At 45.0% G+C, this 144,179-nt stretch overlaps 2 protein-coding genes and 1 long non-coding RNA gene across 5 annotated transcripts; 2 read left to right on the top strand and 1 right to left on the bottom strand.

Moving 5' to 3' along the window:
* Nucleotides 1-39,390: 39,390 nt before the first annotated feature.
* On the bottom strand, nucleotides 39,391-130,243 carry LOC146195960 (uncharacterized). Of its 3 annotated transcripts, none has more exons than XR_014705612.1 (4): nucleotides 130,154-130,243; nucleotides 114,676-114,776; nucleotides 101,908-102,075; nucleotides 39,391-39,852 (listed from the first exon to the last, which is right to left on the bottom strand). It is a non-coding gene; the product is annotated as an uncharacterized LOC146195960 (long non-coding RNA). The 3 variants fall into 3 exon arrangements; XR_014705611.1 differs by lacking the exon at nucleotides 39,391-39,852 and adding an exon at nucleotides 60,387-60,486; XR_014705613.1 differs by lacking the exon at nucleotides 39,391-39,852 and adding an exon at nucleotides 62,066-62,384.
* Nucleotides 89,548-90,129, top strand: LOC146195962 (uncharacterized). The gene has a single exon (XM_084596305.1). The coding sequence runs from the start codon at nucleotides 89,548-89,550 to the stop codon at nucleotides 90,127-90,129; it is 582 nt and encodes a 193-aa protein (XP_084452431.1).
* LOC146195961 (uncharacterized) lies at nucleotides 91,367-94,144 on the top strand. The gene is made up of 3 exons (XM_084595970.1): nucleotides 91,367-91,531; nucleotides 92,244-92,400; nucleotides 93,637-94,144. The coding sequence occupies exons 1-3, from the start codon at nucleotides 91,369-91,371 to the stop codon at nucleotides 94,142-94,144; spliced, it is 828 nt and encodes a 275-aa protein (XP_084452096.1). The 5' UTR covers nucleotides 91,367-91,368.
* Nucleotides 130,244-144,179: the final 13,936 nt, after the last annotated feature.

The following is a 144,179-nucleotide window of genomic DNA, read 5'->3' as shown; positions in this document are numbered from 1 at the left end:
TGGAGTCTTCCGAAGAGCTGGTCTTCGGCTGAACTTGAAGAAGTGTAGCTTTGGCTAACGTGTACAGAAGGTGCTCGGACACTTGGTCGATGCCCGCGGCGTTCAACCCGACAAAATGTGCGCTGTACGTAAGTTTTCTACACCCGCTGTACCAGTGACGTTCGTAGTTTTCTTGGTTTTTACTCCTATTTTCGGTGATTTGTCCCCAACTTCGCGGAGATGGCTCAACCTCTCATTGTTCCCCTGAAGAACGACTTTCCATTTTGCTGGGCCAAGAACTATCTCAAGCATTTTTTGCGCTCATTGCAGCCCCCACCAACCCGAATGTCCTGGTGCACTTCAGCCCCTCAGCACAGACGGAAGTACGCACCGACGCCAGTGGTCACGGTATTGGTGTCATTCTCTCCCAACAGTAGACAGGCCGCACTCGCGTCATTGCTTATGCCAGTCGCCTCCTTTCTGGGGTTAAACAGAATTATTCGATCACAGAGCGTGACTGTTTAGTCCTCTTGTGGGTACTTATAAAGTTTTGCCCTTACTTGTTTGGCCGCCCGTTCTCTGTCATCACCGACCACCACGACTTATGTTGGCTTTCCGTGCTAAAGGACCCACTCGTTATCTCGGGCGTTCAGCAATACACTTTTTTCCGTAGTCCACAAGTCCGGCCTTCTACACGCAGATGTCGATTGCCTATCCCGCAACCCGGTAGATCCGCCGCCTGAAACCGAGTGTGACGACGGCATCTGTGTGTTTTCCATCTCTGACCTTTTACATTCGCTATAAGCAGAGCTTAAATCTCAAGCTTTGCGGCTATATTAATCGCCTCAGCACTGATCACGCTGACGCTACCCTTGCTTTGTTTGTGCTCCACAATGGCACTTTATATCGGCAGAATAATGCGACCAGATGATGCTGAGCTTCTGCTCGTAGTCCCCGAACACACGTGCCACCGTTTTATAGCAGCTGCACGACGCGCCGGCAGCGGGCCATCTTAGCGTATTTCGTACGTACGACAGCGTCCACCGGCACTTATTTTGGCCAGGCCTCTGTTCGTCGTTGCGTGACTTCTTTTGACAGATGTCATGCGATGGAAGGAGCCCTCGAGTGTGCCTGCTGGTCCCTACAGCCGCTCGACATCCCGATAGAGCCATTTTCCCGAGTTCGTCTTGATCACCTCGGGCATTTCCCTCTGTCTGCTTCGGGGAATAAATTAATTGCGGCGGCTATGAACTATTCTACGCTCTACGCGATGCCCACCAGCTGTGCAACTAATCTGGCTGCGTTTCTCCCCCACGACGTTATCCTGCTCCACAGAGCTCCAGGCCAGCCGCTGACTGACCGTGGCCGTTGCTTTCTTGCCCGAGCAGTCGAAGAAATTATCCGATACTACTCCATTAAGCGCCACTTCCCCACCGCTTATCACCCACAAACGAACGGTCTCACCGAACGCCTCAACTGCACACTCACAGACATACTCTCAATGTATGTATCGGCCAATCACCCTGACTGGGATATTACTTTCCCGTTTGTAACCTTCGCGTATAAATCCTCCCGTCACGACACAATGGGCTACTCGCCCTTCTATCTTCTGCTCGGCCACGACCCTCCTCTTTCGTTTCACAGTGTACTGCCTCCCACCGCTAATGCAATTCCTAATTCCTATATTCGTGACGCTATATCCCGAACTGACACCGCCCGTGTTATTGCTCGCCGCCGACTGGCTTACTCCCAAAATTCTCAGAAGCGCCGCCATTTTTCTCGGCATCAGGATGTTTACTACCTTCTGGACTCTCTCGTATTGCTCTGGATTCACTTTCGAGGAGTTGGGCTCTGTGAGAAGCTCTTGCCGCGCTACACAGGCCCCTACCGTGTTTTTCGGCCAACCACTTCCGTAACATACGAGATCCCTGCACACCCAAACCGACAGCTCGCTATGCCAAGCAGCAAAATCGTTCATGTCGCCCGCATGAAGCCGTACTACTAGAGCAGTAGTTCCCAGACATAGTGCGCACCGGGACAGTGCTTTTCGCTGGGGTAATGCTACGTATATGCATTGAAGAAAACAACGAAGGACAACAAAGAGAGATACGGCGAAGCAAAAGCTGAGGTTGGTGTCGCAAAAATACTTACGCCTGTCATGAGCTGTTGTGTTTTCCTGAACTAACCTTCTGGCATGTATCAATATCTACAAATTTACTAAGTTTTAGGGGTATTTCCTTCAAAACCTTGCTCGTTTTTTGTTTCTTTTTTTCGCCTTTCTAATTGGTCCGGAGGCACTGCCTTTCCACAAGCAAATTTGCTCAAAACAAGAAATATAGTACACGTCAACCCGTCATTTTTACTAGATTTCTTTTTCAGTGATAATCGCTGTTATCATTGCAAATATCTTTGCTCAAGAACATTATTGCAAAAAATCTTTAACTTGTTATTTTTCTTCTCGTACCTAGATTGCCTTACTTCATATTTTTGCTCCATACATATACTTAATTGCACTTCGTTGTCATATGGCGAAGGCTTTAGCTGCTGCCAAAATTAGGGCCACTGAAGCTCCGCCATGTAGTGTGTGAAGCGAAGGCCCTTCGCAGTCGCGAAAGGCGATTTTCACATTGAATATTATAATTTTGATTTTTATACAAAAAGACCTAGCATCACCAAATGTCATACGTCAAATGTATTATCATACGTACAGATGCCCTCCAGGTGACAAAGCTACTTAGACGAGTTAGTAGTAGCCCGGAAATCTGCCAGAACATACACAGTCTAGCGGCTCGCATACCAAATCCAATTCGTATTGAATGGACCCCGCGTGACCTTTTAAGTGCTCAAAGCCAAGTGGATTCTGCGACCCGCCTTTCAAGCTCAACATCGACATCGCCAAACCTCATAAAATTGGACAATGCCACCCTGCTTTTAACAAGAAAGGAGCACCTCCGGCGCCGTACACGTGATCTTATACCTCCGTGTACGGTAAGCCTCCCCCGCGGTCTAACCCGTGCAGAGGAGGTGGCGCTTCGGAGGATTAGAGTTGGGGTGGCCCTAACACCAGCAGTGATCCGAAAGTGGCCACAATTTCGGTATTTATATCCACACCCTGGGTGCCCCATCTGCAAGTATAAAAATATAGAAGCTGGCATCCATCACCTACTGTGGGATCGCTCAGCGTTGAAGCCAACGCGGATCCGGCACCTGGTGGCAGCTGGCCTATCCCCCCATAATCCGCAGTCATATACTGTTTGGGCACTGGGACTGCATCATCGTTCACTCCTCGATTTCATTGCATCAGCCAACCTTTTTTTCATTTATTTGACCACAACCCTTCATCCATCATAACATTCCTTTTATGCCCTGAGGCAATAAACTTCGCAAAAACAAATTTACACGTTTGAATTATGGTGCTGGCGAAGACTCTTGAGAGTTCCTTGGACTGCCAGAAGATCAAATCAGTCGATATTGTCAACCATAAACCCTGACTGCTCATTGGGGGGGCAAATTCTGAAGTTAAAGCTCAGCTACTTTGGTGATCTGATGAGAAGAGAGGAGTCGCTGGAGAAAGATTTGATGTTGGGAAAGGTTGAGGGTCGCCGGAGAAGGGGTAGGCAGCGAACGCGATGGTTAGATGGCATCCTCGAGGCACTGCAGATGAAGTTATGTGATGTTAGGAAGATAGTGAGAGACCGGAAAGCGTGGCGTGACATGGTCCATAGGGTCACGAAGAGTCGGACACGACTGAACGACTGAACTGAACTGAACTAAATAAATAATTATATTTAATAATATATTTAGCTAATATTTATGTCATAATTACTAGTTAATGAATAAGTTATTAATTCATTACAAATTACTCGTTAGGTACTAGTTACTAACTATTGGCTTATAACTAATGAGTGACTGTTATGTAATTAATTAATTACTTATTATTGCTTCGCACCCGGTAAAATCAACCCTAAAACAGTAAATGTAGAACTGCGAAGATAGAATGAGCGCAATCTCGTCGCTGCCAAGCAGAATTCACTGAATAAATGCACTTGCAGAATGTGAGAGTAGCCGTTCGCTTTAGTCGTAACAGCATTCATCGCTACATGCGCAATAGTCGCGTAGCAGAATACAGCACTCAGCAGACTTCAGCCTTTCATCACTTTAGTCGAGAAAGTGTCCTGAAATTTTGTATAGCCTGCTAAAGCGGCTTATATGGCTTTCAGTCTGTACCTTTTTGAGGCATCTATATTTCAATAGAAAGAAAAGAGAGAGCTTTGCTGCTTATCATGAACCGAGATGATAGGCAGCAAAGATGCACCTCAAATCACAGCCTTGAGTACACTGAATGTGCAAGAGAAGTTATTTATCAGGTGCCATAATCCTGTGGCAAGATGTACCGTCTTTGCCAAAAGTAACCAGGCTGCATGCTTTGCTTCTCACTTTTATTATAAAGCCAATAAGAATTCCCAGAGGATCGCAACTCATCAAGGTATACGGAGAGGTGCTCGCCTTTACTTTTGGACAGATTTAAAACTGCGGATAGGGTATGAATAGAGTACCATACGGCCTAGAAACAGACCCGGCCTGGTTACTTTTGGCAAAGACGGTACATCGGTCAAACCGGGCGATGTGTCAATGAGAGGGCGGCTGAACATGTTTGCAACCGTTCTATCAACTCAGGAGAAAATTTAGCTTTACATTGTAAGAAGAGCGAAAAACCTGATGGTCACCCGTTTCTTGAAAGCACAGAGTTCTTAACGACGGCTAGAACTAAAACGGAAAGGGAGATAATTGAGGCGTTCCTAATCACAAAGAATTCGAAGAATAGTGTGAGTACACCGTCCATTCTGATGTAGAAAGGAAACTTTAAACCGTCATTTTTTAAACCCTCACCTGTACTCTTGGCAATAGTTTTTTCCATCATTCTTAGATTTCAGCCTGTTGTTTTGCCTGTTAATTTCTCGCGTCGCCTTTACCTTGGCTTTTTGTTGCCTCCCATCATTCACTCTCAGTTTCACAGTTTTAGCCTCGGTGGTTTTCTTTGTTCTGCTCTTTTCAGCTTACGTCTTTTAGTGACTTTGCACCTTCATCGTTTTCTGCTATTACTGTCGGTTCCGCGTCTCACCCATATGGCTGAGTACGTTTTGCTAGTAGTACAGCGTTTTGTTGATGCCCTCATTCGTGGTATGGATTGTATCTTCACTTTTAGAATTTTCATTCTTCCGGTTCCCTGTTATCCTTTTATCAAGGTTCAATGGTGCGTAAGTTTGATACACAGGTGTAGTTTAGATTGGCGCTCTGGCGGGTCCGCGCATCATGTACATGTATCTATCAATAATTATCTATTTTTGATCCCGGCTGTGTCATGTGGTGGTTGTTTTCAGCGCATAAAAGGCATGCTCGAAGCTCTTTTCGAAAAGAAGTTGGAAGTTCTGCGCTCTATGTGTGTACGTGTTTTCTGTCTCTGTCCTTGTTTTTTCATGCAGTTTAATCGTGAATGAAAGGCTTTGGTGTTTTGGGGGAGCTGGTTGTCCTCACCTTGTACCGCTGCCACAGCGCTGTAAATAAACCATCTCCTTTCATCTTTACCCATAACAACTTATATATCCTGCTTGTGCGCGGACTGTTCCTGCCGTGCTTCTAGAGACTCAGCGTATATACCGGGTGTCCCAGCTAACTTGAACCAAGGGTTACAAAATAATATATTTGAGGTAGGTCAGTGAAACCAGTTGCATACAACTACCAGCCCGCTTGCGCACTACAGGCAATTTTTTGTTTTGCAATTACTTAATTGGCTAATTATGTTAATTTTTCTAATTTAATACATATTCACTTTAGACCAAAAATGTGATTTGGAAAGTTGTAGAGCATCTTCGGAGACCCCCATTCCATTAGTTGCGATAAAGAAAGTCTCACGTGTATCTTTTTTTCCGAGGTCAAAAGAAAGCCCGCGAAATACAAATAATACCACGTGACTAGCGCATTTGAGCGCAGCGATCGTGGTGCTCTCAGTCGTGGTTTGAGCGAACGAAATCAGCTGTGGCCGTGACCCGATGGTCCCGTTGCAGCGGCAGGCAGGAATGTTGGCGATGGTTGGAGCGAGCTCGAGCTCGCCCGTCGTCACCGCGATCTTGGCCAGGCCTGTGCACCGCAGCAGCCTACATCACGACAGGCGGATGACGATAAAGAACCAGCAAATGAAGGTGCAGCGCTAATTTTAGTCGAGTCACATGTCATCTCGCCCCTTTACCCAAGCCTGTATGCGCAGATTCAGTGGCTGATACCTTATCGCTCATCCGTTTGCAGTAAAGTTCACTGATGGGAGAGAAGGAGGGTTTGTTAGAATCCCGGTGGTGTCGGCTCGCCGCTCTCGGTGCTACTTGCACTATCACGTGGGCCGGCTGTCGGACGCGGGCGAAGAAGCCATCGCAGGCGTATCGGCCTGCCGCTTTAACGGGGCAAAGGAGACACGGCCGCAGCTAATTTCGTTCGCTCAAACCACGACTGAGAGCACCACAATCGCGGCGCACAAATGCACTAGTCACGTGGTATTATTTGTATTTCGCGGGCTTTCTTTTGAGCCCAGAAAAAAAGATACACGTGAGACTTTCTTTATCGCAATTATTGGAGTGGGGGTTTCTGAAGGTGCTCTACAAGTTTCCAATTCACATGTTTGGCGTAAAGTCGATATTTAACCAATTAGAAAATTAACATAATTAGCTAATTAAGTAATTGCAAAACAAAAAATCGCCTGTAGTGCGCAAGGAGGCTGGCAGTTGAATGCAATTGGTTTCGCTGACCTACCTCAAATGTATTATTTTGTATCCCTTGGTTCAAGTTAGTTGGGACACCCGGTATATATATATATATATATATATATATATATATATATATATATATATATATATATATGTAAACGTTGGGTTTCTTTGATATTTTTAGGTTTAAGCGGTTGGCATTTAGAGGAATTGGTATTAAGATGATTATTTTGATAAAGAACATTAAATGCAAAGCGGAAGGAAAAACAACGCGCCAATAGTGGGAGTCGAACTCATGACCTCCGAGTGCTGCGTCCAGTGCTCTTCCAAATGAGCTACATCGACGGCTGTCAAACCTTCCGCTTGCTTGGGTATTTATGTTCACTAACTGGTTTTTTAAACATGTGAGCATGCACCAGCGCCATCCTCATCCTTAGCGGCGGATGTGAAGCATCCTGTTAAACCGCGAGTGTCATGTAGCGTGTGATTATTAGGAAGGACGGCGGCTGGGCTACAGCCCTTTTACGCTACCTTTGCGACCTCCGGACTGCCAGAACCGAGACCGTCGCAAGCTATTAAGCAGACAATTGAAAGGGAAATGAGGGACGCGTTAAAGAATTTCAAGGCGTAGCAGTAGAGGCGAAGTTTCGAATTAACCAACGAATGTAGGAGCGCAGGCTTAGGAAGCTGCGCAGGTATTTATTTGATCTCGGCTTGGCAATAACAGCGATATAACGAAGATTGACGGGTCTGGAGAAGCACCTTTTTCGGAGGTAATATGATCTAAAATGGTCAATTTAAAGGAGGTAAAACGGCATTTTATAAGTTGAGCCGTAGGCCAGCATCAGGAAGGCTGGTCAACACGTTGTTCAGGCGGTAGAGGTTAGTGCCGATGTCAGAACAAAAGACAACAATGTCTTCGAGATAGCACAGAAAGGTCTTCCCTATACATCACGCAGAATGGTGTCCATCAATCTCTCAAGTGGCCTCACTGTCCATGCTGCACGTCTGTGCCGCCGTCGCCGATCAAAGCCCAGCCACCTATGCTCAGCCGCCGACACCTCCCTTCCGCCACCACAGCCCTCGTTCAAGTTGACCATTTCTCGAATGCAAAACGCTTAACCTCTCTGCATCGTTTCTCGCCGTCGCCGATGCATCGCCGTCCTACCTCGTGATTCCCTAAAACCCACTATAACCAGTTCTGCAGGCAAAAACTGCGCTTTCGTGGACCACTGAAACGCTTCATTCGTCATCAAACCACTTCATTGAATTTGCCATTGAAATTGATTCTACCGTTGTGCTTGTAGATACGCGTGCTACTGTGTCGGTTATTATTTGCTAGAATGTGCTGCTTGCTAAGAAACGTTGTCCTACCACTTTCTGTGGTTTCTTTGCGCACTGCCACTGCACAGCACATTGAGCAGCTCCGTACCTGCACGGCTCTAGTATCAATTCAGGACGTTCTCTATGCCATTTGTTTAATTCTGTGTCAGTGCTCTCATGCCATTACTTTGAGGTGGGATTCTTGCGCTGATATCGTCCCATAATTCATTCGCTCATACCGAAGTCGCACCGCAGCGACCGCCGCGAACGTTCTTGAGGAAGCCAAATGTCAAGTTTCGGATGCTACTCATATACAGCGCGTTGCACAATTAGAGGCGCGATGTAAAATGCTTCTCTCAGCTAAACTGTGGAATCGTCGCAGTTCAAATTTTGCACAGAAGGGGCATTTCGTCGCTAGTATTTTTTAATACCAAATTTGTTTGGGGTGCTTGCCTGATTCGATCAACAGAACTCAAATGTTTTCATCTTATGCGGCGGCGACAGCGCCCGACGAGCCGCTGCCCCAGCGACGGTACTGGTGGCGCTACCTCATGCTGCTTACAACAACTCTGTAGCAGCAAACGAGGGGAAGAACGTTTTTGGCAGAACGTTTGAGTTGTTGTAAGCAGCATGAGGTGGCGCCACCGGTACCATCGCTGGGACAGCTGCTCGTCTGGCGCTCTCGCCGCCGCATAAGATGGGAACATCTGACTTCTTTTGATCGAATAAGGCAAGTACCCCAAACAAATTTCGTATTAAAAATACTAGCAACAAAATACCATTTCTGTGCAAAATTTGAACTGCGAGGATTTCGCGGTTTAGCTGAGAGAAGTATTCTACATCGCGCCTCTAATTGTGCAACACGCTGTACTTTCTTCATCCACTGCAGATATGCCTATAACCTGAACCTCTTCACCTCATTTTCATTTTTCGATTCGCGACGATGTCTTCCGCAGCCCTGCGCCATCCTTTATGTACGAAGCGGCCACACCTGTGTAACCCTTAGTAACAATTTTCTCTGCAACGTGATGAGTTCGTTGAGCATGACAAAACCTCTTCGTTCCGAACATTTTGTTTCCGTCCCGCCTCCAAGGTTAATCTGTGCCGATACAATCTCCGACAGTGTCAGTGCCCTCAACTCAACTCGTTCCTTGTCCCCTTCATCGCTTCCGGCGGCCTTCTAGAATGCCATCGACAGTTCTCTCTCCTAATCAAAAGACCAAGTTCCTGGACATTTTCCATTGCAGTGTTCTTTTTGTTTTGACAACCAGCAGCCACCTTTGTGTCGAATATCTTCCGTGGTTCATCTTATCTAGACTGGTAACCAGGCCTGTTCCTCCATAATCCGTATCGTTTCAGCCTCGGAGCGCCATATTATTTATCAGAATGTCGACGACATGCTCAGTCGAGGCGTCATTAAGCCTTCCAGTAGCTCCTGGGCCGGGTCCTTTTTGTCAAGACGAAATACGCGTCTATTCGATTCTGCGTGGACTACCGCCGCTTGAAGGCAATTATACGAAAGGGCGCATACCACCTACCCAGCATAGACGACACCCTTGACTATCTCAGTGGAGCCAAAATTCTCTCCTCAATTGATTTACGGTATGACTATTGGCGATTCCAATGGTTGGAAACGATCTGCTCAAGACAGCGTGTGTCACTCCCGACACGCTCTGAGTTTCACCGGCATACCGTGTGGCCTGTGCAGCGCGCCCGCCACTCCCGCCACGAAATTCTAACCATAACATGTGGGCAAAACACTACGAGGCTGAGCGTGCATATGTATCTGCACCTAAAAAAGCGAAATATTATTTTTTTATACTGACCTACTGAAGATGCAAATTGCAAACCCTACTAAATCCTGGTAAACGAAAAACTTACAATTTGCGCGTACAATTGCTCTAACAAATCTTAACGGTGAACCGGTAACTGATATTGAATGCTCGAACATATTTAATGCAGCCTTCTCATCCATTTCCACCACGGAAACAGACGCATCACATATCATTCTAAGCACAAACCTATTTCCTGCGATGTCACCCGTTACTTTTACTTCTTCTAGTATTTGATGTCTAATAAAAAATTTGAAACCATTCTCCTCAGCTGGATAGTACGAAATTAACTTAAAGATCCTAATCAACACAAAACATATGACTGTTAAATACTTATATTTGCTCTTCACGGAGCCAATACTTCAGACAAGTATGCTACCGAATAATTGGAAGGTGGGGAAGGTCATTCTCGTACCGAAATCAGGTAACAAAAGCTTTTCTCTCCAACTATCGCACCATTTCTCTTACCAGTGTGCCTTGCCAGTTCATGAAAGATGTCATTTATTCTTTGATCGTGAATTTCTTAAAATCGAATAATTTTTTTCAATTCCTCACAACATGGATTTCGCAAAACGATGTCATGCATGACCCAACTAGCCATTTTTTTTATGGTTTGCATACCAACCTCGATAGCAACATACAAACCGATGCCAACTTTTCCGACTTCGCGAAAACATTCGATAAGGTTCCCCATGATCGCTTGTTCTTGAAACTTTCGAATTTGAACTTGTCTCCAATTGTACTTTCCTGAGCCAAATCATTTCGTAGTAATCACTCTCAGTTCGTTTTAGTTAACGCCACCTCAAACCCATTATCAGTAAAGTCGTGCGTTCCCCAAGGATTCATTCTTGGCTCCTTACTTTTCGTAATTTACATAAACGACTTACCTCCCCAAGTGCCATGCCATATTCGTTTGTTTGCCAACGATTTTGTTATCTACAATCCTGTCACTAACTCGTCCGATGAAGAATCTTTACAGACTGACCTAAACAACATACCAGCAGTTTGCTATCAATGGCTGATGACTCTTAACAATACTAAAGGTAAAACTATGTCATTTATTTGCCGTCGTAATCCTCGTTTATTTTTGTATTACGTTTCGAGCGCCCCGATTGGTCTAGTGCCATCTTTTAAGTATTTGGGTGTCTTTATGTCTTCTGATTTAACCTGGATTGCACATGTAACGAACATATTCTCATCTGCTAACAAATCATTAGGTTTCTTAAAGAGTCACCTCCGTAGCGCCCCTCCTCATGTAAGACAACTTGCTTACACAACTACTAGTCCGACCGAGACTAGAATATTCATCTGCAGTTTGGAATTCAATCAATTACACCTTGCTAAAGCCCTCGATTGGGTGCAAAACAGAGCTACTAGATTCATACATTCCTGCTAGTCACGCAATGTCAGCATTTAATCTCTAAAATATCAATCAGATCCGTAGCATCTTTCACTCCGCCGCCGCATCGCCAGTCTCTGTCTTTATCACAAGTTTTACTATTCTGCACTTCATCAGGAACCCTACATCTGTGCCCCTTCTTCACGCCTTTTTTATCGTACCAGCCATCCTCTTCGAGTTTCACGTTCATGCGCCCGTGCTAAAACCTTACCAAATCATCCTTTCCGTGGACTGCAGCCGACTGGAGTGACCTTCCCCACCACATCTTTGGGATCAGGTGTCCCTTGTTGTTCCGACAAAGTGTTGCCGCGCATCATTTATAAAGAAATTTGCTGTATTTTAGTACGATAACTTATGTAATACCCCTAATGGGGCCTTTAACGTAATAAAATAAAATAAAATAGGAAACTGCAAATTTTGCTTTATGAAAAATGCAATCCAAAGTATATTTTCAATTCTACATTCTGGAACGTGTCATTAGGTTTGTCAGTCAAAGATTTTCTTCCTTATGGAGACCCCATTCTTCATTTTAGGAGGAATTTGAGGTTGACAGGCGTTTTGTTCACAACACATTTCTTCAAAACAAAAAAGGGCAAATTTGATTCCTTTAATAAAAAACACATATTTTTTATTATGTTCTCTCAAGGAATACTCAGTTCTACCAATTTATTAGGGCCTAATAAGGTGCTTCATTATATTGTCGAAAATTATAAAAATGGGTATCAAACTGAGAGGTTACAATGAAAATTCACAATATTTAGCTCCATTTTCTGGCAAATAAATTGTTGCCATTTAATTTTGTTCTTTATTCAGGCTGACGAGGTGTCTGTTCTTTCTCCATATTGCTTCAAAAGTAGCCAACATAAATACATTTCAAGATGGTCAACTTTATTTCGAATTTAAAACAATCCATCTTTGATTTTCATTCCAACCTCCTAAAGCATTCCTACGTTTTTCATAAATAAAAGGCACAAAAACTATTGCAATATTTGGACTGAAAATATAAAAGGTATTGATAAACTAGCTGCATTGTTTTGTTCTATAGAATTGATTAGGCCTCCTCTTTAGGAATAGGCGCTAGAAATTTGAATTATACCACGCGAATTTAGTTACATTTTATCATACGCATTATCCAGAGTCTTCTCAGGGCTTATAAAATCGTTTTCTGCTTTTTAGTGAGGCTGCTGATATTATAAAAGAAAATTAATTTGCTGTTCCTTTCCATTTTATGGGAATACAAACGTGACGGTTTAGCTTTTGCTCTGCCCTTGCATTTTTTATTTTGTCGTTCAGTAGCGTTAAAATTAGGTCTTAAGTATTAGGTTGTGACAGAATGTACGAGCAATATGATTTTCAAGACCATTATTTTAAGTGCGCTAAGGTTCTATATTAAGCAGGATGTTCTGCAGCATGGCAGTTTTGGTGGAATTATAGGTTTTATGCCTTCGACGCGAATGAATCGAGTTGATGAGAAGAAATATCTTCAGAAATCTCCTTTTATAACGAGTTTCACCATGTGGTTTTATTTTCTGGACCTCGCCTGTCTTCCGACGTTGCGTGTGGCGGTTGCTGGATCTACTTTGGTGTGTTTTTACCCTCTGTGTTCTTGCCTTGGCGCCTGGACAGACGTACCATGAGTGATGACGGGGCTGGCCGAAGCGCGGTTACTCACAAATGGCTGTTCCCGTTTACATTTATTCTAGGGAGCTCAACTTCACTCCCTGTTCTCCCCGTTTCGCATTTTTCCATTTGTTTTTTTTTTCTTTTTTCCTCCTTCTTTTCCTAATTTCTTCTCCTCAGCAAGCAAGGAAAGGCACTCGCGCTTCTCCACTCCCTTCCCGTTTCCTGCACGTGGGTGTTCGATTTGTGCTAGCCCCGACAGGTAACATCTCTGCTTTGTCCATTGCCTCCTACTTTCCCTGCCTAGTATTTTTAACGGCCGGAACTTCAAAGTCCGGCTCATGCATGCCTCTATCCCCTTTTGATATATTAAACGTTGTTCACCACCTCCACCACTCGCTTCGTTCACCCTCTCTGTGAACAGCTGTTTTTAAAAATACATGTGTAAATTTGTACGTTCTCTCTTGAGAAACATCGCTTACCGATAGAAATGTTGAAACGAATTCGTGGTTATATTTTAGGTACCTGTTGAATCATTTCTCCCTAAATAACCAGCTGCCATCACCTGTCCGCGTTATATGTATATATATATATATATATATAGAGAGAGAGAGAGAATTTTAGAATGTCGAAATGTCGAAAATGCAACAAAAGCAGCATGCTTTGGATTTACTTTCTTTCTGGAGCTAAGGAGGCAGAAAGACGTGTTTTGGCAAATAAATAAATACGTTATTATTTTCTTGAATTTTATGTAGGATTTATTGTTTACAAACTTTAAAAAACTGCCTCTGAATAGTGTTGCCGAGAAAACTTTTCTCCACTAAAAAGTTTTACCGAGCTTTAAGAGGCTTCATATGTCGCAGTCGAAGATAACTTCAATATTAACAGAGCAGCGACCATCGGCACTGACGTAGACCGCTCAGCATTAATTTGCATCAGATTCCTGACACCACTTTCAGATCTCATACTGGCGGGCCACCAGCATGACTCCCAATTTTGGTTCACTCTCTGGTCTCCCTTCAGAATTTTCGCCTCATCGTGTTCCAGTGCAATCACATTTTACTTCCTACCTGGCCTCAAACTTTATGCAGGGGGACTTCCATTTGTTGCTGCGTCCTAAAGAAACACTTCCGCCCTTCACGCTTGTGGCATGTGACAGAATCTGTTGAAATGCCGTTGTGTAGAGAAGGAAGACTATCGATAAAAGAAAAAAGCAGACACGGTGGCCGCATACATAACCATAGGAAAGAACAAGCTCCTGGCACTATACTAGTACTCTTCCAGGTATCGCGATCGTATGCTTATCCAGCCTCTGTGACACCAACACCAGCAGAATAAAGTCTAAACAGCATGTTCTTTTCAAAACGATTGACTTTGGCGTTCTTGCGTTCGTAACAGCTAAGCCAGTAGCCAGCATTCGACAAATAGCGGAGTGTGCAGGTGCAAGCATGGTGTCAGTTCCATCACAGGATGTATTCTTAACATGTGAGTGGGAATCGAACCAGACAATGAGTCTGACAAAGACAGGATTTATGCAATTGGACCATCATTCAGTTAGAAAGTGATCCAAGCATTTTACAAAAGGTCTCCTAGACGGATGAAGCTCAGTTTTATTGCAATATGTTTGAGCACGATTGCATACCTCATTATCGAGCTGATTAAGCCCCCCTTGGTATCTAGCACACATTGGCATTAATGCCGCGGTGGTCCTTTTTCAACTCTTCAGGCGCCCGCCGTAGCGGAGTGAGTGAAACCATCGAAATGGATGCAGAACGAAGCGCGCGATATTAGATAATCTCGGGCAGCAGCACTGCGAATGTCACCCAAGCCCACATGAACGTCAAACCGTCTCTCTATGGGTCACGGCGTTAGCCGCTATAATGTTTCAGTACAAGTGAGAAGTCTCCCACGCATACATCCCACCATACTGGCGCGGTCCTCCTCATATCGCGTCCTTGAGAAGGTCGTGCACGTGCATGTAGTCCACGGCTTCCAGAGAATTCCATATTTATCTAAAGAGTAGGAGGAAAGGCGTATAGCTGGCGAGAGCTGTGGGGTTCGCATTATCTACCAAAACTCCTTCCTCATTCCGGAAGGTTCTGTTGTGGTTGTCTGAGAGGGTGCCACGCGGCAATAGCCAGTCCTTGGGGACGCTACGATAATGGTAGCAGGCAGGCCACGGCTTAGAAGTCATGAAAAAAAAACCTAGGAGGTCAAGTGTCATGTTGCGTGCCCAATCGCGGAACTTCGTTAAGTATTCAGTCAGGCTCTTCAAAATATAGCCGCCTCTCTTCCTTTGCAAAAATTTCGGTGCTTGTTTGGTGTTACTGCTACGGAAAGTTATCTCATCTGTTGTTGCAAGTTTGTCTTCCTTTGTCTCTCTTTTTATTAGCTAGGCGTCTCGGCTTCTCTGCATCAAAAGCATCTGGAAAGGTCGAGGGGCTGAAGAACACAAACAGCCTCGGTTGGCTGGCACAGCCGACAGCACAATTTGGAAACCACGGCACTCCACAAGCCCTGCCGCTACTCGATTCGATACAACCTCTTCAGCGCCCACCGACGTCTCTTGGCCGTTAAATGTGGTGAAGAATTGGCACGTGACCTTTGTCTACTTAAGTAACATAGGAACAGCTGTCTTGGCGGTAAGATTTCAACAGCGTCGATTTAAAGCATTTTGGAATTAGTGTAATAACAAACTTGCTGTTAGCACCGCATAGGATCTGTCTTGCAGTAATAGCGCCATTGCCGCATTCCAGTAATAATGTTGGGACTCGAGACAAGAAGCTTTCAAAGATTTGTCACCTCAATCGATGGTGTCAAACCAACAGCTAATCCGCTGCAAGCTCGCTGCCCGGTTAGGTATTACATTCACTCTGATGTGTAGTTGCCCGTCGGTGCATATATATATATATATATATATATATATATATATATATATATATATATATATATATATATATATATATATATATATATATGTATATATATATATATATATATATATATATATATATATATATATATATACAACAGCTTTCGCCCTCGCTCTTGATCACGTTCTACGTGACGCTGGCGGCAACACAGGACGGTTCCACGTCCGCCACTATGGTTGAGGGTGGCGCTGGTGAACACTTTCAAGGTTCGTATACAGAAAACATTATTACCCAAGAATGTGGCAGGGGGGACAGCGGCCGATGTAGCTCAGTTGGAAGAGCATCGGACGCGATATTCGGAGGTCGTGGGTTCGGTTCCCACCATCGGCACGTTGTTTTTCTTCTACTTTGCGTTTAATTATCTTTCCCCTGAACAGATTACATTACTAATTTGTGTAATTGTCAAAGTAAAAATTAAACAAAAAAGACAAAGTACCATCCACAATGCTTTCCTTGGCCTCGCTGACTGTTGGCTTCTTTCCTTCATGTATTACAACGAGCACCCTCATTTCCCCTTCATGTATCTGCTTGTAGCTTACGGGGGTCTCGGTTCTGGCAGTCTTGAAGCCATAGGTAGCGTAAGAGGGTTCTAGCACAGCTTTCGCCCTCGCTCTTGATCACATTCTACGTGACGGTAGCGGTAACACAGGACGGCTCCACGTCCGCCGCTATGGCTGAGGGTGGCGCTGGTGAACACTCTCAAGGTTCGGATACAGACAACATTAATACTCAAGAAAGTAGCAGGGGGGACAGCGGCCGATGTAGCTCAGTTGGAAGAGCATCGGACGCGATATTCGGAGGTCGTGGGTTCGGTTCCCACCATCGGCACGTTGTTTTTCTTCTACTTTGCGTTTAATTATCTTTCCCCTGAACAGATTACATTACTAATTTGTGTAATTGTTAAAGTAAAAATTAAACAAAAAAGACAAAGTACCATCCACAATGCTTTCCATGGCCTCGCTGACTGTTGGCTTCTTTCCTTCATGTATTACAACGAGCACCCTCATTTCCCCTTCATGTATCTGCTTGTAGCTTACGGGGGTCTCGGTTCTGGCAGTCTTGAAGCCATAGGTAGCGTAAGAGGGTTCTAGCACAGCTGTCGCCCTCGCTCTTGATCACATTCTACGTGATGGTAGCGGTAACACAGGACGGCTCCACGTCCGCCGCTATGGCTGAGGGTGGCGCTGGTGAACACTCTCAAGGTTCGGATACAGACAACATTAATACCCAAGAAAGTAGTAGGGGGGACAGCGGCCGATGTAGCTCAGTTTGCAGCTAGGTGCAATAAGATTTGGGAAAATTTTGCTATGGGTTGGGAAAGGTTCCTGTTTGTATTTTGCGCCAATGGACGGCCTCGCGCCGCGATAGTTCTTGGTGTGCAGGGGGGCATAGACACTGTTCGAGCCGATAATGCTGGAGGATGTCCGTGTATGTAACAAGGCGTGAATGAGTGCCTTGGGGAGTGTCAGAGGAAGCGGCAGGCTGAGGAGGGTGCTCCGTCCGGTAGCGGAGTTCTCGGGCTAGAGCGTGCGCCTGTGCTTTCCCGCTGAGCGCCTCATGAGCTGGGGTCCATATGAGAAGACGAGGTGTAGACGGTAAGGGGAGAGATGGGAGGATAACGTCTGCCTGTCGGGATATACGACCTGCATCGAAATTACGAATTGCCTGTTGGGAATCGCTAACGACTACTTTGGTGGAGGGGTTGGTGAGAGCTAACGCGATGGCAACCTCTTCTGCGGTGGTAACAGTTGCGGCGTTGAGGACGCTGCAGGCGTTGTGCAAATTTCGGGGCGGTGCCAATGCAACCGCAACCATAGCTGGGCGACGGGGGTGGTGGGAGGCATCTGTTTACGTAGCGTCGGGGCGACCGGTAAAACGTTTGCGGAGTTGCCGGGCTCGGCCGGCTCTGCGCTCTGTACGATACTCTAGATGCATACGTTTGGGAAGCGGAGGTATACGAAGACTGAGTCTCAGCTCAGGCGTGAGGTCCATATACGTAGAAGTCGCCCTCAGAGGAGTGATTCCTACCTGGCTCAGTACTGCACGGCCCGCATGTGTCAGCGAGAGGCGCTCATATTGGGAAGTTAGAGTCGCTTCAATCAGCTCGTCGACTGTGTTGGAGATCCCGAGGGTCATCAGTTTGGTGGTGGAAGTGGACATGGGTAGACCCAATGCTGTCTTGTTTGTCTTGCGCAGTGATGCATCCAGTCGTTCCCGATCTGTTCGCGTGAGGCGAAGGTAAGGGGCAACATAGGCAATGTGCGTACAAACGAAGGCTTGTACGAGGAGCAAGAGGTTGGATTCGCGCATGCCCTTATGCTTGTTGGAGATTCTCTTGAGCAGGCGGCTGATCTGGATTACAGATTGATCTATTCGCTGAAGAGTAGTGGCGTTTCCTCCATTATCTTGTAGATGAAGGCCCAGGATACGGATTCGGTCGCTACGGGGTATGGGAGTGCCCTGTACTTGCAGATTGAAGGATACCGGAGGCAATCTGGGGCGTCTTCCCTGGGTTAATACAATGATGTATTCAGACTTGGTGGCCGAGCAGGATAGGCCGACTGTGGCCAGGTAGGTACCAACGCGATCGATGGCTGTCTGCAGAGTCTCCTCGATCTGGCCGTCACTACCGTGTGTAATCCACAGAGAGAGGTCGTCGGCGTATAGGCTGTGGTGCAAGTGGGGGATATCTGCCAAAAGATTTGGCAGGCCAAGCAGCGCAATATTGAACAGGAGTGGGAAAGGCACTGAGCCTTGGGGTGTACCCCGTCTTCCAGGAGAGATGGTGGAAGAATCTCCTGAGCTGGTATCAAGTTGCACTGTGCGGTTCGTGAGAAAGTCGCGTATATGTGCATACGTTCGTTGTCCCACCCCTAGAGTCTGAAGGTTCTGCAGAATAGCTTCATGCCGGACATTGTCAAAGGCCTTCGCGACATCTAGACTAACTATGACTTTGGTGTCCAAAGTGCTATGTGTCAGCACCTGATGCTTGAGCAAGAGCATGATGTCTGGGGCCGCAAGGTGTGGTCAAAAACCAAACATCGTGACTGGAAGTAGGTGATGTTCTTCTAGGTAACGAAGAAGACGGGTCTTAATTACATGCTCCAATAGTTTTCCCACGCAGGACGTGAGAGAAATGGGGCGGAGGTTCGAGAGAGTAGGTGGTTTGCCCGGCTTGGGGATGAGCACGAGGTTGGCGCATTTCCACTCTTGCGGGATGGCTCCCCGCTCCCAGCATTTTTGCAGAAAGTCTGTGAGAGCATGAATCGAGGCGTCGTCGAGGTTCCGAAGCATACGGTTAGATATCCGGTCCGGGCCTGCAGCTGAGTTTGTCTTGAGACGATTGAGCTCAGCTCGTACCTCCGGTAAAGTAATGGGAGCATCTAAACGGACGTTTTCCTTCCCCTGATAAGGAGGGAAAGATTTCACCGGTCCTGGGCGGATGTAGGTGTCTACTAGCTCCTCTTTGAGGGCCTTTTAGGTGCTCGGAATTTGGTGGAAGATACGCTGGAGCTGCTGGCGGGCTTGGAACTTGCTCCCTTCAGGGTCGAGGAGGTGACGGAGTAGTTTTCAGGTGCTTCTGGCGTTAGGGGCCTTATCCATCTGGTCACATATATTGTGCCAGTTTTGGCGTGTAAGCTCTACGGCATAGTTTTCGATGTTTGTATGGACTCGGGCGAGCCGTCGTCGAAGATTCCGATCCCACTCGCGAGTTTGCATCCGGGCCTCCAGCTTGCGCTTGCGGTCCCACAGTTGGGCATAATATCTGTCACAGTTTGGTACGGAGTCTTCCACAGCAACTTCAGCAGTGACATCTGCCACTTGTTTGAGGATGTCGGCTGACCAAGCGGCGATGTCTGTGATAGGTTGGGAAGAGCCTTGCTCTTTTCGCTTGCCGCGAAAACAGTTCCAGTTGACCACTTTAGCTGGTCGCGTACATTGTCGAGTAGGCTCCTGAATGACAATCTCCAGAACGTAGTGGTCGCTTCCGAATGTTTCCCGAGTATTGCACCAGGTAGCTGCAATCCCCGGTCCCGTAAAGGCGGGACCGGGGATGAAACAATAATGAAATTGCCTGGATGCAAATGATGCACAGTCAGTGGACAAGCTTGGGTAGGCGATGTTGGGCAGCCGATGAGCCTAGCTGAATAGCAGTTACTGAAAGCCAGTGAGTAAGCTTGTTTGTAACTAGTGGATAGCCAGTGAGAATGCCTGGATGTACATTATATAATAGCCAGTGGGTGTGCTTGAATGAAAGATACTGGGTAGCCTTTGAATAAGGCTCCGTGCCAATAAATTAGCTAGTCTGCCATTTGTGGCTATTGTAGGAAAGCCTGTCTAGTAGATCGGAGAAAATCTTGGTATAGGTAGCGCCCCAATAAAACGCCATTATTGACCCCAATATTGGTACCGGTTTTCCCCAATATTGGATTGATGGCGGTCCCTTCACGGCGTGCTACTTGGGGCATTACAATGCTTGCATTGCTCAATAGTGGCAGAGGACCCGCGTCAGTCTGGAGGACTTCCCAGTGAGTTTCAGGCAGCTTTTCATTGTAGGGCTGTTTATCTGATTCCGACAAGTTTTTCATGTAGTCTGACATTGCTGCAGCGCACACTACATTCCCCTGCAAGTACTGCATGTCTGACGATTATGGGACTGTTCACAGCGCGATAAACTAACTGCACACAGTCGCAGATGCCCATGCACCAAAAGCTGCATTGCTAGCAGGTGCTCCGGAGCTGGAGGCGGCCGCGGTGGGTATCACCGGCTGCGCTGTGATGTGCTGCACTGCGGGATTCTCAGTCGGTACATATTGTCGTATGGCGTTTGAGAACTGCTTTTTAAATGTCATTCTGTCTAGGATGCATCACTTGAGCTGCCATGCGGCAGCATATCAGACTAACAAAATTGCGCAATTCGCTACATGAGCCTATTGGGGGTATCCTGATTCACAACATAGATTATTCGGAGAGTTGTAAAACTAAACTGCCTCCGCAATGACGCAGCATAGTTTGTCGCACACTTTTTCAAAGCGCTGGCCAATATTTAACGACCGGCCCCAACTGATGCTCTGCGAAACGAGAAAAATGATGCGGCAAGTTGTGTTTACATGTTTTTCTCTGGGTCGCCCTCCCAACTCGCACCCCCGTGCGTTTCGCGGTGTTTCTACTTCGCTTCAGTAATGATTTTATAATTTCGCAATCTGTACTAGGGTGTTCACGGTTACTCTGTACCGAATAATGACATCACTGGTGCCCTTTGAACTGATATCAATGCTTTGAAATCTTTCAGTTCCTTTGAGCTTCAGCGCCGCAAGCGCCCCTTTTATTTGTAAACACGATGTTGGTTCAGAACTTACACTCAAGAGGTCATGTCCCTGTGCCGAAACCTCTACCCAGTTGTAGTAGCGGCGGCTGTCGAGCTGGCCGTACTCGAAGAAACAGCCGAGACCAGTTGCAGGACAAGGAATGCCGTTTATTCGTTTTGTGACGTGCTTATATAGCCAGCGCGGTTACTCTTCCGCTGCTGCTATCAGTTCGCAAGTTGCGCGTCATGCACACGCGCTATCACATTCTTCCTCTCACCAGGATTATTGTCTTTAATCCTTGGCTTCAATGACGGAAATCATGAAGGCGTACCGGACAGGTGGTTTTCGGGTGCGCTGACTTCTGCGCAGAGGTGTTTGAGAGTCTGAAGAACTTTCAGCTGGCGTCCGAGGATCCCCGATGGCGGCAGCTGGAGGTCGTGCTTCCTGCTCTTCCAGTGGTGGTTGTGGTGGGTTCCGATTTGTAGCATCTTCGAGAAGGGGAGGTAAAAGCGTTTGCACCTCAGGAGGCACCTGCTGGCGTGCGGTGAAGCCCTCTTGATGATGTGCCATATGTCATCCGTGCTGAGTATCCTCAGGGAAGGCATGCCCACCTCGTGATGAGCCTGTTGGGGTTCGGCGGGAGCCTCCCGATGGCGTACGGAATCCTCGGTCCTGGGTAATTCAGGACCCATCGCCTTGGTCTCCGACCCTGCATGTCGGAAACAACTTCGCGAACGCAAATGATCAATATGAACATGCCGGACGACGTTCTGCGTTTCTACAAGGTAGGTCCCAGGCTCATATGTCATACTATTCGCCCTTCCCTCCATGACACCTTCTCTTTCCTGGCGGTTTTCACGTATACGAAGTCGCCCTCCCTAAATGAACGAAACATCGATCTTCGTTGATCAAGCTGCTTTTTTACTACTTCTTCCTTTTCTCCATGTCATCATGAAATGACGTAATGAAAGCTTTGTGCGCGGCGTCCGCTTCAGGAATAGTTCTGCGGGCCACTTGCCTATGACCGCGTTAGGTGTTGTCCGATACGCCAGCAAGAAGTGATCCAGTCTCTCCCGCAGCGATCTGCTGTTAACTCCCTCGCTGTAGTGGAGAAGCTGCTTGTGAAGGCTCTTCTTGACCGTTTGAACTGCCTTTTCGGCTGCCCCGTTTGACTCCGGAAGGTATGGCGGGCTGTACGTGCGTCGGATGCCACATGTATCGAGGTAGTCCTGGAATTCCTGCGATAAAAACTGTGGGTCATTATCAGAAACCAGTACAGGGAATCCGTAAGCAGCAAACAGACTTTGCAGCACTCTATGGTCTTTACGGCGGTAGTTGAGGACATAGGGAACCCCCACTTCAAGCCACTTTGAAAACTACACGACACACAGGAGAAATATCGTTGTTTCAAACTTTAAAATATACACATGTACTCGCTGCCAGCAGCGGGCGGGAAACGGCCATGGCTCGAGTGGAGCACGGGTAGCGATATTTTGCATTGATGGCAAATGCTGCAGTTTTTTTAGTTTTTTCGATGTCTGAGTCTAACCCTGGCCACCATAGCAGGCTGCGTGCGAGCATCTTCATGCGTGACGCCCCAGGGTGTTCCTCGTGCAGCAGTCCTAACACAGAGTCCTGCAACTTTGTGAGCACCTCAGTTTCCCCACGTGATGCAACCTGCTTCGAGAGATAACTCCGAGCGTTTGCTATAGTACGGCACAAGTTCGGCGTCTTGCACTTGTGCTGGCCATCCTTCCAGTGTATATTGGTACACCTTGCTGAGCGTGCGGTCATACTTGCTCGCTTTAGCAATATATTTGGCCATCAGTGGCATAGTTTGGAAAACGGATAGGGTATATGTGTCATCTACATTGGTTCCCTCTGCAACAGGCAGTCTGGAGAGCGCATCTGCGACTTTGATTTGAGATCCTTTCCGATATCTCAAGTCGTAAGGATAAGAAGCCAAGATTAAAGCCTATCTCTGCAATCGAGCCGCTGACAGAAATAGAACAGGCTTCTGTGACCCTAAGATGCCTAGCAATGGTTGATGATCAGTGAACAACCTGAATTTTCTCCCATATAGATAGCGATAAAACGTTTTTGAGGCCAAAGATTATCGCTAGCGCTTCTCGCTCGACGTAGCCCCTTTCCGCTTGTGATAACGTCCTGGACGCAAAAGCAACAGGTTTTTCCGCGTCATTTGGAAGTATGTGAAAAATAACTGCTCCGAGCCCATACTGTGACGCATCACAGCTCATAGCCAAGGGTTGCTTTCGATCGTAGTACGATAATACCGGACTGTCCGTGAGCAAGTTTTCTTGTTTTCTGAAATGCTCGAACATATATGTCCGCCCATTCAAAACATTTTTCTTTCTTGAGAAGCTCGTATAGCGGGGCAGCAACGGTTGCCAAGTTTGGCAGCAGCTTTTAGTAAAAGGTTCACATTCCAAATAATGATTTCAGCTCAGTACTATTGGCGGGCTCAGGTACGTCAGGTATTGCTCATACTTTCGACCGTAGTGGCTTGATTCCCTCCGCTGAAAATTTGTGACCCAGGTAGAGGACTTCACTGCAAAAAAACTAGTATTTTCATGCGTAGTGTCACAATTTGATCCTGTAATCGTCTCAACACTCCGTCTAGCTTTTGGCGACATTCATTGATACTCGAACCGCACATGATGACATCAATAATGTAACATCCTACTTGGGGATTATGTTTGAGAATACAGTCCATGAGCGACTGGAATATGGCAGGAGCGCTTGCGATGCCGTAAGGCGTGTCGCTGAAATTGGTAAAGACCTTGGTGTGTGTTTGCAGCTAAAACAGCCTTGGAGTCTTTGTCAAGTTCCACTTGCTGGTAAGCGGCAGCAAGGTCTAGCACGCAGAATACCCTTGAGCCTGCCAACGTTGCGAACAAATTTTCTGGCACGGGGAGAGGGTAATGTTCACTCAACAGTACGGGGTTTATTGTGGCCTTGTAGTCACCACAGAGCCGTACTTTTACTTCTCCATCCTGTGGTACTACTACCAAAGGTGTCGCCCAATCGCTTCTAGTGACGCGTTTTAATACGCCGGTCTGTTCCAAGAAGTTCCTCGGACGCAGCTTGTCTCAAGGCAAGAGGCACTGAACGAGCCTTACAAAACACTGGTTTACTGTTCGGTTACAAAAGAACTTGTGCCCTGTAGCCCGTTATCAGCCCCATTTGCGGCGAAAAACACTGCTTCGAATTTCTTCTTTTGCTCAAGTACGGCATCATCTTGCTGCAAAGCTTTAACTTCCTGCCAGTTTATTTTACGCTTACTCAGCCAATTGCGACCCAGTAGATACGGCAACTTTTTTCCACCATCATCTACTACCAGCGCTGGCATAACCTCAGTTTGATTACCGCACTCGACTTGCACGTTCCTACGTGCCTACGACGTGATCCTACGACCGGCACCAGTTGTTCCCCTGTGTGCGTCCTTAAAGGAACGGTAGCTTCCTCCACTGTCAAATGTGGAAACTCGCGCCGAGAAACCGATTTTGGCATGACGGTGACTGACGCCCCTGTGTCAATTTACATTCTTACGGCCAGTCATTCTACCTTAACAGTGACGTAGTATGAAGAAGTACTCGTTGTCATACTGTATATTCGTTGCTCGTCCTGAGACTCACCTGCAGGAGTATCGACGGTGTTCAGTGCCTTCGTTTTGGCCGCCTACTGTTTGTAGGTTATTTTCAAGTGACCCTTCTCGTCGCAGATATGACACTTGTGCTTGCGATCTCGGCACCTTTCGGCTGCGTGCCTTTTCCCGCAACGGATGCATTCTATGGGTTCGGCCTTGTTTCTACAGTGTTTCATTACCCGGCGTCATTGGTCCAGCTGATCAGCTTCTAGACTCGGCTGCGTTCGCAATAAGGCTTGGTGCTGTTTTAACTTTATTTGTTGAGTCTGGGTGGAGGCTAGCTCACGATTTAGAGCCATTTTTCACGCCTCTTCGAATGTCATCTTTTCAGCTGCAAACACCTCACGCTGAGTGTCAACGCAGCGTAGCCCGGCGACTAGCCGGTCCCTAAGCGCTTCGTCCAGGAATTCACCGAATTCACAGCTTCTGGCAAGGTTTTTGAGCTGAACAATAAATTCAGCTACAGTTTTCTGCTCGAGTTGTACTTTACGGTTAAATCTGCACATTTCCACGATCCCGGCCTTTCGGGGGCTCTAGTGGTTCTTTAGCAGGGTAGTGACCTCGTCATACGTTTTGCTGGCTGGAGAGTGGGGTATCAAGAGGTTCTTCAAACCTCCATACACTCGAGGGCCCACGACCGTCAGAAGCATAGCTAGTTTCTTGCCTTCAGCCACATCATTTGCCTGCACGTAAAGCTCAAATTGTTCCAGGTAGGACTCAAGCTTCCGCTTCCTTCGTCAAAGAAATCAATCTTTTTCACCTTCGACATTGCAGCGCCGGCCAAGAAATCGCAGTCTTCAGTAGCAATTGTCCAAACAAGTGGACAGCCGCGCAGATCCCACCCTCATCGCCGGTAAATATAGTAGCCGGAGCAGTCGAGCTGGCCGTACTCAAAGAAACAGCCGAGGCCAGTTGCAGGATAAGGAATGCCGTTTATTCGTTCTTTGACACGCTTATATAGCCAGTGCGGTTACTTATCCGCTGCTGCTATCAGTTGGCAAGTGGCGCGTCATGCACATGCGCTATCACACCAGCCATGACTAAAGCCGAAAGAGGGGGACACATACTAAAGAGGATGGGTGTTGCCTGACGACACGGTCTGCCTACTTTTTTGTAAGGACTCTCTACTGCGGACTTTGTTGTTCAGGTGAAGCCGGTGCTTCGAGAAGGTGAAACAAAAGCGCAAATGTCATCATTTTGACCGCCTGCCAAACACAGTCCTGTGATCACCTGCCTACTCTGCGCCGGCCTTCTAACCACAATCCCCTGACCCGTAACGGTCGCGGCGAGCTCGAAGCCGTGGCTCCCGCTGTTTCCCCACCGCAACTGACGGACAATACCCCGCCTACATTATCATTCATCCAGGCTGTGGTTTGCCAAGAGGCTTCTAATATGAGCACACTTACTGGCCGCATCCCGTACACCGGGCCGTCCAATCCAGACCCTCATGTGATCGCTTCTGCCTCCTCCAACGCTAGGTTCACGCGTCGCTACTGCTACCGTAATCCTATTGGCTGGCGTGCCCCTAGACGCACAAGGACAGGAGATATGGTGTGACCATATCTCTCGTCACTACCGTAACCGCTGGTTCCCGCCGTCCCGCCCATAGCTTGTTAACCGCAATAAAGTCTTTGGACCACCCCTACCTGTTCCCTGCTGATCTTGCTCCACATGTTCTTGTTTCCAGACTGTAGCCTTCTACGCAAGCTTGACGTTCTCGCTCTCCTCTTCCACGATGCAGATCTTCACCGTCCTATGCCGGCCGATTCTCGGAAAACAAAAGGAGCAGCTCTCGAAGGTGACGCTGCATTCTCGACCCGGATTGAAAAATTGTGTTTGCCTTGTCTTCACAGTCTAACCTTATCAGAAGGTGTTTCTGTTTTAGCCCCTTTTGAAGTCGGCTCCCAAAACACCCTTCTAAGCTCTTTATTTATTCGTCGCCTCAAGGAATTCCTGACGCCAACAGTTTCTCCCACCGTCCCCGTTGCCAATGACAGCACTGCTGCCATGCTTGGCATATGTATTGCTGGTCGTCCCGTACGAGTGTTATCACCACCCTCCAACCTTTCTAGGTTTGATTCTTGCCTGATGACCTGATTCTTGACATTTCCTTCTTGACATCTCAGTCAGCCCTTATTGACTACTCAACCGGCTTTCTTCACTTGGACCTCCCCTCTTGTCTAAAGACCCCAACACCTCACCTCGCCTTTGCTGAGCGCTATTTTTCCGCCGCCCTTTCCCGGCGTGCTCAATTGCAGACGTCGCCCAGGAGCGTCACGTCATCCCCCTTTACCTTATCGTACACTTGCCTCAGAATCACAGCAGTCATCGGCTTTAACTTCAGTTGGTCGACCCACGTTCTCTCCAACAGACTTTGTATTGATGAACTGCCCCCTTTGAGAGACTGTGAAGTTTCCGCTCCAACTCCCGAAAATCTCTATGCACCCTCTGCTTCACCTGCACCTCTTAAGTCGTCTTCTACCACTCCTGATCCGGTTTCCAGCAGGATTGCGGCCGCCTTGTAACTCGATTCTGTTGAAACTTTCCATAAGCTCTTGCGTTATTATAGCAACATTTTTTTTTTTACTTTGGAACACGTACTTTAGGCCAAACCTCTGTTGTAATCGATGCAACCGCAGCAACACCAGCGACGCTATTCACAGCCGACCGTACCGTGTCTTTTCTAGCGCGAGGTGATTCAACTTAAGATCGACAAGATGCTGGTCGATGACATACTGTGACTTCCCATAGTCCTTGGTCATCACCTTTCGTGCTAGTGACGAAGAAAGAACAGAGTCGGAGATTCCGCGGCGACTATCGCCACCTCAACAAGTTGACCAGAAAATACGTGTTCTCTCTTCCGCGCATCGTCGATGCACTTGATTGCCTGCATGAAGCCAGCTGCTTTTCCTCTATCGACCTTTGTTCTGGCTACTGGGAAATTTACGCTAATCAATGAGACCACGAAAAATCTGAATTTATTGCTCCTGAAGGCCCCTACAAATTTATCCATGCCTTCTGGGCTCTGTAACGTCGCTACTACTCCTGGACGGAGGATGGACTAGTTCCTACGAGGCTTCAAGTGAATGACTTGTTTCTGTTACTTAAACGACTTTCTTGTCTTATTGTTTACTTTCGACAGCCACCTCTCTCGCCTTTCTACCATTGTGACCTTCAGCAGCGCAGGGATTTAACACAACTCAAAACTTGCAACTTCAGCCTGTGAGAAATCAAATTTATTCGCCGTTTGGATAATTATATTGTTAATGCTAATGATAATGTATAGTTATAGTCGATGTTTTATCGGCTTTTGTCCTTATTTTATGCGTACCGTTATAACTTCTCGGCCCTTGCTCGACCTCTCATCGCCCTACTGATAAGCGATCCACCGATTGCTTGGGTCCCGGACCAAGCCGGAGCTTTCTCTGAGCATATTCTTGCTCGGTCCAATCTGCAGTGTTGGCCTATTTTAACCCTTCCACTCCTTCAAAACTCTGCTCTGACGTACGTGGCCACTACATTGAAGCTGTCCTCGCTGAGCGACACCACTGCCGCATGAGGGTGATTGCGTATCCCAGCGGCCTACCTTCTACGGCTGAACAAAGTTTTGGGCTGCTTTTATTCACTCGAAGACATTACTGGCCGCGTAAGGCGCTGTGCGTTATGGCTGCAAGAATACACGTTTTCCGTCGTTTAAAAGTCTGGTCGGCTTCATCAAGATACAGACTACTTGTTCCGCCACCCTCTTGACCCTCCTACCTCTACGGACTTGACATCGAACGCATAGATCCTGTCTTTATCGGCCTTTCTACACATTGCCAACGAACAGCGCTTGGAGTTTGCGCTACGGCCTATCTTCGATCGTCCCACTGCCGGCCACTCTCATTCTACGCCCGCCATGTTCATACTCCGAGGGGACACACTACACCGCGGCAATATGTGACCTGATCGGGCTTGCTCCCCGTACCCAGACATCTCTACGTCGCCATCCCCGAACCATTTCATCCTCCTCCCACGGCTGGACAGCTTGGCTTATTCGCACGTTTTACAGCGTGCGCCGACATTTCTACTGAATGCGTCTCTCTCGTTCCATCCAGGATTATGGGGGCGCATGTGAGCTTTGTCAACATCAGAAGAAATCATTCGTATTGCCATCTGGGCACCTGCAGCCCAAATTCATTTTGAATGACCGGCTCTTCCGTGCTGGCATTACTTGCTTTCAGCCCTGCTCAGCCTGCACATCTGGCATCAAATGGATCGCTGTCGTGACTGATTATGCTAGGTGCTACGTCATTACCCCTGTATTTTCGACTAGCTTTGCTAAGACGTCTTTGATTTTCTTCCCACGACGTGATACTCCTCCTTGGTGTCCTTGTCAACTGCTCGCGGATCATAGTTGCTGCTTCCTCTCAGAGTGGTAGAAGAACTGTCTTGTCTGTGTACCGTCCGCCACAATTTCAACGCCACCTATCCTCCTCAGAGAACGGCGTCACAGAACACATAACCGTACGCCCACAGACATATCAATGTATGTCTTTGACGGCCACAATGATTTGAACATCATTCTACCCTATGTAACGTCCCCCTGCAACTCCTGTCTTCGTGATGCTGCTGGCTACTCTCCCTTTTATCTGCTATTTGGCCGACACCCATTACTCCCATTTTATACATGACTACCCACTACTGATGCCGCCACCAGCACTTACATCCCGGGGCCATAGCCCGTGTTAATGATGTTAGCCAGATTTCTCGCGACAGGCTGTTTACCTCCCAAGGCTAGCAGGAATGCAGTTATATATGTCGCAACCGCGATCTGCATTGAGCTGCTGGCTCTCTCATTTTGTTTTGATTTCCATCCCGCCGAATGGGCATGTGTGAAAAACTCCTCCCAAGCTATACAGGCACTTACCGTATCCAGTGCCGAATCACCGACGTCACATACGAAATCGCACATCTGAACGTGAAATATTCTGTACCACTAGCATCAGACATTGCGCATGCGACACTCCTCAAACCGTATCATTCACGCTCTTCTTCGTCCAGTTTGAACGCCTCACGACTATCTTGCGGATGGGTTAATATTAACTAGAGTATCATGCTGGCATTCAGCAAGTGAAAGACGACGTTTCTTCGTTGGCCTGACATAGACGGCGCTGCGTACCGTCTGTTGCAGAAGTTTGCGGCCCAAGGCGCCGGGCAGAGGAGCAGTATCGCTCCCGAGAGGCGGCGCTGCGCCCGCCGGCGCTGCCTGGTGACGTAGCTATAAAGAGTGAGGAGGCTTGTTCTCTTCTCCTCATCCCGCGGCTGAGAGCAAAGATGTGCGATATCAACCGCGGGATGAGGAGAAGATAACAAGCCTCCTCACTCTTTATAGCTACGTCACCAGGCAGCGCCGGCGGGCGCAGCGCCGCCTCTCGGGAGCGATACTGCTCCTCTGCCCGGCGCGTTGGGCCGCAAACTTCTGCAACAGACGGTACACATGGTTAGGCGATGCCTATCGGGCTTGGATTTGTGTTACAGACTGCTATGTTGTTTCCCCCCGCAACAATATAGTAATCAGAATCATGTGATAAGTTGTTAAAACCGAATAATATAAAAAGTCGTGAAAGTCGTCGGCCAGTTCTTTCACAGATAAATATGTCACTAAGTCTTAACGTCCTCGGGGAAGCCTCTGACTGCTCATGCCTCTAAAAGAAGCAGATCGTCGCATGTTTGAGTACTAGCGAAGCGGGTGACTATGACCTGGTTAGGTCGAGCCCGCTCGCGAAGCACAGAATATCAAGAGAAGAGTAAAAGAGGAGATTTCGCACGTCACGAAAAAAAATGAAAGCTTCTTTAAATTTTCCTGCACAATAAGTGACAACTTACCGCAGTGGGTGAAAGGCACGAATGCAGAATATTTCAAAAAGCTAAAGGACTTGATCTGCCATGAACAATTTTATGAGACCTTAGCAGAAAACATTTGTTTGTGGGTCAGGGACCGGCAAGAGAGACTGTACCTAGAGAAAGCAACACAGCTTGCAGAGGAATACGTACGTGGCACGCCGCAGCTTTAGGCCGACTAATGCTTGGAAACTTTTAAGAAACGTGTATCAGTGGCAGAAACTCAACCCTCGAGAGAAGCAGAAGCTTCGTGTAGATCCCTATATCGAAGACCGCGGTTCAATGCGCCCGATACTTCACGCAGAGCCGATTAGTTAAGGAGTAATGAAAGCAGTAAATCATCCGGCAGAACTTGGAAATAAGAGGCATTGACACTTTATAACTGGAAATATCCAGGGAATTTCTCGCGAAATAGCACGAAAGAAAGGCGCTTCAGGACCACCCAAGTAACAATGACATGAAACCAAATACTTGGTCAGTGAGAACGAGCAGGGGCAAAGTTTCAATAGACGACGTCTGGCGGTCGTTTGTCTTTCGGGCATCACCGACCAGGGGTTTCCGTGAATGCATGTGCCTAAGTGCAAACCGAGTGCGAGTGTTGTGTCTCGTGTTCGCCTTCTCCCGACTCTGCATCTGGAGACACAGCTTTGGCAAAGGGCGTCATCGGGAGAGATGAGTCTGTTACGTTCCGATTCTCTGTGCATGGAACTCCGGCATTGTTACTCAGGGGTTGCCACAATTCAGCCACCCAAGAACCATCGGTTCCTGGTACCGCATATTGGTCGACTGACCAGGTTGTGCGGAGCGCGCCTAGCAGCGAGGATGAAGTTTTCCACCGGCGGACAACGGCTCCTCTGGGAGCCCGCTAACTCTTAAAGGCCTGGGACCCTCCTTTCTTTTAAGTCGCTATTGTATAAGTAGAGACGCGTTTAAACACCTTCACGGAGTCTGGAGTCCATACATTGGAACAGAATTTGTGCCTGATGTGTATATTTCCGATGTGGTTATCTGGTCGCAAAATACTTTTACTGTCTTGCGCCTCCTTTTGTACAAATAGGCCTATTTGTAGATTAAACCTTAGTTGAAGCCGGTGTTCGTGTGGTCTCTTCCACCTTTATCTGTATGTTTTTGTGCGCTAGAACAATGTCTCACAATTGTAGCAAAAACCTATTAAACATGCTTTCTGGGCTTAGCGACTGTGTTTAAACCATATTTGATTGTTCTACACCTGATGAGCGCTACGACCTTTTCAGAAACATGTTGAAACTTCTCCATCAAAAAAGTTTTCTTTGAAGGTTTTTGTTTTGTTTTGGCTAGATGGACCAATGAACTAACAGAAAATTTTGGAGCACACTAATTCCTTACGTACAGCACGTGAAAATCATCTACCTAAACATAGGGCCTGCAAGCATGATGAACACGAATGTACTCCGTTTGTATCCAGACTAAAATTATCCGTTGTGCGGCAAAGCAGGCATCCAAGAAATCGTCGCTCTAATGATTAGCTTCAGATTGAGGTTGTCGAAAGTCTGTAATAAATCACCGGTATTTTTAGGATATGCTGATAGGCTCGAGGCCACTCGTCTCCACACTTCATACGCGCGAGACGAGTCCACGAAGAGATAGAGTCCGTGCTTGGAATTGTATTTGAAAGGTTTGTAGAACCTACTGTGCTGCTTTTAAAAGGGTTGTAAGCTCTACTTTCACACTCGCGACGTCATGAACGATGGGCAATGTGGATGTATTCGCCAAACGATGGCTGACATCGACCCACGCCAACGTCCGGATATACTTGGGAGCTCGAGCGCTCAGCCAAGCGAAGTGGGAGGCAGAGCTGGCCCACATGGGTCTCTCTGAGCAGCGCAGCCTGCTCACCAGGGCCCGGGAGACAGCCCAGGCCAATAGTATCCTGGACTGATGAAACCACCCACGCTATACCGTTAAAGAAATAAAGTTATCACTCTCTCTCTCTCTCTCTTTGGGAAGAATTTTCTCTTCCGTAAAACCCACTGTGCTGCTTTTAAAAGAGTTGTAAGCTCAACTTCCACACTGGCGACGTCATGAACGATGGGCAGTGTGAATGTATTCACCAAACGATGGGGGACATCGACCCACGCCAACGTCCGGATATTCTTGGGAGCTTCAGTGTCACTGTTTTTAGCATTGGTTGTGTGAAGCATTTTATCTGCCATATCAGCATATAGTAATGTAGTAGCCGTTGATTTGTTTGCTACGCTGCGGCTATGCGCCTTAGCGAAACGCTTGGGTCGCTCCAAGCTGCCGCAGCGAGGAGCCATATTTATTGGCGATGGCCTGCCATCTGTCAACGAAATTGGCAATGCCCAAGGCGCATACACATAATCATTTGCAGAACGAAGTTCTGTGTTTGGGGCAATATGAAGTTTATTTACGATGTAGCTGTCGGATCTCCCTCTTTGCACCCCACTGGAGACTGGTTACTGTGCTAATGAGGCGTAGCAGTGTCTTGCAATGTGTCTTTACTTTACTGACCCATGTTGTACCCTTTCTGTCTTGGTCAAGATACGCCCTTTGAATTCTTATGGTAGACTGGCGTCGAATAAGTCGGCCGGACATAAAGTATATAATATTCGGACTGATTTCGCCTGCTTGTGTGGACCATCAAGAATTACAATTTATTCAGTCTTCTCCGGCGACGCACAAATCCCCACAGTGGTCAAGAACACTCCGATGGTGTCTATGTCGTGTTGGAGTGTGTTCACCCACACAGCCTGTTGTTACCCATATGGAGATATCGTCAGCATACAAAGCTTAAGACAGGGACGGAATGGCAGGAAGGAGTAGCGGAAGTCTCGGCGCACAAGATTGAAAATGTGGGCGAAAGAACTGCTGCTTGCGGTACGTCGATATTGTTGGGCCTTGGATTGCTAACATTTATATGGTACGTTTGGTGGGCAAGAAAGTTATTAATGAACGTAAGTACACGGCAACGCACTCCAGCTAACTTGCTGCTCTCGATGATGGCTGTATGGGGTATAGAGTAATATGCCTTGCGGACATCTATGGCATCAATGGCTCTCAGTTGCACCAAAGCGTGCACGTCAAGAACCTGATACAGCAGCATGAGGACCACATCCTGGGCGCTTAGCCCCCGGCAGAATTCTGTTTGGTAAGGATGAAACACGCAGTTTTTTTTTTCTCAAGGCGCTGCAGGACTATGCGTTCCATAATCTTGCACAGGTTGCTGGTCAGGGCAAATTGCTTATTTGACTGGATGGCTTTTTCGACTTAGGAATCGGTATAATAAGCCATTCGCTCTAGGGTTTAGGAAATGTATCCGTTGTCCAAATGGTGTTTATGGCATCGAGGAGGCACTCAATATAGCCTTCAGGAAGGTTGGGAAGCTCCGGGACAGTATACCCGTCTGTTCCTGGTGAACTGGTGGTGTTTGTTCTTGCTAAAGCTGTGTGCAGCTCACAAATGTTAAAAGGTTGATTCAAATCGTGGTGAAGGGGTCTATTGCAAATTGGAGTATTTTGAGTTTCTGGGTCACTGACTTAAACTGAAGGATCCAGTGTAGTTGCAAGTTGCGGAAAAACACGTCACCAGCCTGAATAGCCAGCTGTTCGTCTGTTATGCGCATACGGAGAGCGGTTGCTTCTGCTGCAGTACGGCGTTTAGATTTCCCTTGCTATATGCGGAACAGCTACCATAGGCGTTCCACACTCATGTTACAACTAAAACTTGAGCAGAAATTATGCCATCGATTCGTGGACAATTTGCTGGAGTAATCGCGTGCCTCAGCCGCAATTGAGCTTAGACGGTGCCTTAGGAATTGTGTTCTTCCACTTGCTCTGTACTCAGGCATGGCGTCAAAGCGTTGTTCCCAGCGATTTGCGAGACGAAGGTCGGGAGAAGGTGGGCCCTCCATTACCTGGTACTCCTTCGTTGCTAAAAACTTGGCCTGCCGTACTTCGTGTACAAGCTGAGTCAAACTCTGAACCAGATCTCACATTGCATCAGGATCTTCAACGGTCTGCTCCAGTTGCTTCCAGAACACGTCCCAATGGACTACATTGGCTGTACGTCTAGACCTTGTCGTCTTATGACCCAGAAGTGTAACACATATGAGTGTGATCTCTCTCCCACCTGTCCGAGCACACATCCCAAGTGAAAGATCGGGGATGGCTTGTCCATGTAAGGTCAGTCGTGGAGTCATCTTGGCGGGAATTGTGACTAACACGGGTAGCTTACACGGGTTGTTGAGAAGCATGAAGTGTGTCGCATTCATCGTGCTCACGAGGTTTGAGCCGTGGCGCGTATCTCTCCTCGACCCACATTCAGTGTGTTGCGTGTTGAAGTCACCGCCTATCACGATAACAGCATCAAGTTGCCCCGTTTGAAGGTTCGAGATCCAGAGACCAATGCGAGACATATTCAGTCACTTAGAACGTTGCTGGCCGCCTCCCTACGCTTATCCGGCTCGCTCCTCCAGACACATCTTTTTTGTCCCATGTGGTAATGCGTGTGCATATTTCTGTGGAAACGATTGTCAAAGCTCGGCGCAGGAAGAAGAAATTTGGCCGTCCCGGCCCTGCGCGAGTAGGTTTACTGGCCCCGTCCACTCTGAATCGGTGATGCGAGCTACGACAGAACCATCGGTGGACATATGGGCTCTTCAGAAACCTTCCACCTATTCCACCGGACGGCCGATTGCATAGAAAAGGCAGTCGCGACGCTGTATAAGAGTCGACGTAGAGACACCTGCTGTGCGAATGTGCCACTTTGCGTTTTCGTACCGAAATGCGTTTCTTGCGATTAATACACTGCTAAAAATTGAGCAAAAAGAGAAGGGCAGCATTGAAGACTGGAAAATGAGTAACTTATTTCGAAATTTCATATCCGTGCAAATCAGAAGATTTTGTGAGTATGCGCATACATAGAAACGCCCTTTCAAAAACACATCTGCATGATACCACGCCGCGCGCTCTTGTGTCGAGATTTCAAAGAAACGTAGGAGTTGAAACGACTCAAAACACTTGTAATTGAGCATTTCCTCTTTCTATACTGCTCTTTTCACTTTCAATGTTTGGTTCGCAGTCGTGTTGCTTGTGTGTAGGTATGGCAGCTTCGATTGGTTAGACAGTTGCCTTGCAAGTGCGAAACCTAATGACGGCATCATCCTCATTTTTGCGAAATTCCGTGGATGTGAAAGAGCAAACGTAGTCACGTTCTCACATAGGCCAATCCCGCAATCGTCGTTTAAAAATAATCAGTCAGTGTGGAATAATTCATTTCTCTTTTTTCTTTTTTTACTCCACACTTCGGAGTTAAACGTCGAAATGGCGAATGTCACAACCTTTTTAAGGTATTCTTCAAAATTGCAATTTCATATGTGGAAACTATGAGATAAGCAGAAAAAAAGCACTTAAGAACTTTAGAAGACTTTCTATTAGATTCTCATAAACCCTTGGTAGCGAGTCAGTTTCGGATTCTTAGAGCAAGGACTTTGCTTAAATAGTATTCTGAAGACCTCTGGTAAGTTGGTACTTATGTAAAGAGCACATAGCAACGAAAGAGATTTAGGCTTCCTGCATGACAGCCTTTCGTTAATGCATTAATCCTCACTCTATAATTTAGATACCGAAATGGATGGTATGATGCCTAATATTTGCATATCAGCCTTTATTAGGGTGGCTGTTCGTGAAGCTGGTTTCCTGCGAAGAATAAATTAGCGCTTTAAAGATACTAAAGCATCCTAAAATAGAACCACATGTCGTTTGAAAGTTTTGTAGGATTTCAAAAAAGGATGAGGCTGAGGACTTTTTTAAATAAATAAACCACCTAGGTCTGCGTCATAATTTATGATTAAAATGCGCACTTAATTTGAGCTCGGGCACATGAGCGGTACGTTATACCGAGTAATCGCTCTAAACACTTAAAAGACTATTATTTTAATATACAAGAGATATACGTCTCTGTGATCTGCGCAGGGGAGTTTGTAACCAGACCATCATGATGTACGTGAAACGCTATGGAGACTCGCTGACTGTTAATCTGAAAAACTAATCACATTGCTTCTTTTTTTCAAAAAGCAGAAAATACAACGCGAAAATAAGCTCCGGCAACAACAATTGTGTGCCAAGCTAAATTTTCTTCATCGAATGGTCGGCTCGAAAAATAATATTTCGAAAATGCGGCTTTGATAGGTCTCCTATTTCGATATCCGAAATCTGCATAAATAAAAATAATATTGCTCGTGTAATGTCACCAACACATCTCCTCTGAAATTAAAAGTACACAAATGATGCTCTCTGACGCAAAACGTTACAGGCGCTTTTATGTCTATTTCTAATTCCGAAAACCACCAAATGATATTTTAATTTCGCTCTCTTTGTCAGTCGTTACTTCCAGACCAACTGCTGATAAAGAAAGTACAGAAACGACGCAGGCCTTCGTTGTTGACGACCATCAAAATTGTACCCTGTATAAGCCTCTAAAGATATAATAATGTTTTGATGAGTACTTTTATATTAATTACTCTAATCATCAAACTTTATCCCCCACATGATGAATGCCTAGCTGTAAAATCCACCTACACCGACCGCGCAAATGTATCTAACCTGCGTTTTATTATATACGTTCTGAAGTTCTTCAAAATTCACCTTATATTAGGATTTTTTGATTTAAAGTTATTAATGTCGCCTCTGCGATAATAAAAACTGAAGCAGCAATTGAAGATTAAACCAAGATACTGAGCTATAGTGGTACTTTTCACCGAAAAAAAGCTTTTCATTTCGACAGCGGAAAACTAATGATGAATCAAGAGAGGGCACAAATAAAAAGCTCAAAATTGACTTATTGCTAAGTTTTTCAACCTCATCTTCACCTTCAAAGATAATGTATATATATGCCAACCTTAGATTCCTGCTGCGGTAGAAAGGCAGAACATCTTAAATAAGCCAACACCATCGGAACGTAAATAACGTCCAAACACCGAAAACTGTCAAAACTCGCTTTTACCTTGAAGAGTAATCAGATGGTGTGCATTGATTTATTTTTCTTGTGAAATACAGGTACTAATGTCATAACATAGTACATCAAATTGACCAACGAGGAAGTGTCTGCGGAATATAAGTGTCAAATTTATAAGCGCTTCAAATAATTTGCTAAAACGTATTGGATCTCAGACGCCCCAATGTGCACGGATAAAATAAGAAGTCTGCAGAGAGGTGTAGACAGCAAAACGGCTCTTACTTCTGGAATATGCTTTCAATCTCGCTTTGAGTCGTTATACCTGGTGTCAAATGATACTGCTATTCCAATCCATCCCGTCACTATATTTATACATCAAGGCAACACTATATCAAAATAGATCATATTGGTATCGGGGCATAGTGTACTCAGCTCAAAGGCAATTCTGACACATTGAAACAAATTGTCACCACAGTTGGAGAAAAGGAACCCAACTTCTCATGTGTTGCAAAATCTACAACGGGGAGATGCGAACATCCATCTTTCTTTTCTGTCTCGAAATACATTTTGTGCTTTTGTCCCTTTCATAACAGACTTGTGCCTTGTTGTTTTTTTCGACATTCATCTCTACAATTTGCTACTACAACCACGTAATTGTTGCCCACCACATACAAAAAAAGCTCTCTGCATGAGTAGGCAGAAGTATAAGCAAAGCATAAGCATTCTTTGCGCATATGCTGTAAAATATATTTACGCAGATATAATAAAATTGAATTGAATAAGCTATTCATGAAAGGCGACGCTATTCTTAGTTTAGAAGTAACAATTAAAAACTTCCCGTGCGCATGTCTTCAAACTACTCTCTACGGGCAGGTAAGCAATATGTTGGTAAACAATATGCGTGCGTTTATATATGCTGATCCGCCTGAGGTAAAATCGATCATTACAGTGCTTCCCTAAATTGGTTTTCAAATGTCTATGAAATTACAAACCGTGAGCACTGATTCTTCTATACCGCACAAAATCTAAACCTACTGGTGGAGCATTACTGTTTCCAAGATGAGCATAGGCTGCTTTATGCAATCTGCCAACCAGTCCTCAACGACTCAGCTCGAGAAGACATCACTTATTTTGGCGTAGCCAAATATTCTGATCAACTCCATCATGATACTTTTCTGTTTTAATTTCAAATATGCAGGTTCTTTGGCAAATCGTTTGAGGATATCCCCCCTTTCTATGCTGTCGCATAAATAGTTGCATCTCATTCAGAGTGTATGATCTTATTATTGGCATGTTGTTTTTCAACAGTTGAATTGTGTCACTTAGGATGTCTGGATATTTACATAGTGAATATGATTTAATAGATTTTTCACCAGATTACTATTGATGATGAATATATAATGTTGCGAGAACATATATTTTTGTATATGACTAAAGCGCCTTACAAGCCCTTTTACATGAGTTTCATAAAATGAAGGATACTAAAACTTAAGTATCCTATCCCCAGGCCTCGAGAACAGTGATTAGATATTTATTTCTTAACCGTGAATCAATATTTGTCCCCGCGTATCTTCTCATGTCGCTCTTCCATTGGGCGCGATCGATGCTGCTTTGTTCTTCAAACAGAGGCCTAACAATTTGCCTGTACGGTCAAGTAATTTAGTACATTATGAGGATAAATGATGAAAACAAAGCGCAAAGAAGGACAAGGACAAAATTAAGACATAGAACGCACAGTTTGAAAGAGTGTATTTCGAGCTCGAAGCCGTATACACAGATAAAAAGCCAGCATCTCACATGCGCAGTAGGCGACATATTCATATCTCGTCGTAAGTATACCAGCTCCTAGATAGAAGGCTTGGCCAAGCAAGACGCATCCAGTCGATCTATCACATGCTTCATATTCTCATGAATCAGTTTACAGTGGTTTTTTCGCGATAACAGAGCATTGTTGGTACACAGGATTGTACACGGCATTTCATCTGGATCGTTTTGGTTCCCACTGCCGTCTACACTGTTTTGTTTACATTTCCGGCAGTGTACATCGAGAACCCCTCCTCGCTGTTCAGACACATTGTTACAATGTTCTAGGAGGCGGTCGTTGAAGCACCTACCGCTCTTGTCCCTTATGTGTCTTCATTTTGTCCTTGTCCTTTTTTGCACTGTATTTTCCATGATGAATAACCAAGACACCCAGACTGCAAAGGTAATGAAGATAAAGTGTTAAATTTCTTCACCCAGTCTGCAACTTCTGCGAAGTTCAACGTACAGAAAATATACTGACTGTAGAAAAAATGAGTCCGGTTAATTACTAATTTACACACGCGATCCAAATTTTACTGCGGGTCATTTTTTCATCACCTCGAATACCATTATACATGAAGGAAATTGTATTGAAAGCTGTTACAGTTTTATCAGTCTTCACAAGGGTATAGGCTTGCGCAGCAGCATTGATCCTTACATTCGTGTATATTGCTTCCTATCAAGGGGGCGCTCTGTTCATGCGCCTAAATGAGCAATTATTGCCATAAAACTATTCATAATATTATGATTTTGTTGGTATGTGCATTGTGGGCTTGTTTCAGCCAGACGCACAAGACTTGCGGTAGTGACTCAAACACTGTTGCTCGCACATTGTATTCTCCTTAAAATATAATTAATAAAAATGTGTACGATGGTGCACTTTTTGACGCAAGCACCTCCCTGGTAGAAAGCCTTGTGTTTAAATTAACATAAAAAACACAATTATATACAAGCAGGCTTTGTTTACCTCCATTTTCATACAATGTACGTGCATTGATAAAGTTTCGAGCTATCGAAAAAGTGGTGCTGTATATGTTTTTATTAACCTATATCACGATTACGTGATACTCATGAAGATATCGCACATACTAATGTCACTTTCCAATCTTGGACTTCAGTGTCTAGTCCGAACAAAATAAGAAATATACGTGTCCCGATGCTGAAGGCCTCCGGCTACCCATTGTAATTCTGTTATATAAATCTGAAAACACAAACTGACTGGGTATTTAATTTTTATTGAACTCTACAACACATATATTGTTGGCCTTGCTGCGTACTATATGTAATAGGACCATACCCCCTTATGTTTCCAATTTTTCAAGCAAAACTTTGATAAACGTTTAAATATAATTGAGAACAAGCTACAACAGACAAAGTCCACATGAGCTTCGCTGATTTCATGCCTTCACCCTGAATAGAATGATCCTAGCACTATTTCATCAAGGTCATCGGTTTTCTGAAGACCAGCGGAATCCAGGGACACCAACCAGAAGTATGTATGAGGAGTTTTAACCATTTTATGCCAACTAAGTAACGACGACGAAGTGGCTGCTCACACGTGAGAAGCGCTAGGGGTAGACGACTCAGAAGATTTAAAAGAAAGCTTCTTGGGTAGGCCTTTAAGTGCCTGCGCGTCAGCCCGTCCGTACTCCAAATCGCACGTTTGCTGCTCCCAGATTTGTGACACTGGTCGTTTCTGAATTTGCGGCATTATCCACCAAAAAAAAAAACGCTGCTGTAGAAGCCATCGAAGCTTGCTTCTGTGGCGAGACAGGTCACCTCTACCAGGAGTTCTCTTACCGCCTACTGCCATTGGCGGAATTCCCGTCCCAACCCTCGTCCCCGGCCCAGCAGGCCGCAACATCAAATCTCCGAGCGTGTCATCCACAAAGCCTGGTTCGGCGTCTTGGCTTCCCCCCATACCGCGCTCGCCTTCGCCTCGTCGCTCTTCGCTTTCCGGATCCCAATATGGGACTGTACAAAGTGGGTTACGATGGTTTACCATCGTTGGAAAACTAGCTACGGCGACGCCTGGAGGCGAGGCCGCCGAACGATGATTCGCCGAAAAACTTTCACCAGTTCCTGGACCTAATGGACGAACACCGTATCACCGACCAGCACCCATCATTTGACCGAGGAATCACAACAGAAGTGGACCGCCATTATCCCAAATATATCCTGCTGCCGCCCCAAATGAATCACGCCGAAACCAACCGTTTACTACTAGCACCTACCACCACTGCACCCACTGGACTAACCCTAAAACAACTTCTGCATCACCGTAAACCTACCGCCGCAGCACTGAGTGAAACCTCCAAATCCGACAAACACATCGTCAAAAAGCTCCCTGCACCGCACTTAGTGAATCACTAAGCCCTACTTGGACGTGTTCAGGCTGTCATCATCATCATCATCAGCCTGACTATACCCACTGTAGGGCGAAGGCCTCTCCCATATTTCTCCACTTAACCCGGTTCTGTGCTAGCTGCATCCATTTGACCCCTGCGAACTTCTTAACCTCATCCGCCCACCTAAATTTTTGCCGCTCCCTGCTTCGCTTTCCTTCCCTTGCAGTCCAGTTTGTTACCCTAAGCGACCATCGGTTATCCTCTCTTCGCACTACATGTCCTACCCATGTCCATTTATTCTTAATTTCCGCTAGAATGTCCGTAACTTGAATTATACTCGGAATATAGCCAGCCCTTATACATAGCATTCATTGATTACGAAAAAGCATTTGACACAGTTGAAACCTCGGCGGTGATGCAGGAATTGCGAAATCAGGAGGTAGATGAGCCGTACGTGAAAGTGCTGTAATATATATATATATATATATATATATATATATATATATATATATATATATATATATATATATATATATATATATATATATATATATATATATAGTGCCTGAACAGCAACCATAGTTCTGCATAAAGAAAGTAACAAAATTCCCATAAAGAAAGGTGTTAGGCAAGGAGACACAATCTCCCCAGTACTATTCACAGCTTGCTTAGAGGAAGTATTCAGAGAATTGGAATGGGAGCAGTTAGGGATAAGGGTAGATGGAGAATACCTCAGTAATCTGCGATTTGCTGAAGACATTGCCGTGCTAAGCAACTCTGGGGATGAACTGCAAATAATGACTGATGACCTAGACAGGAAAAGTAGAAAGGTAGGTTTGAAAATCAATATGCAGAAGACTAAGGTAATGTTCAACAGCCTCGGGAAGGAGCAGCAGTTTACATTAGGTAGCGAATTACTGGAAGTAGTAGGTGAATATGTCTACTTGGGGCAGGTAGTAACCGCAGATCCGGACTATGAAAAGGAAATAACAAGAAGAACAAGATTGGGATGGAGCGCATTTGGCAAGCACTCGCAGATTATGACTAGCACCTTACCGGTATCGCTCAAGAGGAAAGTATACAACAGTTGCATCTTACCTGTACTCGCCTATGGGACTGAAACGTGGAGGCTAACCAAGAATTCTACTTAGGTTGCGAACAACCCAGAGGGCTATGGAACGAAAAATGGTAGGGGTAACATTAAGAGTGGGTCAGAGTGGGTACAGAGTGGGTGCAGAGTGGGTCAGAGAAATAACTCAAGTGCAGGCTGTACAAAAGATCAAATCTCCATAGACATCTGTCTTGTCGTCCACACACAGGAGGTCAGCGCGTTTATCAACAGAGCTGCCGATTATTCTTCCTTTAGCAGACCGCTGGCGACGGCCTTGTTAAAAAGTGTAAGTGCCATGGGATGGTCTCCACACACGTATGGCTGGTACATGGCTGCACTTTCTCTCTTTTCTCGTTATGCGCGAATGATCTCGCGATATTATCATGGGAATGAAGGTTTTTCGCAAGCACGGCACTACGATAGATCTGCCGTATCGCTTGGTCACGTTCCCCGCCGAGATGGAGACAAAAAAGCCTTGGCTTAGTGGATTTCGATCTCATGTGCAAAACGCTGATGATAACATCCTTCTGCCACCACACGCCAATATCCTCGCCTAAGATACTTGCAGGAAGCTAGGGTGGAGACTGAGTTGTCGAGCCTAATTTATCTCCCTTTCTTGCTCCAGTCATTTCTGTAGCATGAGGTATTGGCTTCCTTCCAAGCGGTCAAAGAGAGGTGCTCATTACGAATTTCAGCAATATGCATTGACGTCTATTCCGTGGTGCAGCCAAGCGTATGTTGACCATCGACCTATTATTCCTCTTCAGGAAGTTTCCAAATGCTTTATTTTTGAGGCAACCGCAAATAAAATGCAATAGGATAGAGTCAATCATGCTGCCATAAATCCATATCCTCCGCAGGCTCAAAGGAGGATATTACAAAAACTTTTCCTTGAGCTTGGTGGGTGCTTCAAGTCGCCCATAAAGTGCGACCAGTCGCCATCCGGAGAGACAGGAATATCGCACATGGATGTGTTCTACGCATCCATCAGAAGGCTTAACGTGTTTCTCCTTATGAGCTAGACGGTATACAGAATAGAGTCCGAAAGATTCTCACCGACAACGCCATCTAGCCATCAAGCATTCTCTTTTTGCCTACTGTCGTTCTCGCCAAGGAAAAAGATGCACACTGCGCGTTTGCGTCGACTGCAGAAAACTCAACAGCGTGAACAAAAAGACGTTTATCTACTACCACACCGACGACTGCCCAGACCGACTTCGGCAAGTGAAGTATTTTCTTCCGTCGATCTCAGGAGTGACTATTGGTAATTAAATTCTATCCAAGGGGTCGTAACAAAACTGCCTTCCTGACACCGGAGTTCCATAAATAATTCCATGTCCATCCATTTGGGCTCCGCTGCGTTTCTAAAATCTTCCAGAGAAAGATGAATGCGGTGTTCAGATGTTTAAAGTAGCAGACATGTCTTGTTTACTTCGACGACGTGACCATCGTTTCAGCAGCATGCAGAGTAGATCTGCACTGTCTCAGGGCTGTCCTCGAAATTGTTCGGTCTTCCGGACTCCTGAAGTACCACTTCTGATTCACTGAATTTACGTTTCTAGTGCAGGTCATGTATCCTGGTACCGTCCGAGTTCACCCTTAGAAACTAAGGGCCATTGCGCTCTTTCCAGTATCAATATATAAAAACGTATTCATATATATATATATATATATATATATATATATATATATATATATATATATATATATGAATATATATATATTCATGCAGTCGTGCTCCTGCTACCGTCGCTTCATCAAACACTTCACTCAGCTCGCTGGCCCTCTCACGCTCATAACTAGAGGTGATGCAGTATTCTGGGGCAGCGAGCAGCATGTAGCTTTCGGCGCTATCTCCAAACGGTTCAGATAAACACGCATTTCGATGAAGTTGCCGAAAAAGAGATAAACTAAGATGCAAGTGCCATCAACCTTGGTGGCCGTCCTTATTCAGCGGCACGATGGCGTCGACCTAGGAAACGCCTCTGCAAGCCGCGCCCTTTTGCATGCTGTGTTGAACTACTCTACAATCCGCCTTTGTCACAAAATGTGACGCCCTCTGGGAGTGGTTAAAAATTCGTCTGCTACTGCTTGAAAACGTCTTTGAAAGTTGCAGCCGCCAGCGAAGTGACGGTGTATATTCTTGACACCTACCGCCAGCTATCGCATACTACTGTAAATAATATTAACTACACATGACGACATCCGATATAAGCTATGGCTGCGCCCATCGCGGAGGCCAAGAACTGCGCATGCGCAGCTTGGGTTGGTGGTTTGTTTTCATCCAAGGTAAAGGCGCGCCTGCACAGAGCGGCCTTATGAAAAAGGCGGATTGAAAAAGAGTGTGTGGCGATAATGTGGGCAGCGACTAAGTTTCGCTAGCACGTGCATGGAAGATCATTTCGTATGGTCTCCAAACGGCACTCCTTGTGTTGTCTAAAGAATGTAAAGAATGCTTGCGGTCACTTAGCTCATTTGGAATTATGGCTCAAAGAATTCGATTTTGCCACCACCTACAAGTATGCCTGAAGCACACAGACTCATTGCCTGTCGCGCGCTCTCATCGAACCTCATTACAAAACACAACGAAATTTGATAGCTTCCACGAAGCAGTCAGCGGGTCTGACCTCATGTCCAGGTAGTGTGCCGACAGCGATCTCCGACTGCCCGTCGACCATCACGAAGGAGGGCACGCGGCTTGCCCCGGCATCAAGTTGGCTTGCATCCTTATGCTTAAAGAGTGGTGTGTTTTACAAAAAGAATTCTGCTTCCAGTGGAAGGACTAACCTTCTCGTCCTACTGTCGAATTTATGTTTTGAAGTCCTCCATTTCCTGTCATGAGGAATCGGCGCCCGCGCATCTCAATTCCCCAAGCACCCTCTTCAGAGTCTCGAAAATTATTACTGGCTAGAGCTTCCTCCCAATATCAAGCATTAAATAAGAATCAGTCGCAAAGCCAGCGGCGAAAGCAACCTGCACGGCAACCTCCTAGCATGCTTCTGTATATCGAGCCCACACAAGTACCATTCGCCAATGTAGGCGTAGATCTCGTGGGGCCCTTTTCACTGTCGTCGACCAGTCACAAGTGGCTCGTAGTAGCCACATATTGTTTACTCGCTTCACCGAGGCCCTTTTCGAGGCACTGCCGCTGAAGTGACTAAGGTCTTCGTGTATGATGTCCTTCTGTGACATCGTGCCGCGTTGGTCATTATCACTGACCAGGGAAACACAATCTCTGGTCAGCTCCTAAGATATATCTAAGCCATGCTGAAAGCTTAAGAACAACAGCATATCACTCACAAACAAATCGAATAACAAAACGGCTAAACAAGGCTCTGGCGAACATGGTCTTAATGTACTATCGGGGACAAACGTTTGTGGACCACGTGAACTGCAAATAATGCGCGCAACTGTCGCAAGTGTTGGACCATAATTACCGATGGGAAAGTTTAAATTAATTCTTTCTGATATAGAGTTCCGCGTAAGCTACCCTATTGTTTTCCGGAAGGTATTTCTGCTTCGGCTGTCCACTTCCATCTCGCATTATAATTGAGTAGTTTACACAGTGGTTGCAATTCAGCTGGAAGGTTTGGAAGAAACTTCCCATAGAAATTTATTAGCCCAAGGTATGCTCGAGTTCATGTTTGCCTCTGGGGGTGGGTGCTTCTTGATAACCTGTACTTTCTCTTGCGAAGGACATATTCTCTTGCGGTCGATTACATGACTCAGGTACGTTACCGAGGTCTGAAAGAACTTGCATTTTTCTTTCTTTAGTTTCATTCCACTTCTTTTAAACCTTGTCAGCACACTTTCCAACTTGTGATAGCAATCTTCCAACGTTTTCGCCGCTATCACAAAATCATAAAGATAGCAGGATACTCCTTCTAACTGGCTGAGAACACCATCCATTCCTGCCTGAAAAATGGACGGTGCACTTGTTATTCCGTACAGAAGGCGTGTGTATTTAAACAAGCCGACATGCGTGGTTACCGTTACAAGCACCTGGAAATCTTTGTGCAATCTTAGCTGTTGGTAGGCTGTTTAAAGATCAAGCACCGTAAAACACTTGCAGCACTGTAACGTTGCAAATATGTCCTCAATTACCGGTAAATAATAATAACCTGTTTTGAGGCACGGATTTACTGTCACTTTGTAATCACCACATATTCTTATTTTTCCGCCTGCTTTGGGAACGACTACTAAGGGAGTCGCTCGCTCACTCCGTTCGACTCGAACTAGCTCTGCTGATTGTACCATGTACTGCAACTCATTTGCTACTGTTTCGCGGAGCGCAAAGGGCACAGGGCGGTGCTTACAGAACACAGGAGTACTAGCATCTCTCAACAGGAGCTTCAACGGAACGCTGTTGATTGATCTTTGTTTGGGCTCAAATATACTTCCCAGTATTTTGCCACAAGGCTTGCTGCCTTCTTCACGCTAATTCCTCAGACGCTCGTCCAGTCGAACTTCAAAGCTTCCAGCCAGTCGCGACCCAATAGTAAAGTTACACCTTTGTGAAGTGCGCACAACTATAAGAGGCTAAGTAACCATTTGACCATTGGGCTCGACCGAGACATCTAACTTTCTTACAATCTTTAAAGGCACGCCCCCGTATATTTCAGTTGTAGTGCGCAGCTTCTTAGAGCTACGACTGGCCAATATTTCTGATAAACGCTTTCTGGAACAATAGAAGCAGACGCACCTGTATAAAATTGCATCGTAACATTTCTACCGCCCACTAGAAAATTCACAGTGTAGCTACGGCGACTGTTGTTACCAAAACATACACTATGAAGAACGAGGCAGTCGTCACTGTTGGTTACTGCTTCTTAGTCAGCCCTCTAGTGCACGATACGCACGGACAGCACCCGTGCTAGATAGACCCTGGCCATATGCCCTGTCCGCTTGCAGATACGGCAGCGGCATTTCCGGAACGAGCAGGTAGCTTCAGCTTGGGCGTTTCTGCAACGGGGATAACCACGAGCTTTCTTGTCTGCATTCTGCAGGTTCCGGTAGTACTGCCTTTGTGTCTCGTGCTCCAAGTCCGTGCTTGCAAGTGCCGCGTCTTAGCGTGTTCACTTCCTCCTCTTCGTTAAAGGAAGGTTGAAATTTTATTGTCTCCGTGCGGGCCTGTTCAATGCTTTTGGCAAACTCGCAGACAGCTTCAAACGACAGTGTGCTTTTTTTGAGAGACTCTGCTTGAGTAACCTGGTCTCTTAGACCAGCTACAAAATGGTCCCGCAATGCTTCATTCAAGAATTTCCCAAAATCACAGATCTCTGCTAACCTTTTCATTTACACCACGAACGCTGCCACTGTCTCGTTTAAATGCTGCGATCGGCAGTTAAAACGAAACCGCTTTGCTATTATCATTCCTTTTAAAGAGTAGTGCTCTATGAGCACCTTCACCAAGTGATCTTTGTCTCACTCTATTCTGGCTTCTCCGGAGCTAGCAAACTTTTGAGTGTCCGATAAGTCATCGCCCCCATGGCAGTTACAAAAGTCGCGACCTTTAAGTCGTTGCTCCCCGTGTTAGCTTGCAGGTAATGTTGAAAGCATTTGACGTAGGACTAGAAATCTTCGTCCTCATGCACGGCAAACTGCTCGAACTGGCCGAGCGTAGCCATGCTGCTATCCAGCGTCCAGGCGCTTGCCCTATCCGACGTTCTGGTGCTTCAACTATCGAACTGTGCTACTCCAGGTGCTTGCCCTATCCGGCGTTCTGGTGCCTGCATTACCAAACTGTGCTACTTCAATTGCAGGGTGGATCCCATCCTCGTCGCCACTGTTGTGCTTTCACTAAGTAGCACACATGACAAGAGGGCACGACATATGCATGGGCTTATTCAGATGCTGCCTGGCACACAAAAAACAACATCCAAGATCAAGTGGAGCTGCTTGTATAGCCGCTATCACCTGACTCGTCACGTTCCACAAGCATGATGTGAGAGCAATGGCGCAACACGTGGCATTCTGAATCGCCATATCTCAAGCATGTAGAGTTACGATACAGCACGCAAGAGCAGACAACCACCACCAAATATTCTTGGCGGGAATTACGCTTGCTAAAATATATAGGTTTGGTATGGTTTTGTGTTTATTCTTTCAAAGCGACTCATGCTTTGCGGACACCGTACTAGAAGGCTCCAGAATTTTTGCCCACCTGGTTTTTTAACATGCACAGATTTCTCACAGCGCGCGAGCGCATAGCTTTCACCCTCCATAGAAAAGCAGCCGCCAATATTCTATCCCGCATTCTTTGGCGCAGTATTCGAGCACCTTATACATTGCTCCACCAAGCGGGGTTGTAACATGTCTACATTTGTGTTTTCTCGACAAATAGTGGTAATTGCTCTTGGTGACTTAAACTTTCGCTCCTAATCGGTGAACAGAATTTAATGATGCGTTCCACTTGCTCCGTAGCGTGCACTTTACCCGGGACCATTCATTCCATAACTCTGGAAGAGTGTGCCAGTGGCTGCATGGCGAGGAAAGCTTTTTAATGCGCTATCTACTGCGCTGGCTCCACGCTGTCGCAGTAGCCGGATCCTGAGTACATACCATCATTCTTCATGACCGGTAAATGGCGGAAATCGGTGCCATTGGCGGCCTTCGTCAACCGACATCGCAACCCAAGCCAGTATGCAACGGTGTAATGCTGCATGGGCTAAATGTTTCGCTCTATGTTATATGCCACTGATATGTCAAAGACGACGGGCACAGAAAACAAAGCCTATTCGGCACCTATATTTTAGGCTCAGAGGTTAAACATATGTGACATGGGATTCCACAATCGGTATTTCCCCAACGCCTCGTACAGATTCTGCTGTGTTACGTAATAAACGTAGTGCGGAATTTTACATTATACCAATTTCACTGCTCGCTTCAACCCATCGCTACCGCCCCGCAATGAAGTCACTAGCTCTCCAACTTCTTTTCCTGATGTCTGTTGAAGGGTCACAACAATACCAGTTACTTCTAAACCATACGGCTATGATGAAGCCTGTAATGTCATTCAGGTAACTTCTGCCACCTTGTAGAACGTTTCCGTATCATTCTTCATAGCAATGCATTCAAACCATGAGTGTTAGGTACCCTGTTGCACCACTGCCACCAGTGGGCTTTTTGTAAGATGTAAATACAAAAAACGATCGAAACAATACAATGGTGTTTTATATTGGTACGTTGCGGCAAGCCGGTGAACACAGGGGAAAAAGAACTTAGAGAGGATGCTTGATGACAGTGAGATGATGTTTAATGAAATATTAGCGGGCCTAGCGTGAGCGCTCCTATTCGCGCCACTGGCCGCTTTTTTTTCATAACGTCGTTATTGCCTCAGGGCATAATGAAATATGTCAAAATTTTAAAGGGGTATTAAAAGAAAGAAAAAAGGTTGGCTGTTCTAATAAAGTTCAAGAGAGCGATGATAACGCCTTTGCGTCCAAGCGTTTTCGGCGAAAGGCCCACAGCCGTCACGTGCCGAATTCTCGTCGGCTAACGTGCCGGGCAAAGCCAAAAGTGGCGAATATCTGTCTCATGATTTTGTGACTTGCAGACAGGACATCTTAGAAGTTGATATAAATATTGATCTTGAGGCCATGTTCGTGTTACAGCAGGTGTTGTGGCAACCCCGACCAAGATCCTCGGTAGTGCAACCTCCTTTGCGCGGATAAGGCCACTGGGAGGGTTACCGCACACGGTAGAACAAGAGCACGTGTGCGGCGCCGGGGGTGCTCCTTTCTTGTGAGAAGCAGAGTGGCATCATCAATAGTGAGGAAGCGTGTCAGTAATGAAGGTAGAGCCGCCTGGTGGGTTGCAGGATCTGTAGAGGTTTGCGAACTGAGTAGGCCACGTGGGACCCACTCCATTTGAATCGTTTACGAGATGCGAGCCGCCAGACGATGTGTATTCTGGAAGATTCCTGGGCTGCGACTGACGTGTCGGAGCAGACATATTGTTTGTAGGGCGTCGGTGCGGATGACAATATTGGCTTTAGCTAGTAAGGTTGTGAGGGAGAGGAAGAAGTGCGTCTTGGACGGCAACCAGCTCAGCACAGAATGAAGAAAGGGGTTCTGCAAATTGATATCTGGATGTGCTAATAAGCGCCGGCTTACAAGGACAATGAATTGCAGTTCTCGTTTCACATCCGTGAATACTGGCATCTACATATACAATTATTGAGCCTTGGGGCAGCTTGGTGTCTTGCTCTGCGATCGTTCACGAAGGAATGATGCCGCATAAGATGTGATTGGTATATGGAGATCAGTAATTTTGTTTTCACTCAACTGAACAACATTCCATGGAGGAAGAACTGGCGATGGCGGTGGCAATATGGTGTGCGATGCAGCATAGGCCCGGAGTGCTTGCGGTCAGTGAAAAGGCGTCGCCTTAAGGCTACGAGCATCATGATGTTGCTGTACCAGTTCATCGAAAGTGTTGAGCTGAGCGTTCTCTTGCAGTGTCACGACCGATGTGATGCGGGGGAGGCAAATGATGGTTCTCATAGAATCTCTATTTGCTACATCTAGACGATTTCATTGAGCTCTTGTCAAGTGCTGAAACTGTGATTGATAAATAAGGCATAGCTGCAGACCCCCTGTCACCGAATGCCGTGCGAAGTGCAAGTTAGCGCCATCGGATTTAGGAGCAATACGTCTTATGAGGCCCAAGGTCTGCATCGCCTACTTTTTAGACTGATCGGTTCCCCATCTCGACTGATGAATCGATAATCGCATAATGCTCAATGTCTCACTCTCGGGAAGGGGGATTCCAGATAGTTGTATAAGGATCGGCGACACCGCGAGTTTACGGCGAGCCAAGCGATTGGCGGCCGACGTGAACACACCTACGGGGAGTATTGTATTGCTGGAAAACTAGGCTGTATTGCCGATTGTTGGGTACTGCTGGAGGCACCGGGCAGTTATAGCGTGGCGGGAACCTACTGCGGCAGTACCTGGCGATGTTACCTTCGACACCGCAGCGGTAGCATATCGGTGGGGAAGGTATAAAATTCTGTTGTGGATGCGCCAGGCACAGCAGGGCGCCTCAAGGTCTGGCTGAATGCTCACACTACACAGGAATCCTTGTAGATCGAATAGAAGATCTAGGTGCACTTAAGGTGACGTCATACCTTGGGCTTCAAGCATCGATGCAGTCGGGTTGGCAAAACGCATTGGCGGGTAGTCAATAGAAGCTGCAATTTCGGGAGCTTGGGAAAAAGGCTGCACTTGAATCGCTTGTGGTGGTGACGCCGGCCGTCTAGAGGCCCTCTGGACAAAAAGCTCAGCAGATTCATGCAGGGCAAGCGTGTTGATCCGTAGAAGTTCTTCGCGCACGAATTGCCGGATAGTTGACGGAAGATCTAGTTGGGCATGGTCGTCAAGACTGGCCACGGTAGGCACGTTGGCCAGCCGCCCAAATTTCGGCGCAATACGATGTGTTTTAAAAGCTTGAAACGCGCGGATGTGTCTAACGACATCGGAGGCAGTGTCAAGGTTGTCTTTGGCGATTAAGAAGTTGTACACGTCCGCCGCGATACCCTTCAAAATGTGACCGACTCTGTCTTCCTCGGACATGTTGAAATTGACACATTTGCATTACTTGAGGATCTTTCCTGTGTAAGTTGTACAAGTTTCATCGAGCAATTAAGCTCTTTGAGCAAGGGTCTGCTCAGCCCGCTTTTTGCTGGGAACAGAGTCGCCAAAACGCAGTTTTAACTCGGTGGCGAACCGTTCCCAAGTCATCAAGTTGACCTCATTATTCTCAAACCAGGTCATAGCCGTGTGAGTGAAAACGAAAACGACGTTTGTTAGCATGGTAAGAGGGTCCCACCGGTTGTACCGATTAACTGACTGTGACACTGCACCTGACGTCTGCGATGTGCGTCACTTGTTGTGGACGTGTCCATCAACGACTCACATCAGACAACGGATAATCATGAAGGTAGGCCTGCGGTGGAATCGCGATTGTGATTATGAGAAATGGACAATCTACAATCGCTACACTGCCAACCTCTGCGAATACATAAGCGCAACTGGACTTCACTCCTTCTTTCACCTTTCTATCTCCTGCATCCCATTCCCCCTTTCTCAACCTATGCCTTGTGGCAAACTTCAAAAAAAAAAGCTCGTTGATAATCAAGTAGCCACTTCTCAACGTCCTCACCTTCTTCTCCGGCAAAAGGTCGTGGTTCCCGGTAAGGATGGGACAGAATAGGGCTAGAGTGGGCAGGCATGTCGCCAGCCTGCCTTGCAGCGTCGCAGCTTGCACGGTTTGAGTCGGTGTGGTCCATGATGGTGGTGAGCAGTGGCAGTCCAGCGAGACGGCGACTACGTCGAAGCTCCAGTTGGTCTTGCAGCACTGTAGGTAGGGATCGTACGGAGCACCTTCCACCAAGTTGTTACGATGTAATAAGAACGGGTGTTTATTTACAGTGCTGATATAGCGGAACAGGATGAAGCCTACTAGCGCCCAGAAACCAACGCTTCTTCCTCCTCTTCTGCCACATCATCACAATCCTTCATCGTCGTCAGTAGCATGACAATATCATAGTAATTAATATAGAAAGAGGGCCGAAAGCGCGAAAACTAAAAAAAGCAAAATCACTGAGTGGTACATGATTAGAGACTGCAGAACCGCCGAGGAAATTCCACCCATAAACAATATCGAGGAGTGGTATAACAGGCTTAAATAAGACGTCCAAAAGCGCACCAAAATTGTACAGGGGGAGGATACTCCAGAGGTGGTAGACAGCCGGCTATAGCACATGTGCGAAGCCAAGCAGAGTCTCGAAAAAACACCTAAGAAACAAAAATGGAACAGGTGTCTTAGAAGGAGGATAGCGAATCTTAACAAAGAAATAGAAGACCACGCACAAAACCTATGCAAGCAAAACTGGGGAGACAGGTGCAATCAAATGGAAAACGAAAGGAACATGGCTACGACATGAAGTATAATGCGACACATGCTGGACCCAGAGAAAACTAAAACGCAAGCTTCCATTAAGTTGATAAAGGCTGGGTACCATTATGAGGCAGCGATGATGACTTCCTTAAAGAACTTAAAGACAAATACATCGGAGAAGTAAGGAAAGATAAATTAGAAACCTACAAGGGACACCCAAACCAGCGACTAGATGCCCTCATTACGGTAGCTGAAGTGATAGCAGAAATCCGTTGACTAAAGACAAAATCGGCCCCAGGGCCGGATGGGATAACAAACAAGATGCTAACGAGCTTGGATAACGACTCGGCAGTGGAGCTAATTTCATGCAGAGATGGTGGGAAACAGGGGAAATCCCAGAGCAATGGAAATTTGCTGAGATAGTGGTAATACCCAAACCCGGAAAACCTCCCACGGTCGATAATTTGAGACAAATATCACTCACATCATGTGTAGGTAAACTATTTGAACATGTGATTCAGAGAAGACTTACCAGATACATGGAGGAGAATGAGCTGTGGCCCCAGGAGGTCATACGGTTTAGGCAACATCTTAGTAGGCAAGATATTATGCTCAGGATACACCATGATATAGTAAAATCAAGATCAAAAGATGGTTATGTTATCTTAGGATTGGACCTGAAGAAGGCATTTGACAGTGTAAAACACGATGCTATTCTGCAGGGTCTCAAGGAACTAAACGTAGGGGAAAGGATGTATGAATATGTAAGAACTTTTCTGACAGAAAAGAAAAAATAAGATACGAGAGGATAGAATCTCAGATATTCGAAATGGGGAGCAGGGGCACATCACAAGGAGCGGTGCTATCGCCCACACTTTTCAACGTATCCAAGCGTGGACTTCCAAAAAAAAAGGTAATTAAAATAGAAAACATAAAATTCAGCCTTTATGCGGATGGCATAACCATTTGGACAAGCAAAGGCAGCGATGCTCAAATCAAGCAAAAATTGCAAGAGGCGGCAAACAACACTGTACAATATGCAAAAGAGACGGGCATGAAATGTTCCTCAGAAAAATCAGAGTTGTTTATATATAATCCGAAGCACATACGGCGAAAAAAACAAGTGGACGTACATATAGAAGAGAAGGGACAAGCAGTCCTGAAAGTCGAACAAATGAGGGTGCTAGGAATGGTCCTCCAAACGAGCGGGTACAACGGAAAAAAGATAAAGAAACTGGAAAGACAGGTCATACAAACGACAAACCTTCCTTAAGGAGAATAGCTAATAAAAAGGGAGGCCTTAAGGAAAATAACCTATTAAGGCTCATACAAGCTTTCGCAATAAGTAGGGTCAGGTATTCCACGCCATACTTAGACCTGAAAAAGGCCGAAAAAGACAGGGTCGATAGCATGATCAGAAAATGCATTAAAAGAGCACTACTCCTCCAGGCAGTTACCTCCACGGACAGGCTAATTATGCTGGGAATACACAACACCTGAGATGAAATAATTGAGGCAATATTAGCTGCACAACAAAGAAGGCTAGAGAAAACTAAGTGTGGAAGGAACATATTGAGGGAAATAGGTATACAACTGAAGGAATACTGGGACACGACAGAGGAAATGAGAGCGCAAGTCCGGAAACGAATCCATATTCCCCCATTACCAAAGAACATGCACCCTGAATATAATAAGCAAAGACGAGAGAAAAGGGCCGAGACAAAGACACGGAGATTCAAGGCGGAAAATTCAGATAGAATTGCATATTTAGACACTGCATACTGCGGCAAAGAAAAAATGAATGCAGTCGTACTGAATGGCAAGCGAAAAATGGTTACAACAGTGTCTATAACAACAAAATTTATACAGACAGTGGAAGAGGCTGCAATAGCACTAGCTCTTGCTCAGACCGTGGCAAAATACATAGTCAGTGACAGCAAAAGCGCTATCAGGAGCTACACCGCTGGAGTAATAGCAAAGATCGAGGGTATAATCCTCGATCAAAACCAAATAGAAAGAGTCGTCACCCATGTTTGGACGCCAGCTCACGAAGGCGTGCCCGGAAACGAGGCGGCACACAATCTAGCCCGAGATCTCACACACCGGGCTGGAAGAGTACCACCGGAACAAGGCAAACAAGAGGACCTGGTTAACTATAGCGAAATAACAATGCACTACACACTGAGCAGGAGGGTCCTACCACCACCAGACTCCGCGTTAGGCAAATAGGAAGCAGTAGCATGGAGAAAGCTACAGCAAACACATACCCGAGCCCAGTTCTTGTCAACCATATATGGCCAGAAATACGATCAGACCTATGTTCATTATATAAGAAAAGGGGATCACTAGATCACATAATATGGGAATGTGTGAAGTCACCAAGCACGGCTAAATATATAACTAAAGACACCTGGTAGACCCTTCTGCGAAGCTCGGACCCAAGAACCCAAAGAGAAATTGTTCGACTGGCCGAAGGTGCCGCCGGAGTCCGAGAACTACCGGCCTGCAACTAAGGCGACTGTCCCACCTTCCGGGTCTAACCTCCGAAGAGCGGGATAGTCACTCTGTTGGACAAATAAAAGTTCTCTCTCTCTCTCTAGTTCTTTTGCGGGCGCAAGTCATAATATAGAGTTTCTTCAGTGCAATCACCGACTCTTCCTTTGTGGCATCGACCTTGTCACCACCACGTGACAATATCTGGTTTCACATTCCTCCTAACAATGCGCCGTTCTGTTCTCTACACCTTTCCCGCTGCAGCTTTTCAAGCATTGTTTCTGCACAAGTGAATGAATAACGCAACTGCAGAATTGTTGTCACCCAGTTTTCGCCAAAGTTTTTGAATATTGTCTCTGTGTATGCTTCCCTTGTTTCAGCTTTGCTCAAGCTGCTGCGTCCCGTCATTCGCATGCCTGAGCGATCTATACACATTTTAGGCAGCAAGACGAGCATCTATTGGGATTAGCGATTGCGTTGTTTTATCTGCGATTTGCCTTTTATTTCATGCGGTAAGAAATATTATATGTCGAAATCAGAAACCTTAAACTACAAAGGTGTACTTGCTCTTTAAAAAACAATATCCGTAAACAAAGTATTGTTGGGTGGGCTTTCCGGAATGCATATGTAAATAATAGCTCTCTTTGCGCACTCACCGCTGCTGAGCAAATGGTCTCTATTTTAAAGACAGCTCCCCGTGCAGTACGCGCATTTTTTAATGTGCACTGCGGAAAACAAAACTCAAAGAACTTTGAAATATCCACTTTATTTGTCGGTACTGTAAACTAAATTTCCCGTTTGGAAAACTCCAGTTTTCAGCTTCATTATTGACTACCTTATATATCGTTGTACAAAATTTCCCATAAATTAAGTATAACGAGCAGATTTCTGAGTCTTAACTTAATATTTATTTCATCACTATTCTTCATCACGGGCGTAAGAACAGTATAGCTGTAAGTCTATCTAGACCGACTGGATCGATGTACCTATCACAAGCTTTTTATGAAATAAGGATGTCAATAAAAGGTCAATCTTTATATCAGCTTTCTTTCAGGCCTTACATTTGAAGGTAAAGTCAAGAGCCTTTGACTTTATTTTAGCTCGGGGGCTATATTTGATCTACACCGGATCCCAGGTAAGCGGCAGTCTGCTTCAGTTTGTTTGCTAAATATCTGAATACGCTATTTACTTCTTCAATTTTCACAATAGGGGCTATGTTGTATCTGCAGAATTGCAGCTTGTCCTCCAAATCGTATAGCCGAGAAAAAAAATCGTAAAAAAATTCTTATGCAAGTTGCTAGGCTAACAGCTGTCACGCTCATGGGCAGTTTAAGCAAAAACGCAGTGAGTGATGTAGATCACTCGACAAAAAAAAATCATCACTCTGCTGGTATCCCCTTGGAGCCGAAGGGCGCGCCGCAGTTCGTTGTGAATGTCGCTTCTATTGTGCCCTCTCTAATAGCTACAGCGTCGGTACTCAATGCGCGCAGCCATTTGGCTAGAAATGTGGTCTCAACGCGCTCATTTATGCCGGACGCGCCCGTTGGCACAATGTTATGATGTTAGGTCGCCTTTTAGGCTGATATCTTTGGGTCATTAAAAGCGCGTTACGACTATTTTAACAAAATTGTTTTTTTGTATTATAGTGTTTTGAGAAGTTCTAAATCTCTCAAACACAACATAAAAGATAATGTTAAGTCTATTTACTTATTTATATAATTGACGAACTATTTGAAGCGTTTAGTCTCTTACTTTGTGTCCGCGGTAGAACCCTATATAGCGCCACTGCTAAAATAAATTCGAAGGGAGTTGCCTTTCATAAAAATGTGAGCCTTCTAAAAACACTGGGTATATGGTGTCCACCCATAGCATGATATATATGTATTCGCTAATATTGCATATCTGATTTTATTCACCTGTTATTTCCGCTTGACATGTCGTAACGTTTAATGCTAATGAGGCGCAAGTTCCTTCCGTCAGTAGTAATTGTAGCGTGCCAGACTCCGCATAACACGGGAAGTTCCACATAAAAGGTCGCCCCCTTTTGGCTAGCAAACAAAACTACGTGGGAACCATATCTCGGTGCAGAGACTGAAGTGCCAATTAAAATCCTCGATAAGGAAGAATTGGTAGCGATATAAAATAAAAGAAACAAATGAGCGGAATACGTTAATGCTCGAATGACCGACAGGGGATGGAATATCAAGATGCCCATTTCACGGAGCTAAAGGATACAAACGTTGGCAGAATACCGATCATAAAAGGCATTAATTTTGCTGCAAGTATGAAAACTGCATTACTTTAGAAAGAGTAACTCAATCATCTGATATCAGGCAAAATGCCCAATCATTCTGGAAATTCCCGACACCACATAATTCGCATCAAAACTGCAACGCAAACCTTCATCATATGGGGTTCTTAATAGAGTCATGACGTTTTGCTTTCCACTTAGCATGCAACAGGTAGTCAAGTTAGAGGTTTGTTAGTGATGTGCTTTCGAATAAATTATCTGTACAGCTCTACTGTGCCTTCAAACTGTGAAGCATGGTACCCTATGGACAATATGCAACCGCGGCGTCTGAACACAGACGCAAACCATTTAAATCTTTCTTGGTTTTCAACAGCCGCCCATATTCGGCCTTGTCACTGTACTTGTGGCACACGAAGGGATTTAATGCTATCTGTGCATGCTCGGTATCGTGAAATGCGCCGTTGGTGCTTTCTTTATAACGCGAGATGAACCGAGAGTAGGCTGGAATGGCCCCAGGTAAGCATAAATGTTTCCGTATTCCGTACTTTTTCAGACCAGAGTTTTTCTGTCATTGCTACGCAAAAATTTTCGTTCGTCCTCTACGACATTATCACTGCCACATGACAATAAAATACAAACTGATACAAAATACAAATAGAAGAAAAGTTGTACTAGAAAATAATTCACTAGCGCAGATATAATGCTTTCGCATTCCTACACGAAAGGGGTCTGAAGTATCTGCGTCGAATTTTTTTGCCGAAAAAAATTTATCGCCCTAAGATAGCAATGGCATACGCCTGGTCTTCGTTTTGTTCAAAACAAGCCATTTTCTCCTCAACTCCCGAAATAAAAAGTGCACATTCGTGGAATCGCTTTAGACAATTCCACTGCACACAGTCAGTAAACGGCACCTTCTGCTTACTAGCCACACCTCACTGGGGTGTAACTAATGCGCAGCCGTTTAAGAAGAGCGTCGATGCCGTTATGGAAAGCACAACTTATTGCAAGCAACGTTGCGCTTTTAGAAAAACAATATTGATTGTTCTGCTGAACACAAACATTCAGAATGGACACTAAGAAACGCTCCTTCTTTTTGGCCATAACAATATTATTCGGCAAACGATGAGTCATATGCAAGGGTAGATTGATTGATTGAATAACTTTATTTGATGAGGGTATTCTTCGCGGTTGCTCCTTTTGTGGAGCCTTCAGCACTGGTTGGTGTCGTTATTCCAGGACACCACACCTGGTTTTTCACCATACCACGGGCATAAGTGCGGATATGCCGTAGGGTTCGTAATATTTCGTACGTAACGATTAGAGAACGTCCCTGTCTGTAATTTTCGCCATATACCCGCCTCTTTGTTGAGATCTTTATGTGGTAGCGCGTATCTACATCTCGCCCGCCTATAATACACAAGTATCACCGAGTACTCGCAAGGCAATGGCGTAGGTTCTTCGAGATTGCTGTCTATACCAAGCTATTCAAACGTTGGCCGTTACAACTCCGTAAACAAGGTGTCGCGGAAATCTTCTGGAAATATGTTGCGTACAGTAACCCTATAACATTGCTGCTGAAGCCCTTGCCCGTCTTATATCTGTTTAATGGCACGACATCAGACCAACAGTTTCGGACTCATCCTTCGCGCGATTTCGTTTTTGGTAGTGCCGCGCCATTTGTCAGAAATATCCGAACACATTGAGGTGGTTTGCAGTAAGATATGTTGAATAAACGTTCGGTACGCGAATTCTTTCTTGCCGAATGGTACGAAATATACTCGTGAACCCAGCAGTTTTCTTTTTCAAGCATCATTTGAATAAATGCTTTCATTTATTTTGATTAACGGGAATTCTTGCCATTATTGTACACGTTATTCATAGATGGGAGGCTTCCTTTTATGGTATACCTCCCAATGTTTTTCACCTGCGGAAAAACAAAAAGCATGTTTTGCAACATTCTCTTTTTCATATTTTTCACCATAAAATTACCGTTTGCAACATCAGATTATGACGCTTACCGAAAGTGATGTGCTCACACCTCTGGTCACTATTTTTGTTATTGTGGTATTCGTCTGCTTGTGATCGCAGTTTGCGAGAATGGATGCTCAACTGAAACATTTGCAGCCATCTTTTGTAACAATGCGGGAACGTTCTTCACATTTCAACAAAAAACGAGAATCTGAAATATTCGCGACTCATTTCAATACTTGAGCTCGCAAGTCTAACAGACATGCGCGAATATTATCTTGATTACAAAGAACCCTTATGTGTGCATGTAATATTGACGTGTAGACGCTTGTGCTTGTTTCCACATCCTCATGGCGAATGAATGCGCACTTTTGCTCATATATATTTTGATATTAGAAATTATAAGACGTATTTTTGTAAAGGCGTATTTTTTTCTTTAACGCGAGAGAGGAATGTACAAGAATATAAAGGCAGCGAAGTTAACTAGGCGGTGCCTAGTAGGCTACCCTAAACGTGAGGATGGGTAGAAAGGGGAAAATGGAAAGGATGCGGCAAAAAAAAAAAGAATCTAGTCATACCCACAGATCTCTACTAAAAAGGAGCAGAAGACCTACACTTAAAGCTTACGACCTTTAGGATATTCAGTCACTTAACCTCGCGAACGATGTGACGCTTTCAAATCACCCATAATTAGAAAGGAATTCTGACGTGATTTATTGATATTGAGTTAGCGTGAAAGTGCTGTTCAAACCCGTCTATCTTGTTGTTTTGCAGAGGGTTATATGCATTCAACATAAAAACGCTTGACATTCATCTGCAGCGTGTCTGCAGCTTGCGCAAGAGGAGTGAAATATTCGAGTGTTGTGTCACAGAGTGATCAACCGCGGGATAATTTTAAGATCACTAAAGTGGCTACGCATGGAGTTTCATATTGATCTCATGTTTTTTGCATGAATATTGATTAACCTCTCAGCTTTGGTGTGCAATTTGTTTCTTGGACGGCGATGAAGCCTGGGTTGTGTTCATGAGTGTCTAAAAACTGCTGCCGACCTATCTTTTTCTGATGAAAACTTCTGCAAATCCAATGCGGTGCGTGGTCTGAGAAATCTTCGCGACTAACGTTTCTCGTCGTAATTAGTTCGCGGTCGAATATGGGCTATTTTTTCTTTAAGACAGGACACTTTCCATTGCCAGCAGGATGATTCAATATTTTCCCGACGTGCCGGAATGCGGCACAACAAACGAAGGGGTGCAGCGGACGCACAGTACAGGTGTTGATGCGGTGGGGTCCAGTATAATGCGTACAAACAGCATTTATGGGATCGTCCGCATATGGTCAGCTACTCAGCCTATGTGCACACTCCGAGAAGTGCGTGAAAAGGGGAAGGTGCTAATCCTCAACAAATGCGATTGGCAGCCAGGTCACAGTGACGCGTGCACAGTGACGCAGGCTGCCATCCAGTTGCGAAACGCATCAGGGTCCACTTCAAAAGCATGTCTATGAGTACTGCCTCTTTATCGGAGAAACGCACCTTAAAGGCGGCAGATTACAACTGCAGCAATGGGCTCGGCCGATTTCAGGCAGCAATCAGGTATTCGATGCTGCAATCTGCGTCCAATCCAGCAGATTGCACGTGAGAATTTCTCTGTTGAGGGACTCGGACAGTGATCGAAGCGAAGGCGACCTCAATATGGTAGCAACTCCTTAATGCGGTCGAGGTCTCAGCGATCCTTGGAGATGACTGGGACCTTACGCTGGCGTGTAACAGAGGGACCGGTTCGGTGTCGTCTGCGTCAGAATTGATGTTATGCTTGAGCACAGTAGTCCGCATTATGTCGTGAAGAATCAGAGGGCTGCATAGAGGCCAGAAATATGAAGTGATAAGGACTGGGTATCACAGAGTCAAGCTGTCAAGCGATTCACCAGGATCGCCTGGCAGACTGCTCGCGACGCCGCCTGGCGTCTTCTGAATGATTCTGATTAGGCTGCCCGCGCACTACAGCTACAAAGGACACAGCCTCCATGAACTACATTCACTACTCAGCAACCAAGGCTTTAGGAGTCTCAACATTGCTGTTTCTTTCAATTACAGTGGCGAGAACGACTTCTGAACATACCTTCACCACACGTTACAGCGAAGAACTTCTAGGACTTTCGAAAAGTTCGCTTACGATCTTGATAAGCTCTGCGCGAACAGTGGTGGAAAGTTAGTGCGGAGAATTCAGGATCGTCGCAATGATATCTTCGCGGAAGGTCATGGCTTTCTCAGAACTGCACAGTTCAGGAAGGGTATGGGAAGCAGCCGGTTAGTCCAAAGGTGACTGATGTGTGTAAGTGGCAAGTGAAGAGGACTCCAGTGCAACCCTCCCGAGGGGCCGCCGCTCAAGTCCATGCAAATATGAGTGTCTCGATTATGTTATGGTAGCTGTACAAGCGGTACCAAGCCATCCCTGAATTCGCAGCTCCGCCTAGTGTAGGCCACCAGAGGAGCAAGTAAGGCTAGATGATTGACCATGAACTTCATTCGATGTTGCACTAATCGATAAGGTGCCCAGCAGCCGAGCAGTCGGCACCAAAATACACAAGCTGACGAAACAACAAAGACAGGGAGTCCCACGGAGGGCAACTGTTCAGCCAATAAGGCCGGCCAAGACGAATAAAAAGGGCATTAAACAGAATAAAGTCAAGCGGTGGCCTTGTGGCCATCCACTTCGCATAACAGAGCTACCAGGTTCGATCCCTGATGCCACCGGGCATCCACCGGTTCGCAATGGCTGCAAGATTTTCCTCGGCCTGATGATCGGCTGTCGTGGTGCGAAATGGTTCGGAAATGTGTGATGGCCCAAATATTTGAGCAGGTGGTACCTGTGATCCGTTTCACCATCGGACAACCATAAGTCCGTCTATCGTGGCAGATTCCCGTATATGGCCTTTTTTGAACCATTATATTTGCTCCATGAGCCCTTTTCGAAAGCTGTTCACCCCAGAAGAGCCAAACACCATGCCGAGGAAAATTTTGTACTCATTGAAAACTGGTGGGTGCCTTTCGATACCGGGGATTGAACCTCGTACTTCCCGAAAGCAGTCAACAGGTTTTCTTATTTACTTATCATCAATATTATAGCTAAAGTGGACGCGTGTAAATATCGTGGTGTCATGCTTACTGATAAGCTAACTTAGTCGTATTGCATATCCGCCATTTGCTCTTCTGCTCTTAGTAAGCCGTGCTCCTTGGCCACAGCATTGCTCGGGCACCTGTCCAAGCAATGCTGTCAGCCTATAATGCCTACATTGGAGCCAAACCAGGATATGCCGCCATTGTGTGGGATCCTAAACCATAAAATAGATATACTACAGCTCTATCGGATCCAAAAAAAAAGCCTTTCGGTTCATGTTTTGTAAATCTAAAAGGTAGGGTTCACCTAACTTAATAACGCTGCAGCATAACGTACACTTTCTCAAATCACGTCAAAAATTTAGTTGTCTCGCCTTTTGCCTAACTGCATCTAAGGTACCGTCTTTGCCAAAAGTAGCCAGGCTGCCCGATTTGCTCCTGAGCCCTGTAGTTAAGCGTTTTACAGGCATGCGAAATTATTAATCACCTGTGCGGACAAAAAGTCCATCACTCCTATCTGATAAGGCGATTTTTTGCCTTTTAAAATAGATCAAGGGCACCAAACATGGTTGAGAAGAAATCCCTGCGGCCTGGTTACTTTTGCTAAAGACGGTACATGAAGTTACACTTACCAGATTGTGTCAAGCCGCATTGTAAAAGAAAGAGTAGACACACACACTGTAACTCCTTCGCTCTTATTTTTGCAAGAAGAAATACATTCAATCATTGTTTTTCCCAAGACATGTCACTGAGTGGAATTTCGTGCCTTTGCCCATTTTCTCGGCGAGCGACATTGTCAGAGTTTGAGCGTGAGTTCTTGTATTGATCGCGTGTCGCTCGTTATGAATTCTTCTTGTACGTGATTTATTTTTAGAACCATAAGCTTATTTAATATATTTTTGTTTTTGTGACTGATGTCCTCCTGCATGGGCCATTTATATGTATTGACTGCAGTATTTTCAAAAAGGTAAAAATAGTTCCCTGCTGGGGCAGAATGTGGGCGACCTATTTCGTCTTTCTGGCAGCACTACCGTTGCCTCTTCGATGGGATAGCCGACCAAGATGCCGACGACTGACAGTCCTCATATGAAACAGTAAGCAGCTAAAAATTACAATTACAAATCATTAACGTCATATTCTATCTAGCGGACGTGGCGAACCTTTGCCCTCGCTACCACGAGGCTGACTTCTAATATTGCGAGGGTCTGAATTTAATAACTTTGCAGAAGTATTTGTCCGAGCTGCAGTGCACAAGCTTCGTGCTGAACAACGCTTAAGTGATAGTGCTCAGCCCACCGACAAGACCTTCGCAAGTTACTCTGGTGAGTACAACTGTTTAAACGCGTCATATCGGTCATATCAGAAGCGAATAAGATCCATCACATTCTCAGGGGCATTGCTGTGAATGCCTTTCAGATGGTGCTGGTGAAAACTTCTACCACCATCAGTGAAATCAGGATATGTCAGTGCTACGAGGGCCGGAGGCAGCGCGCTTCAAGCGGCACTCGATGTGTATGACGCGACCCTATCCGCACTGACCCTTTGTGGTTTTACGTCTTAAGACACTATGTTGACTTAACAGATCAAACCATTTGGTGGCGACGAGGTAGCATGGCAGCCGTTACTCATTCGCCTGTTTTCAATACTCTTGCTGCCTCATTCCTGCACTGGCTCCATTTTAAGCGCAAGGTACTTTTTTGCATAACGACCAAAGTTTGAAGAGCATTTTTCATGCAGTTTTCTCGGCGGTAATATAAATACAAATCAAATAGTGCATTATAGAACAAACGCTTTGCATGCCGGCATCGCAGGTAATCAGGATGGTTGTGCATTAACTTAATCTCTTGAAAGAGAAAGCCAAGTCACATAACAGAAAAGAAAATTTGTTTTCGTGATTATATTCATGCCAAACAGCGACAATATTCAATGCTGGTGCGGTTGGACCGAACCGGAGAGCTTTAACTATTGTGCATTTTATTAGAAATGCATTTTTCCAGTGACCATGGATATACAATACTGAGTGTTTTGTTTGCTAGATTCACAAAGTGGTTTCCATCAGTGTCAGTTAAAAACGCGGCTGATGACATGTTTGAATTGCATAATAGATAAATAACCTGACATAAAAACTACCTAATTATTGAAGCTGTCACAGGCACAGAAAACGATGACAAGAGATGATAACGGCAAATTGAAACTTGTGCTAAATTGCTTATTATAAACAAGTAAGAATGCTCAAATCCCCGCGGGACGTCATTTTCTGCGGAATAACTTTCCCTTTGTTAGTTACCCCACTTGGACGCCCTGCAGAAATATGTCAACAAGATGGTCTTGAAGCTATCCAAAGTAACAGAAATTTAATATCTGCCTTCACAACAATGAATTCTACAAGCAACGTGCTACTCAGAAAATTTTGTTATATGCATCATGTTGTCTTTTTGTTTTAGGCATAACCCGATTATGGATTTAACGGCTGAAGCAATGATATTTCCTTGAACTTAGTGTCGTTATCAGTAACTGTGACTAAAATATACAGAAGAAAAAACAGCCGACTGAACATCAAATTTGCAAACAACAGGGCATCATTTCGCACGGAAGCTCACAAGTGTTCATTTGTTGCAGACTTTTTGTGCTAAATTACTCAATACGTGAGGCGGTCGTTGCCCTTTCCGAATATACTGTTCAATAAACTTTTCATTTTATCTATTATTTCCTTACAAAACTATTTAAACTTCTTCACAAGAATTTTGGGACTATTCGTCTTCACATTAGGATAACAAGAGAGCTATGCGGAAGCTCCGCAGTGCTGCAAATAAGTTGCGAGATTGAATAAAGTAATGAATTTACTGAGGAATGAAAACTTTTCTTTTACTGAAATGGTTCTTATAAAAACTAGGGAAAGGAGAACTATTGATAGTTTGGATGATTGCCTTTATTGGCGGACGTGAAGATTCTCCTAGGAGAGATATATCTCTGGTATTTTACATAAGCCCACTCGGCAAAAATCGCTCAAAACTTTGCGCATTGCCATTCGGAAATTTTCCCTCTCAGATAGCCGACTCACGGAATCGCTGACATTTCTACATTGTATTAATAACTCTCTCTCCGGATTTCTTCGGATAAGTATCTAATTCTGGCAAGGGCATCTACTACTAGAAAACACCATCACCTCAATATCGCGCCCTGTCTTGCCGTACTGGCAGTTTTATTACAGTTTTTTCTTCGAATGATGAAACCCTGAAATTTGTTGCTTGGTGCTACTGTTCTCTTCCGTAAAAAATATTTTTAACGACTATTGAATTGCAAGAGGTCATTTTTTGCATAGTATTGTATTTTTTTTTGTTATTGGTTTGTACTTTTCATGCCGCCTCTATTATTCTGCAATGTTCTGTTTCTTGTTCTCGACACTATGCCCTCCAAACCCCTTCCTGCAATAGCCGGATAGACCTGCAGTATGTTCAAATAAATAAAATAAATACATTTTGGTAAATTTAAGGCTGTTTTATCTTTCATCAGAAATTTTGGTGACACAACCATGTGGCCCCTATGCAGAGAGCATGCGACCATGCAGAGGAAGAAGGCAGTTACGTAGATGAGACGTCGGCTCAAACACTGTAAGGAAACCCCGCTGGCTTCATTTCCCATTCCATTTGAAGAAACAACCTTGTTATATTGTAGTTTAGGTGAACATTTCTAGGTAATGTGACAACCTGCTCACATATTTGTCCAATTGAAGCATAAATCTCATTCAATGTTAAGAAACATAATATTTTTCTGGTATAAATTTCTTGTATATCACGTTGTACCTACTCGCTAAAATTAGGGGATGGAATTAGATAATAACATGGCTAAAGTTGTGCTCTTCTTCACCGAGGCCTAGATTTAAAATCCCGTCGAACGCTTAGAGACTGCGATTTGTGCGAAATATAATTCTGCAATAAATGTTCAGAAAAAAATGATTTCGATAGCATCGTACCAATGATGTTTCCTAAAAAGACCAGTCGGGTGGAGCTCTGTGGGCAAGGTCCTCGCTGGCGTTCCGAAATTCTCCTCGCACCCCCGACGATCAGGGTAAGAAGGAGTGTGGTTAGAAAAGAAATAAAAAACAGTAAAAAGGCAGGAATGGAGGCAGGGGTGGTGGCGGCGCGCGCCTAGGGAAAGGAGAGACGTCCTGCGGTTAAGACGTCGCCCCCCCCCCCCCCCCGTTCCCCCCCCCCCCCCCACCCTTCTCTCCTTTCACAATGTCAAACCAGTGGCCCGTCGTGAAGAGGGGCGAAAACTGATCCTGCCGCTCGGTGGGGAGCGCGGTGGGGGGGGGGGGGGGGGGGCCCTCTTCTCTCCTTTCACTTGGCGCGCGCCGCCACCTCCCCCGCCCCATCCCTGCACTTTTCCTATTTTTTTTTCTTTTTTAACCACCTTCCTTTTTACCCGGATCGCAACCTCGCCAGCCGCGAGCGCGCCACGACATTGCGCTCGCGTCAACAGGGCCTCGCAGGCGTTCCATAATAGTTTAAGCCAAACTGAGCACACGCACGAGCATGATACTGCATCTGAGTGTAGAGAAGACCTCTGCGAAATGATTTTGCATCTCATAGAGTCGTCTATAACTCGTCGTTTTACGCAGGAATAAAGACTTCGGGTTGAGCGCGCCACGACATTCCGCTCGCGCCTACAGCGCCTCGCAGGCGTTCCATAATAGTTTATGCCAAACTGACCACACGCACGAGCATGATACTGCATCTGAGTGTAAAGAAGACCTCTGCGAAATGATTTTGCATCTCGTAGAGTCGTCTTTAACTCGTCGTTTTACGCAGGAATAAAGACTTCGGGTTGAGCGCGCCACGACATTCCGCTCGCGTCTACAGCGCCTCGCAGGCGTTCCATAATAGTTTAAGCCAAACTAACCACACGCACGAGCATGATACTGCATCTGAGTGTAAAGAAGACCTCTGCGAAATGATTTTGGATCTCGTAGAGTCGTCTTTAACTCGTCGTTTTACGCAGGAATAAAGACTTCGGGTTGAGCGCGCCACGACATTCCGCTCGCGTCTACAGCGCCTCGCAGGCGTTCCGTAATAGTTTAAGCCAAACTGACCACACGCACGAGCATAATACTGCATCTGAGTGTAAAGAAGACCTCTGCGAAATGATTTTGCATCTCGTAGAGTTAACTCGTCGTTTTGCGCAGGAATAAAGACTTCGGGTTGAGCGCGCCACGACATTCCGCTCGCGTCTACAGCGCCTCGCAGGCGTTCCATAATAGTTTAAGCCAAACTGACCACACGCACGAGCATGATACTGCATCTGAGTGTAAAGAAGACCTCTGCGAAATGATTTTGCATCTCGTAGAGTCGTCTTTAACTCGTCGTTTTACGCACGAATAAAGACTTCGGGTTGAGCGCGCCACGACATTCCGCTCGCGTCTACAGCGCCTCGCAGGCGTTCCGTAATAGTTTAAGCCAAACTGACCACACGCACGAGCTTGATACTGCATCTGAGTGTAAAGAAGACCTCTGCGAAATGATTTTGGATCTCGTAGAGTCGTCTTTAACTCGTCGTTTTACGCAGGAATAAAGATTTCGGGTTGAGCGCGCCACGACATTCCGCTCGCGTCTACAGCGCCTCGCAGGCGTTCCGTAATAGTTTAAGCCAAACTGACCACACGCACGAGCATGATACTGCATCTGAGTGTAAAGAAGACCTCTGCGAAATGATTTTGCATCTCGTAGAGTCGTCTTTAACTCGTCGTTTTACGCAGGAATAAAGACTTCGGGTTGAGCGCGCCACGACATTCCGCTCGCGTCTACAGCGCCTCGCAGGCGTTCCATAATAGTTTAAGCCAAACTAACCACACGCACGAGCATGATACTGCATCTGAGTGTAAAGAAGACCTCTGCGAAATGATTTTGGATCTCGTAGAGTCGTCTTTAACTCGTCGTTTTACGCAGGAATAAAGACTTCGGGTTGAGCGCGCCACGACATTCCGCTCGCGCGTCTACAGCGCCTCGCAGGCGTTCCATAATAGTTTAAGCCAAACTGACCACACGCACGAGCTTGATACTGCATCTGAGTGTAAAGAAGACCTCTGCGAAATGATTTTGCATCTCGTAGAGTCGTCTTTAACTCGTCGTTTTACGCAGGAATAAAGACTTCGGGTTGAGCGCGCCACGACATTCCGCTCGCGTCTACAGCGCCTCGCAGGCGTTCCATAATAGTTTAAGCCAAACTGACCACACGCACGAGCATGATACTGCATCTGAGTGTAAAGAAGACCTCTGCGAAATGATTTTGCATCTCGTAGAGTCGTCTATAACTCGTCGTTTTGCGCAGGAATAAAGACTTCGGGTTGAGCGCGCCACGACATACAAGCTCAAAGAAAAGAATGTGTCTATTCAAAACGACTATTCGAAAGAAACCGTCAGGAAACGAAAACTTTTATGGGAGAGTGCCAAACCAGAAAGAGACAAGAAAATGAAAGTTAAATTATGGAGTGATAAGTGGGTCGTGGCGGGCCAAATGTTTTCATGGGATGACATTACAAACACAAGAGCGAAACTGCCATCGCAACGTACACGACAGAATGACTGACACAGTGAGCAGATAAAAAAAAAAAAAGAATTCAGACTTCTAAACAACGACACTGCGCACATTCTGGCAATTTGTTTCATATCATGCTATGTAACAATTTAAAACAAATAGTAGGAGAAGCTACATGTATTTATGGTTCATCTAATTCCGTTCTTGACTTGATTTTTGTGAGCCGTTCTCTTGAAACATTTACTGTCTCGATCCATCAAGGATTTTGTTGCTGATAAACTTGAAGGACAGTCGAAAACCGTATTTGTAAAAGATTTCTCGCGTGCCAGGGATGAGAGCGTACTAGATTATTAGATTGGTGTCTTAGCAGCTTTGAAGGTAGTGACCCGTCTGTTCTGTTGTCTAAATTTAAACACATGACCACATATTGTATCACTCCATTTATTCCATCAAGAATAAAAAGAACTGGCAAATCTTATCCCTGGATTACGCGATATATCTTGCATCAAAAAAGAAGACTCAAACGCTTAAGAAGAGTACATGTTCCCCGCAACACCATAGAAATGAAGCAGGTTTCTTTGATTAAAGCAGTAGCGGCTGCTAAGCGCCATTACTTTCAAACTATTTTGCCGAAGTTTATACATAATGCCCCTCAGAATTCCTGGAATTTGCTCAGCAAACAGAAGAAGAAATCCCTACCTTCGATGAGGCACGAGGGGGCGCTGCTCAGCAACAAGACAGATATTGCTGAAAATTTTAATTTAAATTTTCACATCGTGTTTTTTCACACCTCCAGATAATTTTGTAACTCCTGTTTCTTGTTCACAGGCCATACATGATCTTGTGTCTCAACCTGGTGTGTTTGCAATGTTGTTGAATCTTAAAACAAGAGCAAGTCCTGGCCCTGATAATTTACCTAATTCATTCTTAAATCGTTATGCTGAAATGATTTCTCACTTTCTTACCATCATTTTTCGAGCTTCTCTCTTGTCTTCAAGTCTGCCTTCCGACTGGGGGGTGGCCCGTGTAGAACCCATACATAAGAAAGGTGATGCCGCATTGTTTATTAATTATCGCCCTATATCATTGACCTCATCATGCTGCAAACTTCTTGAACATATTTTAGCTAATTGCATAAAAACCTTTCTTGACGACAACATATTAGCGCCATTCAAGCATGGATTTCGGAAAGGCTTTTCCACAGTCGCCCAGCTCACATCCGTCGTTCACAATTTTGCTCAGGTTCTTGACCATTCCGGCCAAGTAGAAGTCATATTTCGAGATTTTAAAAAAAGCCTTTGATTTAGTTCCGCGCAGTAAACTTATCCATAAACTAGAAACCATTGGTCTCCCTTCATTTATTATTAACTGGGTTTCAGCTTATTTATCCGACCGATTTCAATATGTCAGTATCGATGATCACTGTTCCAGCCAACTTCCAGTAACCTCCGGTGTCCCGCAGGGCAGTGTCCAATTGGGCCACTACTCTTTCTTATCTATATTAATGATATTATCGACGTCATTATTCGCCTTGTTCAAATTAGATTGTTTGCCAATGATTGTGTTCTGTATAACAAAATTAATGTTCCAGGTGACCAGATTTTATTTAATTCTAACTTATATAGTATTACCGAATCGTGTAATAAATGGGGAATAAAATGAAATGCTGACAAGACAGTGTTTATGTGGATTACGAAGAGAATGAGCCGCCATTCTTTTTCATACAGTCTTCCACCCCGGAACCTTTCAGAAGTCGAAGATTACAGATACCTCGCTGTAACACTAACGAATAACCTTAGCTAGAACAAACATATTTAAACTGTATGCTCGTCTTCCTTCCGTAACCTTTGTTTTCTTAGACATAACACAAGCTCCTTCCGACGTCAAACAGCTAGCATATAAAACCATGATTAGACCTAAACTTGAGTACGTGTGCACTGCTTGGGATTCACACACAAACACTAACATTAATGTTCTCGAAATCTTCAACGCATGGCTGTTCGGTTTATATTTTCTAAATATCGCAGCACTGACTCACCATAACGCATTTACAATACTGCATGGGAATAGTGACCTGGGTTTCGACACTTTCTTTTTCGTGCACACCCCAGCTGTGATGCCGAGCATTGCTTCTGCGCAGGCTTCTGTACTGATGGGTGTCGCTACACGGTTTCAGTGCAAGATTACGTTGCAATGGCGCATGGCAGTGTTTTATAACAGCCTATGAATGTGTATTCAATTTGGCCTGCCTGCTAGTGTTTGGGAGAGCAATAAACGCAGGCGTCGAAGGCGACAAGGATATGCAAGTACCGAAAGCTTCCCTTAACAGATGTGAAATAAGTCGTATTTTAACAGCGATGAGAAATAACACTGTTCGGGATGAAATAATGTTTATAATGGGCAAGCATTACTTCGCTATGCCCACAGAATTCTGTCCGCAGACCGCGTCCGCAGACCGCGTCCGCAGACCGCGTCCGCAGAACGTGTCCGCAAAACTGTGTCGGCCACAGTTGTGAGTAATTGTGAAGCGATAGAGGTTAATGAGTGGTGTCAATCAATAGAGGGTGACGTAATGTTGTGTTTGAAAAAATAATTGGTTCAATAAGTTAATTAGGTAATTCATTAGTTGCAAAAGTGTCTAAAAGTAAAGGCGAAAATGGTCTCATTAGCCAGTCGCTGGGCGCCTCATTTGAATGTATCAAATACTAAAATAGTTCTTTAAATCAGTCAATTAGGGTGACGTCAAGATGCATCAAGTAATTAAGTAATAAATAAATCAGTTAAGGTGACGTCAAATATGTGACGTCACGCAACCTGAAGCTGAGCCAAAAGAGGGCATAGGAAGGGACTGACGCGCAATTTGAAAGTGCCAAAGACCAAAATAGTTGATTAACCAGTCAAACAGGGTGACGTAAAGGATGTGACGTCACGCAACCGGAATTAGAGCCAAAAAAGGGCATAGTAACGGATTGGTGTGCAATTTGAAAGTACCAAAGACGTTAATTTAGTGATTCAGTTAGGGGGACGTCAAGGATGTGAAGTCACGCAACCGGAAGTAGAGCCAAAAAAGGGGCATAGTAGCGGATTCGCGCGTAATTTGAAAGTACCAAAGACTAAAATGGGTAAACAAGACGTTAATGAATGTAACGTCAAAGATGTGACGTCACGCAACCGGAAGTATAAACAAAAAGGACTGCGCATAGTAAGGAATTAGCGCGTAATTTGAATGTATCAGACTAAAATCACTAAGTCAGTCCACTAGGGTGACGTCAAGGGTGCGACCTCGTGCAACCGGAAGTAGAGACTTTTTGTCTCTAATTCCTTTAGGAAGGGATTGGCGCGCAACGAAACAGTTAGAAAAAAAAAATACAACCCACATTCAAAAACAGCGAAAAGGAAAAAAAAAAGCATCTGTGCTTTCGCATTACTCCAATGCAGATTCTGCAGTGCTCTTAAATTTTTCTTTTATTTGCACGGGTGGTGGTGGTGGTGAAAACATTTATTATTATAATATATATAGGTATGTACACTAGGTGGGATGCCTAGACAGGCACTCCATTGGCGTTTGCCGCAGCCCGGGCGCGCTGCGTTGAGACCTTTTGGGCCTCTAGGGTGCAGCAGCCGGACAGGGTCGCCTCCCAGTTCTCTCGGGTGGGGTTGGGGATAGGGGGCAAAGATGGGGTTTTCTGGCAGGCCCACACCATGTGGTAGATGTCAGACACCTCCCCACAGTGCGAGCACAGCCCGTCGAATTGCGGATCAAAATGTTTTAGAATAGCCGGGCACAACATTGTATTGGTGAGCAGGCGCAGGAGCACCCGCTCGTTAGCCTTCCCCAGCCCTTTGCACGGCGCGATAAGACGAGAAAAAGTAGTGAAGGCTGGCCGCATATATTATCCAGATAGTGGCTGCTAAAGCTATTAAATTTACTCCATATTTTATGTGCTGTTATCAGAATAAAGTGATGTAATTACTCCCTCCGCATTCAACATCATGCATACTAGCAATACACACTTGATTTCTTTTAGTGCAGAACTATAGGCTTGATCTTTAATCCGCACCTCTTTATTTTTGTCTGTTTCAAAATATTGTTTTCAGTTTTCCAGTGTGAGTAAACCTTCAGTAAATCTACTTCTACCGGCGTAATCCCCCTCCCCCGCCTATCTTTCCATACTCATCCTTTCCCAACCCTCGCCAACGCGAAAAGAGAAGATTGCAGGGGAAGGGGGGGGGGGGGGGGGGAGGCATCGTCAAGAGGGGTTCTCGGCATTGGGAAAGCGACCAAGTGATTCTAAAAGAGGGACTCGAAGTCCGGGGTGGCAGCGCATTTGCAATACAAAATGGAAATAGCGGCCGGCCTGGGTTTCCACAACTTCTTGAGTTCTAATTAAAGTGCATTACTATTACTTGTTTCGCGCACACCCCAAGCCTGGTGGGCCGCCATCTTGGTCCTTAGATTTTGTGTGGCATGCTTTTTCAGGGAACCCGGATGAGGTAAAATGACAATTAGACCGTATTGCCTGGTTAGGAGCATTAGGTTTCTGTTTCTTTTTGTGGAAGGAGGGGGGGGGGGGAGGTCGCAGCTTTGTAATTAAACCAAAATGACATTTGTCGTAGCATTACCAATATTGAAAGACTCCGGCATTACTTGGCTGACGAGCGCCATGCACAGAATGTGTGTACAGGACGCGTACGCTGCAGCTGTGCAGCTGCGTTTTATTTCGCGAGTACCGCGCCAGTATTGTTATATCAATGGAAAGCTTATGCCGAGCATAATTGCACTATAAGCTTTCTAGCTGCTAACTACTCGAAAGTTAATTAGTTGACTGTGATTAAGAATTGAACTTTATGATACAACGTCGTCACATATCGTCGAACAGTTTACGTCGGGTATAATTGCACTTGACTGCTTGCAGACCTAATTAATGGTCGTTAATGAGTTACTGTGATTAAAAACTGAACTTCATGTTATAAAATAAAGTTATATATCATTGGATGGCTTATACCGCGTGCGACTGCTATGCTCTACTTGGCGTTTTTAGCTAATAACCATTAATAAGGTAACTGTGATTAAGAATTGAACTTTAAGCTACAATTTCAAGTCATATATCATTGAATAGCTTATATAGAGTACGCCTGGAATACAATAATTGTCAGCCTTTGTTAAAAGTTAATAATTAGTTAAGTGTGATAACAATTGAACTTCAGGCTGCAACGTCGTCTTATATTTCGTATATCACGGGAAAGCTTATATGTTTGGTTCAATTTCACTACAGCAATTGCCGGTCTTAGTTATTAACCGGTGATTAATTAATGACGATTAACAAATTACCTTTATAAGGTACAACAAGCCATATATCAATTACCGCAGCTGAACAGGACAGCCGTCATTGTTGAAGAATGGCCGCGTCCCCTTTCGCCGGCGGCATTTCGCTTCCCCATACCTCACTTTCCCAAGAATGTCGCTTGTGTCTTCGGGTGTTAGGGCCATCCCCGCTCGGCTTGTTAGCGCTTCCCTTCTTAGGGCATGGCCGCCTATTTCGTGGGAAATCCTGAAGACACGCGTTCCCAGCCTCATTCAGGTTCTTATGTGTGCTAACCAATCGGACCGGCGTTGAACGCGCATTATTTCCCTCCGTCACGGGCGCCCGACTGACCCTTGCAATCCCGAGGGGGTTCCTCCTCGCAAGACCTTTACAATGGTGTGTCCGCCGCCTGGTTGCGATGCATCTGGTAGCAATTAGCTTGTCGACCGTCGCTCAGCTTTGGCTTCTCAGGAGTATACAGCGTCCGCCGTGCTTCCAACCGGGCACGTAGCAAGCAGCTTCATCGGCGAGCCAAAAGAGCGAACCCCTACGCCTGCGGCCATTCGGGTGTTCGGGAAAAACGACCACCATACAATGGGCCACTGTCTGGGCTCGCAGTCCCGCGCACGCTTTTCAGCCGCTTAGTCGCCTACGCACGATGGTTATCGGAGAAACTGCAGTAACGGAGCACCGGGAATGTTAGCGAATTTTGTTAAACGATCCTGCACACGTCTGCCATTTGTTACAGAGGTCTGCTGTGCTGCGTTGGGACACTGCCCCAACCCTGCCCCAACCCTTCTACGCCGAACATCCCTTGAAGGAGAGAACAGTGGCCGCAGTAGCCGACGAAAGCTTCCGACATAAATTAGCAGCAGTCATGGCCTTGATATTGTTTCGTTGGACCCATGCATTCTTTCTTAGTTCTGTTTTCCTGTTGTTTCCATGTTTTAATGTTTTTATTCGCATTGTGTATTGAGTTTGCTCCCCCTTATGTATTGCCCTCGGGCCTTTAAGGGAAAAATGAATGAAATGAATGAAATGAAACATATATAGTGCCTGCACATCAACCGTAGTCCTCCATGATGAGAGTTATTAAATCAAGAGTGATGACTGCGACAAGTGATGACTATGCGTAATGTTTCTACACGCTCTAAACCTCACAGCACATTAATTACTTTTTAAAGAGCTGAGGCATGCTACATTGCATTACGAATACTAGTCATGAGTCAGTTATGACCTCGAGTCATGTTCTAACTATGAGACATGGCTATGCAAAATTTTATATGCTCCACACCCGATAGTATGTCGCCTTGGAAAGCTCCATTATTAAAGGTATGGCGTTATAACGTTTCACATGCATAGACGATGCGTTACACTAATTTACTTTTTAAATTCGGTCTTTTTTTATTTTTGCACACCAATACCTAGCATAGGTACATATCGGGTTTCCATTGTGAGAGTTTTCACAACTTTCAGCCCCTTTTCCTTATTTTCAATTTTTCAATTCTTCATATTTATCAGACCCTGAAAATTTCTTAATTGGCATCGTAAAGCAATGGCTTCACATTGTGAGCACTTTGACTCCTTTGAGGCCTCTTTTTCATTTTTTTTTCACTTATTCAATTTATAAATTAGTTACAATTTATTCACTCATCATCACCTATCGCACAGCAATCAATCATCAATCACTAGAACCACAAATCACCATGATACTATTTTTGAAGCAGGCCCCGATTGTTTCTGACACGCGGTGCAGACTACTACTACTACTACTACTACTACTACTACTACGACTACGCCGATGTTTTTCCGACCGAAAAAGCTGTACAAGTTATCAATTAATATTCACTGCAGTGCGCAACTGAAATTTCACGCAGTGAGCAGTGAAGAAAAAGTCGGACGGCAGCAATGTACATGCGCCAACTCTCTCCTGCATGCAGAGCGACCATCCGCGCCGGTTCAGCTGAGGACCAAACATGCGTCGCTAGCTCAACAGACAACACTGGCGGGTGGGATAGCTGGAGTGATGTGGTGAATTGGATAAACAATGAAGGAACCACAGGACACAAGGCGGAAGGACACGGACGAGCCCTGGCTGTCTGCTGACCGTTTATTTCAAGGCCGCGCGAGAAACACGCAGACGGTGACTAAGCGGCTGAAAAGCGTGCGCGGGACTGCGAGCCCAGACAGTGGCCCATTGTATGGTGGTCGGTTTTCCCGAACACCCGAATGGCCGCAGGCGTAGGGGTTCGCTCTTTTGGCTCGCCGACGAGGCTGCTTGCTACGTGCCCGGTTGGAAGCACGGCGGACGCTGCATACTCCTGAGAAGCGAAAGCTGAGCGACGGTCGACAAGCTAATTGCTACCAGATGCATCGCAACCAGGCGGCGGACACACCATTGTAAAGGTCTTGCGAGGAGGAACCCCCTCGGGATTGCAAGGGTCAGTCGGGCGCCCGTGACGGAGGGAAATAATGCGCGTTCAACGCCGGTCCGATTGGTTAGCACACATAAGAACCTGAATGAGGCTGGGAACGCGTGTCTTCAGGATTTCCCACGAAATAGGCGGCCATGCCCTAAGAAGGGGAGCGCTAACAAGCCGAGCGGGGATGGCCCTAACACCCGAAGACACAAGCGACATTCTTGGGAAAGTGAGGTATGGGGAAGCGAAATGCCGCCGGCGAAAGGGGACGCGGCCATTCTTCAACAATGACGGCTGTCCTGTTCAGCTGCGGTAATTGATATATGGCTTGTTGTACCTTATAAAGGTAATTTGTTAATCGTCATTAATTAATCACCGGTTAATAACTAAGACCGGCAATTGCTGTAGTGAAATTGAACCAAACATATAAGCTTTCCCGTGATATACGAAATATAAGACGACGTTGCAGCCTGAAGTTCAATTGTTATCGCACTTAACAAATTATTAACTTTTAACAAAGACTGGCAATTATTGTATTCCGAGCGTACTCTATATAAGCTATCTAATGATATATGACTTGAAATTTTATATATTAGGCGAAACGTTAATCGCCTAAAAAAAAAACTTTACTATAACCCTTCAAATTACAGCATCGAAAAAATAAAACCGGCCACTCAAATCTTTCCTCGCCGCGACCATGATCACAAAGTGGAATCTTCTTTTGCGCGACCAAATTTGTTACAGTTTTCATTCCCTCATCTTTCAATTAGTGAATGGAACGACCTAAATAAAAATATTGTTTGCCTCACGAACCATGAAAAATTTAGAGAAGCCTTGGAAACGATGTTCCCTGCTTAGTCGAAAATGCTTAATAAACTGAGAAATTCGCCTGTTTTAAGTTTTTACGCTCGTTTATTTTTTTTTTCTCTCTCTGATTTGTGCTCGTGTACGGCCGGTCTCGAGGGGGAGCGCGCTTCTCTTCTCTTACGGCTTCACCAATGGGGTCTGTTTCCACCTCCCGCCGCGCCTCGCGTTCACGCGCAAGGGAAACGCGCGCTTGCTCTTCGCTCCGTCCGCCTCAGTTGCAACCGGCAGGTCCTGACATTTCACCCTTTATGGTTTATACAAAGACGCCGTAATCAGCGTCTAAGATTTATCGTGTACGAGGAATAAAATATAGTAAACGCCGCCCACGCGCGCGCGCGCCTTCGTCAGTGCGGCCGAGCGCGGTCGAATAAAGCTGGTGCACTTCAACATTTTTGCCCCTAACTTTTGCACAGAAATAAATTTATCAGGCTATGCAGTGCTCTTTCGAAAGCTGTAAGCAGGTGTAGCGCGACCTGATGGGAGCGCATAGCAAACTGTTGGCTGGAGATTCTGTCAACAGCTTCTGTTTTCGTTTAGACCAAAAGAGGCACCGGCGAAAATTCATGGCGCGGCTCAGAATCATACTAAGGAACAAAATTTACGCATATATTTAAAAGTGCAGTTGTTTAGTGGTGGGCGCTGTTCTAGCTGCGTTAAAAAAAAAATCAGTCGGTTGAAAGACAGAATATGTATATATAGTCCCGGACGCACGTACGTGTATAGCAGAAGTAGTCGGTTTAATACATAGATAAACAACTTTTAATGAAGCAAATGGGCATGAACAGTTATGCCTAGTTGAAAAGAGCGGCAAACAATGAAAAACATTGTCCTTCAAAGTTATGCATTGTACTACATATTTATCAATTCATCTAAACGTGACCTGCGGCTAGAAAACTCAGTCTCAATCTTCCTGGCCGGTTTGTTCATATAGGGAGCTGGTCTGCAATTGCTGTCTGTCATTTTCTTGGCATAATTGACAAGAAGGATTCTGATAAATTTTTCAGATATCAAAGAAGCGGACCTTATAGGCTGTTGTTAATTCCTTCAGGGCAACTCAGCAGTGGCGATTGCTCAATAGAGCTGAATCAGGATTTGAAGTACTTCAAGAGCATTTGTGTGAGGTAGAGGCAAGAGTTTTCTTTTTTTTTTTTTTTTAAAGGTAACATTGTTCAATAGGGCAATAAACTCTGGTTTCGGATAATGCAGTCCCTAGAATTGTTGTCCGCGTAGAAGAGTGTACATGGGGCTGCTTCTTTCGCTAGTTTCAAGAAAGATAGCGCAGCGTCACACCCGAGGTCACTGATTAACTTATCAATGTATCCATCGACGTAAGGTAAACCGGAATATGCGACAGTAATGGGATGACAGAAGATACCACCACAATTCCTTCATTTCCTCGGTTACTGATTGTGGCCGACCAGAAATGATTTCTTCGGCATCGACGTAAACCGCCTTGATTTTGCTCCAAGATGAAACGTCCGTCTTGACAATGTGGTCAAGTGCTGCTGTTACGGCCCTCGCATCTAGCATGTCGTTCTCTCCACACATTAGCCTTACTTTCCCTAAGAGAGCCTCAATAAGGCCACTATTGAGTTTCCTGGTGAGGACGGAGCCGACACCTTTCCCCAAGAGGTATTCTACCACTTGTAGAGTAGACTCGTGATGAACAGCATTTCTTGAAATGTTTCTTCAGTGAAAGTTTCCTTCTTTAACGCTTTAGAAGTTTCTTGGATGCTTTCGATATAGCAAGTGAACTCGTTTGTCGGCTACTCAATCGAGTATCACCAGCTGAATCATTTATTAGCTTCTGTTTACTGCTTCCAGCACAAGTGGCCGGTGTCATAAATATCAAACCATTTGTTTATTGTTTTCATAATAAGAATAATATCATGTAAAATTTCATTAAAACAGCATTTATTTGCAAAATAAAATAATGTTTACATACAACACATTTGCTAATATATAAATGATAATAACATTGAAAACTCAACCTTACATTACTTTGACTGTTCTAGTCAGATTCCAGACGACTGGAAATTAAGCAAGGTTACACCAGTCTTCAAAGCTGGAGATCGCTCCGACCCCTCAAATTATCGACCAATTTCACAAACATGTATCTCTTGTAAACTTTTCTAACATATAATATACTCGCATATCGCATCTCACCTTGACTACAATTGTTTTTTTTTTCCCAATCAGCATGGTTTCAGGACAGGTTTTTCTTGCGAAACTCAACTATTCGAACTTACAACTGATATTCACTTAAATCTAGACGCTTCTTTCCAAACCGATATCATTTACTTAGACTTCGCCAAGGCATTCGATCGCGTTCCTCACCAGCGTCTCTTTTCCAAAATCTCAGGTCTGTCACTTGACCCTCTTGTCTTATCCTGGATCCACTGTTTCTTAACCAACCGTTTGCAATTCACCGTCATCGCCAATCCCGCATCCGAAACTACGAGAGTAATCTCCGGGGTCCCTCAAGGATCGGTTCTTGCTCCGTTACTCTTCCCAATTTTCAACAACGATTTGCCATCTAGTATTTTATCATCTGTCCGTCTCTTTGCGGACGACTGCGTCATTTATCGCCGCATCATCAATAGCAGAGATCAGGAAATATTGCAGGATGACCTAACCCGAGTTCAGAAGTGGTGTTCCGACTGGCTAATGCAGCTAAATGTCTCGAAATGTATATTCATGCACAATTCACGTAAACGTTCCATTCTTCATTTCTCGTACTCCCTGAGCTCCATAGCGCTCTCTCAAACAAATTCATACAGGTACCTCGGCATCGAAATAACAACCAACCTAACTTGTGCTGACCACATCACCAAACTATGTGCTAGTGCTTCCAAATCACTCGGATTCATGAGCAGATCACTTTCCATGTCCACCGCAGCCACCAGACAACTAGCATATGAAACGTACATTCGTACATCCTCACCAGACCTACTTGATAGATTCACTCGAAGCCATTCAGAATCGGGCAGCACGCTTCATCACCTCACAGTACAAATCGCAGTTCAGCATCACAGTCTTGAAATCATCTCTCGGTCTCAAATCATTAGCTTTCCGCAGGAAAATTTCTATTCTTTGTCTTTTTCACAAACTACTTTAACTTTCCAGCACTTCGAGAAAATCTTCTACGAGCTCCGCTACGATCATCTCGCCGTTTATTTAACTCTTCAAGCTTACAGCGTTTGCACGGCTCCACCAATTCCTTCAATAAATCCTTCCTTCCCAGCGCGATTGAAAACTGGAATAACCTCCCCGAATACATTGTCATTGAGGCTAATCCTTCTAGATTCAGACAGCTCCTAATCGACTATCTCAATGAAAAAAAATAATCTTCCTGTACCTTATGTCAGCTACCAAGCCCTGCAAACTGACCAGCCGGTTTTACTTCTATAGCTGTTATTTGAATTTGTTTTATAGTTTTGCCACTCTTCCATGACTTATCTGAATTTGTTACTCGTCTTTTTTCACTTTGTTTTACCTGCTGTTTCTATTTTGTGTTTTTATCTCATCTTGTTATTTTCTATAGATATATTTTTTTTCTATACTTCTATATTACTTTTATATTTATGATCATGTATGACTGCTGAACAACCCTGTACCTCCCCCCACCCCTTATGTAATGTCCTGAACAGGACCTTTAAAGGGGTAATAAATGATGATACTAATACCCTATATCATGCAAGCATTATGCAACCTACATTACATTTTTTATGAAATTATTTTCATATTCGGTGCTATATATGGATGGTTTCGAATCTGACGCTGAAAGACGGTTTTGCTGTTGCAGACGAGTTGCTGTAATGTTAGCCTTGAAGAAGCTTCGATGTGATCCCTGCTCATTGTTCTTTTTTTTTTCTTTTTGCTATTCTTGTGCAGGCTTGAGGAAATTTCGGATTAAAATGGACAACAATAGCTGCCATGCCGCAATGAATGTAATATGCTTGTCGAACGCTTGCTGAGCAACAGTGTTTCTTATATACTCGGTTCACGTGTGTAGTACGCTGACGACATGCCGCTGCAGCATCTACCTGCTGAGCCCTTTCATTTCGGGGCTGCACTTACTACGAAACAAACGAGCGACAGCGCGAAACCATGCAAAAGCCACCCGCCGCCACTGAAGCAGATGCGGAGCGAACAGTGAGCAGGTCGCGCCCCTTGCAGCGGCGGAGAGCGTGACTCGAGGAGAAAAGTTCCCATTGTTCCCGCGGCGATTGAGAAGGCCGTAAGAAAGAGCGCGCGCTCTCCCTCGAGACCGGCCGTGGCTCGTGTTGCCGTTAATCTACGTATGTAATATTGTTTGTAGTTGTTTGTTAGTTGTGTATATCACTTTTTTCTCATTTTTTCTTGTTAACATGTGATGACACTATGTAACGTTTTAACAATGTTTTTTATGACTTCTCCCTCCCTATGTAAGGCCCACTTGGGCCTTTAGGATAATAAAATGAAATGAAAATGAAAAATTGTAGCTTAAAGTTCAATTCTTAATCAAGTAAACTTATTAATGGTTATTAACTAAAACCGCTAAGTAGAGCATAGCAGTCGTACGCGGTATAAGCCATCCAATTATGTGCGACTTTATGTTATAACATGAAGCTCAGTTTTAAATCACAGTTAATTCATTAACGACCATTAATTAAGGTCTGCAAGCAATCAAGTGCAATTATACCTGACGTAAACTGTTCGACGATATATGACGACGTTTTATCATAAAGTTTAATTCTTAATCACAGTAAACTAATTAACTTTCGAGTGGTTAGCTGCTGCAATGCTTTTAGTGCAATTATGTTTGGCATAAGCTTTCCATTGATATAACAATACTGGCGCTGTACTCGCAGAATAAAAGGCAGCTTCACAGCTACAGCGTACGAGTCCTGTACATTCTGTGCACGGCGCTCATCACCCACGTAATGCTACACATTAACTGTGACCCCTCTCCCCCCCCCCCCCTCCGAAATGAAAGACACGTAACGCACCTAATCGGGTAATACGGCCAAATTCTCATTTTACTACACCCGGGTTTTAGGCAGTTAAAACTCGATTAACGAAGTTGAGGGGAGTCGCGAAATATTTCGTTAAATCAGGAACTTCGTTAAATCGCGGAAGGCTTTTCTCAGTCGTTTTATCCGATAAAGTTGATTATTATATGGTGACGCGGGATCGGGAAGTACCGCGACATCATATTTACAAAGCGTAAATGCGCTGAAAATGAAATCGTGTTTTGAAAGGACGTAACAGCCAACATAAACCAAGGACCATGGGAAGCTGTACTGTTACGTCATCTTTCAATGCAATACCAACTTGTTCACTATGCTATGTTGCTACAATGAAATCGCGGTCCGCACAACCACCGACACCGATAGCGCTTATTAAAAGAAGCAACGAAAAGTTTACCTCGGCAAGAGGGGTCCCAGGGGACTAAATTTCTTTCGCAGCAAAGACGTCGGTGATCTTTGCTTGCTTGCGGTTTGTAAACAATATCTGCAGAGATTTTTTGTGTGTTTTTTCTCATGTGTTTCGTGAAACCGTCTGAGCAGATTAACGGCTACTCTAATTTGTCTCGGTGTTGGCATGCGGTACTGCTGCCGACACCGGGTCGACGGAGTGGCTTTCTACCGCTGGTGAAATCTCGCCAATTAACATCAATATAACTCGCGTTTCGTACCGCGCAGCTCAAAAGCGGGCCGTAGTTGGTGCATGATGTTACTGTTGGCTCGCAGCCAATACATCCTTGAGTGTTTTGTACAAAATAGACCAAAAATAGACTTTTTCGCCTACATTTCTCAGCAAAAGGATCGTTACATCGGGACGGATAACGAAATTATTTTCGTTATTTCAAGTTACTCAAAGCATGTTCCTAACTTCTGCATCCGAGGCTGCGGCTAAAAGGCAGCACTGCAGCGGAGGCTCAAAAAGAGTACCTTTGCAAGACGAACATGAACCACCTTTACAGGCTGCGAGGTTCGAAACTGGGCTTGGGCTCACCGGGAAGGAGGACGCAGAGGGGTTTACGGAGCTTCTCCAAAACGCACACCCCAAGAAAAGCCGAGCGCCAGGCCGGGGGACGCTTGTATCGATTTTTACCGGTGGGTGCCCGGAGGTAGGTTTCGAGCGTATGAGGGGAATCGGGATATCTTTGTTAAATCGGGATTTTCGTTAAATCAGGTTTTGACTGTATACAAAGTGCGCCACACGAAAGCTGGGGACCAAGATAGCGGCCCATAAGTCTGGCCGGGCGCCGCGGCGTAACACCTAGGCTCCCTAACCGCGGGTGCATGCCTCCTGCGTTCCTGCACGGTGTCCATATTTATTGCTGGCCGCAAATTCCAAGCGTACTGAAACTATCAGCCTCGCTAAAAAAGGTATTTTAAATAACCAGTCAGCACTTTTCAAGCGTCTTACTTTATTGCTAAAAACTACCTGCATGCCATTCTTGACCAATCAAGCCTACACAAAATGACACATAGCGTGGGCGTACAAGCTGCAAACACTGATCAGTGCGATTTCCCTGTAAGGTGGCCACCTCTGTTTTAGAGACGCTTGCCAGTGATGCTATTGAGGAGCACCGCCACAGTGAAGAGGAGCAAGGTACAAGACCCGTTGCAATTCCATATTACCATCAAATTTCCACGGTAGAAAAAGGTATGCGAAGCATACCGCCTTAAGATGGAATTCGTCTCTTGCGTTAGCAGTTGAAACCTCGGTCGCCTTATCTAATTACTTAATGAGTTGAACTATCTTGATAGAAAGTTTTCTCACACACGCCAGTGTGCCAGTGTTCTTACACTTCCATTACTTTGCGAATAGCAGCTTCACTGTAGAGGTGGACCCCATTTATGTCGGCTTTCAAGGTCTCCCTATCGAAAGCAAGTAAAACGAAAATGTGATGCTGGTTCAATTCTGCAGAAATAGCGGAGCTGTTGAACTGGAATTTTTTAACTAAGACAAAGCAGTGTTTAGATTCCTGGAAAGGTACGAAACATCACTTCACACTCGGTGATAGAGGTCTGCACGGCCCGTGCATGACCCGCTGTGGAATGGTTTTTTTTTTTTTTTTTGTTACCGATTGAGATGGGAGGGTGACATCGAAGTTTAGCCCTCCAGGAGTCCAGGTCGCTCGGACTCATTCGGTTGGTTTAGTTAAAATGGGCTGCTATATGATAGCTTCCGACTTTATGAGAATTTTTGAAGTTTCATTGAACTTTGTTAAGGTCAAGATGACCAGCTGAGATTAAGTACTTATGTGCATGCCGCCAAGGCGAGAGTCGCACCAGAAATCATGTGTCTCGCATATTGTTAAAACGTCTGCTAGGTCCCATCAAGAAGATGATTTCGGGGAACAAAACTACGAGGGTTTGCGTGATACGTACTTTCGAATGCGCAACACAACCTAATCCCGCGCATAGTCATGGCGTGTGTCCTCTTGAATCTGTATGTCAGATTAAAATTGACATGACTGCTTTTAGATTGTGCTTAGTCATTTCTGCGGAAGAAAAGAGGCCTCCTCTCTTCTACAGATTCCCCGTGTCGCTTCTCGTGTGAGCGAGGTGCGTGCTTTCAGATAGCGTCCTGTCCCTTTTTCTGCCTTGTGCCAAACACACACGCATACACCATGTGTATGTTGCTAACACACTAAAAACGAAGCAACGAAAGCCACTACTCGTACTAGGCCGGTAAGATGTTCCATCGGGTGGGGTACAGAGATCCAGAAAGTTGTAGCCTGAACGCTGGTAGCCGAGGCGCGCCTCAACCGCACGCCTGAGAGCTTTGGCTGGCGGCGCTTCGTTTGAAGACCAACTCTGTACTAGGACAGAGCCACACCACATGGGAGGCGACAGATAAAGTACTAAGCAAGCAATTGTGCGCTGAGCTGTGCTCCCTGTTGCAATGCGCAGACGACAGGCTAGACTCCCCCCACAGCGAGGGCAGCGGTCATTAGAAAAGCCGTTAGAAAAAAAAAAAAAAAAAAAAAAACTCTTCCGCGCGGCGGGCAGACCACACGCGCTTAGTAACGCCGGTCCACGGCCGGACTCAAGTGACAGCTGTGGCTGTCTTATCAGATCTCCCTGAGGCACCGGGTGGAGACAAGCATGCGCATGACAGCATTGCTCTCAGTCCACTGCCATTCGTTCATTTCCTGCGCTCTCTGCCTAAACGAGGGGTATTCCTCTAACTTACACTCCCCCCCCCCCCCCCCCCCCCTCCCCGTCAGAAAAAAAAAAAAAAGACAGCGATCTGCAGGAATGGGTGGGCAAGCTATTCAGTTTGTGACTTCGTGCTGCTGTGTAGCTTTCGGTCGGACAACTAAAATTGTTGACGTTTATGTTCAAATCAACACTTTGGTGGGCTGTTGCAAATTTTATATGCTCAAGAATGTCCGTGCACAATGTGCGCGAATACGTTTCTATTGTGGCTGTGTGTGCCCCAGGATATTTTCGAGAAAGGCGCGGTCCAAGCAAAATGTGTGCACTACGTCATGCAGGTTCGAGGTGAGTTTCATTTTTCTACGGCTTTTGCCTTGATAGCGCAGGCAATCCGGTCTCCGCTTTTTGAATATGCGGATATACTGCCCTGAATGGGACAGGTCAGGAGATGCGAACATAGGTGAACTGATGCAGAGTGTGGATTCGGGCTAGTTGGCGCATGTGTGTTGCTTTTCTGGTCCCGTACAAAGCGCAGCTTTTTTTTTTTTCATAACTGTACCTAGATTAGGCACGCTCTTTAGGAAGCATAACGAAGCCTTATGCACGGAACGCTGGCCTGTTCACCTTTCCCGCCGTAATGCTCTAGTTAGACGCTGTCCCGTTCTGTTGTCGTGTAACTTCAACAGTAGTTGAAAATAAACAAAAAACGGTCTTAGGTGCGGTGGCGTCTGTGATAATCAGAAGCGCAACAGAATTACGTGTTTGACTTTGTGTTTTCTGTTTGTTCCTGGAGGGACGCGACCGGAACAGATCGTTGGTGGCACTTGCGGCGCCATGCCCAAAGAACCGCTTTTTTACGCGGCGTCTGCCAAATTGCCGCGGACAAAAGTGGTATAATCCACGCGAACCGAAACGATTGCATTTTTTCAGTATAAAAATATGTGCCATACAAAATTGCTTGGATAAGATGGAAAGTATGTCAAGGAGGGCTCGTATATCTCAGAAATAACTGCTTCTCTGTCAGAAAAATTTGGCGGGCAGATATCTCGGAAGGCGTGGAGTTTATGCACGGGGGTACATATCTGAAACTGTAGCACACGGCCCCAGGCTTGCATGCTGTGTCCCCTTTCCCTAAAATCGAAGGGAGCGAGAGATTAGGCTTCTGCTGAATAGCGTTTCTCTGTTCCTTAAATTACATTGCATTGTTCTGTTTTTTAGTATGCCGTATAAGCCTCATGCCTTCCGTAAGAGGCTGGATAGAAGTTGTTCGTACCATTTCCATCTTCACGCGGTGTGGACTGTGGAATATTTCGTCGCTCTATCTCCTTCAAACATACGGAGAGCGAATCGGTGGGCAGGTTTGCCCGGTGAACTACGGCAGTAGCTATTTTCCTTCCTTCTCACAATTTCGCCTTTTATTGGTGGCTTAGGGCACTGTCACAATTTTGCTTTGCACTTTTCACAGCCCCTGGTTTCCCGGCGCAGTGCATATCTCATTGTCAGCAGCTGTCGGAACATGTACCAGATGGCTCTTGCCAGTGATTCGCCACAGCATGAACGCAGCCCGCGTCTTAAAGTCCAGTATTATTCTCTCGAAATTCTGATTGTTAAGCATAAATTATCTACGCGGCTTGACACCGCCGACAGCGGATGCAGAGGAGAATTGTTTGCGTCTACTTCGACTCAAGAACATTGTCATAGGTCGAAAATAATGAAAAATAACTACAAGATTAAAGCTGCTGAACATGAGGTTGAGGGTGAGGGGGGAAAGATAAGAATTGAGGATGAGGGTGTGTGAGGACCAGCAGTTTAAGTTGGGATGAGAGCGAGGGCGAGAGAGCGCCAGGAAATGAGTTTTTTTTTTTTTTGTTGTTGTTTTTTTTAAATTGAGGGTGACGGTGAGAGAGGCTCGCCGATTGGAAGGTGAGGGCGAGGAGAGCGCCAACAGCCTGGCCACGATGGTATAAAATGCCGGGCCTTCTTTCAGTCGTTCTCTTGCATCTCTCTGGATTTGTTGCGACTGCTCGATATTCATGATGGCTGCCCCCCGTAAGGACCCTAAGTTCTGTGAAATGGGCCGAATCATGGATGACGCAAGGGTCCAGGAAGACTTCGTGAGAGGTTTGGGACTGGCACCCCAGTCGTCAGCGGTGCGACCCCAAGCTTCGACGGCCCCTGTCGGTCGTCCGGCGACGGCGGAGTTTTGGGGAGTGTGTGGCCAGCTGGGTTTCAACAGCGCTCGCCCGACCTGCGACGGACAAGTAGTCACCTTCTATCGGAAGTCGACGAACGGACGACGGGCCCAATTTCGGTGCAATAGATGCCGGAAGCAGCTTTCGCAGCTGCACGGCACCGCTGCACTGCACGGGCCCGCAGCTCTTCAGGCGACCGCTGGCACCTCAGCAAGTTTTTTCGCCAGAAAGGACAGCCTCGGCCGCCCAAATGTCAAGTTGTCGCGATCATATGCCCTTTATATCACCTATTGCATGGCAAAGGACGTTTCAATCACCAGCACCAGGGCTATGGAAGGCAACGACATTTCCAAACAAACGTGCACCGACTGGTGCAATTACGTTCGCAAAGTCTGCTGCGCCGAGCTCCAGCTGCAGCCGCCGATGGGCGGTCCCGGTGAGGATGTGCAGGTCGATGAGTGCCTCATGCGCGGCAAGAGAAAGTACAACCGCGGCCGCCTTTTGGCAGGCGATAACGTTCCGCCCCACAGGCAGAACAATTACGGTGGCGTCATCGATCGCGGCCCATGGATTTTCGGCATGATATGGGTGGCCACAAAAGAGCTGCGACTCTTCAAGGTCGACCGGCGGGACTCAGCGACACTTGGAGCCATCATCTCCGCAAACGTCCGTCCGGGGACCACCATCCTCAGCGACGAGTGGGCGGCCTACCAGTGTGTGCCGGGATTGGTGGACGGTAACGGGGTAAACATGAACTTGATTCACAAAACTGTGAACCATACACAGTTTTTCGTGAACCCCGTTACCGGCGCGCACACGCAGAATATTGAAAGCGCATGGCAGAAAGTCAAGAACCGGCTGATACGAAGCGGGTGGCGGATGACGGATGGCCTCACGGACTCGCACCTCGCGTGGATGTGGTGGTTGTCGATCAACGGGCGACGGCGTTGCAGTGACCCTTTCCTACGGTTGATCGAGGCCATCGCACGGCACTACCCGATGTGAAGTACGTGCTCTATCTTCAGCTAGCCACTTCTTCCACTGGAACTCTCAAGGTCTTTAATCGGAGGCTCAAAGCTGCTCAGCAGCTTTTTTTTTTCCCGGTCCCTCTTGGGGCCACCAAACGAGCTTTGGCAGAGCAGGCATGACATTTACCATCATGTCTCTGTCACCCCTGTCCCTCTCTCTATACGGAATCACCTTTTTGCTGATCCGATGAATCCGTTTGGCATTACAAACATGCTTCAATGTTGGAACCGACAACTTTACGCTGATTCGCGAACTCAGCTTTGGTAGCCAAATGGCCTAGCTGCTAGCTTTTTTTACCTTTGGTTTCCAACTAAATTATTTTCCGAATTCATATTGCCTATTGGAGCGAAATTTATAGAACGAGTGCCCTCTGCTGTATCCACATGTTCTTCGCAGAGCTGTGCGCGGAGTGGGCGAACCGCCTCGAGCAGGACATGGCAGTTGTTAGATTATAGTAAATGTAGGTAAAGTCGTTCACTTTCGCCCTTGCGAAATTTAATGAAGTCTTTATATCCTTTTTAAGGTAACTCATCTGCCTTTATATTTTTGCATTGAAGTTATTTTGACTTCCCCAAACGCTATTCACCTCTTGGTCTTGCTCTCTTGTGCCAATCGACGCACTCCGAATGCGTAGTTCGCGCTTTCAAAAACTGACCTTTTTTCCGATCCAGTCCTGCGGCCGTCAAGCTAAGCCCGTTTGGCGGGAAGGGTTACCAGGACTACCTAGCATATTTTCTGCAAAAATTTGTTCACAATATTTGAGTGGACTCTGTTTCCGCCTACAGACGAGTGAGCCATCTGTGGAGACACCCTGACTCACCTCCTCCCACTGTTAACCCATTCCAACGCGTTCAGACTACGTGCCCAACGCACCTATCGTTCGTAATGATCGTAAGCGTAAGAGCAAAAAACGTAACGTGTCTGTTCAGACTACTGCCGTATTGAGCGTAAAATGCGCAACGTACGCAGCCGGCGTGGTCGTAAATGTCGGAGGACCCGCGACTTTTACGACTAGTAGAGATGCGTCTGTTACGACGTGACCAATGAGCATAGCCGTTTCGGTTTTCCCTTTCCGGTCTCTGGGCTTCCGGTCCTCCCAGACTTCGCGCGCTGACGGATAGCAGACGGCACCACTCGACGTTGTGATAGTTCCGACACTGCTAGATTGTTTCGGCTCGCCAGTGTTCGTGTTGTGTTTCTGCCCGCAGCTTAACAATGTGCAGTACAGGAGGAGTGTCTTCACTGTGCAATGATGAGCTGCTCATCGAAGAAGTACGGCAGAGGTCGGTTCTTTATGATCAGCGGCTGAAGTCACACCGTGACAAGCAACTACAAAATGATGCATGGCTGCAAATATCCAGTGCATTGAATCAAACCAGTAAGTGATTTTCGATTTTTCTTTTGTGGACAAACTGCAATCAAATTCTCTCTCTCGTCTAGAAAATTGAAGTTATGGCGCAGTGCGAGTGTTGATAATGTTTGCGGTAATGCGCTGTCCGTTTTGTTTCAGTGCACTTTCGCAACCCGTCAGATATACCTGCGTACCATTAATTACCGACATGTTTGCAATAATGTTTTTATGTGGTAGGATAAGGATCCTGTCAAGATGTTTTTCGGGCGTTGTTGGAGCTGTGTCGCTAACACAATGTGAAGCGGCGATTTCTGGTGCAGAGGTGGGCTTGGAAATCTCTCACGAGTGCGTTACTGATTTATAGTTTAAATCATCATGAAATCTAGCACAGAAGTGCTATTCGCTGCATGTGACAACCATCGGTGTAGAGTTGAACCGTACACCGAAACATTCAAGGCTGTCTATGGGAACGGTTCGCAGGAGTGTCTGCATGAGGACCGACTATGCTATCACTTCGTCGCACATAATAAGCCATTACCCTTTTTGATTCGGTTGCCACCCTGCCAAACTCAGACTGGCAGGCCATAATAAACGTTCATATAGCTCACTTCTACGTCGGTGTACATAAACTTTATGCTCGGCTACAAATACGGCAGCAGCCAGCTTCCTTTCAGCGTACGCCGTTTGCAATGTGTTGTTTGCATTGTGTAAACACGTTCTTTTTCTATGCTCAATGCAGCGGCAGTGTTACAGCACCGCTGGAGCTATCTGCGACAGAAGTTCCTTCGACTACGAAAGGTGTATGTAAAGTCTGGAAGTGGCGCAGCGGACGTGGAGAAAGCATGGGTCCTTATGCCAAACCTTATGTTCCTGGTTGACGCTATACAACGCCGAAGGTAAAAGCGAATTATTTGCTTTATTGCTAGTCAGTAGCTGTGGAATTTTGCTGCTAAGCATGGGTTGATAATTTTAGAAGCAGCTGCAGCGGCCATATTTTGACGAAGAAATGCAAGCAGTTACGCTGGGCTGTTGCGCAGGAGGAAAGCATGCTCCCGCTGTTCCTTTTTGGTTTTAGATTCTTTAGTGCTTTGCGACCGGAGGCGTCCAGGCGTTTGTAGGACGTCTTCGTTGACAACAAGTGAGGAAACAGTATTGCCCTGCAGCAAAAGGCCGATGATTAGCAAGGTTGTGGTCGGGCCGCAGAACCGAGCTGGCGTGGACCCACTGGTGTTTGAAAGAAGACCGCCGTAAAAGACGAAAAGTAAACAGCATATCTGCCGAAGGGGGGGAGTTAATGGGACGCGTTTCGCGAACGTTTGTGTCTATTGCGCACCCCGACTCATTGTTTGGATACAGCTGCACGACCTTTTTAGTCGCCGCACCGAAACGTCTCGAAGATCCCTTTCCAACATTCGTAAAGTGGATCTCGTGGGAAGCGCTGCTGAAGGACCGCGCGCCAGAAGTACGTGCGAACGGGGTTGTCGAAAAAAAAAGAAAAAAAAAAAGGGATGTACCGACTGAGATAGGATCTTCGCCCCGAAACAAAAAGACTCACCCCGCTATGGGCCAGATGGAAACTCCCCGCGGGCGTCACGCACCGCCTTGCTTCTTTGACCGAATGTTGGGGAACTCTTGTGAGCGGCAGCATCAAACGTTTGCCGGCAGAGTACTGGGGAAGCGCGAGGACAGAAGCTGGCGTGCAAGGCCACTGTCACACTGCCTGCGGTGGACAGGCATGCGCTTGAACCAAATTCGTTCACATTTCTAATTTCTTGCTCTGCTGTAGTTTACATTAGAATTTTTTTTTTTTTTTGAAGAAAAAAAAAATGTGTACCGTCACAAGTAGTGCTGGAGAATTTGTTTTTCATCGGAGCCTATATTCATTGAAGAGAAAATTTCTAGCATTTATGTTCAGTTGTACTGTAACAAAGGGCGACCAGGAGTGGAATATTTACAAGCTAAAGCCAGCCTGTACATTTGGGCACATTGGCTTGTCAATGTTAATGGGAAGTTTAAAGACAGCCCCATGTGATACAGATTTGCATTGCACTGCCCTCTAATTTTAATAATGCCTGAGTTTGTGTGAATATAGGCATCTAATGTGTTTTTGTTTTTGTCGTTACTGTACGCAGCCTGGCGAGAAGAGACGAACCTACAGCTGCAGTTCCTTTGACTCAGCAGCCACTTGAGCCAGTCAATGACTCAATTGCATCTGTGGAAGGTCTATGCCGCACGTTCTACGTTGACAGCACTCAAGAGGAGACGTCACTTCCTGAGGATATTATGCAAGTATCACCCCTTCCAGAAGCTTCGAGAGAGCCAAGCAATGAGGGAGATAATAGGTCTGCAGCAAATGTACCTTCCTGTTCAGGAGAAACGGCTGCATCGGATAAAAACAAGCGCACAAAAAGAAAGAAGAGCGACTTGGATGAGTTATTGTTGTCAACGCTCCAAGCGAATCGCCATAGGCTGAATGAGCTAAAAACAGCTGCCATGTCAGTAGATGACGACGAACCCTTCTTATTGAGCTTGAAAGGCCTCCTCAGTAAGGTGGATGAGCGTAGAAAAGAGCACCTAGAACTTAAAATCCACAGACTATTGGTTGAGGAAGCATTCAAGCTGAACGATGCAGATGTTTAATGGAGTAGAAGCCCTAAAATTTTGGAATGTATTCTTTTGTTCTGTGTGATGCAATATACTCCGCCTCGGAGGCGGTTTGCAGCACTGTCAAAGACGGGAAACCTGGCTCAATGATGATCATATGCACTTCAAAAGATAATTGTGCAGTTACTGTCGCCTACAGGCATCACTCCCCTCCATTAAATGGCTGGAGCGACAGCAGCAGCCCAATTACCTATTGTAGTGTGCATGATCCTCATTGGGCCAGGCTTCAAACATGTGCTGCAAACAGCTTCTGAGACAGAGTAAAAACCATATGCTGGGCATATTTTTTTTTCTCTTACATATAGAAGTAATAGTTCCCATAGAACCTGGATTAAATGGATGCATTTGTCTTTTTTTTTTTTAAGGTAGGAGGACAACACAAAAATCAAGCACGTCGCCAGATAATGTTTGAAAGTAAAATTGTCGAACACCTGATGCCCCTTCAACTAACTATAACTTATGCTTTATTTTCTGCTTTACATGTTGTTATATCTTATTTGCTATTATCTCACTTGATTTATTTTTGCATCGCTCCCGTAATTTTGCTCATTTTTCCATTGCTTGTTCGTGCTGTATTTTGCTCTTTTTTCCTAGCATATCCCAGAAATGTTCCATATGTTAACTCTACCTCTCGATCTGTACACAATGCCCTCGGGTACTTAAGATCGAAAAAATGAAGTGAAAAGTTTCTGTTTATTATTATGCACCTAAATGACCGAACAATCTTGTTACAAAATATTTATGCAGTGCAAAAGCCCTTTACGAACGAAATAAACATTATCAAAACGACGCTTGTGTTCGCAAAACATTTATTTCATTATTAGTGATACATTATCACTTATGCAATACAGTTACAGCAAAAGAACAGCGCACAATTAAGGCAAATCACGATGCTGTCAAGACATATGTCGCTGAACAGGATGCCACAGAAAAAAAAAACAGCTAACTTGCATTTAAATTTAAACCCATTGCCAGCTCACGGAACCCTCACCATGAAAATAAGCTGCAAAGAAGTCTCTCACTTCAGACGCTTTCTTAGAATAAGCATTAGAGCCTTGTCTAGGTATTTGTGGCAGGGGTTCAGTGCCGTTTCTCCATTCTCCTGGCATGACTGCACCTGCACTGTTTGTAGTATCTCCAAACTGCGGTGGACCGTAGCCACCTGGCAGCCTCCCCTCCTGCATCAGGTAATTGTGCAGGCAACAGCAAGCAGCTGAAACTGCAACCGCATTCTTCGGCAGCAGACTCATGCGGTTCCGGAGCACTCTCCATCGTGCACACAAAATTCCGAAAGCATTTTCTCTGCACCGCCGTGCTCGCGAAAGCCTGTAGTTGTACACCCTTTTTGGTGTGTTTGGTGGTTGGACACCAGGGTACGGCTTCATTAGGTTGTGTTTTAAGGGAAATGCGTCGTCTGCTACCAATACAAACGGGAGCTCAGGGCCATCATTGGACAAAGCGACGGCGGATGGGAACGTTTGGGGCGCGCTTTCAACGATTTCACCAAGCCCGCACGCTGAAAAAACACCACCGTCGCTTTCGCTGCCAAATGCCCCTATGTAAACACTTGTGAATCTGTAGCCAGCATCGCAGGATGCCATGAGGTTGATGCTAAAGCTGCGCTTGTAATTGAAATACACGGAGCCAGAATTTGGCGGTGCATCCAAATGAATATGCTTGCCATCGATAGCACCAACACAGTTTGGAAAATTCCACTTCCACATAAATTCATCGGCAATAACCTTAAGTTGTCTATGATCTGGCTGCCTCAGCACCCTTGGTTTGAGCACCTTCCATATAGCGATGCACACTTCAGGAATCAGTTGTGATATGGTCGACTTCCCAACCCTGAAGCTGTATGGCAGGGACTGGTAGCTGTTTCCACTTGCCAAGAACCTTTAATATAAAAAGACAACATATATGTGCTCACTGCATTCTGTTAAAAACACTGCATGTAAACAGCTGTTCACAGCTGCTCTGTAGACTGTAAGGGGCGGAAATTATTATTCATGGACTACGATGTGAGCAGGAGGCATTCATGGTAAAAAGTAACGTTCACTTCTGAAAAAAAAAAAATGTCGATCTATGCAAAAACCTTCATTTATTATTGCCCGCTTGTTCTCTTTGTGAAATCAGAATGCTGTACATAACCCCTTTGGAAAGCAAAAACGCAGCGTGAATTTGCTATATTTAGCATATTGCACCCCCGAATACTCCAAATATGTACTCGATACTGGCTTCGGAGCGCGCGACACTGTTTTTAAAATATGTGCATGGCTGTAACTAGAAACCCACCACTATACACGCTACGTACTGCAGCTTTCTGTCGGCAAAAAGCAAACTAATTTCGCCAACAGCCATCTGCACAGGTACGATGTTAAACGCTCGCCTACACCCGCATCTACCATCCGAAGCAGAGAAAGAGACATATGCTTACCTCAGGGTTATAGCCAAACGCTCTGCAGATGACAGGGATTCTCGCAGCGGAGTCTCTTGGACTTGAATCAGCGGTCTGACGAGGCTTTCGAGAAAGTCGAATTGCTGTGGTGACATCCGGACAAAGTTGTAAAACAGGGCGGTATCGCCAGCCCTCAACTTCGCAAAAAGATCGTGAAAATCTCCATCCACGGCTCTATCCAGGAAGATCTGACGCACCCACATTCTTCTATTACGTCTCCGCCTGCGTAGGTGGAGTCCGTAGACGATTATAAGCTCATTTTGAGCTTGCAAAGCTTCGACATCCGCTAACAGCCGCTTGCTAACCGGCGCCGTCTTGGAGAATGCGAGCCGAGAGCGTTGATTGGCTAGTCGTAAAGAACGTATCTTACCGAACGGCACAGTGTGAACATGCGCGGTCGTAAGCTACGTAAACGGGAGTTCCAGCAGCTACGGGCATTGCGATGCATACGACACTTACGACAGATGCGACTGCAGTCTGAACGCGGCACTGGCAAACCAGGACGCGCTTCCGCACTGGAGGCCAGGAGGAGACAATAATATTCGTGTGCATCCATTCATCCAGACATCCTTCCGAGGGCCTAGAGTATGCTAGCGCCGCACACAATTATTGTTCACTAGTTTGTCGCGTCGAGGAAGTAAGGGACGTTGTTTCGTGGAAAAAAGCGCGGACCGATCCCCTCGCTCTATTTTCGCATGACATCCTGGCAAAATAGGCGGCTGAAGAGTCGTCCAGCAAGCGCAGAACGTTAGTGGAAATGCATTCGTTGAAATGCAGTGTTATTGCTTCGCATATGCAGCTCGGGCCGAGCGAGATATGAGCGAGCCTGCGAGCTATTATTTTTATGACCTAGGGGGAGCACGGCATATAGTAATAATAATAATAATAATAATAATAATAATAATAATAATAATAATAATAATAATAATAATAATAATAATAATAATAATAATAATAATAATAATAATAATAATAATAATAATAATAATAGTAATCAATCTTTATTTAATGAGCGCAGGAACAACCACGTGGTCTTCGTGCAACAGCACAACTAAAAAAAATGCACACACAAGCTTTACACACACAGATAGAATACAAACGAAGAAACAAAAACACATGAAATGAAATTGAGATAAAAAGACTGTCAGATAGAAAGAAATCAGTGAGCAGAACGTCTTGTATACATGGTGTAGGAATTGGAGAGCACATCACTAAGAAAGAAAAAAACGATAGAGAACAAAAAAACAAATATCTCATTGAGTATAGTAATATAGAAATATTGTCACGTAGTGGTGACAAGGCCGTAGACACCAAAAGAAGACACAGGCTTGATGGTACTGAAATTAACTCTTTATTGGGCTGACTTGCGCCCGCAAAAGAACTAAGCAACTTGACTGCGGCGATAGCAACAAACGTGCTCGTCGATCGTCGGGCGCCTAACTAGAGAACTTAGTGAAGCCTATCACATCCATAAAAAAAGTAACACATGCGTTAGCACACAATCAGTAATTATCAATGATTGTGAACTGTCATATTTGAATCCATAGCTGTATGTTTCGGTGTTTTTGTCTTTTTTTTTTTTTTGTGGCAAGGAATAGCGCATGCGCTTCTGGTTGTCATGTGAGAATATATTTCCTTGTGTTTCATTAAACCTTCAGTTGTTAGTCCGATAGTCCGAGCGCTTGTCTTGTCGTCTCTTCTTGTTCCTCGTCCCCTGTCGCAGCACCGGTAAAATATCGAAGATGAACCAACTAGCTCAAATCTCTGTGTTACTGGAATTCAGACAGTTTCAAGTTTCTCCGTTTCGTCATTCCCATTCCCCTCTCGACAGAATGCAGACGTTGTTTAACTCGTTTTGTCTTCACCTTGACATTTCCAAGTTTCTCCGTTTCGTCATTCCCATTCCCCTCTCGACAGAATGCAGATGTTGTTTAACTCTTTTTGTCTTCACCTTGACATTTTCAAGTTTCTCCGTTTCGTCATTCCCATTCCCCTCTCGACAGAATGCAGATGTTGTTTAACTCTTTTTGTCTTCACCTTGACATTTTCAAGTTTCTCCGTTTCGTCATTCCCATTCCCCTCTCGACAGAATGCAGATGTTGTTTAACTCTTTTTGTCTTCACCTTGACATTTTCAAGTTTCTCCGTTTCGTCATTCCCATTCCCCTCTCGACAGAATGCAGATGTTGTTTAACTCTTTTTGCCTTCACCTTGACATTTTCCAAAACTCGCTCTGTTCATTTATATTGGACGTTCGTAGCTTTGTACTCTAAACTCTATTTATCACATATAACTTCCACTTTCTAGCCTAAGTATTGTATTTAATTTACTTCACGTTTTGCTTTTTCTCCAGTTCAGTGCTGTTTAAAGTTCTCTTGTACTGCTTATTATCCGTTTCTTATTTGATGCTGTATCATGCTCGTGCGTGTGGTCAGTTTGGCTTAAACTATTATGGAACGCCTGCGAGGCGCTGTAGACGCGAGCGGAATGTCGTGGCGCGCTCAACCCGAAGTCTTTATTCCTGCGTAAAACGACGAGTTATAGACGACTCTACGAGATGCAAAATCATTTCGCAGAGGTCTTCTTTACACTCAGATGCAGTATCAAGCTCGTGCGTGTGGTCAGTTTCGCTTAAACTATTATGGAACGCCTGCGAGGCGCTGTAGACGCGAGCGGAATGTCGTGGCGCGCTCAACCCGAAGTCTTTATTCCTGCGTAAAACGACGAGTTATAGACGACTCTACGAGATGCAAAATCATTTCGCAGAGGTCTTCTTTACACTCAGATGCAGTATCAAGCTCGTGCGTGTGGTCAGTTTCGCTTAAACTATTATGGAACGCCTGCGAGGCGCTGTAGACGCGAGCGGAATGTCGTGGCGCGCTCAACCCGAAGTCTTTATTCCTGCGTAAAACGACGAGTTATAGACGACTCTACGAGATGCAAAATCATTTCGCAGAGGTCTTCTTTACACTCAGATGCAGTATCATGCTCGTGCGTGTGGTCAGTTTGGCTTAAACTATTATGGAACGCCTGCGAGGCGCTGTAGACGCGAGCGGAATGTCGTGGCGCGCTCAACCCGAAGTCTTTATTCCTGCGCAAAACGACGAGTTAAAGACGACTCTACGAGATGCAAAATCATTTCGCAGAGGTCTTCTTTACACTCAGATGCAGTATCATGCTCGTGCGTGTGGTCAGTTTGGCTTAAACTATTATGGAACGCCTGCGAGGCGCTGTAGACGCGAGCGGAATGTCGTGGCGCGCTCAACCCGAAGTCTTTATTCCTGCGTAAAACGACGAGTTATAGACGACTCTACGAGATGCAAAATCATTTCGCAGAGGTCTTCTTTACACTCAGATGCAGTATCATGCTCGTGCGTGTGGTCAGTTTGGCTTAAACTATTATGGAACGCCTGCGAGGCGCTGTAGACGCGAGCGGAATGTCGTGGCGCGCTCAACCCGAAGTCTTTATTCCTGCGCAAAACGACGAGTTAAAGACGACACTACGAGATGCAAAATCATTTCGCAGAGGTCTTCTTTACACTCAGATGCAGTATCATGCTCGTGCGTGTGGTCAGTTTGGCTTAAACTATTATGGAACGCCTGCGAGGCGCTGTAGACGCGAGCGGAATGTGGTGGCGCGCTCAACCCGAAGTCTTTATTCCTGCGTAAAACGACGAGTTCAAGACGACTCTACGAGATGCAAAATCATTTCGCAGAGGTCTTCTTTACACTCAGATGCAGTATCATGCTCGTGCGTGTGGTCAGTTTGGCTTAAACTATTATGGAACGCCTGCGAGGCGCTGTAGACGCGAGCGGAATGTCGTGGCGCGCTCAACCCGAAGTCTTTATTCCTGCGCAAAACGACGAGTTAAAGACGACTCTACGAGATGCAAAATCATTTCGCAGAGGTCTTCTTTACACTCAGATGCAGTATCATGCTCGTGCGTGTGGTCAGTTTGGCTTAAACTATTATGGAACGCCTGCGAGGCGCTGTAGACGCGAGCGGAATGTCGTGGCGCGCTCAACCCGAAGTCTTTATTCCTGCGTAAAACGACGAGTTATAGACGACTCTACGAGATGCAAAATCATTTCGCAGAGGTCTTCTTTACACTCAGATGCAGTATCATGCTCGTGCGTGTGGTCAGTTTGGCTTAAACTATTATTGGAACGCCTGCGAGGCGCTGTAGACGCGAGCGGAATGTCGTGGCGCGCTCAACCCGAAGTCTTTATTCCTGCGTAAAACGACGAGTTATAGACGACTCTACGAGATGCAAAATCATTTCGCAGAGGTCTTCTTTACACTCAGATGCAGTATCATGCTCGTGCGTGTGGTCAGTTTGGCATAAACTATTATGGAACGCCTGCGAGGCGCTGTAGGCGCGAGCGGAATGTCGTGGCGCGCTCAACCCGAAGTCTTTATTCCTGCGTAAAACGACGAGTTATAGACGACTCTACGAGATGCAAAATCATTTCGCAGAGGTCTTCTCTACACTCAGATGCAGTATCATGCTCGTGCGTGTGCTCAGTTTGGCTTAAACTATTATGGAACGCCTGCGAGGCCCTGTTGACGCGAGCGCAATGTCGTGGCGCGCTCGCGGCTGGCGAGGTTGCGATCCGGGTAAAAAGGAAGGTGGTTAAAAAAGAAAAAAAAATAGGAAAAGGGCAGGGATGGGGCGGGGGAGGTGGCGGCGCGCGCCAAGTGAAAGGAGAGAAGAGGGGGGCCTCCCCCCCCCCCCCCACCGCGCTCCCCACCGAGCGGCAGGATCAGTTTTCGCCCCTCTTCACGACGGGCCACTGGTTTGACATTGTGAAAGGAGAGAAGGGGTGGGGGGGAACGGGGGGGGGGGGGCGACGTCTTAACCGCAGGACGTCTCTCCTTTCCCTAGGCGCGCGCCGCCACCACCCCTGCCTCCATTCCTGCCTTTTTACTGTTTTTTATTTCTTTTCTAACCACACTCCTTCTTACCCTGATCGTCGGGGGTGCGAGGAGAATTTCGGAACGCCAGCGAGGACCTTGCCGCTCTGTGTTGTGTTTCACATGAAATTCCCTCCTGCCACTCCCCCTTCCATGAGACCTCCAGCACAGGATAAGAGATAGAGGAAGAGATTGAGTTTTTTACATAAACCATATCTGTTCTTTACAAATTATTAAAAAAACATTTTCAACACTGTCACAAAGATGAAGCTGAAAAAATTGAAACAATATTCTCCTCTTATTGTCATTTGTAATTTGTAGGGTAGGTATTTTGAGCCCAAACACTTTAATGTAGAAAGGTATTTACCGCAATACTTTTCCTGGACGCACACTCCGCGTTTGTCCAAGAAAAGGTTTGTTCTACATTTGCACGCCATGAATCCATTTGTGCATCCAGCTCGCTTTGCTCCAAAGCACAGAGGCGTAGGGATAAATCCGTTAATACAAGCAACCTGTTCCGCATTGAAGCTGCACCCTGTACAGAATCAAGTCAAAAAGCGTGGTTAGCATCTCTGTTCCGCCTCTCCTGTGTAATTTCGTATACAAGAAATTTTAAAGCTTTCTTCAAATAGGCACCAATAACAAACAATATATAATCGATTTAAAATTGGCGCTGTGGTGTGAGTGAGTGATGTAGTACTTCTTGCAATCTAATGTGCATCTAAGTACTTGTCCAATCAAAAGTGAACACGAAATATCAAGTTATAAATGCTGACATCTCAAGTTCACTACAGCGGGGCGGAAGCAATTAGAACCTAATATCTCAAATACATTTTGGATAATATCATCTCTAAAATTACTGCTCCTCCACACGGTGTCAAATATATTCTAGTAACACGCCAATCAGGATGCCGTGAACGGTTAACATATTGAAGCGCAGTTCCTTGACTGATTTACATAAAAAAAACAGACATATGATTCAATGACCGCAGTAATGCCATAATTTTCTCACACAATTTAAACAATTGTTTTGCTGCACTTTTCTGAGCGTTAATTCTGACTCAATCATGAAAAGCTATTTATGCTGCGAATGTAATCAGAAACTCCAGTTTTATTTCGTAAAGCGACGTTTTATTAATTCAAGAAAGCTTTATATCGCCAGTTATATATAAAAATTCGGGTTGTCCAATGGGAAGATTCCTCTCAATAAGATGCGCAAAAATAAGCACATCTGAAAGTAAGTCAGTGATAAACATTGTGAAGTTCACGATAATTTTTTCACATTTTTGTACTTTTCCGGAGCCTCTATATTAAAGAATCACGACCCCAAAAAAACAACTGAGCTGATGGCTACCGAAGATTCTGCCGTACAGGAATAATTTTCGCTGGTGAGCAACAACGTTGTTTGCACCAGCACTGCAAGGAAACAGTACGAAGAAAAATTATACTAATATAATATTTCACGGAAATTGGTAAAAGAAGCCTGCATTATACAGCCAGTTTTTGCCTGTTACCCGGATTACGACATCTTTCAAACAGTGCTCTGCTTGATCGCCTACTTTAAATGCCATACCGGCTTGCAGTTTTGTCGGTTTATTGTATTATTTATTACAACATATTTTAAGGAAATAAAAAACGTCAGCTTTAAATCAAGCTGACAACTTTCTCAACTAAACCCTGTTCTGTCCTAATGTAGAAGCTGTCAATGTGGTCAAAACACTTTTATCAAAGGACAGGACAGCCCAAACATTTAAAGAGCACTGCAGAATCTACATTGGAGTACTGCAAAAGCACGGATGTTGCTGTTGGTTGCATATGGTTGCTTCTAGTTTCTTAATTCACTTCTTATTTACCCATTTTAGTCTTTGGTACTTTCAAATTGCGCGCCAATCCCGCCGTATACCCTTTGTTTGCTCTACTTCCGGTTGTGTGACGTCACATCCTTGACGTCACCCTAATTTACTGCCTTAATTAGTTGCTTTAGTCATTGGTACTTTCAAATTGCGCGCCAATCACTTCCTGTTTCCTTTTTGGCTCGACTTCAGGTTGCGTGACGTCACATCATTTTACGTCACCTTAATTGACGGATTTAATTAATCATTTTAGTATTTGATGCATTCAAATGTGGCACCCAGCCATTTGCTAATGAGACCATTTCGGCTTTACTTTTACATTGTTTGCCTCTCATTAATTGCCAAATAACTTATTGACTTAATTATGTTTTTCGGATACATCACGTCACCCTCTATCGATTGATAGCACTAATTAGCCTGTACCACTTCTCAATTATTGATAACTGCTGCGAAAAGCTTGTCCATTTTTGTCTGTAGTTAATTACCTAATTGCCTTATTGGCCTAATTATTTTTCGAACACAACATTACGTCAACTTCTATCGATTGACATAACTCATTACCTCTACCACTTCTCAATTATTGACAACTGCTGCGGACATGATTTTGCTGACACGGTGTTCAGACGCGGCTTGCGGACGCTGTATGCGAACAGAAATCTGTGAACATAGCGAAGTAATGTTTTCGCATTAATAAATTTGTTTACCATGTTTTGTGAGTGTAATACACTGGAAAGTAATCGAAATGTTTGCATTCATGTAATTTCAAAACCAGGTGTTCGTGTTTAAAACCCGACAACTCTATGGTTCAGCTGTGTTTCTGAGACATTCAATAAAGATTCGTGCAGATTAGGTGGTTTATTATGCAAAGCCACGCCAGTTGGGATTTGTGCAAACGCGGAATCACACTTGAGAGTTCTAATTTCAACCAATCGGGGAGATGTCTTCAGAACAGCCACGTAGCAAGATTGCATTCTTTCAATTTTTTTTTTCAATGAAATAGGGCAGAAGATTTATTCTGGGAAGAAAACAACAGACAGCCAGGAAATCCTCAAAGAGAAGACATTCATTCGTCTCACTTCTGTGACTGCTCATGCTGCTAGAGGCAATATAACTTGTATATATAAGTATATATATATATATATATATATATATATATATATATATATATATATATATATATATATATATATATATATAATCTTAGACTTCCTTTACAGCAGGAAACCCCTCTGTTTTGGGGATGTTTGTAAATTCAGTAAAGGGAAATACGACAGAAAACTGCAGACAAACGGCTTCTATTTGCAGTTGTAAACGCGTCGTAAAATTCAGCTCCTTTCAAATCAGATGTTTCCGCCCTATTAAATTACTCTGAAAAAAAGGCATTGCGTTCGGTAATCCTCAGAGACATCGACGCTTCCTGCTTTATACGCGCCTTTCGTTAACGTGTCTTTAAATTTCCTTTTACATCTGGGTCCGTGTTTCGAGTTTGTGTCGCTTTCGGAATTTTTGCTCTCTCCCTGACCTCGAGTGATATGATTGGTGGACACTGTTGAACCGGAAACGGTTGGAATCAAATTTACATCCGGTTCCTGTATTTCCATCAGTCAGATGGCCCGAGGTCGGTGAGTTAGACACTTTCCATAACGACGCAAACTCTGTATATGGCCTCTAAAAAGCTATCACTTAGCAGCATTGGCGCCTGTCGAAGGAATTATGCGCTTCCTCTCATTTTCGCCTTTATTTATGCACTGATTCACACGAATCAGGTCTGCACAATGTTTTATCAACATGTTCATTTAGTTATATGATCCTAACCCATTAAAACATTGTAGATAAGCGTACGCCATTACGCAGACGTAAAACTAATTTATATACGTGAATCTCATTTTTGTTTCTTTTTAGCCTTGGCGCTTGTCTCTGAAAGCTTATTAACTTATCTTTAACTACTTTGGTGTTTCGATTCGTTGCACTGTTCCACTTTCCGTGTCTCATACTGATGACGGTTTGGCATCCATTGTAGGTGAGTAAAACCCAAGCAGCCAAAGAGTTGGGGAGTACCTTCAACAAAAATCAACCTTGAAAGCCTTTGCAAATATCGGGCAGTGCTCTATCCATCTAGAGAATGCTGAGAGATGAGCTCTTGAACAGATTAGCTTTCTTGGCCACCAAGCGTACATTCTGCTTCGCCATCTGTATCTTCGCGCATTAACATGTTCGCTTAGCACGTTTTCAAAATGTCCAAAACGTTTACTGGAGGTACCAGGTTCGTACGAAAAACATTCACAACTCTTCTTGTTGTGTTTGTCCGAGAATTTCTCTCTAACTACGGCTGAACCTTTGTATAATTAGTATGAAAGCCCTAATCCGGAAGATGAGAGCCTAGCAAAATCGTTTAACGCTTGCGCAGCCACTCTGATTGGCTAATGTGTTTCGCCATACCACAACCACTTGGCCTCGCGTGTGGGATTCAAACTGTTCAGTATAGCGGCTTCAACGCCTGTCTCTACAATGCGTATTTAAAGATTTCCAGCGAACAAATGGAGCAATCGAGCTTCTGACTAACCAGTGACTGATCATGGCCTCTTGTAGTTCTTCAACACTAAAACATGTCAGAAAGAATTCGAACTGGTTGGGGTCGCGCTCGGGCAATCAGTATCAATAGCAGAGCATCTCAACCAATGACCCCTCGCAGCAGGTCCTTCGCTCTTTGTAATCAGGTTAAAATGCATTTATATATCTTGTATTTGACGCGGTAGCTCTGAAATGGCGCGAAATACAAAGCTGATAGCAACGCTGTGGCTGCTACAAAGCAACAACTGCCTACGTGGTGGACCACTCGAACCACTGCATGCTGAGCCTGATGTTAGCAGTCAAAACACTGACACCAGCACCTGACATTTATTTACTTTCCCTCTATTCCTTTCCTTCCGCTGATGTTTTTGTCTTTTTCTTTATTGTAGTATTTATTTCTTCATGACAGGCCACACCTTTTGTATCCATCCTTTCTAAAAGGGCCGGCCATCAATACATCATACTGCACTTCACCAGTCCCGATAGCCATACAATGTTTGTGCAACCCCAATTTTGCGCAATAATAAAATTTGAAGGTTCTGCCTTTTAGAAAACGGGTCCGCGAGGAATTGTCTAGCCCGACGAGTCACAAATCCACAGTTTATGTAACAACCAAGCGCTGGTTTATTCCCGGACAATAAAATGGCACTTCAGAACGATACATCGGAAGACATTATAGTGAAGTACACGTTCCAGACTTGAGGCAAAGCTATGCCAAGATTACAACAAGAGGGACCATGCTTTTACATGGCATGGCGAGGCAAAACTAATTAGTCTGCGATTATTGGGATGAGGCAGGGCAAATTCGCTCCTAGCGGCAACACAGACATTGCTTCTCACGTGGCAACAACTCACGAAAACAGCATAATCCTTCTCTGGAGTCACTGCTTCCGTGTTCATCCTCATAGAGCTCCGCTCCGACGTCTGTGTTCACCCAGGATGCATCGTGACGCTTTTTCACAGCATGACCGCGTACTATCCGCGCTGTCTATGAATCTCCCGTTCTTTTCTTTTTACTGTCCTTGTTATTGCTCACTCTCAAGCCGAGCACATGTCACGCCCCGCGATAAATTCTGCACATGCGCAGTTGCGCTGCCTCCGAGCACACTAAGACGGAGTGGAATGAGCGCGCGTAGTTCAAAAGGCCATGAGGGGCGTGAGAGCCCCACATATAGCAATTATTTCCAACACTTGTCACCAACACAATTCTAGAAAAGCTCAAGTTCGACCATGCTTTCTAGGTACTTCTATGATAAGCCACCAGCGCAACGCATCTTCCCTTCTCTCAAAACGCTGCGGCAGCTAACTGCAGTCGACGTTAAGACTCGCTTTTTCTAGGCCGACACGAAAAAATACCGCCGCCAATGAACCGATAGCTTGACCTTCTTCACGCAAGGTGTTTTATTGTATACTTTGTTGTCCGCATTTATTCGAACTGTTTAGAATTCTTTCATTTCTTTTATATTGTATGCTTGTAACATAACGTGTTTTGCCCGTCTGCTAGGCTCTCGATTGAGAGCGGCAGTATTGTTAAATAAAATAAATAAATAAATAAATAAATAAATAAATAAATAAATAAATAAATAAATAAATAAATAAATAAATAAATAAATAAATAAATAAATAAATAAAACTCATAATGCAGCACAGCATCCACAATGAGTGCTGACATATTCGGACCACCCCTGCTCTATCCCTGGTACGTTACAATTTTATGCATCCTTCGACGAGCTGTACTGGGTTTAACGATTTAGTGAGTAATATTCTCGAGGCTCCTGCTTATACACAAGTGAAAAGGTTTTTGCGCTACTTTATTATTCAGTCATTGATTTCTGGCCACAGGCACGTAAAACGTGCCGTGACACACCAGTGACTCACCTTAAAGTAAATTGGTTAATCGTAAAGAGAAGGTTCTTTTTTGATAGACGCCAGTACTGACTGATGGATTGGCATAAGGTGCTAACAAATCTAGTACCAGTTCAGAAACTGCACTGACGAAATACGAAGACGTGAGCATGGTTTCTGCTGTTGCTCTAATTCTATACGCTTCATAATTCTTCGTGTTTAAATTTTCTATTTCTCACTTCATAACTGTTTGTGTAGCATTTCGTAACGCTTTATTTCTCTTTTAACTTCCTTGTGTTCTTTTTGTTTTAATCCGAGCCATCAAGCTTTCATAGTCACACAAGAAAAATTTGAACATTTGCCGTAGAGTAGTAGATAGCGTCTTCGGCTGGGAACGGAAGGAGGGTTGGAGCTCTCACCTGGCCAAAAATTTTGATCCTACTCATGAGCAAGAAGTGTTTTGTGATTGAATTTGATATATCCTGCTCAGATTTCTTCGTGATATGGCACATCCCTTAAAAGCTGCTCTTTGTTGCATGTGTGTGCAGGTGTGTTGCGTGTGTTTGTCCCCGAACATTGTGCGTTAGCGCATATAGTGGGCGACATGCATCACATGCTTTTATTTTTTACGGTTTCGAGCATTTAAAATGTCAAGGCTTATTTTTGACTACGATATTTTACTGAAAAACATTTTTGCGTAACATTGCTCCAATTGTGCGCTAAAATATTCGCTTTTGTGAGATGTCTGGCTTTAAATAAAATAAAATTCTTGCTTTTAACTGCCGTTTCTTTTTGCTCGTTGTTCGAAGCCTGCTACCACTATATTTAGTTTTTGATATTCGGGGCAATAAGACATATCTATCGGCCGAAGAAAATATACAAAAGTTTTGTATTGTTTACCTTATATTCGTGGATAGGTGAAATAGGTCTTTAATAAAATCCGCCGTGGAGATGTCGTCGGGTTATCTTATATCTAATATTCATAACACCTACGCTTTGCTAGGCATGAAGGGACAGAAACATTCTATCGGTAGCCAGATATAGCGTCCCGAGCTTTCGTTCTCATACTCATCCCCAATTGAATGTCGCGCTAAGTATATAACCGAGGCATGAGCATATGAGCACGACAAAGATATCCTACACTATTTCAGTTCTTATGTAAAACTCGCAGCTGAAGGTTTTGGGCGTTGATACAAGCAAGGCTTTTTTCTTGTGGGTTTCGCTGAGGAGAGGGAGATAGCTCGGTGCCAAGAGGTTTTCAGATAATTTGGTGTTTGGTATGTTGTCACAAACCATCACCTTTACGGTCAAAAGAGACGCGGGATCCCCTTTACGGTTACCCGTCATCCCTCTGTGACGTTTGACGACACATCCGATCAACCCGTCAAGTACGTGTGTCGGTGTGTGATTAAGGAATAAGTTCAAAAAAAGGTCACTTTCTTTTATAAACAATTGAATTTTTATAATTAGCAGTCCAAATACATTGCATAATAATGGAGTACAATGAAAAAATAAAACGCCACGACAAGATATTGATAACAAATGAGTAGTTAAATGACAAGAGGAAAACCCGATAATTAACAAAACGCTGCGATAAAACGAAGACTATATAGATAACAAAGCAAGAATTCCAGATATAATAAGTATGGGCAAAAGTCGCATGGAAAACGCAGCGTAACATATTATTAAGTCAGGTAAAGGGTAACAAAAGCGAAAATAATGTTCGATTAAACGGTTTGTGGCAAAAGGAATTCTCACGGCTTTCTTGTTAGTTCATGCGTCGAAGGCTGAGTTGATCGGTAGCGGCGGCCGTGCAGATAAGGAGGACGATGCGTCGATCGCGGGCCCGAATAAGCACAATACACTCTCCCGGAGCAGCCTCGAGAGCTGCCCGGAAGCCTGAATCTTCCCAGAGCGCACTGACGCGGGCATGCTGCTGTATGCGTTTTTATACTCTCGGCTGTCTACGCAGCGCTAGTGTCAATGACGTGTGGTCGCTGCAGCTTTGTCTTGTCAAATCCTGCTCAGAGGAGCAGCGAGGTCCCGTGAGTCGCTCTATCTCAAAGGTAGAAGGTCCCGCAACTTGTGCTGTATAAGGGAGGCAGCTTGTGACACATGTCAACTGTTGTGTTTCCGATGACATGAAAGTGAAACTCCGTCAAGAAATTCTTGCGTAGTTCCAAATAAGAGCGTTAATACCTCTTGCTGAAATAATTCACTGTCGGTGGCATCGCCGCCTGCTCTATGGACCACCAGACGCCTCGCAGCCTTAGAAATTACGAGCATGAAGTTTCTAGGGCTTTGCATAGAACAACCTAATTAACCCCGTATTTTCATAAACTGTCTGGCGGCGTTGGTGTCGACCGCTTCAAGACTCACAGCCTGGCAACTTTACGGTCATGCGTCTTACAGGTACGGTGACAAAACATCGTACCCAGGCTCGAACATTTGTTAGCGTTCTTCTAGAATGTGGTTCTAGAATGCCCTGATAAGCCTTAGGTGAATTTGCTTGGTTTGGTGTTTGTTGGATTTATGGGAGTTATTGTTATAAAGTGGTTCAGGCAATCACACGCGAAATAAGTGAATGAATTACTACAGAATTTAGACCATCTCTGGTTCTTAACGTGCGCCGACATCTCACAGCACACTAGTGCTTTACTTTTCGCCGCCATTGAAAAGCGGCCGTTTCGCCCTGTATTCAATCCCGCGTCATTGGGCTTAGCAGTCGAGCGCTCTAATCACTGGCCCAGCCCCGGAGAGGTGGAGATACATCGATGTCCATGTGTTTTGTCTTTCGCTAATGGAAGTGCAGGACGCTTGATTGGTCGGCAGAATCACGAGACACGAGACCAGACAGCCTAGAAGGAAAGTGTTGCCAACTCGAGCAACTTTTTTCGTTTGAATGATGAGGAGAGGACTGTAAATGGAGGGAGCTTGTAAATATTTCGCTGACTTGCTGCATCCGTTCAAGCAAGCGCTACTCGGCGCACAATTTACTGACAACCGGGCTATCAAACTTCGACGAGCGTTGTTTCAAATCAAGCCAACATACGGATGTCGCTTTTATGGTTACGGTACCACAAGTTTGCCAAACCGGTGAGATAAAATATTAGGTTGTTGAATTTAGTTTCGTCGTCCTATATATTGTAGAGGTTCACGCGTTCGTAGCAAGTGAGCTAATCGACATCTGACTCATCGGTCCCGCTGAAGATGGCCGGGTCCAGCTGGCGAAAGGAGCCGGCGCAGATGACAATGGGATGAACTTGCATGTCTTGATGTTGGACGTCGTCTGGTGTGGCGAGTGCAGGAGTAGTGCGGCTACGGAGCTCCATGGCTGAAGTTTCTAACCTGCGGCTCTACCAAATGTAGGTTTGGGGAATATTAGAGGTACTGGGAAGCTATCTAGGAGCACGTCAGGAACAGTCCGCGTACGAGCAGGTCCTGAGCACACATCGATAGCGATGTCACTGGCGACCGCGCACGGAAGCTTCATCTTCGCAATTACATCTCTATCTTTACACTGTCTAATTTGAGCTGCCCACACAAAATTACTTTGGGCCCTAAATAGCACTTGTGGGTGTGGAAACTAACACGCCTAAGTATGTTAACTGTGTTCGTCAGAATTGGCAAGAATGCCGACTGGCACAACCTCATTGCGTGCTCTTGCAGAAAATATTGCTAGCTCAAATAGACTGCTGAATCTATGCTGTCCTGGGTCTTATATCGGCTGCAGCAGATCTGAACCTACCGGAGTGCATTAGGTGATTGGTTAAATTATGATTATCGATTATTTGTATAAAACTTGTAAGCATAAGTTGGTTAGAAAATTTTCATGCCTTTTTTTCTCGCGGTCCTTTAAAAACCGCTAAAATGACAAAACATACAAATACATAACCACAGCTTCACTGCCTGAACAACGTGCAATATGTATTCATTAAAACTACATTGACCATACAGAATTATAGTTTCATTTCATGTGATAGCTGCTCAGAAATGGCAGATTAAATACATTACGTGGTTCACTATGGCCAGAACTATTCAGTAGAAATTGTACTAGGGCTGCCCAGAAATGATATGCAAAGAACTACGATGAGAATAGCGCGGACAATCCCAAGTTAGGCTTGCCGCGGCAGAACCTGCATCAGTCTCATGTCTCTATGTGAGAGGCTCGCAAAAAAAATTAATAATAAATCTTCATTAAGAACGGCCCCTTAATTCTGTCCGAAGTTGGACCATATGGGGATATTGGTGGGGAAGGCATATTTAGCAATGCGCAATATATGTGTGCAGCCCCAAACGGTTTCCTGTACCTGCCCCAAGTGGGACCAATTGGGGTGCTTGTTGGCAGCCTACATACATCGGCCCTTGTTGAAGCACTAACATTGCACCCACCGAGACTTGCCTGCATTACCCACTTCGGACCCACAAGGGCCCTCGCTTTATAGCCCACGTTGTGTTAAATGAGACTGTATTTGTATTTGTTTACATTTTACATTTCCGCCTCTTTGATTTCTCGCGCTATCTAGAGTAATTTTGTGTGTTACCTCCACTTTACCAAAATTTCTTTCTGCTATTCTTCTAGCTAGATCAGTTTTCAGCTCGCTCCTTATCCTTCATATGTGCGGAAGATGCATCATCGTGTACACCAATAGCGTCTCAAAACAGAGCCTAATATCATTTCCTTAGTGGTGAGTACAGCATCTGTACTTCCTTTTTGAGACTACCGCATTTATTTGCTTCATGTGTGCAATAGTCGTGTTACAATCTCGCCTAATTCTTCACTTCATCATTTTCTATCAGCTATACATATCTCCCCTCGCCTACCAGACGCACAATTAGCAATATAACTCTATGGGCGCCTAGCACGGTGTCTGCTCAATAAAACCAAATCTTTAAATCCCCCTTACCAGCTTTTCTATATATAGCCTAATAGTTTCACGTACTCAGATGACTACAGAAATGGGAAAAACGTAGAGTGTATCCTAAAACAAACATTGCTAGTATTGAGTGATTTTGTTAAGGAAGAATTTTTAAGTGCTCTTTTGACTGAACTAAGGCCTTTACTGCCTTCAGTTTAATGTGCGTGACCCAGCTCTCACGCTTCTACATAACTACTTCTCTAAGTGAGTTAAAGTAGTTAAATTTGCGACCTTTCTTTTCTGATTCAAAAATAATTATTCAAGATATTAGACAAGATCAAGACACGGCACCTTTCTTTTCAGTGAATAGAGTAATGATTCACAATGCAGCCTTAACTATTCTATGTACATTATTCTATGCGGATGACACAATTGTTTTTCTGACAATGACACCAGTCAAATAAACACTAAGTTAAATAACATGAATGCCTGGGAATATGACAATCATTTGATAATATATAGTATTAAATCAAAATCATTATTAGGTTTTGCTATTGTAAACTTACATCCACATATTATATTTGCCTGAACACTCGAGCTTTATATCATTTCAACTCAGGCACATTACTTTGCATTATTCTTGAAAGCCATTTAAAATTTCATGAGCATGCTAAGTTTCTTGCACGCCAAAATGCTTTCGGTATTTTACAACCAAAACTCGGCATTATGTTCAGCCAGGAGACCGCTGCTCACTCATCACTGTTTTATACAAACGCAATTTGTGTATTGTTTACTGTCTTTGGAAAATACATAAGTCACACATATATGATGTCAACTTCTACAAAACGAAGCTGTGCACCTCATTAACTTCAGCACTCAGTAGCTCCTTTCACACATTTCAGCATAACCCAGGCATTCTTTCATTATCTCTATGCATGAACCATAAATAAGAAAGGCTCATTTGCGCGCTGCATTAATGATATAATCATGGATACATATTCTTCGACTCACTCAGGCAGTTAAAATTATACCAGAATTGCTTAGATTAGCAATTTCTTTCGAGAAATAATCTACAATAATGTGGAAACAAGACAGCTTATATCTCTGTTATCTGTTCGCAGAATACACTTCCTTCCTTGATAAAATTATGTCGCAGTTAATCATCATTTCAAAAATAATTGAAAACTTCCTCATTCCTAAATATTATATCAATGAGCGGGAAGTTTCTTCGTTCTTTGTTTTTCTTCCTCGCCTCTTACATATGTACAATTTAATGAAGATGTTGACAAATTTCATATCCTCCTGCCGACCATTATTTGTCAATTTATTTATTCATTAACTTAGCATTTCATGACCTTTTATTTTATCTTAACCAAATAGATGACAGTACCTTCTCCAGAGTATTGCTGCGATATTTTATTCATTATGTAATCCTGTGCTACTTTCAAATCCCATTTTGTCACTTCGCTGTTTAATATTCTGTATATCATGTTTTTTTTTACAGGACCTTCCCCCTTAAATACTAAATTCGGGACCTCCGTTTGTTTATTTTTTCTAACGTAAGCTGGAAGCGCACTTCAATACTCCTCCAACTTTGAAGGAGTTGGCGCCATGGCATCAGGAACACGCAACATCAAGGGGGTTCCCGCTACAACCTTTCAGAGGCTCGGTACCAAAGAAGGAGATGGGTATGACGAATTAGGACAACTCATGTCGTCGGTCACTCCAGGAGGAATCGCCAAGATGTTAGTTATATTTTATGCATAAATGTATGACAGGCGCAAAGAAATATACAAAGGACTGACCCAAAATACATCATACTGAAATGTAACCCCTTCTCTTCATGTAACCAATACAAAACCAATACTAGATACTGCGTCTTATGGCATTCGGTAACCTTTCACAGGCGACACTCTACGAGGAAACATCACTTGCTTAAGAACACAAGTTACAGTTAGCTCAGACGCTCAGCATAAAGTACCTACTGCATGAAAAACAGACCCTCACCTTTACAACTCATCAGATGGTCACAGATTACGCCTATGAGGAGTAAAGCGGTAAAATACGTCATTTCTTAGTTGAATTGTTTTGTGTGATCCAGTATGATTCTGAAATAAATCGAGCAAATTCTTTTTTCTGGAGATATTTATTAAACAATAGTATGTTGTCCAGCAGACGTATGCTTGACAATTATGTATACCACACAGCCATGAAAATGGCACCTTCATGTTAACACTTCGTGCCATGGCTATAATTTGTACAATATATTGTAATGTTCTGGAAAAAAATGCTACATTTCACCAACATGGCTGCGTACAAACCTTATAACGCTTACTGTACAGGCGTATATTGTGCGAGCTAAGCACTCTTAAAAATATAGATGCACTTTGCAGGCTACACAAATGATAATCGTCGTCACAGTGGGAGACATTTATCTCTGTCAGCGGACGTGGATCACCAGGTTATCCCAACTAGGTTTATCTTTTTCTCGGCACTCTAGCTAGGCTTTAGAACGAGGGTAGTTGCTGTGAACTGTCGCATGCAAAGTTTCCTCAAGAATATTGTCGAAGATAGAGCAAGTATTTTGAATTTGCCTTTTGGACATGCCCAAAACTAAATTCGCTTTTCAAAAAAACATTTTGTGCACTGTCCATAACTTTTTTATCCGCACCTTAGAACAAAATTAGTTAAGAAGAAGCAAAAAACGTTCCGGATATAACAAATTTTTCTTTCACCTCAAAAACAAAGAAAATAATTTGTAAACAATTCGTCCAGAAGAGTGCTCAGTCCGGTGGCGGGTTTACTTTAGCCTTTCTATAAGGTCTGCTGGGCTTTTCTTTGTACGTGTTATGGTTTCAAGCCAATGTAGTCCGCCAAACATTAACTTTCCAGACCGCGAGTGTAGGTTCTGCTTGTTCATTTTCATGTGGTGAGCAAGCAAACTAGCCACATGAATACTACATCTGAATCGTTCAATGTTTAGGCCTGCGAACCCAGAGGCTTGTTCTAATAGTCACATCTATGATTTTTATGCTCAGTTTAAATCTGACAAACTTACGTCATAAGACATGATAAGAACCTAGGGCTGTGTTGAACTAAATTAGCCTAATAAATGTTTATCACTCATCGCGTTAAAACCCTTGTCTAAATATCAGAGTGTTTCATGTGAGGCTCTCTGAGCAAAAGTAATCTTTATAAATGTATTCCGCATTCTGTAATAAAAAAATGTCAACACAGAACTGAGATAAATAAGTACCGAAATGAATCTTACATATGATTGCGATTAGTCGCCAAAAGAGACCAATACCAAAAATGAAATTGCCGCATTTAATTATATATCCCCTGCAGTTAATTGAGGATGCTAAAGCAGAAACATGTCATCCTGCTGTTACTCACAAAAATGCGGGCAGTATAGACAATTTCTTTGACATTAAACAACTCGCACTTCTGAAAAGTACTATTTGTTTCAAGGCACTGCCTGCGCTGAATGTTCTCCCCGCTATCTGTTACATTTTCTCCGAGATGATACTTCACATCTCTCAACACTTTATTTTTCACGGCAGTGGCTTGCCGCCATTGTCAATGTGACAAATATTGGCTAAGGTGTTATGGTAAACAAAAATTGCCAGCAAGTGTCCGCACGTTGACAACATTTCGGCCATCAATTCCCGCAGTTGATCCTGTCACGATAAAACTATGCGAAAGTGCACATCTGCGCAGCGCGCTCAAGATTGTTTCCGTAAAATAGTGCTATTTTATGTTTTTCATTAAATAAAAGAGTTCCAGTAGCTCTTCAAGTGCTCACGAGAAATTCTTTCTAAACGAAATCGTTGGGGCTGGAGAAAAACAACGATTAAATCTGGAGTGACCTGCAGATCGTTAGTGCGGCTTTCTTTTAGCACCATGGTATATTCCCTCGCTACCCATCCTTTCTGTTCTAATTCACACTCTGGTTGATTTACGCCGTCCGCCCAACTCACAAGTATATCGGCTGACAATCAAGCGATATCACAGGTTATGCAGAAATGCTGAAGTCACTAGCTGCCCAACGGTTGCCGACGGTTCAGCTTAGGTGACCAGGTACGAAATATATGCGGTAGCAGATGCCAGTCTTATAGCGCTTCTGCAGCCAGATACCTTACTCTTCTCGTATGACGTCATCTAGCTCCTTAGCTGGGAAAATTGTTGCCTCCAAATTGTTGGAGGCCTGCGCGTTGCCTCCAAGATGGGGGTCCTTCTAGTTTATACCGCATGCAAATGCGTGTCTCATTTCACGGCCACTGGTGTGTGGTGCACCAATCGCTGATTTGGCTCTCGTGGGCAATCTGCCGCTCTCTGATTGGGGACCCATATGTGACAACAAGATGCAAATTACAACACGCGTGATCGGCAAGTATACGCGCGAGGTGGTCGTCTGTGGCAATAGCGAACTGCACTACTTCAATGACAAGGGAATCCAACATGCATGTACCGCCCAGAGATCGAAACAAAGTCATGGTGGCATATAATGTATTTTCGTTGAAGGTTCTTATAATGCGCAATAGATAATGTCAAAGTTATGGAGTGCAGCTCTTTGGCGCCCGTTCCTGGGTTTCGCGTCGTCGTCGTCGGCCTCGTAACCAGCTTCGCCCCCCTTTCATCCCCCCAGTTCGATCTGGCACTTCGGCAACCGGAGCCTCGCAGGAAGAGGGGGGGGGGGTACACTCAGCGGACAACGATGGGGACAGGAGCACATGCAGAAACCGGAGCACACGAGAAAAGGAAGGGGAAGGGGGGGGGGGGGTTGCCGGAGGCAGCGCTAGCAGCGACTCACTGATGCCGCGGTCGCCGTTAGCGAGTCAAGACAACGCGACTGCGTAGAACACCGTCCCCGCCGTGCAGAAAGAGGAGGAGGGGGTCCTCCCCTCTTCCTCCTTGGCGGCGAGGGTGCTCTCTGGTTTCCGAAACGCCGGCTCGCTGTCAGCGGATCACGGTGCGTGCACCCCGCCCTCATTCACTTCACTTGCTAGCGGCGTCATCGGCATCAGATCTGTTCGCCGCGCAACGTTCCTATGGGCCCACGCGCTGCTTCCCGCAATCTTCCGATAACTCAATTGCTCTGTTCTTTTCTCCGACCACAAAGCTTCTTTCATGACAGCCAAGAACTGTTAGTGGAGTGTTTCTTGATGGAATACGTGTGAAAAATTAAAAACAAAAGTTGTCTGTAGTTGTACATGCGGTCTTGCTCGATATCAAAAATGTGAAACGGCTCATAAGCTGCGCTCAAATTTCGCATTAGGAAGTAACTAATCGACGGCAATTTCTTAAATGGATGAAGCAGTGAGAGCGCACTGAAACTCCACCTGCCAGACCATGCCTTGCAGGGAAGGGGCACGGACTTACATGGCCAGTTCCCAAAGCCTGCATGAAGTATTGTATTTGTGTATGTTCATAGCGTGAATCCGCCACTAAAAACGTCTTGCATTGCAGTGGCTGAAACCGGAATATTTGCTCCTGAATGCATGCATCGGTGCTCTCGCGCTCCAGACGTTCTCTACATTGCCCTCCATCAGTCATCATGCTGGAGCGGAGGCAATTTATTCAGAGATGCAATCGGAGAAGCCTCCGAAGGAATCTGGGTTCCATGTGGGGGTAGCGGCTCTAAAAGTACTGAAAAAGACCATTGTTACAATATATATTGATACCGAACGTGGCACATCGGGCAGCGCTTTGTCATGCGGCGTCTTCGCTTCCGACATTTCTTTGGCGGAGAAAGCCAGGATGAAGCCATGTAAGGTCGTCTTGGGGAAACGATACGACCGCTTTGATAGCGTTTTTCACAGATATCACCTTCGGAGACAGCCTTTCGAATAATGGGGAGGGGAAGGCGTTATATATACGTGTTGCGCTGGAGATTTCGGGACCCACCCTTCAATAAGTTGAGCTTTAGAATGGTTCCTATAGCCTTAGACGTAACATTCCCCACGGCTATCTTATGTCATCACAAACGTTTTGCGCGCTTGCTAATAAAGCGGCGTAAATGGGCTACAATCGTCTAAGTTATTGCGCTACTTTGCACAGTAGGAGAGCTGAAAAATGTATAGTTTCAGTTTTTTTTTTGCAATTCTTGTCAAAGAGCGATTAGTGGAAAATGCAATTTATGTGTTCTCTAAACAGTTGCCAATCAGAGCAACCCACGGATTCTATATTCGCAAGGAGACCACACAGAGGCACCTGCATCTCCTAAATGAACCAGCAAGCTCAAAATACTAGAGGTAAACTGGGGGAATAAATATTTCAAAAAAGTGCAAAAGGCTATAGCGAGATTCGCTTTCATTCCTGGCCTACACAGAAGCCCGAACGGTGAATCTAATTTCCGAGCTGGCTTAAGGAATGCAGCTAAGAAATACAGTACTGCGTTTAGGTTGTTTCGTTTTGTGTTAATTTGATTTTAAATATGTAGGTGCACTCTCCATGTAAAGTTAGTCATGTCGCCAGGGCATCAGCTTTTATATTCCAATGTTTAACCTCTTTTGCTCTATAATTGCTACTACTGTCATAGATAACTAGTAGAAGATATGTTCAAATCGTTCCTGGTTGTTTTGCTTGATTATCACATTTAGGTCATATTGATCTTTTAATAATCCATTTTAACATTGCCCATCGGAGCAGGCAAAATCTTGTCGATATCTCGAAGGTTGTAATTTGGGCTTAAATTTTGATACAATAAGGCGGCAATGTAAGGCACGGCTGTTTACTGTTTTGAATTTAAATAAATATTACGAACATCAAACCTGTTTTGCTATTATGTTCGGAATCGACGGTATATACATTCAAATAGATTGTTATGCGTGCAAAAAAGTAGGTTTTAATGGCTTTTGCTTAATTTATAGATTTTTGTGTGGTGTGTTGGATATGCTGCGTAGGCTGAATCCACAACTTGGCATATTATATAAACTATAATTATTTCCTGCATTTTTCAGAACGAAAGAAAGACATATAGCGAAATCCTTAAATAAAGTACTGACAGCTGTCAAATGAACGTTAGTTGCCAGCACAAGTTGTGCTTTGTGTAGTGCGTTTTCTTTATTTCCATTACAAGTTATTTTATTAGTACTTACAGTGCAAGTGTGTATTTTACTGCACAGTCAGTTGGCAGCCGAGAGTTGCTACCCTCTTGCAAAGGGGAGACCAATGCTAGATTCCGCTCTGCTTGGATAAATCTTCTATTGTTATATCGAGCATTGGCGTATCGGTCAGTTTACAGAACGGCACCGTAGGCCCCTAGGGACCCTTTAGCGCATTCGCGTGCGGCTTTCGGCAGCAAAGATAAATCGTCGCTTAACATTTCTGTAACTTCTGAAGTATCATAAAAATGGTATACATAATAGTAGCACTGGATTCGAACTTCAAACTATTGTTTCCATTTTGGAAGTGGCTGAGGTGTGACTCTGCTGTACCTGGCTACTCTGCGAATGTTTAGATAAACCTGATTGCACACGTCTGCTTTTTTTTTTGTCCTCTATTCTTCAACGTCGGCAAATGCTAATTGTTCGAAAGTGCGTGAAGATTGGTCTTTTCCGCGGAATAAAGTGGGCACTGCCCTATGATCAGTGAGTTAAGGAGGTTCACCACTACTTGAGCGTCTGAAACTTCAAGGTCACACCCACGATAAAACTTGTGGAATATCATGTCAAAAGCAGAGTTTCGTGGTGTCGCTGGCGTATGTTTCAGCTGTCTCTAGAGGCGAGCCTTCCTTTCGCCCAAGGTTTCTGCTCCTAGTATTGCATGCTTTCTTTCACAGTCGTTAGCAAGCACTTGTTCTCGGCCCAAGAATCAGTAAGGTGGTCAGATTTGTCCTGGCGTGTTCCAGTCAACACCCAGTGACTAGCACATGCAACCGGGCGTTCCATAGCTGTGCAAACTAACTATCAGCTACAGTGCTTATATCAGGAGAACGTCGTGGTGTTAGGCGCGTACCAACCAGACACGCTTATTTTAGGATCCTTTTTTTCAACGCGGCAAGAAATTGAACTTGTCACGAGGGAAGCGGAGCTTTTCTCTAAAACACAGCTCTAATACAAAGCGCACCAGACCGTCATTCAAAATCGCGTTTATAGCGTTTATAGCTGTCGTTCGTTGTCATAAAAGTTTTCCAACTGCCTGCTACCTGTCGCAGCTCGTGACACTGGTAAGACGAAAGCACTGTTGGACTACGAGCGAACTCATTAGAGAGCGGAAGCATGTTTCTCGCTCACGCCAATTTCAAGGACGCCATGTTGTATGAACTATAAAGGGCCGTCCTCACGTTTCGCATTGCCGACTGCAACGTCCTAAAATAGGGGCGACTGTCATTTGTACTGATTTCTCTACATTGTTTTTTTTTTTAACATGGTTTGCTTTATGGAGCACTATAATTCTAAAATAGAGCTAATATTTAGACTTAAGTCAGCATGCGTTGAGGAAATTTCCACATGGTTCTGTGCGTCTCGCACATCATTTTACAAAGGCGCCATTTGCACTGTTTAGTGACAGCATTAAGTTCGTACCCAAGCTTTACACTAAATTTGGAATTTCGTGTTCTACAAATGGCATCCTATTCATATTTGCTCGTCATCTGATGAAGATTTGGTTGTATTGCCTTGATTCTAGTATCCTCTCATATCGAACGTGCTATATGCCATGAAACATTTCTTGTATATACATTTCATTTCTGGCTTTCTGTTTCGTGTTTCGATGGTCTGACTTGCTACTGAGGTTTCGCTTTTTAGCAGCAGCTTCTGGGAAAGTTGCGCTTGAATACTGTTCGTATGCATACTGCAAGCAGATTTTACAAGCGCGACAAAACAGCATGTTCATTTTATACCCTTTTTCGTAAAAATAATAAGACTCGCTATGAAGAATGCTCCTAGGGCTGAGCTCGATTGAGGTTTGTCCAAATTTGCGCCACGCACTTAGTTAACACAGGTGACGTATAAACACGAAAGCCACAGAAAAAATAAATTTTAGACCACTGCAGCACCTCCACTGGAGAAATGCGAAATCCGGAACGTTGCGGTTGCACACGGTATATCCCGCTCCCATTGAAAAGCTTCAGATAACAAGGCTGGGTCATGATCAGCAGAGTGGAAATTTTATTTATTCGGCGCGCGTTTGTTGCTGCGGAATGAACAATTATATATGACTCACACTTTCTCCTTCAGATTCAAAATTGGACTGTGCACCATCGCTCCTGTCGCGTGACATTCCTTATCGCGTTCCTTCCAGTGCATGTTCAAGTGTTGGATTAGTGGTAAGGATACGCTTCTATCGAGTGGCGTTATAATACTCACATTGAACACATTATTAACAAGGCCGCTAGAACATTAGGTTTTCTAAAACGCACTCTATATCAAGCTAATGAAAAAACGAAACTCCTAGCCTATACAACACTTGTCCGGTCTCAGCTTGAATATGCATCCATCATTTGGCACCCTCATCAAGCTTACTTAGCAAACTCCATTGAATCTCTTCAGAGTAAAGCAGCCAGGTTTATTGCCCACGATTATTCCTACCCAACTAGCGTATCAAGTATCAAGCAACGATTTAATTTATTGCCCCTTGAGACTAGGTCAAGGCCATTCAGACCCAGCGATGTGAAATTTGAGGTTGCACCCAGAGTAGTATTAGACCCTTCCGCCCGTAGCTCACGCTCGCAAGGTGCGTCGAGGCACATCTAAGGTATCGTCATGGACAATATTGCAAAAAGAAAAGTCTGGGTTATGCAATGTGATGAGCAGGGGCGTCCAAGACCGTAAAAATTCATAAGCTCACTGTCTCTCTCTCTCACTATATATATATATATATATATATTGTTACGGTATGGAAGACGGGGAAGTGCAGCGCTAGCGCGTGGAAGAGAGAACGTGAGGAGGAGGAAGATAAAGCGGGTGGTCATTTAATTATTATTAATATATTATTCACTGGAGAAGGTAATGGCAACCCACTCCAGTATTGGACGCCCCTGCTCATCACATTGCATAACCCAGACTTTTCTTTTTGCAATATTGTCCATGACGATACCTTAGATGTGCCTCGACGCACCTTGCGAGCGTGAGCTACGGGCGGAAGGGTCTAATACTACTCTGGGTGCAACCTCAAATTTCACATCGCTGGGTCTGAATGGCCTTGACCTAATTGCCCCACAAGATCTAGTAAACAATGGACAATGTTGAATTCAATTTCAACATTTTCCATTGTTTATTAGATCTTGAAAAAAAGGGCTACCTCCTTCTAATCCTACTCGTGTGTGGACGTTGAGGCTCACTATATTGCCAATCCTTCTTTTCAGCGTGTTTCATATCAGCCTACTCTCTAATATTTATCCATAAAGTGACATTATGTTAAATGACAGATGACATACATATGACGGACCGCTACATCAAGCCAGAAAAGTGCCTGCTTAGCCTATGGGTAGCATGTCTGACACGGAGTGCATAGATCCTGAGGATTGATTTACACTTAACCTCCCAACTAGCGTATCAAGTATCAAGCAACGATTTAATTTATTGCCCCTTGAGACTAGGCGACGAAATGCCCGCCTATCTTTCATGCACAAACTATATCATGGTTCATCAGACTTTCGAAAAACGTTCCTCCGCCCTGCCCCCCACATATCTGCTCGCGTAGACCATCCATTTAAAATCAACCCCGTACATGCGCACACAAATATGTTTAAATATTCACCACTGCTACTTGCTATTTCACAATGGAACAGTTTGCCAGCAGATGTCGCTACCATACCTGACCATAGTTCATTCCTCAAGGCTTTGGAAGGAATTGAATGTTAAACTGACTTAATTTTCTTAATATTTTGCAATGCTTATTACTTGTTTTCCTTGATGTGTAGTGCTGTGTTATTTCTTGTTCATTTCAGCCTACTGCTTGGTATTAAGCGCGCGCATACCTCGTTTCTTCAGAGCATGTAAAATTGCTTAGGTCATATAACTACTGTAAAAAAAAAGGAAAAATAGCGACCTGAATGACTTGTTTTTTTTTTCTCCTTTCTTTTCCTCCTCTATGACCCTTAATTGCAATTGTTACTTATGTGTCTGTTATAACCAACTTTGTTCATGTGACTCCTCTCCCCCTATGTAATGCCTGAAAGGGCCTTTAGGGTATATAAATAAATAATAGCTAGGCAAGTTCGAACGCAAGCCAGAAGCGCCTCAAGCGGAGGCGACGCGCACGCAATTTCAACGTTTTTTTCCCTTGCACCAGCGCTCTCTCCCAGCGACGTCATCGTGCCACCACCCTATCATATAACGTCCGTTGTTGTTAGGATGCGCCATGGCGTCAGCAGTGGCGGTCTCCATGGCAACCACGTTGACACGACATCACCACGAGCGCACCCCTTTTTCCTTTCCATACTGCCATGGAGACGACAGGAAGGCTATAAAACGCGAACTAAGACATTTTCCTGATGTGCCCGGCGTGGCTTAGTCGGTTAAAGCGATCGGATGTTGATCTAAGTGACGGGAATTTGATTCTTGGTGGATGCATACGTGTTTTCTGAAATGCTAGAATCCCACCGACGTTTGATTGACAAGTTGAGTGCGGCACTTACTGTGGACAGACGGGCTCCACGCTTAGGAGGTATAAAGATTTTCGCCTTAAAATGCCGTAATAAAGCCATACGAAATAACGCCTGTTTCGGATAGGTATGTGGTACGTCGCCTGTTTCGATCCTCATCTTTCTATGCAGTATCGATTAATACAGTGCAAATTAAAATGCCTTCGCTAGCCAACCCTTTATCTTCTTATCTTCTTTTCAGCATGGTAGGAAATTCTTCATGCGTTTCACGACAAGCCAACAGCATAGCATCTAGGCTTCGCGCACGTTGTATCAAATCCAGAAGTACTACTGGCCGCGACTGCCTGGCGATGTTGCCCAATACGTGAAAACGTGCCGTGAGTGCCAGCTACGCAAGCAGCCGCCGATTAGACCAGCTGGACTACTGAACCCGTTACCGCCTCCAACCCTGCCCTATCAACAAATTGGGATCGAACGTATCAGACCTTTTCCATCTTCATTTAAGGATAACAAGTGGATCATTGTAGCCACTGTCTACCTTATCCGCTAAGCCGAAGCAATAATACCGGGGCAGAATTCGCCAAGTGTCTTTGTCGAACACATTGTTTTGAGATACGGCGTCCCAAAAGGGTCATCACCGACAGAGGAACGGCATTTATGGCAGAGTAGACGCAAGCCATCCTGGAGTACAGTTATACAAGCCATCGAAGAACAACTGCGTACCATTCTACGAGAAATGGGCTTAAGGAGCGTCTCAACAAACGGATTGCGGACATGACTGCATTGTACGCCGATTCCAAACACAACATATGGGACGCCATTCTACCCTACACAATATTCGCTTACAATACCGCCGTGCAGAAGACAACCAAGTCGACCCCGTTCAGCTTTGTGTACGGCAGGGAGCCCAAGACGACTCTTTGCGCAATGCTGCCGCACATTACCGACAAGGAGAACCTGAACGTCGCCGCTTACCTGCAGCGTGCAGAGGAAGCCCGACGACTCGCCTGCTGCGCCTTAAAAACAAGCAACCCAACGATGCACGACAATATAATTTGCGACGACGCGAGACAGAGTACAGGCCGAGAGGCCAAGTGTGGGTTTGGACGCCGATACGCCGCCGCTTGCTTACAGATTTAAATGCTCTTGCTGCAGTACTTCGGCCCATATTGAGTTCTTCGATGTTTTAACTACGAGGTCTGAAGAGGCCTAAAAAGGTCGTGCCCAAGTGCACGAACAGATAGATAGCAGCGGCGCGCGGGCACGCCTGTAAATCGTCCATGTCGTGCGCCTCAAACCTTAATTTCCGCGGTAAAGCCTTATTTCTTTTAATTTCTAGTATTTTGATTACCTCTGTGTTTATTTCGTAAGCTACGAGGCGATGCCTCTTTAAGGGGAGAGTAAAACAGCGAGCCATTCAAAACTTTTACTTGTTCGTCTTCGACAGCCTTCGGTATGCGGCTTTATCACTCTGATTCCAGCGCATGGATAGTTTGTGTACTCTTTGTTCAGGCTCGTTGTCACGACACGCCGTTTATCAGTTTGTTGTCCTGTTGTCGTGCAAGATGCGTCGAGATGAGTTTTGTAGATTGCGGCCACTCGCTTGCATTTTTTCATTGTTTGAGCTTGTGCTAGGCACCATTTGTGGCTTTACTTAGATGTTTCCTAGGCGCGTTTAAATTGAACGTTGAAGGCTGCAACGGGCATTCGTAACTCGAGGACCAGCGACCAGGTTTGTTGTTATCGCCTCTACCGAATTGTTCAGTCATTTGGAGGGCACAAGTGAGCATAATAAAGAGTTTATTCGAGTGAAGACCAAGCTTTCTCATTCGTGGACAGCGACATTGTCAGCATCATCATCATCGTCATCAGCCTGACTATACCCACTGCATGGCGAAGGCCTCTCCCATATTTCTTCACTTAACCCGGTTCTGTGCTAGCTACATCCACTTGACCCCTGCGAACTTCTTAACCTCATCCGCCCACCTAACGTTCTGCCGCCACCTGCTACGCCTTCCTTCCCTACGTGACACTATTTACCTTTTTACGAGACTACTATAACATCTGCTTTCCGCACTTCAGTTTATTAACACACGTATGACTTATCTGCAGACAACGTCCACTTGTTTCACCCATAATAAATTTTCAAATAAAACTTCTTTTTATAGCTTAGCGCTGGCCTAATACTAAGACCTGCGCCAGCAGCGCCACAGGCTCCGAGTAGGCTGCAGCATTGGTCGAGTGCTCACAGAGATGAACTAAGAGGTTGCTTTGTACAAGGCTGCCATAAACAAATTACTGCATTATTATATTGCTGGGATACGATGAGAGCACATGGGGTTGGGGCAGCACTTCAGCACCCCCGTCAGCCCCCTATGAGGAACTTGTGGGAAGCCCCAATTTGGGTTTGCCCATTAGCGCCCACATTGGTTCTACGTCTTCATTGAAGAGGCTAACGAGGACGAAAAAGCGCTTGTCTTGGGAGGCCACCACATATGCCCATGTTGGAACGACCGGGGAACTGGGTAGGCTAGTCACACCAAAACATACAGGCTAGATAGGGGCAGCCCCGTTTGGCCTGACCTCAGAGAAAGGGTATAGGAGTCAGTGTTAACAAACAAATCAAACTGCGCAAGGAGAGGTGATAAGGAGGAATTCACACTAATACTTAAAACGTAGACATGGTTCAGATACATGTATGCAACTAAAGAGGCCTTCAACAATTACACAGGATTCACAACTCCTGTGAACGACAATACAGAAGAGGAAGAACAAAAACATCAAATTGTTGACTGTAAACTCTCGATGAGGAAGATGGACGTCTGGAGAATCACGCTGTGTCTGTTCGCTGAATGGCGCCTCATCCTCGCTATCTGTGAGCTTTACCATCAGCGTGTTTATATCAGGAGCCAAGGTGTAGCACGTGATGAATCGCTGTAACACTCGCTCACTTCCCGAAGCGAAGCGACCTGAAGTTTAAAAGACGCGCCGCATCTGTCTGTTACCACGAGTCAAGACAGACACGTACATGCACATCACTTTTACAACAGTGTCTTCTCTTCTCCCAGCCGAGATAAGCGTCATCTGTGGAAAAGTTGGAAAAGTTCAGCGGATTTTTTTCAAGGCAGTAATACTAACGGCATCTCCACCTCTGAGTGATGAGGAGGGCGTGACGCCGATGCCCGCAATGCTAAGCGCTCTCCATGCGCGGAAAAAGAGAAATTGCTCTAATGGTTTCTATGAGTGAACGTGAAGCCTCGCACACGTTTTCTTTCCACCACGCCGCCTTTACAAGAATGGGCGCAGGTCTTAGTGAAATTGTTATAAAGCGCATTGACTGCATAACTTGCAAATTATACAATGCTTGTAAAGTGTCGGAAAGCGCACGTTAAACACGTGGTAATATACTTCTTGCATGGCTTACTCGAGAAAGCATTGCACTCGGTGGAACGACAAAGATATGAAAGTCTGCACCAAAGGTGTGGCCACCTTCGACTTCGCGCTAATCCCATAAAACAATGCCGACGTGGCGATCACCACTCACTAACTAGATAAAACAATAAAACTGGAAGGCCTTTAGAGGATTGAACTCCATTTATTTGTAGCATTTGTTCATCATGTGACGGCATCACCAGAGCTCGGGAAGAGTCGGGTTTTGACATAAATCGGGACGTTTTGCATAGCGCCATATCCAAAGTTTAGCTCAAGTAATATATGGATACGAAAGGGCTACCGTGATCCATTAGGTTGCGAAGTCTCCCGACAGGGTCGTTCCACACTTAACTCGCATTTTAAATTGCGACGGCTGCTATAAGTTCGGACATAAAATTAAATCAAGACGATGCAGCATAGAAACATTTGCTGGACTGATTTACGTTTGTCATTGAAACAGACGATAGCGTGTCATTCTTTCAGATGGAGACGTAGAGGCGCGGACAGCTAACTTCTTATCTTGTGCCTATCACGAAAAGCCCTTTTCTATAAAAGATGCCAAGAAATACGCCGACAAAGTAACCTATGAAGTGACACACCTTTGAATATCTTTCTGGAAACATTTATTTAGAACGCCTGGCCAAATGAGCAATGATAGTTAATGTTTCGTAGTCTGCTTATTTTAGGTTCAAATACTTTTTGTATTCGTTCATTTCTCATTTAGCCTCGCATATTTCTTAATTTAGAACATATGTTTATGCAATATAAAAAGGTGATAACGTGCACAATGCCATTGCCTTTCGCACTTTGTGTAAGAGCAGGAATGGTTCGCAACATTTGTAAATAAAGAAAGGATCCAGTCAAGAAGCCACAATGTTCTACTGCTCATTTGTACCGGAAGATACTGTGCATGTAACTAAATATAAGATAGATTCCTATGCTTCATAGTACTGGTCTTCTTGAGAAATATTCACCCCAATAATTGTAGAGCTCAATAAGATAAATATCTAAATCGCAAAAGTCGAAGCGAACTGTTTTAGTGGAGACAATTATCTAAGAGTGAAGTGAGATTACGCAAGCAAACAAGCACCATGTTTGTCACGTTTGAATACCCGAATGCCAGTCTTACTCTTAACTGAGCAGGAAACGTTCAATAAATTGTCTTATTACATAAATATTATTTCCGTGCTTCAGAAGTACCTAATTCCGCTAGTTCAAAATTTTGTGTCTATCAACTGTCCGAGTGAGGTTGAGATGAATGGAGCTGCTGGGATGGACTTTGCAGCGGAACTCGAGACAAAGCGCGAACAGCGAGGCCTACCATATGCCTTGTCTCAGGTGCCAGAAAATGCAAACGCCACCGGCTCACTAGTAATAACTGCCAAATACTGCCAAGTAATAACTGCCAAATGGAGTGTATTGATTAAACTTCTGTGTGCATCAGAATACAGCTTCCTTAATCATCTTCTTGAGATGCTTTTGTGATTATTTCACAAATCAACAGCGATGATAGTGAGTCCGGGCGCACATACTCTTTTTATTACCTCAATGAATTTGTGCACATATAAAGATATTCTCCACGTTTAAGAACACGCTGAAGCTAATGCGATGGCTGTGCCGAAAGAATAATATCCCTCAAATAACATTTCATAATGTAATGTATTTTAGGAGCTGTATGGTACGGTATTGCGCTCGGCTCTGTAATTTTTTTTTTGTAGTGAAAAAGAGGCCCTAATTCCTATAAAGCGCATTAGGTTCGTTTACAAAAACCGCGTTGAATGGAATTCCGCAAAACGGCCGCAACCTATATCCGGGGACTGGGAGTTGATATCAGAAATGTGCGCCTGCCCTTCACATTCTTCTTTCGCTCATGTTGCGGATTGATTCATGAATCACATTTAGTTTCAAACAACCTATAACATTTCAAGGTAGATCAATTACATAATTTGTCCAAATCAATAACTTCTACTAGCCAGATATAGTTACGCTGCCAGGAATTCTCCGAGAAATGCTGATCAAAGACGTTCTAGCAACACAGGGCTTCTGTAAAAATGCCCACATTTAAAACAAACACAATATTACAGCGTAATTTCTATTACTGGGATTACAACACTGGAGATCGCCTCTATAACACAAAGTGACTTTGCCCTAATCTTGAGGTATCGACGAAACGTGAGATCGGTACTACTGCTGTAATTTCCTTTAAAGCAATATACATTTCACATGTAGGTGTCAGGCAACACTTGAGGCAGGTCCTGCGCTTCGCTAATAAGCGAAGCTTCAGGGTCGCACAAATCTAGTCCGTCAAATCGCGTTAAACTTGCGCATCCACACGCAGCCTTCTTTACCAGCGGTTTCACTCGTATACCTATTTCGAAGAAATTCTTAAACTCTGCACCAATTTGTTGACATCAAACTTATACCCAGACGTGACAGCGGCCGCAGCTGCTAAAAATGAATCAGTTGCGAATAAAATCCTGAATATAATTTACATTTACTTACGCGGTAGACCAACCAATCAGAACAACCACTGGAAGACACTGACAGAACGTACTTCACAGAAATACGACACCTCTGGCATTCTTCTATGCTGCCTGTTATATACAGCTGGAGGCCTTGGCAATTTATTCGCGGTAGCGGCTTTTTATTTTTTTTTTTGCGCCAACTTTTGACACATTATTGTGAAAAAAAGCACGAAGTAAGGATGGCAAAATTGTCAGAAACGAGCGACGGTGACATTTGAACACGCTACAGTAGGAATGTCTACCAGATCAAATGCTTTTGGCTAATTATGTGTTAAAATACTTGATAGAAACACCCCATGTTCCGGCATCAATTACTAAATAAAATGTATTTTAAAAGCGAATTATTTGACAAAATATTTTGTGGGGAGTCAGGTAAAGTAAAATCTGAAGGATTTCTAACTGGCACATTTCGCTGCATTTATTTTAAATGTACGCAACTTTCGAAGTTTCTTTGCCGAATTTTTCAGGGGCGACTACGGCCAGATACGATGCCGCTAAAGTACATGAAAGGAAGCGAGACGAGAACGACGTAATCACGTTAGGAATGCTCCATTCAACAAAACAATCTACGAAAGCGGATGTGTTGCTTTGGTTGCAATATGCCTAAGGCGTTGTATAAGTATTTTATTTAGCTTTTTCTTCCGGTAGCTGCCGTCTGTGAACAAACAGAAAGAGACCACACGTGTTCATAGAGGTGTGAAACTTAGGTACTCTTTTGTTTATAATGAGCGCTATGGTTTTTCTTCCAACCTTAATATCAAAATTGGTGAGGTACTTACATTCTGATATGATCGAGGAGGATATTGACGGAATTTGTGATTTACGCCGTTCTTTAATAGGAGTGAATGGCTTAGCGAGGCTTGCGTTTTTGTAGCTACTTTTTTTGGGTTTTTTTGTGGCGGAGTCTTACTCAACGCTTTTAACAATTTCATCGATAGAGACGACTTATTGAATTTCAGCACAAGATCTTGCTAGAGAAACTAACGTATTTCCTATCCTAACGCTTTTAACAATTTCATCGATAGAGACGACTTATAGAATTTCAGATAACATGTGTAAAATGGAGAAATCGGCCTATTTGCGTACATTTGCTGTAGATGAACTATGGGCCGTGATGTTTTTGACTCTGAAGAAGAATAAGACCTACAGGCGATTTCTTTTCTATACTTGTAAAGTGAACTAATTAGCCAGTGGAATGTCGGTTTACGCCCACATTTACTCAAATTAACGCAGCGGAAAAAAATATAATGATCCAGAATATATAAACATGTGCCGTAAATCCAAAATAGGCTAAATATATACCAGCGCTTTTCTCCAAAAGAATGGGCTTCTGCGGACAGGGTTTGCAGCCAGGGCTGCTTCCGCCTGATTGCTCTTTTATATGTCACAAAGTGGTGAGTATAGTATTGCTAGAAAAGGATGTATTGATAAGTCAATGCAAGGCGTAATTCCTGCGAGAAAATGAGCTGGAGATGCAGTAGGTTCAAAGCGTTTCTGAAGTTCCTAAAAGTACGCTCTAGCATGTCTCATGTTGCTGTGCATCCAGATGTTAATTAAAGCTGAAACATATTGGGTGAAAAAGATTTAGTCCGACTCATTTTGATCGTCAGGAGAAGAGTTGATAAACAAGATAGCTTTCAGCTTCAGTTCCCTCATTCCATGAACTACTTCTGACAGGTAGTTTTGAAGACCCTTCTTTAAATGCTACACTTCCTTGGTACTTCAAGAAAAACGATAATAAAGGCATATTTGAGGTTAGAAGCTTCAACGTTACACAGCTACAATGTACTTTGGAACACACAAAAGAACATTTATTCTTATATTTTAAATATTTTATTTGAAATTGCTCAGAAGTGCACAGATATTGATTAGACATGTAGCATTGAAAAAACTACTAGCGTGTAAATTACGATATGTTCAACACCTCCCTTCTCTTCAATTTGTCGTGCACTTCTTTCCACACTATAATTGCTTCCACAGACACCCATTTCCTTAGGGCATAATGTTACACTATATATTATATGAATATAAGAAATCATTTTATATTTATTTTTCTGCCTTGGCACAATGGTATCAAATACCTTTTGAAAATCGCCTAGGGCCACTGCCATGAGCGATTATGCAGCTTGCCGTTTTTGCAGTTCTAGGCATCCCAGCTCACTTTTGTTTTCAGGACGACAGCTCAATGCCAGTTAAAATCGGTCCTGTTTATTCACTCGCAATGTTTGAAAATAAATGAATGTATTGCCATATACAAACGGACAGCCACGAACATTTCTGGGATATGAGCGAATATCTTTCCAATACGACGACGACCTAATTGTTCAATCTTTTTGCGCACAATCATCTCAAGCAACACGTGCAATGTATTATGATCGCTCCTCCCGGTCGGCAAGTTTTGTAACCTTGCTTCCATCCTTTTCCAGATAATTCCCTAGTGTCTTGGAAGCAACTGGGCCACGTATATTTTCTTTGAAAGATTAACTTATAAACTAGAGACCAGTGCCACAAAAGAATTGATTGACGTGATGCACACTGCCAAACAGTAAGCTTTACATAAATAGCGATAAACTACACTATGATAATACACTACTGTTACATATGTGTCTGATCACCAGCACCACTTACCTATTATGTAACCTAACTCAGGCTCTCGACCAGCCCAAGTGTGCGAAAACTCAAAACTAAAATGCAGCGCATGTCTGCAGAGTGTTATCTGGTGCGTTATTGACTTTTGAGCTTTCGCTTGCTGGGCTTTTATCGTTGTTGCTTTTATTGACGTGGTGGATATAGTTTTTGGGCGAATAAGGAAATAATAATTTGAATTTTTCAGACAGACAGAAAATGTTTTTTTTTTCATACGCATAAGGTTCAGCTGCTTTCGTTTATTTTCCTTTTGGAGTCTCAGGGTTTGTTACCTCTTTGAATAAAACTTTGTGATCTGATTTATATATGACTGAGCGTACTTTGTTGCTTAGTTATAGTCGATTCCCCCCCCCCCCCCCCCCAAATTTTGTGAAGTCTGGTAGTGATGCCTCGATCCCAATTTCTTATTTAGCGCAATTGGATTTTAAATATCCGCACAATCACAAAAACAAGTGCATTGCACAGAGAAATGATATCTCCAGATATTTGCTGCCTACCCCAAAGATAGCTTAATCTAAAGCTGCAACAAAAAACTGCCATAAGGTTATGTGAAATCTTTCGTTGTTATGATTGTGATAGGTTAACTCTTAAGTAACGCTGTATCTCACTGTGGTGTGCTCTTTATTGCTGTGGTGGTTTTTATTGGTGCGGTTGCCTTGTCCAACTGTTATTTGTGATGATTCGTCGTTACTCGTCTTCTTTTTTTCATTTCCGTGCACTGTTGTTAAGCAACTGGTGACCTGGCGTAAGTGGTTTTCATGCGCAGCCTTTACATGTCCTTGAATAAATGCTAATGATAGCCGCCTGGCTATAAGGATAGCAGAATCGCCCGCCGTCCTCCAGCGCAGGAGCCGATATCTATTTCCCTCAGCGTTATCGCTGTGTACTCATGCGACCAGACTAAAGTTGTGCACGTGCATCAGTGATGGCAGAAACGTCAGCGGCTTGCTGCAGAGAAGTAACGCTCACACTTATAGGCCCTGATACGGTCACGCTCACACTTATAGCCCCCTCTGGTAGCCACTGTTCATAGCCTATACAAACACCGCATGAAAAATTTGCTTCGGACTGACTAAAATATACTTGAAATAAATGGTTCGCAAACAAAGTATTGCTTCAAATGTCTTGCAATTTTATTGCGGCAGAAAAATAGCTTTTAGCAACTCTTCTTTGCGTCTGTCAAGGGATGAGCCGAAAATTTTGAGAATTATAGAGACAAGAGATCAGAAGCAAACACCGGCACTGCAAAAAATATCCGCAGTATTCAAGACAATATTGCTGAAGAGTGTGGACACCACTGAGAGGTATCCCCAGGCATCCCTCCTATCCCCTCTGCTTCTGTCTGCTCGTTGCTCCGCTGATGGCAAGTTGCCTAACCTTGCTCCAACCAGGTGGAGCAGCCAGCTCCACTTAAATTTGCGCATAATTATGCAATTGATGCAAAGAAACGCAAGGTCGCCCGTCCCCAAAATGCTGCTTGCCTGATGCATGCTCGGCACCGCGCCAACCACAATTTCTACTGCTGCCGTCGTGCATCTCTATGTCATATATGCTGCGCGTTCATAGTTTACGTCTGCGCATTTTATGTTTTATGCACGCTGCCATTCACGCGTGCATGCGCGCGCGCCCACGTTTGCAGTTCACCGCCGGGTGCATACAACACAAGAAAGATAATTATTTCAGCATACGTTGAATTAGGAATAAAAATACTACTGCGGACTAATCAGCAAAACACGGCACAGCGCCCGTGTCGCGCAACGTCTTTTTTCACAAAGTTCATTTCTATCACATAAGCATTTTACTGAGTTAAACCTGCTACAACAAAAGCAACGCCAAGCAGCACGAACGTTGGTCCCAGTGTTGGCACTACGTTGGTACCGACTGATCGCACATTAGCCCGGGCATTGCCAACACCAAACGAACACTAGGCCCAAGATTCGTGCTGCCTGTATTCCACCTTATAACTGTGCACGGCTTTGGCTATCCCGAGAGCCCTACCCGGTCCGGCCCCCGCGCTGGGTTTGGGCCGCTCGAAAACCGCCCGCTTTGGCCGCGGGCCGGGCCCGACCCAGCGCATCTCTGTTTCGGGCGGGCCGGGCCTGACTCCCCGATCCTGAGCACATGTAACTTTTGTGAAAGCCCGAATATGATCATGGTGCGATAGGCGCCATGAGTGAAAAGCCTTTTCCTGCGGACTCCCCACACGAGAGCTTCCGAGTGCCCTCCTGGTGTCGGTACTCCTTTTCTCCACACCTTCTCTTCGTGAACTGACCTATGGTAGCAGTCAATGACCGAGCATAAGGGTCACTAGAGCAGTTGTGGGCTACTGAGTTTAGACTTTCTCGTCTCTTCTCTGCTGACACTGGCACAGATGTTAAAGTATTTCCTCTTCAACCGTTTAGGCATTCTTTTTTGACATCCGCGCCAGACAGTTGCCTTTCACAAGTGTTTTTTTTTTGTGACTTTCGCCTGCCTCGACTGTCCTCTGTTGAAGCAGGACATATCTCAATTCACCCGCGACGCTTAAGGTTCCTCTTGTTTCTCAGCACCCTGAACGACACTCTGAACAGCACACGCCAATGGCACATAGTGAGCGAGACGAGATCACCATGTACACTTTTCCTCACAATCAAACCCTTGTTTCAATTTACAGCTAGTGCAGCTGCTTTTTTCAATCTTGCTTTTCTTGCTATGGGCTTGTTATTCATTCCAGACACAACTTAGGCCACCAAAACTTCAACGTTACCGGATTCAAAACCCACGGGAGCCGTAAATTTCCCAAGCCGTAAATTTCCCAAACTCAACAGTGCATAATCATGTTCTGCACTGTTGAGTTTGCACTCTGTAACTTAGTATCTATAAACACGTTCTGCATACTAAGTTAGAACGATAATTCTACAAATATGTAATGCCGCTTATGTATTCACAAATCTGATATGATAAACGTGAGAACTTAACATTTCAAGATTATAGATAAACTCACCACCCTTATTTATTTCTCTATCACCGCTTCAACTTCAATTATAGCATGTCAGGACGGTCCCAAGCCTTTAAGTCTGAGAGCCGGGTCGGGGGTGGTTCGGGGCGGGCTGCGCTTAAGCCCTCTCATTGTCGGGTCGTGTTCGAGTCTACAGAGCCGGGCCCGGGCCATGCTCGGGCTCAATATTTCGGCCCTTGCTCATCTCTATTTCTGTAAAAGTCAACTGCATTCCGATATATTTTTTGTAAATATGCTATGCTCCTACGAGAAAACGTTCCGAGCGAGAGTTCAAGTTCCCAGCGAGTTAAGCAGTCTGGGTGACCACGTGTAATATTTTATCCGCAAAGCGGTGCTTGCTTGGTTATATATTATAGCTTGCTTGAAATGTACTAAGTTCGTGCTTAAATACTAGCAGTATTCTTGCTGCAAGAGTAGCGCAATATAATTATGTCATTATTGTTTCCTTGTGCCGGTGCTAAACTGTTTTGCGCATAACGGTCATTTCTCCTATAATGATCTTCTGCGATAACCTGTGCTCCGCAGAAGTTCAAATGTCATCCAACTGAACGAAGCCCCTTTATTTCAGGTCATTATGTGTGCGCATGTAAGCTCAAAGAATTGAAAAACTGCGCTGGTTATCAATTAGTAAACGGATTATTCGCTTTGAATGGCCAGCCGCAGCGTTTGAATGTGCTTTCGCCGAACATTAAAAGAGTGGTTGCGAGATTACACACAGAGCTGCGTTGAAAAAAAAGACAATGCTGCGAGAGGCAAATCATTTATCCCTACTAGAGTTATCTACAACTGGGGCAAACGGCCAAGACGAAACAGAAATGCGAAATCAGGCCTAGGTTGAAGACGAGCAGCTGCAATCTCAAAAAGAGCAGAGTTCCCTTTCAATGCTTTCAGAACCTATAGAGAAACAGGCCCAAGAAATCGAGCGCCCCATTTTGCTATGCAGTATGCCACGGGACGAAGTGTAGCAAGCAAAGGCTGTGCTTTAAATGCTACCAGATAACAATCACGTTTTGCATAACCAGTACAAAGCAGAAAGGTCAAAAGCTTCTTCCTTCTGCTTGGACGTTTTAATGACTAAAGTGAGGATCTATTCTTTATACAGGAAGATATGTTTCCACAATTGTATTTTTCTTCCCTGCCTTGTCGTGGAGGAGGGGCTTGCGAAACTCGATGAAGTCGTGAGCTCTGCTGTGTAGGGCCACCCAAGATAGACAGGTCACGGCAGAGAGTTCTGACAAAATGTGATTCACTGGAGAAGGTAATGGCAACCCACTCCAGTATTTCCTGCCAAGAAAACCCTATGGCCAGTCACAATACCATTAATGATATGGCGCCGGAAGATGAGCCCCCCAGGTTGGAAGGCGTCCCACATGTTACTGGGGATGAACAAAGGGCGATTCCTAGTAGCTCCAGGACGAATGAAGCGGCTGGGCTAAAGCCAAAAGGACGCTCAGTTCTGGATGTGTCGGGAAGCGACCGGAAAGTCCGATGTTGCAAGGAGATGTATCACATAGCAACATGGAATGTAAGATCTATGACGCAAGGTAAACTGGATATCGTCAAGCGAGAAATGGACAGATTGAACATTGATATCTTGGGTATCAGCGAGCTCAAGTGGACCGGAATAGGAGAATTTAACTCCGGCGACCATTATGTCTTTTATTGTGGGCACGAATCCAAGAGAAGGAATGGGGTCGCTCTCATAGTAAACAGAAGAATGGGCAAAGCAGTGCTAGGGTACAACCCCAAAAACGACCGAATGATTTCACTTCGGATCCAAGGTCACCCTTTCAACATAACAGTTATCCAAGTCTATGCACCGACCAGTACTGCTGAAGAGACTGACGTTGAGAGATTTTATGCGAACCTACAATGCCTTTTAGACCGCACCCCATCATCAGATGTCGTTTTTCTCATAGGAGACTGGAATGCTAAGGTAGGGAGTGAAGAAATATCCGGAATTACAGGCAAGTTCGGTCTTGGTGAGCCAAATGAAGCCGGGCAGAGGCTAGTAGACTTTTGTCAAGAAAACAACCTGACCATAGCGAATACTCATTTTCAACAGCACAAGGGGCGCCTGTACACATGGACTTCACCGGACGGTCTGTACAGGAATCAGATCGATTATATTATTTGCCGGCAGAGATAGAGAAGCGCTATACAAGCAGTAAAAACAAGGCCTGGGGCCAATTGTGGCACCGATCATCAGCTTCTTGTTGCCAAGATTAAGCTTCGATTGAGGAAAACGCAGAAAACTAGAAGGCCTTTCAGGTATAATCTGGATCAAGTTCCATTAGAATATGCTGTGGAAGTGAGGAATCGATTTCAAGAATTAGACCTAGAAGACAAAGAGCCCGAAGAGATGTGGACTGATGTTCGCGATATAATACAAGAAGTTGCTACTAAGGTAGTTCCAAAGCAAAAGAAGTGCAAGAAAGCAATCTGGTTATCTGAAGAGGCTTTGCAAATAGCTGAGGAAAGGAGGATGGCAAAAGTTATAGGGGAAAGAGAAAGATACAAGGTTCTCAATGCGGATTTTCAGAAAATAGCAAGGAGAGATAAGAATGCCTTCCTGAACATACAGTGCCAAGCAGTTGAGGACAACAGCCAATTAAGGAACACAAGAGCTCTGTATAAGACAATCAAAGATATCAAAGGAAGCTTCTGTGCTAAGCTGGGCGTGATAAAGGACAAACAAGGCAAGGACCTCACTGAAGCCGCAGAGATAAAGAAGAGGTGGCAGGAATACACAGAAGAACTGTACAAGAAGGACCCGAATGTACAAACCCAACATAAGACTGTTGTGATCACTGATCTCGAGCCGGGCATCCTGAAGAGTGAAGTTGAATGGGCCTTAGCCAGCCTTGCTAAGAACAAAGCTAGCGGAATTGATGGCATTCCAGCTGAGTTGCTTCAAAACCTCAACCATGACGCTGTTGACATTCTGCATACATTACGTCAGAAGATTTGGACAACCCTGCAGTGGCCACAGGATTGGAGGAGGGCAGTTTACATCCCCATTCCAAAGAAAGGCAGTGCCAAAGATTGTTCCAACTACCGCACGATCGCGCTTATTTCGCATGCTAGCAAGGTGATGTTGAAAATCCTCCAAGGTAGGCTGCAGCAGTATGTGGATCGGGAGCTTCCGGACGTGCAAGCTGGGTTTCACAAGGGCAGAAGAACTAGAGACCAAGTTGCCAACCTTCGCTGGATCATGGAAAAAGCAAGAGAGTTCCAGAAACCTATCTACTTCTGCTTTATTGATTATGCGAAAGCGTTTGACTGCGTAGATCACAGCAGATTGTGGCAAGCTCTCCAAGAGATGGGAGTTCCAATTCACCTCACCTGTCTCCTCAGGAACCTGTATGAAGGGCAAGAGGCCGCAGTCAGAACTGGGCATGGTCTTACTGATTGGTTTCCGATTGAGAAAGGAGTGAGGCAAGGCTGCATACTGTCGCCCTGCCTATTTAACCTATATGCAGAGTGCATCATGAGAAAAGCCGGTCTGGACCAGTCTTCAGCTGGAGTGAAGATTGCTGGAAAATGTATCAACAACCTTAGATATGCGGATGATACCACTTTAATGGCAGAAAGTGAAGCGGAACTCAACAGACTTCTGATGCGCGTACAAGAAGAGAGTGAGAAGTTTGGGCTTAAACTGAACATTAAAAAGACAAAGATCATGGCGTCTTGCCCTATCAAGTCCTGGAGCATCAAGGGACAAGAAGTAGAAGCTGTGACAGATTTTCTTTTCTTGGGCTCCAAGATTACCTCGGAAGGAGACTGCAGCCATGAAATTAGGAGACGCCTGCTTCTGGGAAAAAGAGCAATGGTTAGCCTTGACCGCCTAATAAAGAGCAGAGACATTAGTCTGCCAACCAAGATCCGTATAACTCGTGCCATGGTCTTTCCAGTTGTGATGTATGGATGCGAGAGTTGGACTGTGAAAAAGGCTGACCGCCGAAGAATTGACGCGTTTGAATTGTGGTGCTGGCGAAGACTCTTGAGAGTTCCTTGGACTGCCAGAAGATCAAATCAGTCGATACTGTCGACCATAAACCCTGACTGCTCATTGGAGGGTCAAATTCTAAAGTTAAAGCTCAGCTACTTTGGTCATCTGATGAGAAGAGAGGAGTCGCTGGAGAAAGATTTGATGTTGGGAAAGGTTGAGGGTCGCCGGAGAAGGGGTAGGCAGCGAACGCGATGGTTAGATGGCATCCTCGAGGCACTGCAGACTAAGTTATGTGATGTTAGGAAGATAGTGAGAGACCGGAAAGTGTTGCGTGACATGATCAATAGGGTCACGAAGAGTCGGACACGACTGAACGACTGAACTGAACTGAAATATATCGACCCAGATCACTTTCTCTGGCGTGTGCTTTGCCACAGAAGCTGGAGCAGCACGCATTTTGTTGTTGCCTGGCGGCCAGACAACTGCGCTCTCTAAACGCTGCCAGTGTTGCCTCAGACAGCTTGGGGAGCACAATGACGTCTGAAGTCAATTTTAATTGACACTGAAGGCGGCTGTAACATGCTGGAGAGCTTACATGCTTCTGAGGCGGCACATTTTCAACTTCGTAACACACATCCACTAACAGCGAATATGCGATTGCGCTCCGGACAACATGGCTGTGGCTACCAGATTTGTCAGGGCACTTATCATCTTAAATATCGCATATAAACCACCTGCTTAAGAGTTTTTCTTTCGAACATTATTCTCCACCGCCTCTATGATATTTATTCCGTTGGAATGATAATATTTGGGAAAGAAGACGCACCCATTGTTAGAGAGGAGGCAGTATGGAGGTTAAAGGGAAACAACAATCATTGTCCAAAAAGCTTATAGCCTGGTTCACTATCATCAGGGGAATTGAACGAACATTTCATAGCTGGCCTGGTCCGACCTTTTTCAAATAAAGGTTATCCTTTGATATTTCCGGCCATCTATACCGCACCTAGGTTCCTAATTACATTCGTTCCTTGCGTTCTCTTTGTACCAGATCCTGAGCGGTTAACATTGAAAAAATATTATGGCTTCCAAGTCCAAAACTTCCCATTTCAGCATTATCATGTTGACGACAATATCATTATTTTAAGGTTACGCTACACCTACTCTCTTCGCTTAGCATATAACAGTGCACATATAATTTTACTTTCATAACTTGGGGTGGTATTCATTATTTACTGTAAACCCTTCTTTGTTACGAACCAGAGTACTGGGCTAAATTAACATAGTAAGGCTCTCTTACATTTCACTTGAAACTCGGAGAGGATGCCTTTGAACCTGACCGAAATTCCCTCCACCATATTGTATCCATCCAGATATTTCAGTTTGGCGTAATGAACCCTGGTACGCCACCCGCACTCGTTAGAAGTATTTGGTTACCAATTCCAGGGCCTGAACTGACTAACGAATATAACCGCGCAAAGAACGGGACCAAACACGGAAGGAAGAAACACACACACGGGGGCTGTCCTTCCGTGTTTCGTCCCGTTTTTCATTGGGTGTTTCGTCCCTTTCTTGGCGCTCTTATATTCGCTATGCAGTACCAACTAGCCCGGCAACTTGATGTTCTGAACTGACGTTGTCGACAAACTGGTTTGCAGTAATTTGTGAAGGCGTACGTAGGCGTATTGCCTAACAGTTTGTCCGAAGCCGCATTCAAAAACCTTGGACATTTATCTCGAACATTTGCTCGGTTTGTAACAGGCATATTGGTGCCGCAAGGCGAAGGACCACGACTGCGCTTTAAAGTAAGCCTTCCTAAGAAAACAGGGGTATCGACAGAAGTTTTAAAAATGTCCGCTGCGGGGAAGCTCTGCCGGTCTTTCCGTTTTTGGTCTGTACTAGCTTGACTGTATATATCACATTTGGCGGCATTCGGGCGAATCGCTAATAGTTTTTTTTTTTGACAGTATCGCCACTCGATGTCATCTGCTATTTTATTTTGCAGGCGAAACTATGGCTTTCCATTGTAAGAAATTTGCGCATGCGCTTTTCAGTGCAGATTTTTATCGGCCGGAGTCCTTTCCATTGCTTTTTCAACATATATTATGGACACCCTGTAATAACTTAGCGAACTGTAAATAGCGCCGAGTGGCTGGCGTCCTCGCCGTACCAGGTCCTGCTGGCACCACCTACCAAGCGCTGCGAAATCTCTTCTAGTGTTACGCCCTTAGCGTCGCGACGGAGACGTTCTAGTCGGTTCAGTACGCTAGGTACACACGGCTAGCGGGAACGACACAAGTTCCACAAGACAAAGGTCGAACGGGCGCGCACACTTCTTCTTCCTCTTCCTTCTTTTCTTCCTCCGTGCTCTGAGAACAAGTCCGTAACACCGTAACACTTCCCCCGTCGCAGGCGAAGCCCTCCGGGCGAGTCAATCGTCAGCACGAGGATGACAGGGTTTCAGACGCGCGACGTGAGCAAGCTCAGTTCGTGAAGAACGTCGGCCACTTTTGGTAAGGCGCGCAATCCGATAGGTGAGGCCACTAATTGCCTCGAGGATAACATAGGGACCGATATAGTGCGCGAGCAGTTTCTGACTTAAGCCACGCTTCCTTAGTGGACGCCAAAGCCAGACCATATCTCCAGGTAGGTAGGTGACGTGGCGATGGTGGTCGTCGTAGCGGGATTTCGAGCGCTTTTGTGAGGCGAGAGTTCTCAAGCGGGCTATCCGGCGGGCTTCTTCAGCCCGGCACAGGATCTCAGCAATCTCAGGTTCGTCGTCTGTGGAGAACGGGAGGATGGTGTCGAGGATGTGTCGAGGAGACCGGGCATAGAGGAGAAAGAATGGACTGTAACTTGTTGTTTCCTGTTGGGCGGTGTTGTATGCGTATGTTATAAATGGTAGCACAGTGTCCCAGTCCTTGTGGTCGGCGGCGACGTACATTGAAAGCATGTTGATGAGTGTCCGGTTGGTGCGCTCGGTCAACCCATTTGTTTGCAGATGATACGGGGTAGAATGTCGGAAATGCGTTTGGCACAAACGAAGGAGTTCTTCGACAACATCAGCGGTGAACTGACGCCCTCGGTCGCTGATCAACACTCGGGGAGGCCCATGGCGCAGTATAACAAAGGGCAGCAGGAAGAGGGAGACTTGGTGTGCAGTAGCCGATGGAAGGGCTGCCGTCTCACAGTAACGAGTGTGGTAATCAGTGCAGATGACGATCCAGCGGTTGCAAGAATGAGACTTGGGAAAGGGTCCCAAGAGGCCTACCCCGACTTTCTCAAAAGGGGATCTTGGAGGCGTCACCGGATGAAGAAGACCAGGAAGTGTGCCGGCGGGGCGTTTGTGACTCGCACACTGAGCACAGCTAGCCACATACTTCTCAGTGGTTTCACGCATCCGGGGCCAGTAGAAACGTTCTTGGATGCGATAGAGCGTCCGCGCAGATCCCAGGTGTCCCGAAGTGGGGTCGTCGTGCATAACGCGCAAAACAGAGGAGCGTAGGCTGATGGGCACCACCAGAAGGTAGCGGAGGCCAGTGGGAGAATAGTCCTTTTTGTCCAAAAGACCACTCCGTATACAATAGGGACTAGAAGCTGTAGGGTCCCTTGCAGCGGTAAAGAATGGTTGGATATTCTCATCTTTCCTCTGCTCAGTGCGGAACGTACGGGTATCGGGGAATGGAGGTACAACCGAAGCGATGTAATGATCAAAATTGTCGGCGTCACATTCCGTTGTGGGAAGCGGTAAACGTGAGAGACAGTCCGCATCAGCGTGCCGGCGTCCACTCTTGTACGAAACTGTAGAATCAAACTCTTGTAAACGGATTGCCCACCGTGCAAGACGGCCAGATGGGTCACGGAGGTTTATCAGCCAGCACAGGGAATGATGATCAGTGACCACTGTGAAGGGCCGCCCGTATAGATAACAGCGAAACCGCTGAACGGCGAAAACTACCGCGAGCCATTCTTGCTCAGTTATTGTGTAATTGCGTTCAGGTTTGCTTAAGGAACGACTGGCGTAAGCAATAACATGTTCCTTGTCGCCGTAACGCTGAATCAGCACAGCACCAATGCCAACACCACTGGCGTCCGTGTGCAGTTCCGTTGGAGCAGAAGGGTTGAAATGTCGGAGAATCGGATGTGACGTTAGTAAAAACTTGAGCTGGCAAAAAGAAGAGTCACACTCTGATGTCCACTCGAAGGGAGCGTCTTTGTGGAGAAGGCACGTAAGCGGGTTAGCAATGTCAGCAAAACGGGGAATGAAGCGGCGGAAATATGAGCACAGTCCTAGGAAACTTCGGAGTTCCTTCACGTTCTGAGGTGTTGGAAACGATGCAACGGCCGCGGTCTTTTGAGGGTCAGGTCTGACGCCTTCACGATCGACGAGGTGTCCTAGTACCAAAATCT

The sequence above is a fragment of the Amblyomma maculatum genome, chromosome 3, assembly GCF_055883805.1.
Source record: "Amblyomma maculatum isolate TAMU_Amacu chromosome 3, ASM5588380v1, whole genome shotgun sequence".
NCBI lineage: Eukaryota > Metazoa > Arthropoda > Arachnida > Ixodida > Ixodidae > Amblyomma > Amblyomma maculatum.
This window is presented reverse-complemented; position numbering and strand designations above follow the sequence as displayed.

Bases quoted from the DNA above. Each gene is read 5' to 3' on its own strand.
- LOC146195961 (XM_084595970.1), top strand. From the start codon at position 91,369: ATGTGCAGTACAGGAGGAGTGTCTTCACTGTGCAATGATGAGCTGCTC. The intron at 91,532-92,243 runs GTAAGTGATTTT...TGCTCAATGCAG, and splicing joins CAGTGCATTGAATCAAACCA to CGGCAGTGTTACAGCACCGC. The intron at 92,401-93,636 runs GTAAAAGCGAAT...TACTGTACGCAG, and splicing joins GACGCTATACAACGCCGAAG to CCTGGCGAGAAGAGACGAAC.
- LOC146195962 (XM_084596305.1), top strand. From the start codon at position 89,548: ATGGGCGGTCCCGGTGAGGATGTGCAGGTCGATGAGTGCCTCATGCGC.